At 41.7% G+C, this 144,179-nt stretch overlaps 1 protein-coding gene and 3 long non-coding RNA genes across 4 annotated transcripts; 1 reads left to right on the top strand and 3 right to left on the bottom strand.

The window, feature by feature from the left end:
- Positions 1-56,337: 56,337 nt before the first annotated feature.
- On the bottom strand, positions 56,338-61,895 carry LOC138915368 (uncharacterized). The gene is made up of 2 exons (XR_011421213.1): positions 61,725-61,895; positions 56,338-56,435 (listed from the first exon to the last, which is right to left on the bottom strand). It is a non-coding gene; the product is annotated as an uncharacterized lncRNA (long non-coding RNA).
- Positions 61,896-80,000: 18,105 nt separating this feature from the next.
- LOC111774907 (uncharacterized) lies at positions 80,001-81,529 on the bottom strand. The gene is made up of 2 exons (XR_002810216.2): positions 81,007-81,529; positions 80,001-80,040 (listed from the first exon to the last, which is right to left on the bottom strand). It is a non-coding gene; the product is annotated as an uncharacterized lncRNA (long non-coding RNA).
- A 698-nt stretch (positions 81,530-82,227) lies between these two features.
- Positions 82,228-119,021, top strand: ZBTB10 (zinc finger and BTB domain containing 10). The gene is made up of 6 exons (XM_023648397.2): positions 82,228-83,296; positions 93,094-93,982; positions 108,506-108,604; positions 113,267-113,443; positions 113,637-113,809; positions 114,071-119,021. The coding sequence occupies exons 1-6, from the start codon at positions 82,322-82,324 to the stop codon at positions 114,374-114,376; spliced, it is 2,619 nt and encodes an 872-aa protein (XP_023504165.1). The 5' UTR covers positions 82,228-82,321; the 3' UTR covers positions 114,377-119,021.
- Positions 119,022-132,545: 13,524 nt separating this feature from the next.
- Positions 132,546-137,529, bottom strand: LOC138915367 (uncharacterized). Its single transcript, XR_011421211.1, has 3 exons — positions 137,231-137,529; positions 135,440-135,625; positions 132,546-134,117 (listed from the first exon to the last, which is right to left on the bottom strand). It is a non-coding gene; the product is annotated as an uncharacterized lncRNA (long non-coding RNA).
- Positions 137,530-144,179: the final 6,650 nt, after the last annotated feature.

Raw genomic sequence — 144,179 nt, 5'->3', positions numbered from 1 at the left:
GGCTTATTGGAAATTTGATCTTCTTAATAGAACAGTTAACAATATTTGTAATCACCTTTATTTTTCTATGATTCCAATCCATCCCTCCTTAGCACTCTAGATCATTCTTCCTTTATTTATAAAGCCAAACAGAGGAGAACAGGAGGAAGCACATACACACACCCCTCCAGACAGACCAGTGCCTTCTCTTACAATACAATTTATCTATCATTGTCAGTGTCATAAGTTAACCTTGATTTTGCCTTTCTTGAGTCAGAATTTGGCAATTCTCATTGTCTGGAACTTGGGCGTGTGTGGTGGCAGCTGTGGTGGCGAGACGCGCTGTGGAAGTCAGAGGCATGCCCCTGGGCATAAGAGATTCCATTTAGCTGTCTTCCCCTATTTTTTCATCCCATCCACCCAGTCCTTTATTTCTTTCTTCCATAAATATTTATTAGATCTATGCTGGTTGCTGGGTACACAAAGATAGTTGGAAGTAAGACATGACTCCAGTTATTCAAGAGTTAAGAACCCCAGTTGTGGCTTCCTGTGGTACTGGGAGGCAGAAATGCAAAAAAGGAAATGCAAAGGAAGGTAGTGAAGGTTTTTTGTTTTTTTTAATCTTTTTAAAATTTTTATTCTTCTTCTGCTCCCCAAAGCCCCCTAGTACATAGTTGTATATTTGAGTCGTGGGTCCTTCCAGCTGTGGCATGTAGGACGCCGCCTCAGCATGGCCTGATGAACGGTGCTAGGTCCATGCCCAGGATCCGAACCAGCAAAACTCTGGGCAGGTGAAGCTGAGTGTGGGAACTTAAACACTCGGCCACGGGGCCGGACCGATGAAGGTTTTGAACGTAGTTTGCCCAGCCACGTCTATGACAATGGTGGAGGCGCAGAGAGGCCCAAATCGGTCATGTCTGGCAGGACAATGGGCGAGGCTTTAGAAGAGAATTGTCACTTGACCTAATTTCACCTTATTACTTGAGCTAGAACTCAGTCTAGTCCCCTTTCTTGAGGATGTGAGGGTTTTTTTAAACTTTTTTTTTTTTTTTTACCGGAGGAATCCTGCTTCCTCCCATGGATTCTCTGGGCTCCTTTCTGGTCTCTTTGGCATAACAGTAATCCTGGTCCTCTGAATTTCCTGCTTCTTCATTCTATAGCATGAGGGACAGAAGACCGGTTGACAGTCAAGAACCAGCTTCTTCCAGCACGACGAAAGCTTTCACAATGGCTCTGCTGGTACCTGTATCCTACAATCTGCCACAAGCCTGTGACAAAACTGGCTTATAACATAAACAGGCTCTTCTTCAAGGAAATGTCTCTCTTTTCTTTCCAATACTTTTTTTTTTTTGAGGAAGATTAGCCCTGAGCTAACTAATGCCAATCTTCCTTTTTTTGCCGAGGAAGACTGGCCCTGAGCTAACATCCATGCCCATCTTCCTCTACTTTATATGTGGGATACCTACTAAAGCATGGCTTTTGCCAAGCAGTGGCTTGTCCGCACCCGGGATCCGAACCGGCCAACCCTGGGCCGCGGAGAAGTGGAACGTGTGCACTTAACTGCTGTGCCACAGGGCTGGCCCCTCTTTCTAAATATTTTAAAGCATTCCAATAAAGCTAAATCATTTTTAAAATTAGGCATTATTCACAGAAATACAAATGGGACCACAAGGGAACCTAGCTAGTAGATAATAAGGCTGATACTGGCATAAGAAACTCGATGTGGCTTTAGTCCACAGCAGCTGAATTTTGCGAGTGGTAGCACACATATCCTTTGACTAGTTTGCTCTTAAAATCAAACATCTTCAAAGGAGGAAAAAGAGAAGAACTCAGTTTTATTACCAGCCTTCTCTATGCTTAGAATGTTCATTCTGTATCTTATTTAATCTTCACAACAAGCTTTCAGCGTAAATGATATTTTTCTGTACCTTCTCTCTGATCCTGCAAACCTTACACTTCCTCTCAGGATAATTTCTAGTTAGTCATTTAAAAACAAAACAAAATGAAACAACAGGTTGTTTTATTTATTTAATTTTTTTGAGGAAGATTAGCCCTGAGCTAACATCTGCTGCCAACCTTCCTCTTTTTTTCTGCTGAGGAAGACTGGCCCTGAGCTGACATCCGTGCCCATCTTCCTCCACTTTATATGTGGGACGCCTGCCACAGCATGGTTTGCCAAGTGGTGCCTTGTCCACACCCAGGATCTGAACCGGCGAACCCCAGGCCACTGAAGCGGAACGTGCAAACTTAACCGCTGCGCCACCGGGCCGGCCCCCCAGATGATTGTTTAAAGCAAAAATTACAATGCCATTCTGTGGGATTTATAATGCATATAGCTTCAAATTAGTGCAATGAGCATAAAAGGAGCTTACATTTCACAAGAGGTGATGCTGTATTAACTCAGGGTAGATTCTAAGAAGGTAAGGAAGCATCTTGTAATCCAACAACTAAAAAAATGCACAGATGTAGCTACACTAATAGAGAAATGAAAATGAAACACCACAAATGATCTGATCAACACAAACGAAGACAGGAAAGGAGGAAGAGAGAAGCGAAAAAACAGATGGGACAAATGGAAAACAAATAGCAACACTGTCAACCTAAAGTCAACCTTATCAATATACACTTTTGTAAGTGGACTAAATGCTCCCATGAACAGGACGATATTTACAGACTGGAGTGAAGAGCAAGACTCAACCATCTACTGTTTATAAAGGATGCACTTTAAATCTAAAAACACAGGTTGAAAGTAAAATGCTACAAAAGGATATTCCATCAAATTGTGAACATAAGAAAATTGGTTTGGTTATAGGAATACTAGACAGACTCTAAGACGAGAAGTGACATTAGAAATTAGGAAGGACGTTCCAAAATGGTAAAAGGATCAATTCATCAGGGAGGCGTAGTCACAAATATGTGTCATCTATTAACAAACGTTCAGTATATGTAAACTAAAAGAAGAAATAGACAAACAACAATAGTTGGAGATTTTACCACCATTTCTCAGTAATTGATAGAACAATAAACAAAAATATTAGTAAGGATATGGAAAATCTTAACAACATTATCAATCACCATAACCAAATTGACATTTATAGACCATCACATCCAACAATACAGCATCCATATTCCTTTCACGTGTACACGGAGCATGCACCAAAATAGACCATATGCTGGGCCATAAAACAAGTCTCACTTAATTTCTAAAGACTGAAATCTTACATCGTACTTTTCTGACCAGTAAAAACACTTAATTAGAAATCAATAATGATAAGAAATCCAAGAGAGTCCCAAATATGTGGAAGTTGAACAGCACATTTCTAAATAACACCTGGGTCAAAAAAGGAATCACATAGAACATTAAAAGCTATTCTGGGGCCCGGCCCAGTGGCATAGCGGTCAATTTCATGTGCTCTGCTTCAGCAGCCCGGGGTTTGCAGGTTTGGATCCTGGGTGTGGACCTAGTACTACTCATCAAACCATGCTGTGGCAGCGTCCCACATAAAGTAGAGGAAGATTGGCACAGATGTTAGCTCAGGGCCAGTCTTCCTCACAAAAAACAAAAAGCAAAAAAACCCCAAACTATTCTGAACTCAATGATGAAAACACAAACTAACAAAATTTCTGTTATATAGTTAAAGCAGCTTTTAGAATAAAATGTGCAGCTTGAAATGCTTATATTAGAAAACAATGAAAGTTTTAAATCAGCAATTTAAGTGTCCACATTAAAAAACAAGGAAAACAAAAGGAAATTAAATTTAAGATAGATAGGGGGAAAAAGGATATAATAAATATAAAAGCAGAAATCAAAGAAATGGTAAACAAAAATAGAGAAAATTAATAAAGCCAAAAGTTGGTTCTTTAAAAATATTCACAAAATGGATAAATACCTAGAAAGATTGATCAAGAAATGAAAGGAAACACAAATTGCCAGTATCGGACATAAAAGGGAGAATATCACTGTAGTTCCAATAAATTAACAATTTAGATCAAACGGACAAATTCATTTGAAAACACAATTTATGAAAACTGACACAAGGAGAAATTTTAAAAATCAGCGTAGTTCAATATCTATCACAGATGTTTAAATATTATTAAAGACCTCCCCACATAAAGTTTAACTTAATAAAAATTTCTATAGGGGTCGGCCCGGTGGCGCAGCGGTTAAGCGCGCACGTTCCGCTTCAGCAGTCTGGGGTTCGCTGGTTCGGATCCCGGGTGCGGACATGGCACCGCTTGGGAAGCCATGCTGTGGTAGGCGTCCCACATATAAAGTGGAGGAAGACGGGCACGGATGTTAGCTCAGGGCCAGCCTTCCTTAGCAATAAGAGGAGGATTGGCAGTAGTTAGCTCAGGGCTAATCTTCTTCAAAAACAAACAAATTTTTATAAAGTGGGGAAAAAAATCCAAAAAGCAAACCAAAATCCACAAAAACCCACACCAGGTCCCAACGGTTTCTGGTTAATATTATCAAACATTTAGGAAAAAATAACCCCAGTCCACACAAACTCAGAACCTAGCGAATGAGGGAACAGTTTCCAACTCGTTTTCTGAGCCAACATTAACCTGCAAAGCCAGACAAAGAATTTACAAGAAAAGAAAATGATGAACCAATATTCCCCATGCATCTAGATGTAAAAATTCTCAACTAAACATTCGTAAATCATATCTAGAAATATATCAAAAAGATAAGACATCATGACCAAGTTGGGTTTGCCACAGGAATTTACCTTTGAAAAATCAATGTAATCTACTGTATTAGCAAAATGAAGGAGAAAAATTATATGCACATCTTAAAAGATGCAGAATAAGTGTTGTACAAAATCCAGCATCCATTCATGATAAAAATTCTTAGCAAACTAATAGAAAGGAATTTCCTGAATCTGATGGAGGGCATCCTTAGCAACTATCATGCTTAACAGTGAAAAATGGAATTCTCTCTCCCTAAGATGGAGAACAAGGCACAGAAGGACACTTAGTCTCACTACTTCTATTCAACATTGTCTGAGGGGCCGGCCCAGTGGTGCAGTGGTTAAGTGTGCACGTTCCGCTTCCACAGCCGGGGGTTCGCTGGCCCGGATCCCAGGTGCGGACACAGCACTGCTTGGCAAGCCCTGCTGTGGTAGGCGTCCCACATATAAAGCGGAGGAAGATGGGCACGGATATTAGCTCAGGGCCAGTCTTCCTCAGCAAAAAGAGGAGGATTGGCAGCAGATGTTAGCTCAGGGCTAATCTTCCTCAAAAAAAAAAAAAGAAAAGAAATTAACAATAACAATAATAAAGCAATTATAACTGTAATATGCTATGATAAAAGTTATTACAAAATAACTCTCTCTCCTTTTCAAAATATCTTAATGTACTGTACTCACCCTTCCTTTTGTGATGATGTCAGATGATACAATGTCTTTGTGATGAGATGATGTGAGGTGAATGACATAGGCATTGTGACATGGCATTATTTTTAAGACTGCAACTGAGCATGGGGAGCTAAAAACGCAGAAAGTGGAACTACCGTGGATCAATGAAACAGAATAGAGTCCAGGAATAGGCCCACACTTAGATAGTCCATTAATTTTTCATAAGTGTACTTTTTCAATGAGAAAAGAAAATCTTTTCAACAAATGGTGCTGGAATAATTGAATAACTATATGAAAAAAATTGGACCGTGGTCCCTATGTCGCACTATATCCTGAACTTAATTCACAATGAACCTTAGACCTAATGGTAAAAGCTAAAACTACAGTTTCCAGAAGAAAACAGAATATTTCTGCAAACTTGAGTAGGCAGATTTCTCAGAAAAAGTACCCAAAAAAAGCACTAAACATGAAAAAAATTAACTTTATCAAAAATTTAAAGTTTGAAATTTGGCTTATCAAAAAATGCCATTAGTGAGGCTGGCCTTGTGGAATAGTGGTTAAGTTCATGTGCTCTGCTTCGGCAGCCTGGGGTTCGTGGGTTCAGATCCTGGGCATGGACCTATGCACCACTCATCAAGCCATGCTGTGGTGGCATCCCACAAACAAAATAGAGGAAGATTGCCACAGATAGCAGCTCAGCAAGAATCTTCCTCAAGTAAAAAGAGAAAGACTGGCAACAGATGTTAGCTCATGGCCAGTCTTCGTCACCAAAAAAAAAGCCATTAGTAAATGAAAAGGCAACCAATTAAAGACTAACGAAAGTCTTGCATCCAGAACATATAAAGAACTACAAATCAATAATGAAAAGACAACCCAATAAATAAATGGGCAAGACTTGAACAGCACTTCACAAAAGAAGGTTACAAATGGTCAGTAAGCACACGAAAAGATGTTCAACATTATTAGTCACCAGAGAAATGCAAAGTAAAACTACAATGAGATTCCATTCCACACCCATAGAGTAATAAAATTTAAAAAACTGACAACACCAAGTGCTGACAAGGATGTGGCGTAACTGGAACTCTCATACATGGCTGATGGGCGTGCAAAACGGTACAAACACTTTGAAAAACTATTTGGCAATTCCTTACAAAAGAAACCCAGAAATTCCTCTCCTAGCTGTTTATTTATCCAAGGAAAATAAAAACAAATGTTCACTAAAAGACTTGCACATGAGTATTCCTAGTAGTTTTATCCGTAATAGCCAAAACATGGAAACAACTCAAATGTCCACTGAAAGAAGAATGGATAAACAAATGGTGGTGTATTTATACAATATGACACTTACCAGCAATTTTAAAAAATGGACTATTGGTGCACAGGAGGACACGGACGCCAGGCATAAAGCAGTACACGGCGTATGAGTCCACCGATAGGAAGTTCAGGAACAGGGAAAACTAGCCCAAGGGGTGGAAACTAGAGCATGTGGGGTGGGCATCAAGCAGAAGGGGACACGAGGGAAACTTGTGGGGTGATGGAATGTTCTGGATCTTGGCAGGGAGCTTGATTACACAGGTATATACATTTTTCAAAACTCGAATTGTACACAAGTTTTGTGCATTTTGTTATTTGTAAGCATCAGCTCAGCAGATAAAGTATAGATAAACTCAAAACTACAGATAAGTTCAAAGAAATAAGAGTGGCAGAGATGAGATTGGAGAGACGGGCAGGGTCAGCAGTGCTTATACATGAAAGGCCTTGCACACCATGCCAAGGAGGTTGAAACTGGCTCTGTAAGCAATGGGGAGCTATTGACGGGCGCAAGTAGGATAGTGCCATAAAGTGCACATTCTAGAAAGGTTACTGAGATGCTTCATATGAAGAAAGAACTGATCTTTCCTAAGATTCTTTTATTTATTTATTTATTTATTTATTTTGAGGAACATTAGCCCTGAGCAAACATCTGCTGCCAATCCTCCTCTTTTTGCTGAGGAAGACTGGCCCTGAGCTAACATCCATGCCCATCTTCCTCTACTTTATACGTGGGACTCCTACCACAGCATGGCTTGCCAAGCGGTGCCACGTCCATACCCGGGATCCGAACTGGCGAACCCTGGGCCACCGAAGCAGAACGTGCAAACTTAACCCCGACACCACCAGGCTGGCCCCCCTAAGATTCATTTTTTATGTCAATATCATCAATGGAAATGTTAGAGTCCCTTTGTTGTCAAGCTTAGCATAGCACACAAGTGAAGACTTGTGCTTTTCCTCTCTCTACCACTCTATCTCAAGAAATCCCTTATATTTCTTGTAACTTTGTTTTATAGGAAATTAAAAATTATAATCCCTATATCAGAATTATTTTCATCAATGTATACTTTAGGCTGATATGGAAATCTCGCAAGAGACTCAGAATTTCATTTATTCACAGGATGGAGTAGACTCTAGACTCTAGAACGCAAAGGCGTTGGCTTCAGAGATGTAGTTTTAGTTATAATCCAGGATCCTTAGGGAAAACAATGAATCAACATTAAAAATGTAAAGATTTCACATAAAAATGCAGATCTGGTGTAAGTTCTGGCCTTGCTTTCCATTTGTGACATCTTCCTCTACCCTGCTCTCATTGTCCCTTGCTTGATTCTCATTGGCACTGAGTTTGTGGCATTTCATGGACATGATGTTGCCTGTAGCAGTCTTCACAAAATCTCTGGCAGGGTATTTTATTTTTGTGAGTGTTGGCTCTTTCGTTTATAGTTGTAGGGAACCTAAATTAGGATTAAAGATATGAGGGAAGCCACGGGCCCCATATGGCTCACAGGGCACATTTTGGTTAGGCCTGCTTGGTTTTATAAATATGGAATCAAACTGGATTTCTGGAGTCGTTGGTGTCCTGCTTCCAGAATTTTCTGGAACCACCCATTCCCCATCCGTCTTCTCTGACAATCCTGCAGAAGCCGAGCCCAGCAGGCCACCAGTCCTCAATAAAGTAGCTGTTTCTCTGAAGTGAAGCAGAATTTCTGGTTCAAATGAAACTCTTAACGTCGGCTCACTCAGTGTCACTTCAAAGAGAAAAACAAATAAAACCCGGCTTCCTGTCCCCTCTCAGCACTAAAGGATGACAAATTACAGTTGCTTTCCATTTTGACCAGAAGCAAAACTGCGGATAAAGGACATAACAGATCAAGAAGCCAAACAAACTGAAGCAACCTCTTCATCAGCAAAAGTCAACTAGACAGTGAGAGTGGAAACTTCCCACGTCGACACTCTCTCCACCTCCGATGAGAAGAAAGAAAGAAACGGGAGAGAAACTCTCATCAGAACAATCCATTTATACCCTCCTACTATACCTAACCTACTGAAATCTGAAAGTACTTTTCAGCTGTTTACAAGGAATAACAAAGAAACTGCTAAAATAATAGAATTGTACTCACTGACCATGGAAGCTTTTCCTTTCCTAAAGATGGATTCCTCCTCTTGCTACCGGGTGAAAGCCTTGACTGTCAGAGATCGGGATGGGGACTTTCCAGGTTCCCTGAGGCAGTCATCATACTCTCTCAATCTTTGCCCTCCTGTGTCTCCGCAGGACTCACTGGCTTACTCGTTCATTTATTCAGTGTCTACTCTCTGTCCACAAACACCATTAGAGGACCACATGAAAACATTACACATACTTTTACAGTTATTGCTTTTTGATGATGCCAACTTTTGATTAATTTACTTTGTGGAGTAAGGGTGTGTGCATTCTTTTGCTAATTTCCAACCCCCACCCACTTAGGGCAGGGGTAGCAGCTTTTCATGAGAAGGCAACCACGTTCCGACCCCTGTTCTTTTAGAACGTGAGTAGAGAGATGTCAAGAATAGCTGTGGAAACACTTTGATGACAATTACATTAATTAGATCACCAAAGATCATGGGCAAGTCACACCTTCTCCCCTCAGCATCCTTACCCATAGAGGAAGAGTTTAGAGTAATTAAGGGTTTTTCATTTGTGGTCTGTGGGCTCAGAATTAACTGGGGGCGCTTTTTTAAAAATGTACATTCCTAGGCCCTACCCCAGAGCTACTGAATCAGAATCTCTGGGACGGAAGTCTCTAAATCTGCTTTTAAAACAAGCACCCAAAGAGGGTCTTATACCCTGTAAAGTTGACAACCATTGAACTCACGATCTCCAAGGTCCCTTCCAGTTCTAAAGGTCATGACCAGCGGTCTGCCCTGTAGCGGAGAGAGTGTCCCTCAGTGGATGAAATTTTTGACTGAGGTTGGGGGTTGTTGGGGTAGGGAGACAATTTTGGAAAACAGAGAACTTTAGAAATTATACAATTGAGTCTACATAGAAAAATTATATAGAAGCAAGTGTGATATTTACCCCTCGAAAGAGTAAAAACAATATTATTTTGAAAGGAATACTTCTAATATGTTTTGTAATGGAGACACCTACTAGGAATAACCATCTTAAAAATGTGCAGTTGATAAATTAAGCTATAATTAGAAAGAGAATAGGGGAATAAGTTCCAGATGCCTCTATTTCATGTCGCAGCACAGTGACACTTAAGCAAGGACTGTTCAACTTCAGTTAGAGATGACAAGTGTCTGCCACGGAATGGAGTAAATATTTTTGGTAGAATGCCTTTAATCATCATTCTGGTGGTGGACCATATTTCATCGGTGATAGAAGGAAAACAAACGGAAGAATCTTAGCATAACTGAGGAAACATAACATTTTCATTTCCAGTTCACGGTGATTGTTTGGAAGCTGTCATTTATTCAGCTGTTTTCAAAGAGTTGCTGAAATAAAAAGCATATTTCTGGGTCACAAAAATCACAAAAAGGAAGACATTTTTGAAGCCAATCAACCCGCTCACCAAGCGAACCAACCTCTCTTGGCGGGAAGTAGCCACATACACTGATTGGATTTTCAGTCTCTCCCAGGAATACAATTAATTATTGAAGGAGCCACTAAATGGGTTAGATGACATCCTCAAAACAGATACAGTGAATTCTTGCCATAGCAACCCTTTAGGCCATGCCTATCACCTCTCCCTTTGACCTAAAAATTATTTTTCCAAATAATAAATGTGCCCATATAAGCTTCTGCATCATGGCCCTCTGGAGGGGTCCAACCTTATTAAATCTGCAAACTTGTGAGTCTTTTAGAACTCCAAAGGCATCTGGACAAATGTAGAATTTACGTAATATTGTCTACTTACAGCTCAGTTAGCACTGCATCCACTCTGGCGGAACAGCATCCATTGACTCGTGGAACGCATTGCATGCTACTTTCGTACATAATGCTGTGCGTCCCAGTTCATGCTGTCATCCAGAAAAATCACATGCAGCCCAGATTTCAATTCCTTTATCCTATTGTCTGCTGAAGAACACTGTCTGTTTGTAGCACCATTAAAAAAAAAGAATATGGGTCTCATTTCAATCTTTTTAAATTTATCTTTACACAGCTCCCCCTTCATCGCCTATTTGTGTGGTCATTCCTGCCGCTCTGCTCACTCCCTGCCCTCTAATGGGTCAGCAGCTGTCCTCCACCATTTCACCGAAGGGAAAAAGAAAAAAAAGGAGATCATTAACTATGAACATTTCTTTTTTAACTTCTTCTCTACCTTTCCTCTTCTTGCCTACAAATGCACCTAGAGCACCAGTAATCTTTCCTTTGTTCTCACAACAATAGGTATTCCTTCAACTATTTAAGGGCATTGGAAACAATGTCTTTAAATTTTTACACAGTAATATTACACACTCGTTGTAGAAAAATAAGAAAACCAGACAGTATAGGTATGAAAGAAAGAACTTTCATCTTCTCACTCTGCTCTGACTCTGATCAATCCCACCCTTTCACTTATTATTGGACGCTTACTGTTGTTGACTCCCAGATCTACACCTCCAGCCCAGCCTTCTCTTCTGAGTTGCAGACCAACGTGTCCCCTGACTGCAGACTCCACGCGTGAATGTCCCACAGACACCTTAAATCACCATCCCCTTACCTGCAGTCTATATCTTTTCTCCAAAATCTACTCTTCCTTCCATAATTCTCTCTTCATTGAGATCATGATCAGAGACGTCCCTGATCCCTCTTGCTCGTCATCTCTTCATCTAATCAATGATCAAGATCTGCCAATTTTACATAAATAATCTTGAATAGTACCCCCATTTCCCCATCTCCCTACACCACCATTACATCCTACCTGGATAATGGCACCAATCTCCCAGTTGGTCTGCTTGCATCCAGTCTGGCCCATCCTGCAACCCATCCTCCTTATTACACTCCCAGATACGCAATTAAGTTCACATCTTGCTCTTAAAATCCTCCTCTGGATCCCTAGCCTAGTTTACAATCGTGTCCAAATTTCTGAAAACAAAGTCCCTATTTGACCCCGTTTGTCTTTTCCTATCACTGTCCTTACCATCCATCCCTTCATTCAAACCATAACTGTGACCTCAGTTCCAGAATGTGCTGGCCTCACTCTCATCTTTGGGCATTTACACTTTCCCTCCCTCTGTCAGACATACCCTCACCTCGCCTTGTTCTGCTGGTGACTGCACACTTATCCTTCAGTTCTAACTTTCTCCCTTCTGGGCATCCTTCTCTGACATCCATGGGCACGGTTAATTGCATCTTCTTCTGTGCTCCCATAACACCTGCATCTAACTCACTTTTCCTATTTTCTGTTCAGCCACATCAGACTTTTGCTGGTTCCTCAGGTATGCCAAACTCTATAAGGCTCCTGGTCCTTTCCACACACTATTGCCTCTAGATGGAAATTTCTTTCCCCCATCCCTCTTTATCTGGCTCATTGCTACCTATCCTTCAGTTCTCAGCCTAAACATCACTTCCTTTAGGACGACTTCTCAATCATACCCTAGCTTAAGTCCTCTTTCTTTAAGATCCTCATAGATCTCCATACTTCCTCTATCGCAACCCTTTACTGTTACTCCTTGAATAATCGTCTGTATTACCCCAATAGACTATAAACTCAATGAGTCAAGGACTGGGTCTCTCTTCTTTCTTGCTCTTCTTTCCAAGGCACTAGCAGGGTGCCTGTCATCCAACAGGAACCCAGTCTTCAATAGGATTATAGTATTTACCACGTTGCTGCAATAATTTGCCTAACATGTCTCTCTTGGCAAGAACTGTTGCATTCATAGTTGCATGACTAGCACCTAGTACAATGCCTGTAATAGCAGGCTGTCATTAAATGTAAGTTGGATCAATGAGCTGCGATTGGCAAATCCGAACAGCTAGATCTTTTCACTGAGCTTGTGTGGGCTGCTTTGACTCACTCTAGAGTCCTCAATTTATCTGCCTAGGAGCTTAGACCCCCTGGTAATAGAGATATGTTATTGTCAATATAAATGTATTTCTCCCATCAGAAATGTAAGCAAGAACCTAAATTGCTTCAGGTTTTGTTTCCTCGCTCTTATTCTCAAACATCATGAGAGTGATATTAAATTATAGGTCAGTCTCTGCCCCAAAAGAAGCGGGCAGAGAATATCCTATAAAAAGGAGTATTAACGGAGAAGCCAGAAAAGGGATCTACTATCTATATATTCGTACTATGAGCCTAACTGCGCCTCTGTAACTCCACGAGGCGGTATGATTACGCTCACTTTCACAGACCAGAAAAATAACGCTTGGGGCCGGCCCCGTAGCTGAGTGGTGAAGTTTGCGTGCTCCCCTTCGGCGGCCCAGGGTTTCGCCAGTTCAGATCCTGGGCGCAGACATGGCACCGCTCGTCAGGCCATGCTGAGGCGGCGTCCCACATGCCACAACCAGAATGACCTACAGCTAGAATGTACAACTATGTACTGGGGGGCTTTGGGAGAAGAAGGAGAAGAAGAAGAAAGATTGGCAACAGATGTTAGCTCAGGTGCCAATCTTAAAGGAAAAAAGAAATGAAAAGAAAAATAACACTCAATCAATTGAGAAATCTGACTAAGACACGTAGGCCGCTAAATCCCATACTTTTCCCATTGTATCATCCTCCTCAGGCACAAAAGAAGCCTTCTTTATTACTTCTAAATTCTCTTTTGTGTTGTACTTCTTACATTTATAATTATTATTTAAACAAATTAGCTAACATTTATTTGGAGCCTACTATGGGCCAGGTACTAAAGCTGGGTGCTGTAGATATATTTATCTTCCAAAAATAGTCTGAGCTTAGTATTGTGCCCATATTACAGGTGTCAAAACTGAGTCTTAGAGCGACTTGGAATATAGTTCATAAGTAGTAAGCAACAGAACCGGAATTCAAACCCTGGTTTGTGTGATTACAAACCCCACCCCCCTTTCCACTTTACTATAGTGAGCATTTGTAATTTTGTTGGGCTAAATAAGGATGAAACCTCAGATAATCTACCCAAAATGTCTCCGGATCTTGCCCCTGCCTTAGAAAGGAAGGGAAGGTTCTGGTAGGGGAAAAACATTCCAGTCCATCAGCTGATACCTTTGACCTCTTCAATGGACAAACTACGTCATAGGATAAGCGCTCAGCCCTCAGGGCAGGGAAAGGACGCATGGAATGGAGAAATTTTGCGCAAGTCAGTTTACACAGAATAAGTAGGAAAGTGAATTAAGTTGTCAGGTGCTGGACAAAGGATGCAAAGTACTTAATGACAAGTAAATATGAGTGTTGGACAGAAATCAAAAAACACAATGAAAGATCCACAAAATTATATTGATAAACATTACTCACAAAACATATAAAAATAGATTGCCTTTCTATGCAAAATGCACCTAACAAGCTTTGAATTCTTTAACAAATCTATTATAAATAAGGAAGTAGCGTTTCTTATGTTAAACTGTCTCTTCAAAATTAGTTGAAAAGCATTTTGGAATTTTTCAAATTTTTCCATGACTTCCATTTCTAGAAAGGCTGTCTGAAGTTTCCCTTTTAATCCAAATCAATTCTCAGCAATGTAAGAACTTCACATTAAAATTGTCATAAAAATTTTGATCCTTTTTGGTTTAAAGATAATTTTTTCCAGGTCATCTCGTGGCCATTAGAATCAAGTATAGTCTAAATATCATATTGTTCCTAATTAGCAACTTTGTATCATGCACATTCTAGAACTTCTTTAACAGTTTCTTCCAGATTCTAGAAAATAGCAACAAGAACTGAGTTAAATGAAAATGCTACTTCTTAGATGTCCTTCAAAAATATTTCAGTGTGTCTGCATGTGTGCTCATGGAATTGGCAATCATAAAACCCCAATGTATTAATGCCACTGCCATAACATGAAAATTGCCAAAGTAATCATTGATCTATGCCCGGAGCTGGGCTGTGCAGGCTGCTTTCCTATAATTTGTAAGAGAGGAATTTACTTTTCCTGAGATAATTTTTTAAATTCCTCTAATATATTTTTTCCTTCTTCTTCTCCCCAAAGTCCCCCAGTATTCTAGTTGTTGGTCCTTCTGGCTGTGCTATGTGGGCCGCTGCCTCAGCGTGGCCTGATGAGCGGTGCCATGTCCCCACCCAGGATCCGAACCGGCAAAACCCCGGGCTGCTGTAGCGGAGTGCGCAAACTTAACCACTCGGCCACCGGGCAGGCCCCTAAATTCCTGTAATATTTTGAAGATTTTTTTTGATTCTGGAAAATGTTAATTAACATGTACCTAAGAACAACAGTGGACCTTTGAAGAACATATTTTGCAAAACCTCAATGCGTGGTCTCATAAGAAGGAGTGTAATTAGAGGAAGAACAAGATGATAGGATCTTTGAAATTGAGAGTGTCCCAGAAAATTTTGGACATATGGTGACCATGACAATCATATAGCATTTTTCAGTTTTTGTTATCCTTTAAACAAATAGTCTGCAGTTCCTAAGTGCTGGCAAGGCAGCGTTACGAATTTAAACTGATCAGAGTAAATCATCAGGACCCGTTCACTGTGTCTGAAGAATTAAGCGATGCAGAAAAGGCCTTATGGTGTCCTTTGAGCGCTCATGCATCGGTGCACTCTATCGCCCTGAAAACTTCTCGGAGGAGAGGAAGTGACAGATTCGTGTTCGCTTCTTTGGAGAGTCATAACGTACATCCTCTACTTTCAAGTTCATTTCCATTTGCTCAATCAATGATTCTGCTTCATTCATGAGAGTCTGAGAGTTTGAAAACCAGAAACGATGAATTTGTAAGCTGTTTGCTGCCACTTACTGGATAACCGCTCTTCTTGACTAAACAAATGGGGAAGAATTTTTAACTATTTCCTGGCAGTCACATACATGAATCCTCAAATTTCTACAAATGTCAGGGAAATGTTAGGGACAGAATTGATAAGGAAAATTACTTCCCAAATCTGTTACATGTCTTCTTAATAAAATACACACTCCCTCTTGCTATTTATTTTTTTGCCCAGGAAGAGGAAAGTATAGTTTATATCTAACATACAATTTCTGAAGGAAAAAGAGAAGAAAGGTAGACTATTAGGTAGAGTGAGTAAGGGACTCAGACAACGTTAGAAGCTCATTATAATGCACAGAGTGTTCCAATAGCATAAAGCTACAAAATGGGATGCTTTTCTCGGAAGGAGTGGCATCTGTTGCCTCCACAAATGTTTGCACAGTTTATTCGCTTTAGTGCAGAATATTCCAGTTGAGTAAGCTATAGGAACCACTATTGCATGCCATCTCCCCCATTCGTGCAGTACCACAAACCCATTAGAAAGAAGTCTTTGAACACTGTCATAGTCAAACAGGTGTCTAATCTTTCTAATAGGACATTTTTTGCCCTTGACTGTGTCTCAGCTGTTACTGAAGTTTGCATACTTAAAGCTATGGGTATCAGCTCGTCCTAACAGCCTCTTCGTTTGGGGGGTGATTTTGGCTTGTGAAACGACTGTAGCCTTTTAGGGTCATCTGTGTAAATTCAGAAAGAATGCCTGTACTTCTAAACCCAAATACAGTTTTGTCACAAAATATTACCAGGAAAAAATATATTGAATTAAATTAGTCCTATCTGACATAATCTTATATATCTGAGCTGGAATCAGCTTTAAAGGTAGTTAATAATCCTTAGATAATGGGGTGGCCGCCCTGGTGGGCTAGTGGTTAAGATCCAGTACTCTCACCGCTGCAGCCCTGGTTCGTTTCCCCATCAGGGAACCACACCACCATCTGTCGGTGTCACACTGTGGCGGCTGCGTGTTGCTGTGATGCTGAAAGCTATGCTACCGGTATTTCAAACACCAGCAGGGTCACCCATGGTGGACAGATTTCAGCAGAGCTTCCAGACTAGACAGGCTAGGAAGAAGGACCAGGACCCACTTCCAAAAGGATTGGCTATGAAAACTCTATGAATAGCAGCAGAGCGTTATCTAACACAGCGCCGGAAGGTGAGAGGAGAGGATGGCTGCAAAAGACCTGGCAGGGTTCGGCTCTGCTGTCCACAGGGTCACTAGGAGTCGGCATCGACTCCACAGCACTAACAACAGAGATCACGGGGTAAACTAGCAGTTTCTTTCTCTCATACAACGTACTGGAAGATGTTTTGAAGGTGAAGGGAGATGGGGACGTGATGATAATTAAGATTATGGAGCATTTAGCACGTCCTGAGTAGCTTGCACATATCATTGCATTTACTCTGCACAACAGCATGAATAGATATGTGTCCCATTTGACAGACAAACTCATACTCCAGAAGGCAGAGCAACTTGTCACAGGGTACTCTGCTAAGTAGTGCAGAGCTGGGGCTCTTAGTGACTTTGACAATAAAGCACATCTCTTAACCACTGTGCCCTCCTGCATCCCCAATTAATCTAGATAAGTATTAATATTCTTTGCATATGTAATGACACTTTTGGCTACCATTTGTTGATCCTAAATAAAAAATATTATGAGTTTATCTATTTTCAAAGATACGTATAGAATAAGCATCTATATCTCCGAGCCAGATGTATTTTGGGTGATTCTGACTCTCAGCAGGCTGCCTCCACTCTCACGATCCTCAAACTCAGTATGTCCCAAGCAGACTTTGCACTGACCCTCAAGAGTGCTCCTCATCCTGTGTCCCATGGCAGCAAAGGCAACATCATCCATCTACTCAGTCGCCCACACCAGAAAACTGAGCATTACCTAGGTTTCTCCTTCTCCCTTTCTTCCTGCATAAAATCCCAAAGTCTGTGGACACAACCTCCTAAATCTCTCTTAAATCCACCTACCTCTTTCCACCCCCAGTGCTCAACCCCTAGTTCTCATCACCACCGTTCCTAGCTATGCCACCTCAACAGTCTTCCGATGGGCCTCCCCCTCTCCACTCTCCAAACTGGACCTCGCTCTTCAAAGCGTTCTGCCCGGGAGCTACTGCAAATGGAATTACATTCCTCTCTCTCCTTTGTTTTAAACTTTTCACTGGCTCCGCATTTCTCTTGGGGTCATGTCCCTTCTCAATATGACCTTCACACGATCTGGGTCCTGCTCACCTCTTCGGTAGGGGAGACAAATGACAAACAAGCCAAAAACAAACACAGGTGTTTACAAGTTGCTCTAAATGGTGTGAAGGAAGTAAACAGGGAACCAAGACGGAGAGCAGCAGTGGTTGGGGGCTGTGGCCACCGGGGCTCCTTTGGGTAAAGAGAAAGTGCTTGAAGAACAATTTAAAGGCCCTAAGTGGGAGAGAGTAAGGCACAATCAAGGACTTGAAAAAAGTCTGTGTGGCTGGGGTGAGGGGGACAGAAGAAAAGTGGCAAGAGCTGAGGTTCACAGCCCTAAATGCTGGGATGGAGTTTGGATTCTATCCTAAGAGAAATGACACTCCCTCGTCATTTAAACAGATCTCTCTGTCTGCTTCGTGGAGGGTGGGGCATCGAGAAGGGAAGCAAGGAAGCCAGTCAGGAAGGGATTGCAGAGATCTAACAAGATGAGACGGGCCCCGACTGGAGTGGTGGCGGACCAAGGGGAGATGGCTGAACGGATCTGGGGTGCATTTTCCCACGGGCAGCTGGCATGACCTGTTAATGATTTGGATGCAGATGTTCTGCTAAGGGAGAAGTAAAAAGGCTGACTCCAGGTTCCTGGCCCAAAGTCCTCGGTGGGCCATTTTCTGAAAGCGAAGCTTGAAAGAAGAGCAGGTTTAGAATCAAAAGGCTCTTTTTGGACATGGTATGTTTGAGATGCTCATGAGACATCCAAATGTCAAGGAGGCGACAGGTTTGGGGCTTGGAACTAGAGGATGGTCCGGGTCAGGAATCAAGCGCGGGAAGTGTGCACACGTAGACAGCACATGTAAACAGCCCCAGGATGCTTCTCCTGACTCCCAATCGAGCTCAGGACCCCCTGGTGTCTAGCATTGCTCCCTGTACTTCCTCCTCCACGCAATGATGGTTCCTCCTTCTCTGTGCTGATGCCATCCCATGACTGGCATGTGTCCTCCACCAAACCGTGAGCTGGCTTCCTGAGGCCAGTGGCTGGTCTCTGTTCACTCCTGGGCCCCCACTCCTGCCCTGTGAATGCTGTCCGCCCAAAAAGAGAGAAAGTGGACACCCACAGGCGAGCTTCGCCTGCTTCACAATTGGGATCCATGCATCTGTCCTGGGGCACATAAGCCCAAGAAGCACGTTGATGTGATACTCTCCAGCCTGTGCCTGGAGCGGTCCTTTATACGCTGCCTCTATGCAGTCAAGGCTACATGCCACCTCCTCCTTTCCTTCCAGCCGAGCCATGTGTGAGCGAGAGGTTGTGAGGGACTTATGTTGGCACAGCTCAAAAGGAAGGGCAGGCAGAAGTCCCAACTCCTAGGAGCCTGGCCTAAGGCGTCAACAGGCACACGCATATTTTGTCTAAGAAAATTAAACTTTATTCCACTTTACCAAATGAGAATCGTGGAATGATTTTTTTAAACTCTTGTGTACTTCAAAACTTTCCTGATGTCCTCCATCCATGGAGAAAAGAGAGGACTTCTCTCTATTTTGGGACATTTCCTAGCCGTCAGCCCTTCCCCATCTGTCATTCTCATCCAATTTGGCCAGCTTGGTGGATTTCTATGATATTTTTATTAAAAAGTAATGGCAGCATCAGCCTGGGAATCCAGAGAGTAAAGTTCTCGTGTTGGCTCCGTCCACGACAAGCTGTGTGGCCTCAGGCGGCTCAAGCAAGCTCTTGGCTTCTCCTCTTGTAAAATGAAAGGGCATGAACTCAGGTTCCTTCTCGTTCTAAAATTCTATCATTCTAGAAATTGAATCATCACAAGGCTTCCAGTAACTACCACAACAATATGGAGTTGTCAATGTCAGCAGGTTTTTAAATAATTTCTTCCTCCTGCTCTCCCTGTCTCTCACCCTCATCATGTAGGATTTTTTTCGTTTCAGTTCAGAGGAAACTTTCTTCCTTACCTGGTGTATTGATCATTTCTTGCTGTGTAACAAATTGCCCTAGAACTTGGCAGTTTAAAACAACAAACGTGAATTACCTCACACAGTTTCTGAGAGTCAGGAATCCTGGAAGGGCTTAACTAGATGTCTCTGGCTGGGGACATCTCAAGCTTTCACGTGGCTCTTGGCAGGAAGCTTGAGTTCCTTGCCATGTGGGCCTCTCAAGAGGGCTGCTGATGACATGGTTTCCCCCTAAGTGGTGATCTAAGAGAGAGAGTCACCAAGAGAGTGGACAAAGAGTCAGGCCACGGTCTTTTATGACCTAATTGCAGAAGTGTCAGCCCAGCACATTGGTCAAATTCTGTTCTCTACAAGCATCTCATTGAGTACAGCCCACAGTCAAGGGGAGAGAGATAAACTCCACCTCTTGAGGGGAGGAGCTCAAAGGATCTGTGGACAAGTTTTAAAACCACCAGACTTGGCTAAACATTCTTAGGTTTTTGTTTGTTTGTTTTGAGGTTGTAAAAACAATCTCTGTGTGAGTTGAACTATGAAATTTTAATCTTATTAGAACATTTTTGAGACGATTGGTCATGAACCAACCTCTCACTCTTTTCAAATTTGACTTCAGGGTTATTCTTGCTTTCAGACCAAACTTGGAATTACCAAAAACTTTACGGCTAACGGAATCGCTCATGCTTCTAAAAGAATATACATGAAAGAGCACTCAAGACTGATCAATTTTGTTATCGGTTTACACTGATAGAATACGACTACCTTTCTGCCACCAGACTTCTAGGACAAGAAAAAAAAAAAACACTACCAAAAACAGAATGCTTGCCAAGCTAACAATGAATAGTTCTGAGTTTTAATCGCTAATTTACTTTCGTTAATTTACAATGGGCAGTAAAACGGTTAATTGCTGTTCTTATCAATATCTGTTCTTGAAAGAAAGTTTGCTGAGAAGTGGAAATGCTACTGCTCATCATGAGGCTTTTGTTTGCTTTGGATTAGTAAGGTAAAGAGAGCCAAAGGCCAGGCGTAGAATCCGTGTGACATTATATGTTATCCAAGTATATTATTAGAGGAAGGCTCTGCTAAATCTTTTTAAAAGAAGCTGATAGGAGGCCCCTGTTTAACTTTGCTTCTAAGAAACTACTTTACAACCTCATAAAATAAATTTATTGTATTTTTTATCAAGGCAACAATGGAGATACAAGAACTTCACTTAGATGCTGTAAATCTAAGATGGTGTTAACTTCCTGGTTTCTTCAGAAAAGAAATTATTATGATTTTTTTTTTTTGCTCTCCGTTTTCTCTGCCATCACTGCGTTTTCTTATACTCAACTGCTATTAGTGCTTCCTGCTATTTAAGATCTGACCTGAGCTTTTCTCTTCACTAGATAAGGTGCCAGATTACAGAGTATTGTCATGTAGACACTTTCTCACTGTTTAAAAAATGATGCTCTGGGCGGGCACAAAAAAGCGTAATTCCAGATCCTCATCTGCTTATGCACGCAGGGTCCAGGGGCCTCTTCCCGTTAGATGATCATCTATTTCCTGCTGGAATCTCTGCAGAGGTGGGCGCTCTGTGCCTCGGAAGGCAGCCAGTTCTATTTTTGGACACCTCTAATTGCTTTATGTAGAACATCCATCTTTAAATAGACCCCTGCCTGCCTCCCATTTTAACTGGAAGGTTCCGTTTTGCCCTCTGCATGTTCTCATTCCTCTTTGTGATTTCAAGGGTCCCTCTCTTCTCCTTGTTGAACAGCTCTTGTTCTTCTAGTGGTTCCTCGCAGGAGAAGTTTCCCGGACCCTGCCGACCTAGCTCCTTGTGTTCTTCAGGCCCCCCACTTTTCAACAGGGAACTTGCAGGAACCCCATTCCCAGCTGAGTTTGCTCAGACTGACCCGGGTCTGCCCCCGGCCTCACCACACACTGGCCCCACCTCATTGAGCGATAGTGTCCTTGTCTACAAAGGGGAGGCACAACCGGGACCCAAGCTCTGTTGTGTGGATGAGTGGGGTCATGGGAAGCATTTACCTCATCACCTGATACATATTAAGCATTTAGGAAATGTCAGTCAGGTAGGTATGTAATTTAAACAGAGAATCCCACTTATATCGACACGGGGTGGGAAAGAACGCTCACCTCCCTAATTGTGAACCCCAGAATACTGTTAATATGGCTCTGATCCGTAGTAACGTGTCAGCACCCTCATACATGGCTGATTCACACTGCGATCACCGAAACTCCTCAGTCTTTTTATATACGCTCCTAGCTGACCACCTCCTTCTCATCTGCGCTCGTGTAGTTTTTGTTTGTTTTGCTGTTGCTATTCTTCATGTGTTTTTCCATTATTTATCCTTAATCAGTTCTAACATACAAAGCGCAACTCATCTTCCCAGCCCACAGAGAACATTTCAGATTCCGTGTGCTCATTATCCTTCCCAGCCGCGTGGAACTTTTGGAAAGTCCAGTTGCTGCTTGCATCTCTGCCTCTGAGGCTTTGCAAGACACAGTGTATTCTTTGCCAAAAAAGAACAGCCTCCTCATTCCCCACACCTCCAGGCCCGGCTGGCCTGGGAGCAGCTGCAAGTTCCTAGTGAGCGGCAGGCTTGCCATGGGGCTCGAGGCTTCCGTGAATCCGCGGCCATTCCTCCTCCTCGTGAACGCCAAACAGCAGCTGACACGGGCTGTGTGGTGGGCCACTTTTCCCATCGAGTTTGCCCAGTAAAACCGTGGGTTAGGTCAGTGCCAGTGAACTCCCACGCTCCAGGTTGCAATATCGGTTACCATGGCCTGTGCATTAGGCTCAAGGAAGGTGATGGAATTGCTTGAGAGGACACGCACCAGGGTCTGCCCTTCTTGCCTCCCCCGACCCCGCCGGGAGCCCAGCATTAAACTTAGACTTTTGGAACACATGCTCACTTTCTCCCTTTTGGGAAGACAAAAGGCTTATAGGCTTAAATTTCTGTCTTGGAAAATTAATGAAATTTTCTGGTCCCAGTGAAATAAGCGAATTGGATTGAGATTAGTCTTAGTTGCCCAAGAAGAATTCTGTGGTTCATTTCAGTTGTCTCCATGAAATACTAGTCTCGTGTTAGGGCCTCTCTAGATCTTATGGGACGCTAGTATCAGTATTGTCCAGCTTTATTATTCACCTGCAGCATTGGACCCAGGATGCAAAGTGATCCATGATGATCATGATTTCCAACACAAGCCAACAGCAAAATTATCCTGGGTGCCTCAATCGTTTTAATTTTCTGGGGTGAAATAACCACTTGTAAAATTTATTCGCATATGGAAAATTATCTTCTAAATGATATGCAATCTGAGTTCCAGTGTCTTTCAATATCTCGGAATATAGCAATATCTTCTTGTTGGAATTTCCCACAGGCTGCCCCATAAGGGGCCTCACACCTAACGTCTTTCCACAGAAAATGACGCCTCCTCCTGAATTTTTTTTTATCTCCGTGAGCACCCCACCAGACAGTTAAGGGAGTCAAACTAGATGTCTTCTCCCCTGCCTTTCCTGTGCTCCAGCTCTCCTGCCCGTCCCTCTACCATTTGGCCAACAAGCGGTGTTGATGCAAGTTACCCTAAATGCATGAAAGCTGCCTTCTCTCCTCTCTCCCCTGCCATTGCCTCAGTTCAGGCCTTTCTCTGTAACAGCCTCTGCTTACTCTAGGCTTGTGGTCCTCCTGTCCACCCTCCAGAGTGCTGCCGAAGCAGTCAAAAATATGAGTCTGGTCGTGAGGCTCCGTGACCTTTCAGAGTCCCCTCTGAGGTTCGACACACAAGACCTACAACCTGCCAACGTGCAGCCTCGAGTCCTGCTCTTCGGCTGGCTGCCCAGGGCTCCCCTCCTCCCCTTTCCTTCATGTCTCCAACTAGCTAACTTCCCCGGATCTTTTGAGACTCAGCCCAAGTGTGGCCTCATTTAAAGAACCTTTGGCAGCACCCCAGCCCCTCCCCTCTCATCCTCATTCTGAGTGAGGTGCAATTCCTCATGCTCCCAGAGCATCTTGGGTCTTTATCACCAAGTTTTATGATTGTGGATTCAGTCGTCTGTCCACACACATCCCCCCTCACTGGGCCGGAAGGTTCTGGAGTGCAGGAATGGTATCTTTGATGCCAGTGCCGTAGGAATTCATGTGAGCAAGATACATAAACACAATTTTGCTGCCTAGGGTTTTTTTTCCTATAGCACAATTTTATTGAAATCTCCTTTCTTCTTCAAATTCTTGAGACAAAATACACAAACCAAAGATAGTCTGGACAGTAAGAGTACATCTAAAATGAATTCTGCCCAAAGTAGTTATGATCCCAGAGAAGACTTTCATCTTCTTGAAATTCCTCAGAAAATGCTATACACCGAGGGCAAGTTTTCTTAAAATGGCCTCGTTAATCAGTTTCCTTAGCAAATATTTACTGAAGGCACACTGTTTGCTGAGCCCTGAAGCAAGCTCTGGGTGCCAGGGTGAGGGGTGAAACTAAGTCCTGTCCTCATGGGGTTCACAGTCTGGTGAGGAACCAGGCGCCAAACAAGCGAAACACAAGCAATGACAAAATGCTAAATTATGCAGTGCCAGTCAATTGATAAAGGCTGGGTGGTGTTACAGAAAACACTGGTGGAACCCGTGTAGATGATGTGCCCAGAGATGGCCTCACAGACATCGTAGCATACACGCTGAGTCCTAAGGTGAGAGAAGAAACCAGCCCCACCAAGAGCATGCTCTGCAGAGCAAAGGGCATGTGTGAGGCCCCAGGTAGAAAAACCTGGAGCAATGGAAAGAACGCCCTTGCGGCTGTCGCTGAGAAAGTGCGGCTGGAGCTGTAGGAGGGGAGGCTGGACAGGGTGCTGAGCTGACCTCCCAGTAGATGAAGTCAGGATTCGATTCGAAATAAAATGAGAAGCCAGTTAAAAGTTTTCTTCAGGGGCTAACATGATGCAATTTATATTTTTAAAGATGCGTGAAGAGCAGGAGAAAATCTTTGGGATCTAGGGCCAGGTAAAGAGTCCTTATATGTGATACCAAAAGCAAAGCCTACAAAAGGAAAAACTGATAAACTAGGCTTCATCAAAATCAAAACCTTTCATTCTGCAAAGTCCCAGTGAAGAGGATGAAAGGACAAGCTACAGACTGGGAGAAAACATTTGCGAATCACATATCGGACAAAGGACTCGTATCTAGAATCTATAAAGAACTCTCAAAACTCCGTAAAAGACCCAAGCAATCCAGTTCAAAAATGAGCAAACAGACGTTTTGCTGAAGAGGCATTCAGACGACAAATAAGCACATGAAAAGGTGCTCAAAATCGTGAACTATCAGGGAAATGCAAATGAAAACCACAGTGTGGCTTCACTACAAATCTATTAGAATGGCTGAAACAAACAATCCACAGACCCAGCGCTGTGCTCAGGACGCCCCGCCTCCACCTGTACCTTGAACGGCAAGGGGATGAGGAAGCGGGCAGGGTCAGGCTTGTTTCCCATTTCCCCAGGCACCCCAGAATTGCACCATCTCAAACACACCATACCCTCTTCTCATTCCACATATCTTCTTTCCACCCCGTTCCTGAGATTAAATCCAATTCCTTCAAAATTACATACTTTCTGCACAACCTCTGAGGCACATTTACAAGAAATGCTCAATTTCTAAATACCGAAAGCCTTCTCGGCCGCTGTTTCCACGTGGAGGGGACAGCGTTTTCCTCTGGAGAGAGAAAATGACTTTTCTCCAGAAAGGTCTTCAGAGCCATGAATAATAATTTAAGATCTAAACAAGGTCCTCGCCCCAAAAGATAGGAGACAATTCAAAGAAAGTGAAGTACAATTCTAGAGCAAATGTAAAAAAAAAAAAAAAAAAAAGATAAACGATAATAACATAAGGAAGACACAACATTTATTACATTAAAACTCTAAAAATGAGGAGTATCATGCTGTGTAACTGTGAAACATTGTGACTGTTTTCACGTCATTGGCTCACAGTGACTTGAATTTTTAGGGAAGCACCTTACATGTGGCCCTTGGTAACTTCCACTATGGCTTTCAAATATCAGGCCAGAAACGAGGGAGGTGATAAGGTCCAGAATGTTCCTGGTAACACTGAAAAGAACAGTTCAGCTACTGGAGGGTCCAAGTGGCTGCTGTATTCACAGGCGATCAGGCACGGAAGACACCAGCTATAGGATAGCTAAGACCTTAGGAGATCACTGGCAAGGTTTCACAGGTGTCGAAAAATTAATTTCCACAGGCTGACAGCTGACTTATAGTTTTGGGAGATCTGAAACTGAAAAGAAACTTCAGAAATGAGTCAAGTACGCAGATTCTTCAGAGTGGGCGGGAACATCGCATCTGAAATGGAGTGGGAGGTGACGGAGCTACCAGGAACGAGAATCCTGGGGCAGAACGATTCGAGCTAAAAAAATAAAAATAAATACAAAATCGTGTTGGCACCTGAAAGCACAAGACAAAGATCAAAAAAAAAAGAAGAGCTCTTTGTTTCATGACAACTCACATTTTATTTACTTCTTTACCTCTTGAAAAAGGTACTTTTAAAAAGATCTATTTTGTCGCGTCTATGTAGGTGAAGATATGTACGCAATTTTTTCACTGTTTAGGTATTTTACCTAAGGCTACTATTTCTTCCTCCTCTGCCTCCTCCTCCTCCTCTTCTCCTTCCGTCTTTTTGTCCATACAAAAAAAAGCCATTTAAATGTCACTTAAATTTCTAAACATTTGGTAAAATTTTAAGTAACCTTATCCTTTAACTCCCAGCTCACTTTCCCCTTCTTAGTGAGTTCTTCCCAAAAGACAGTATCTTCCCTTCTGTGCCCCATGTTTTCATTAAACAGTAAATACTGGCTTCCTCATCTGAACCCTTCTTTTGTTCACAGTGGGAACTGTGAGGGTCTGTTTCTCACGTTTATATTTCCAAGATTAGTACAGGACCTGTGACAGCCTAGGGCTCCATAAAAGTCTGTTGAATAAAAGAGAAACCAAACAAAAAAGTACCCAGTAAGATTGATACTAAATCATTAAAAGTATTAGCTCATCTGGTCACATGATTTGCAAGACCTGTGACAAAATCCCAGAAGAAGAAGGTCTCATTGGTCTCACTCATCATTTCATCATCATTTGCATGCCTATTTCTAGAAAATACTCTAGAGTCACCTTTGGCTTGGGTGGCGGTACTGAGCCTCTGCATGACTCGGGGATGATGACCTGCCAAAGAGATCCAACCCATCAAGCTTCTTGAGGAGTTTACATACTGTCATTAAGAAGAAAACCAGCTCTTCTCATTGCAGCATGGCTAAAGGAACCACCTGTTCAAGGTCACTGCTGACAGGTCCCACTAAAATCTGCTTTGGGGGAAGTTGGCTGGACACGGATATTCATAATATGAAACACAAGCGATGAAATACGTAAATAAATATACGTATAAACAATCTCAAACTTGGAGAAAATTTGCAAGTACAGTACCAGAAACAGCTTTTTCTTACCCACTTGAGAGTAAATGGCCAACATTATGCCTCATTACTGTCCAGTACTTCAGTGTGTATTTCCTACAAATAGAGACATTCTCCCACATAACTACAACATAACCATCAAAATCAGGAAATTAATGTCACTACTTTACTATAATAAAGTTCTCGGGCTCATTCAAGTTCCTCCGATTGTCCCAGTCGCGTACTTTGTGAGGAAAAGGTACCATCCTAAACGGGGATCTTGCAGAGCAGATGCTGCATTCAGTTATCCTGTCTCCTCGGTTCCCTCCCATCCGGAACATCCATGACTGTCATGCCCATGACACTTTTGATGTTTACGGCCCATTTACTTTGTAGAATGTTCTTCAGTTTGGGTGTGTCTCATGCTTCCTCCTGATTAGGTACCTGTTATACATCTTGGGCAGAATATCGCAGAAGCGATGATGTGCTCTCATTTTATCCTAGTCAAGTGACACATGATTTGCATTTGCACCATTACTGGTCGCATGAACTTTGATCACTTGTTCAAGTTCCTGTCTGCTAGGCTTCTCCATTGTGAAATTACTTTTTCCCCTTTTGTAATTAATAAATATTTTGTAAAGAGGTTTTTGAGATTATATAAGTATCATTTCTCATCAAACTATTAATTAATTTACTAATTTTTTATATCTGTATGAACTCATGGTTTCCTGTTTTATTCAAAGCATTATAGTCTGCTACTATCATTATTTATTTTGATGCTCAAATTGCTCCAGATTTTTCCAGTGGTAGCCCCTGCAAGGTGACCTCTGTGTCCCCATCGTTCTTCGAGCATTTCCTTATTTCAGGCTCAACAAAAGGTTCCGGGCTCATCTTGTGCCTTCCTTGCCCCAGTACTGAAGTCAACCCAGTCTCCAAGAACCTCTGAAGACGGGTACCTAGAACCTGAGATCTGGGTACTAGATGTACGCAATGCTATTGGGGTGCCACTGCTCCCAGACTCTCTCAGGGGACAAAACTAGGAATATGTGTATTTGAATATCTACCTGTGTGTCTATCTATCTATCTATCTATCTATCTATCTGTCTGTCTGTCTATCTATTGTAGACCATGAGTTCACACCCCTATCTCCAATTCCAGCCCAACACCATTATCTTTAGTATTTTCTTCCTTGATCAATCCCTCTGTGTGTAACCTTATAGAGATCCCCCCTATAGCTGACTCAATGACCTCCATCCCACCGGATGCCCTCTTCACCACCCCTCTATGCGAGGCAGCCCCTTCACATGGACACCCTCCTCACCTTGCCTGGGCTCTGACACCCCAAATCTACTCTTGGACTACTGCAGATCCGTGCTTCCACCCACGTCATGTACAACCTTGCTCAATTCTACCTAATAGCTTTTGGACTAAATTGAGCATGGCTCAGATCCTAGCTTCTGGGCTGCATCTGTGACCTCTTGCTTTCTAGGTATATATCTTAATAGAAGCTGAACTCCAGGCTACAGATTTTGTCAGCCTCCTCTCAGGAACAATAGAGCCCCATTTCCAGCCTGGGGCTTTAAGCTGTGGATCTCAGCCTCTTCCACTGCCTCAAATGGAGCATCTTTATTCCCTGCTAGCCCCCAAGAATTACATTCCTGGCCTAGCCTGCTTCCTGGCAGACCAGACTGCGTCAGGCCACAGCTTCACCATGCACACAGCTCTGAGTTTTCTCCTCTTTCTGGCCCATAAACATTTAAATCTTGTTTGGAGTATAATCATATCTTTAGAGTTTTCTCTTTCGGTGCTTTACCTAACATTGCTATGTATTTGGAATACAGCAAATTAGACAGAATGTGGGAAAAATTAAGAAACAGGAGAATTTCTGTATCTTTGAACAGAATGATAACATAGATAGAAAGGGTCATAAAAAGTTACAGTGCCAAAAGGTAATTTTCTAGAGAGCATTCCAGTTACCAGTGGATGGAGGTGCTAGGAGGCTGAATTACTCTTCAAAAGGCTGCTGAGGTTGCTTAGAGCCAAGGGACATGGGTGGTCTTGGGGGTTGGCATATGCTGATCACGTATATCTCAGAGCCGTTCTCACCCACCTGCAGAGGGTGTCTTTAATTCCTGTGTGGCCGGTTCAGTACATATGATTGTCCCTTTCCAAGAGAATATTTGATTAACTCTGCCCCATATCTTTCTTACTGGCTTTTTCTTTATGGTTCCAATATACTGTCTCCTGCCAGTTCTTTATTAACATATTCTTTCTTCCTTAGGGTGTAATATACTCGATTAGGCAGCAGCTTTTAAGCCTCCTCCACCCAGGTTGGCCCTTGATAAACCCTGACTACTCCCTAATCCCCTCAATTTCCATTCACAGACCTTCTCTCAGGGTGGGCTAATGCTATCAATCACCCACTCTACGGATTAGCAGCTCCCAGTTTAGTTCTCTGAAGGTCATCTTGCGCCCAGGTTACAGGGTCATCTCTCCATTGTCCCCATGCATCGGCTGGCAGAGTCAGTGGCAGCATGTTGTTCAGTCTTGAAACTATAAGCACAGTTTAAAATTAATAATGGTGATATAATTTAAAAATTGGGGAAAAATCTTATAGAAAGTAGACACATAAAAGGCTTCTTCCTTTATTATCTTTACTGGGGGAAACTTCTAGTAAGTCTCAAATCTAGAAGATGCGTTTAAGTTATATATTATACAGATAGCAAAAGAAGAATATCCACAGGTAAGCAGAAGAAACGTTTTGCAGTTTCTTTAAGTGCGACATCAAGCAATGCGGATTCAATTTATTGCAGACAACCACTGCTTTAGACGTAAGGCGCATATAGCAGTGTACATGAAGCAGTAAGAGTAGAAGACTAAGATTCGCCTTCAAAGAGCTTAAATCTAATTCAAGAAGTAAAACACACAAATGCAACACGATTTAAAATTTTCAATATTTTGAATTATCATGTTATTTTACATTATCAATAATTATAAACAATTATTGGAGATAAGCCAAAGAGGTGACACCTGAAAGAAATCAATAAAAAAACCAAGAAGGATGACAATGGCTGCCATTCTGAAGGCCTACTGAGATACCCCACCCCGGGGTGGCAGTCTTAGTGTCCACATCTTACAGATGAAGAAACTGAGGTTCAGAGGGGTCTATCCAAGAGCACACAGCCAACGAAAAGGAGAGTTAGGATTCAAAGCATTATTCTATGGGGGCTGGGCAAGGGTTTGGGGGAAAAAGCAATGTAGAGGGAATGAAGTGAACAAGGGCACCCTAGGACGCCCAGGCTGATTTAGCTGGAGGGCAGAACTGAAGTGGAAAGTACAGAGGTAGTGGAAAGGAAATGGATGGGCCAGCTGGCAGCTGAGGGGAGGAGGCTGAGGGCTTCCCGGAAGCTTAGCCCCTTGGAGCTGATGTGATAAGCATGCAAGAATCAACCAGGGAGTGGGTCCCTTCACACACAGCGTTATGCAGACTCGGAATCGAAAGACCTGGGGGGAAATGGAACAGTCTTTGCAACCAGCAGTGTCATCAAAGAAGAATCTACATTGATGAATATTTACCCATCATCTAGGAGGTGCCTAGATAAACGGTAAAAAAAGATATGAGCAAGATAGTAACAGTTGGTGTAAGTGCTATGAATGTGACAAACAGGGTGACAATAGAGAAACTGAGGTGAGGAACCAACTTTGGATAGGGACATGCTGGCCAACAAGGCACCTTCCAGCCACCCCACCCCGTCCTCCACACAAATAGCAAATACTGGTGAATCTCAGTGAGCTTTTCTGATAAAGTACATGGAGTGAAATATATAAATATATACTTCAAAATTACATGAAACTATAAAAGTGTCTCATACTTTTATAAGAGGTGTTTCCGCTTGTAAAACCAGCTATAAGGAAAGTGCCCTTGAAGAGTATCAAAAACCATATAAACTGAATTCAAAGTCTACGATTTCACAGGGAAGCCTCCAACTAGAAGAGAATGTTTGGAACACACCGTGAGAAGTCGTAGAGAATGGCGGGGCTATAAGGCCATGTTTTCATTTCAAAACACAAACATAGAGTTTGAAAACTTCAGCAGATTTGTTAGTGAAGGTTGTGCTGTCAAATGATCCCAGGGGAATCTGAAATTCATGCACCCAAGGAAACTCAGGTGCCCCCGCAGCACGGAGCCTGAAGGAAGTTGTGTCCCTGAAAGCAGAACCCGCCCCCCCGTATGTATGATACTGAGTGCCCCATGCTCAGAGAGTACAACAGGAAAGGTCACAGTTATGAAAATCATGAGTGAATCAACAGGATTCAATCACTCTTTCTTTCATTAAAATAATAATACTAACCACCACCACAAAAGAGAAAAAAAATTATTGAAAGCAGAGGTGGCTATACCATGTGGCTAAAGCCCCTTAAGCTTCAGGACCCACCTCCCACCCCCACGTTCATGTGGCCCCCACCCAAGGTCCTATGAGGGTCCTCAGCAATGTATTCTCAAGGTCCTATGTTTTTGAAAACTTAGAGAGTTTTGAACCCTATTTTTTAAAGAGGGGCTCCTACATTGTATAAACTTCAGGCACCAAACCCTGGATGCTCCTGGTTGAATGCCTGCCTTGTACCACACACCACACTCAACGCTAGAGACACAAAGAGGAACATGGCACACTCCCTCCTGGGGAGACGCATGGCACAGAAGAGAAGCAAGAAAAATAATTATGATGGGATCCCTGGTTGGTCGTGGATATGCAATGGGAACAGAGGCCGAAAGGATGCTCTTTTGATCCTGTTATTAACCCATTCATTAAAATTTTTAGCTTCCTGGATTTCTTTTACTACATGATGAATGCCCATTAAACAAGGCCAGCAAGGGGCCAGCCCCGTGCCAGAGTGGTTAAGTTCGAACCCTCTGCTTTGGCTGCCCAGGGTTTCGCGGGTTTGGATCCCAAGCATAGACATGACACTGCTCATCAGGCCATGCTGAGGCAGCGTCCCACACAGCACAACCAGAGGACCTACGACTAGATATACAACTATGTACTGGGGGGCTCTGGGGAGAAGAAGAAGGAAAAAAAAAAGATTGGCAACAGATGTTAGCTCAAGTGCCAATCTTTAAAAACAAATAAACAAACAAACAAGACCAACGATACAGAAACGTCAAAAGGAACAGTTGTTAATCTCTGTAGAAATCCTTATTACCCTCCAGGCCCAATGAAACGCCACTGTGTCATGATGCTGTTCACCACAGGCTCTTCTGGATGCTTCTGACTCTTTGGGGCACTCATATGACACTTCTTCAACATCGGATCTTGGGATCAGTCAGAGAAACTGAAAGGGCCAAAGATATTGGGTCATGGCAAGTAATCCACCTGGCTCACGCATGAGAACATTAGGAGAACAGAGGCAAGAGCGTGGGCCTGGAGTTCCCGGTCAGGGACCCCAGACTGTATCCCAGATGGTTTTTCAGCAGCGTATTCACATAAATAAGCTCTGCTTTAGAATGGCAATTGTGCGTGCAGCTGGAATTGGTAGAGCGGAGACCGGAAGAGCTGGAAGAGCAGTTAGGGATGAGAGCTCCCAGAGGCCTGGGTCCAGGAAGCAGCAGTGGAGGGACAAGGAAGGGATGGGTATGAGAGACACAGGGGAGAATCAGAACTTCAAAACCAACTGGGATGTGACAGCGGGAGTGATGAGAAACAGCCTCACGTTACCCTGCGGTTAAGTGGAGAGTTAACAGTGGCAAAACCAATGAGAACTCAAGAGGAAGACCGCCTGGTGGAAGACGCTAAGTTTGATCTTGGTTTCGCTGCCTCTGAGATGCTAGTAAGTCAAGAAAGTGAAAAAGCCTAGTTCTTTGCTACCCCAAGTGTGCTCCGCGGAGCCGCTCGGATCACCTGGGAGCTTATTAAAAATGCAGTGCTCCAGGCCGCAGACCCGCTGGATCCAATCCGTGCTGTAAATCTCCACCTGTGAAGCCCTGGTCTCTGACCCGGCTCTAGACTGCCAAGGAAACCACCAAACTTCCTCTGCCCTGGAGGCTAAAACTTCTAGGATTCAGCGCCTGTTCTGCAGATGTGGTTAGTGCAAAGGAGCTGCAGAAAAAATAGATTTGTAAAGTTGTGTGGGACCCTCTAAAAACTTCTGCCCATAAAGTACACCGAAGCCAAAGGAACACCTGTGGGCAGCGGGCACGGCCAGCTGACTCATCTACCCATCCATCAGTTGCATCCCACGTTTTCCTCTGTATTTAAGAGAAGCAATAATAACGTCAAACAGAAAATAACCTACAGGGTTTTTCTGGTTTTTCTTTTTGAGGAATATTAGCCCTAAGCTAACTACTGCCAATCTTCCTCTTTTTGCTGAGGAAGACTGGCCCTGAGCTAACATCCGTGCCCATCTTCCTCTACTTTGTATGTGGGACGCCTACCACAGCATGGCGTGCCAAGTGGTGCCATGTCTGCACCCGGGATCTGAACTGGCGATCCCCGGGCCACCGAAGCAGAACGTGCGAACTTAACTGCGGTGCCACTCGGCTGGCCCCAACTTACAGGGGTTTTAATAAACTTGACAAATTGTAAGAATTTGGGTATAGACAATAAGTGAGAACTTGAATTTAACACCAGACTTATAAAATCTGTATCTCATTCTTTAAAACTCTCTCTGTTTCTAAATACTCATGTTTCTTTGTTAATCACATAAGTCATTTCCTCGAGTCCAACCCAAGACAGACGTCTGTGTGTAAGAAATCATTTCCCAATCTCACTAGAAAAAATAATTGTAAGCATCACATTGTCTAGTATCCCGTTTCTACAAATGCCTAGAAAATCCTTTCCTTTTCTTTGTTTTCAACTTCTCTGTTAACTGTCAGAAGAGTATTTATATAATAATGCAATACAACCTTTTAAAAACTTGCAGTACGGTTTGACTTGTCAGTTGAATGTGTTAAGAATGGGTTTTTAGTTAATTTGACTCTAGAGTAAGTGAAATAACATGTTTAAAAGAACATGTAACCAGTAAAGACCAGATCACAATATGCTGCTATTATGATCAGATACACTCGTATTGGTGACTTTTGTGGTGAGACCTAATTACTCAATTCTTCTGAGCACCTACCATGTGCCAGGAATTTGGCTAGGCACTTTACACATGGGAATTCTTTATAAACAACTTAAAATCTCAATTTCACAGATTTCTTGGATGTTCGTCCCTGCAATCCTCAAGAAGAGGGGAAAAAAATAAGAAGTGACCTTCATTTGTTGAATGTGCGAAAGCACTATGTTTACCAACGGTGTGAGCTGAGTTTTAAAAGAGGGTGTAAATGAAACGCAGCCACTCCACAAGGCTTCAGTCAGTATCAGAACTATGAGGGTGAACATATGAAACTGCTGTCCAATGGCAAACTGGCATTTGATCATCATTATTGGTCAAATATTGGCAATTTCATATGGCTCAGCCTATGCTGTAATTAGACAATTTCTTACGGGCCAACCTACGCTGTAACTAGACAACAAACAAAGGGGGTACATGTGAGATTTTTCTCTTTCATGTGGTTGATTTTCAAAGTAGAGCCATCTCTTCAATGCCATTGCTACACAGATTCCTAATGACAACTCTGAAACTTGACAGCCAAGAAAGAACCTACACTTGCGATGAGCCGTTGGTCAGAGTGCCCTTGTCGGATAATCGCTCCCATCATCAGAGAAGAGTTGACCGATAGTGTGGTAGGGTGAAAATCAACCCCACAGGAAAAACATTTCTTGTTTGTTTCCTTAGCCGACTGGAAATGTACATGTGATGTTTCAGCTCAGTGATTATACCTTCTTTGAACTGAGACTCTAAAAACCAAAAATGCAGGGGCCGGCCCCGGGGCCGAGTGGTTAAGTTCACCCACTCTACTTCGGTGGTCCAGGGTTTCTCCAGTTCGGATCCTGGGCGTGGACATGGCGCCGCTCATCAGGCCATGCTGGGGTGGCATCCCACATAGCACAATCAGAGAGGCACTCACAACTAGAATATACAACTATGTACCGGGGGGCTTTGGGGAGAAGAAGAAGAAGAAAAAAAAAAAGAAGAAGATTGGCAACAGATGTTAGCTCAGGTGCCAATCTTAAAAAAATAATAATAATAATAATTAGTAAAACCCAAAATGTAGAGACCTAAGGGTAAAGGGCTATCCCATTGTTTAAAATCTGTTACCAAAAAAGCTGACTTGACACAAATAAGAAGCTAACTATGTTTATTTTCAAGATGTCTTATTTCATGTAATCAAATTTTGAATGCATGGCCAATTGATGCCTCTGACCTCAGGGCTAATTTTGTATCATGGCAGGATAACGGGATGAATAAGTTCTCCAACAGTTACAAGAGAAAAATATTGTTATCTGGGAGTTTTTTTAGGGGATAATATATACATCGCATTTCAAATGGTTTTGTAAAGCCTTAAATGGTCAGACAAGGGTCAACAGAATCAGGTAAAATTTATCTAACTCACCAATTACAAAATCCTCCAAGTTGATTATTTCCAAGTTAAGAAAAAAGAAACCTGAGGGGCCAGCCCCGTGGCCAAGTGGTTAAGTCCGTGCGCTCCTCTTTGGCAGCCCAGGGTTCGGATCCTGGGCACGGACATGGCACTGCTCATTAGGCCATGTTGAGGTGGCATCCCACATGCCACAACTAGAAGGACCCACAGCTAAAATATACAGCTATGTACTGGGGGGATTTGGGGAGAAAAAGCAGGAAAAACAAAGAAGATTGGCAACAGTTGTTAGCTCAGGTGCCAATCTTTAAAAAAAGAAAAAAAACCCTGAATGAACAGGAAATTAAAACTAGATGACATAGATTAGTGGTTATATTAGTACAATTCTAGAAAAATAGCACAGTGCTGGACATATAATAAATATTCAAAAATTTTAACGACTATTACTATTACTAACATCACCATTACTATTGCTATTATTATTGAAGATGTAGAATTGTCTTTGAAATACATTTCTTATTATATTTTTATATGTGCTCATAAGGTGTTGATTTGGTTACAGATTTCTTTAGTCAGGTCCAGAGAATAAAGATGCTCTCTTTCTGCAATAAATTATAAAACTAATTATGCATGCAACACATTACCTTATACTCACATGGTGCTATAGTCAACTCCGATAGCAGAATGTGTACCAAATTGTAATCTAAAAACCTGGATTTGAGTGTGGGCACTGTTACTAACATAGAGCATAAAGCTTTCTACGTGCCAGGGACTTTTCTAAGACATTTACACGCATCAACTCAGCTACAAACACTGCATGTAACGTCCAGCATTAATTTGGTCAAAGGGGGAGTGAGCTGGTCAGTCTCCATTCACCTTCCACCACCTGTCTTGCTCAGCCAGGAAGCTGACCCCTGCAGACCAGTCCCTGGGGCTCCCTCGACACCTGGCTTTCAGCTCAGCCCGGGGGAGGCATCAGCGAGAGAGTAGAAGCTAGAAGGAGAGAGAAGCTGGGGTATTTCTTCCCCACTTCCTCTTTGATTTAGCAACCCTATTCTAATTTGTATATGTTGAGAGGGAGGGTCCCAAAGACCCAACAGCGTCCTTTCCAGAGTTCCTCTTTTTACTGGGCTTGGTAAACACTAGAGCCTTCTTCAGCCTCTTGAGGCCCCAGGTCATGACTTCCTGCTTCTTGCTATCTCTTGTGTTCCCTTCACTTGTTCTTTCATTAAAGCATCTTGATTTGAACCCTATGAGAGGAATGCTCTTTCTTGCTGGGACCCGGACTCTCAGAGGAATTTACTATTTTAGCATTGCCGTCAACAATTTGTTACTTAGTATAAGGGTATCTCAAGCGGAGTTTCATTTTATTTTGTTTTTAATGAATTGGCATCTTAGGAAATATGATTTTGCATTTCAATCATTTTATTTTATTTTTTTAAAGATTTTAGTTTTCCTTTTTTCTCCCCAAAGCCCCCCGGTACATAGTTGTGTATTTTTAGTTGTGGGTCCTTCTAGTTGTGGCATGTGGGGACCGCCTCAGCGTGGCTTGATGAGCGGTGCTATGTCCGAGCCCAGGATTCCAAGTGGCGAAACCCTGGGCCGCCACAGCGGAGTGTGTGAACTTAACCACTCGGCCAAGGGGCCGGCCTCAATCATTTTAAAAACCAAAAGGTTTGCTTTTAATTTGGACTAGTTCATTATCTTTTTTTTTTTAGCAACCAGAAAAATCTCTTTCATTTGGCTCACACTTCAGGGAAAGGGTCTTTGGGATTTGATTTAGTTTTGGAGTTCAACAAATTAGCCTGGTATATCCCAGTTAAATGGTTCATGGTTTGGTTTGGTTTGGTTCAGGTTCAAGCACAAAACTCTGAAATACTGGAAAAGGTGAGTTGGAGTAAGTTGGTTTCTCTGAGTGGGACTACTGACACTCTAATTATGGGGCTACATTCCTAGAATGGTAGAAACTCAAGGCCAGCCTAGTAACAAAGCAAAATTAGTGACTGTCACTTAAAGGAATGGCTCATCAGCCACTGGATTTCCCAGTGTCTGTAGTTTAGCTTCTTAAACAAAATCATGACCAACTGTGTACACATGTCTTCTAAGGACTGTTATGTCTCTCTTTTTTCTAAAAATTCTCTTTCCGGTGAGCTCAGTATTTCTCAAAGTGTGGGCCCCAGTGCATCACCTGGAAGTTGTTCGACATGCAAATTTGAGATCTCCACCCCAGCTCCCCTGCATTAGAAGTTCTGGGGGTGGGCCCAGCAATCTGTGGCTTAACGAGCTCTCCAGGTGATTCTAATGCTCTGAATTAGATTTTCTGTTTCTTGAAGTCAAATCCTATCCAGTATTTCTGTGTTGGCACTGGTCTCTCCTCAAAAATCATGCTGACCTTATCAGTTTCACGTGTGTGTCAGTGACAAGCTAACAGGAGCGACCGATGCAGTCCTCAAAGATGTAAGTGGCAGAGGCAGTGTTTCAACTCCGACAACCTAATTCCAGAGCTTAGCTTCCCGACCACGAAACTAGAATGCCTCCCTAACGGCCACACAGGGGCAAGACGTGAAAGCAACAGGAAACCCTGAGCAAAATTTGGGAAATAATATTCGCGTAAACTTTTTAACCCTTGAACATCCTTAATATGAGAATGCGGTATCTATTTAGAATAACGCAGATTTGCCTCATGATTTTTATCCAGTAGAAAAAGTCAAGATGTAATTTTGCTAATACACTTCTAAATTTTCAAGCCTGAGTCTCTGGTTATCCCGGAACTAAATAAGTTTGCAGCTCTTTGCTATTGAAAGCCAGTTTCTTTGCTGAATGAAAACCAGGCAGGCTGCACACAGGCACAGCCACGGGCTGTGATAAAGCCATGGACACCTAGTTCTAAGAATTCCAAATGTGTTTAATTGTATCTTCTGGCTTTCCTATTTCTTTCCCTGGGACAATAGGCCTGTTTTAGTTATATATATATTTTTGCCTGGAGCTTCCTGAGAAAAGCACAAAATGGACAGGAAAAGCAGCGATGGGGGTGGCTGTGGGTTGGTTTCTAATCTAGGGATTCCCTTAGTCGGAAACTAATGATGTTTCACGACGCGGGCACATCTTTAATCTCACAATGAATAATGTATCATGGTCTAGAGAAAGATGTAGGAAAAGATCCGTGTGTCCCAAAGCTGGTAATTCGGGTGTCGTGCTAGTTCCTCCTTCTCTCGCCCCCAAAACACAATCTGCCACCAAGCCCGGCTGTTTTCTAGCTGCCAAACTGTTCTCAAACCTGTCTGTTCCTTTCCAGTCTCATTACAACTGTCTTAATTTAGGACCGAGGCTCCGAGTTGGTCTTCCTTTCTTCCGCTCACTTTTGCCTCATTGTCATGACAACTCTGCTTTTCTTAATATCATAGTTTCCCTATTTTAAATGTCATCGGCAACACCCCCCCTCCAGCACCCACCCCATTAAGTCCTGAGCAGGCATACCTCCTATCTCTTCCCATCGCTCAAATGATGTTCCAGCCATTTGCTGTACCAGCCGATCTGTTTCCTACCCTCCAGGTTTGCTTCCCAGCCATCCCCTCTGCCCGGAATTCCCTTTCTCCTCCTAGGCCAAGAGGGCAGCACATTCTACTTCTTTCAAAGCTTAGTTCAAAGAGAGCCTTCCCGGCCCAGCGAGCTGGGATTTCTCTGTCCCTTGCCATCACGGTGCCTTATCCATGATCTCACAATGCATCACTGATGCTATCAGGTATTTATTCACACACCTCGTTGAGTGTGGACTTCCAGACGTTGCACACGAGGCCTGACAGAAAGCAGGCACGTGTACTTTAAGGAATGATTACATTCATCAATACTCTCTAAGAGTCTTTATGTTCAACAGTATTAGGCATGGATGCAACTTGAAAATGCTTCCTCTCTCCCACAAATGTTTTCAAAAGCCAAATGTTTGGAGTTGACACCACGTCACCGCCCTGTCACCTGCAGCATTGGCTCGCTCTTTGTCTCCAGTCACGGAGGAAGCACAAAAATTGCTTTATCTCCCACAAAAATCCTCTTTCTGTTGAAGTCGTATTGGTATGGCATAAAGGTTCATAAAGAAAAGCTAGCGGACTAACTTATTCACCTTATTCTAATCATGCGTTTCAGGTTGTCTAGCCCTGACATGTCTAGGTGTGTCCAAGAAATTTGATTTTGAAAGTGAACTCAAGCTGAGTAGGTTATTAGGCATAACTATTAACCCCAACAGTCATATTACAAAAGCTTGAGATATAAAAACAAATACAAATGTATTAATGATAAAAGGTATAGATGTGTTCAAAGACGTTGCTACTCCTATCCACTCCTGCCTTGAACAGGAGGTAAAGTAAGGAATCAGAGGGCTACTTGTTGAGTGTGGACTCAGAGCAAAGGGAAACTGCCGATCTTATGAGACATTTCTGCCAGATCAGAAAAAAGCCAGATGAGCTATCCCTGCCTTCACGATAACAGAGCACACTTATTCTCCAGGACCTGGCCATACTGTGTCTGGCAGCGTAGATGACTTTTTCCCGGACAATGCAGGAGAAACACCACCAACTTTCTGTTTTGGGGGATGACTTTGGTCACTCCCATTGCCTAGATTCTTGCCCTCTGCCAACAATTTCGTTTCGTTTCGTTTTGTTTTATTTAGACAGGGAATAACAAACAATGACCTCAGAACTCACCCTCTCCCGCTCTTGACTTTCCCAACCACTTTCGCTACTCGGCCTTTTGTCCTGGTCTGGCTTTGTTCTCCCAGCCAGGATTTTCACTTCCTCTCCATCACCTCACAGGTAGGCCAGGGACTAAGGCAGCCCCTCTGAGAAGACTGGAACGGTCCCAGATTTCTCAGGCATCCAGTTACAATCTGTCTCATCTATAGAAGACAGATCTCACCCTCCATATTTTTATACTTTCCGATTTTATTCCTAGAGAATAACATTCTGGAAGTAACTACCAGCAGTTCCTTAGATACTAGCTATACTTGACACATGATGGTCTTGACAACTCCTGCCCCAAGATAACTTTTTGAAAAGGAAGAGGTAAAATTAAATGTGAAGAGCTGAATCTTTCTTCTACTGACCCTTCAAAACACTTCCCTTTCTGCCTCCACTCAAAAACAGAAGACGCGGGAGGTGACCTTCATGAAGTTATGTTGGATGCAAGAATTACTCACTGCCAGAGGCTGGAAAGAGAGGCTCTCTGTTCACACCATCTCCCCTCAGTGTTTTTCCATGGCTGCAGAGGCTTAGAAGAGAGTGTGTACAGGTATTCTGTGCGGCTCAGGAGTTGACTGCATTTTTTTTTAATAATTTTTTTTCTTTTTTTTTTAGGAAGATTAGCCCTGAGCTAACATCTGCTGCCAATCCTCCTCTTTTTTGCTGAGGAAGACTGGCCCTGAGCTAACATCCATGCCCATCTTCCTCTTCTTTATACGTGGGACACCTACCACAGCATGGCTTTTGCCAAGTGGTGCCATGTCCACACCCGGGATCCGAACTGACGAACCTCAGGCCACCGAGAAGTGGAACGTGCAAACTTAACCGCTGCGCCACCAGGCCGGCCCCTGAATCTTTTTTTAATTCCACTCTCTGGATGCCTGACTTCTTGCCCAAGGTTGGCCACAATTATTCACGGCCTTAAAGGGCATAACTTGTGCATTATCTGCATTGTCTTTCACACCTGTACAATAGGGCTAAAAATACTTGGTCTCGATCTAGTATACAGATACAAACCAATGGCAGCTCCTAAGATGAAAGAAATTATTCAACGTATTTTTTTAAGGTTTTAATCCTGCTCGCTGCATTTTAGGCACTTTTCTGAAATGTGATTCTAATTATTTATGTAAGACACACACACCCCAAAAAGCTAAGCCTCTTTCAGTATGTGACTCACAATTCTTTTCTACCCACATGCAACTTTTAAAAGTATCTTTACACAATATTAGCATATTCTGGTGCTTAACTAGACTATAGCCAACCACTTAGAGATACTAAGTAAACTTTGGTTGTCCCTGTGCGTGATTATTTGTGTTGTGGACCCTTTTCAATAGATTTACTTTCTTCTCCCCCGCCTAGCCTAGATTCCTCATTCTTTCTCCTCCTCATCATCATAAAATAGAAAGATTGCTTATACATCTGTGCCAGGGACCATAGAGAGAACACTAAAGGAAATGGGCCTTACCTTTAAGAAGTTTACAGTTTTTAGAATACACTGATATGTAACATATGAACAGCAAAATAAGTAAAGTCACTATAAAATTAGTAAGTTAGCTTTAGAATGTCAGTATTAGGGATAAGTGGATTTAGGGTTCATAAAAACAGACAACGCGGCATATAACACTGACTTCCATGTATAGAATGAGTGGCGGTATAATGCAGTGGTGAAGAGATGGGCATTGGAGTGACAGGCCTGGGCTCACAGCCCAGCTCCACCACTTATTGTCACGTGACTAGTTACGTGATACCCTTTGGACTGCATTTAACCAAATCTAAGCCTTGGTTTTCTCATCTGTAAAATGGGGTTAATAATACCTTCTTGTATGGTGATTTTTTATTTTACTTTATTTTATTTTTTGGTGAGGAAGATTGTCGCTGAGCTAACATCTGTGCCAGTCTTCTTCTATTTCATCTATGGGACACCACCACAGCACGGCTTGATAAGCAGTGTGTGGGTCTGCACCCAGGATCCAAACCGGCGAACCTTGGGCTGCTGAAGCAGAGTGTGCAAACTTAACCACTACGCCACTGGGCTGGCCCCTTGTTTGTTGATTAATTGATATAAATCATATAAAGCACTGAGCACAGGGCCTGGATATAGTGAGAGCTCAACCTGCAGCTGTGTTTTAGACTTACAGTGCATTGCACTTATTCAAAGAGTTTTCAGCACAGCATCTTATTTGGTCTGGACACCAGCTCTGTAGAGAAAATGAGACAGGTATTATACGCCCCTCACAACCCGCCACACAAGCACCTCCTCCTTCCAGTTAGATGAGGAAACAGAGACACAGAAAACAGAAATGACTTGCTCAAGTTAGTGACAGAGTCAGTACAAAAACTGGTCCAGAACTCTTCCTCTCTATCTCACCAAAGAGGAGCCCCAGCCATGTGTTCTCAGGTCGGGTGGAGTGACATCATGTAGCCATCACTGTTCTCTGATCAGCCTAGGAAAGCTTTATGGAGAACATGGAAGATCTCAAGGGCTATGTGAGTGGTGAAGAAAAGGTGACTCTCAGATGAGGTGAAGAATTGCTGCTTAGTCCTGCTCAGGGAAAAAGCTCATCAGAGATATGTTCTAAGGGGATGGACCCTAAGCCTAGCCTGGGTTCAGTTCCTGGGTGCAGAACCACACCAGCCATCTGTCAGTAGCCAAACTGTGGTGGCAGCTCGCATAGAAGAACTAGGAGCACTTACAACTGAAATGTACAACTACGTACTGGAGTTTTGGGGAGGGAAAAAAGAAAGAGAGAGGAAGATTGGCAACACATATTAGCTCAGGGTGAATCTTTCCCAGCAAAAAAAAGAAAAAGAAAGAAAAAAGATTAACTTGAGTTAAATGCATAAAGAAATTTGCAGTACGTGGACCTGTTACAGAACCTGAGGCTCTGGAAGTAAATAAGATAGAAAAAATTATGCACCTCCACTTTTCCCTTCTTCAGTATATCCCACCCCAAATCATGTCAAATATTTTTACTTTGTTAGATTGTCCCAATTTATAATAATTAGGGATTCACTTGGGTTAATAGGCTGCCTTTTTTTTTTTTTTGCAAGATTTTATTTTTCCTTTTTCTCCCCAAAGCCCCCCGGTACATAGATGTATATTTTAGTTGTGGGTCCTTCTAATTGTGCTGTGGGGCACTGCCTCAGCACGGCTTGATGAGCGGTGCCATGTCTGCACCCAGGATCCGAACCAGCGAAACCGCGGGCCGCCAAAGCAGAGCGTGCGAACTTAACCACTCGGCCACGGGGCCAGCCCCCAGGCTGCATTTTTAAGGTGCACATAGTTCTGAAGTTTACCTACCAGCCGTTTATGTGTTGTTTAATCAGACTGCTTTCCTAACTTTTAAATGACACGAAAGAAAACAGAATAATTTTGGCAAGGAAAGGAGGCAGGTAATTTGAGGGTAAAGAGCAATTTGGGGGGTGTGCAATATTGGGTTCAATCAGCTAGTAGATGCCCAAGAAATCTGAGAGCACAGGACTTTGGGGGCAGAGAGTTGCAGAGAAGGAGATGATGGAGTCCCAAAATTATTGTATGGCAAATTAAGTTTCCAGAGTTAGGCCTATATCCATAGGGTATGGATGGAAATATTTCTCTTCTTCACATTCCTCTTGCATAAAGCAGCCTTTTACGCTTCGTGTAGCCTTAACTTACGGTACCACTCACTATTATTTGACTCTGGAATGGTTAAACAGATATTTGTGGGCTGGCCTGGGAGGTTATATTTGCTTCTCCAGGAAAATGATTCCCAAGTTTTAAACAGCCTACAAATGCCATTTTTTTTTAACTTGGGCCGTGCCTATGTTTATATTATGCATATTGATACAGTATGCTAATATCCTTAAATGAGAAACAGGCACTTATAATATTTTTATTCCTTGGCTCTCTCCAAATAGAGTAAATGTCTTGATTTTCTACTGTCATTGGCCAGTGTATTTTTCTGTACTGCTTTAAAAATGTAATGAAAAAGCAGTGGAAACTGATATGTTCCGTATTTTTTAAGGTAGTTCCAGTTGTTTAATGACATCGAATTGGTGTAGAGGAATTGTTCAAAGTAAGGAGACCATCCTCTGAAAATATCTACTCTCATGCTTCACCAAATAGACTGTTGAATAAATTCACATATTTTTCTTAATAGAACCAGACAGCAATCTCTCCTGGGGATTCTTGCTAGCCATCAAGCTATCCTAAAGATACTTGATTTCTTTTTCTAAATACACTACTATTTCCCCCTAATTTATTTCCAATCCTGAGTGAAAATCCCCAAATACCCATGGTGCCAAATTCAGTACAGAAATTTTCAGAGCAAATGACAGTTATTTGGCATTTCCCTTCTCCTCGCTGACCTCCTTCATTTTTCGTTGAATTTAAACCAAGCTTACCAAATTTATGAGCTAATCTGAGTCAGCTTCTAAATTATCACGTTAACACTGAAGATGTCTAAATACAAGGATTTGGACCCATACATCCCACTCATACGTGTTAGGCCCCTCCCTCTCCATTTTGGTCCAAGTTACCATTCTCTCTTATCTGGCATTTTACGACAGCCTCTGAAGTTGGTTTCTTTACTTTCACTCTGCCGTCTGCAATCAAGTCTCAACACAATGGCCAAAGCGATATTTTTAAATAAATTAGATGGTGTCACTTTCCAGCTTGAATTCCTCCAAGTGCTGACCATTGCACTTAGGGGAAAATTCAAACTACTTACCGCGGCCTATGAGGATCTACACGGCCTGGTTTACTGCTTTGCTTGCCCTTCTTCTACTCATTTCTATACTCTAACCCTACCGGCTGCTCTGTGCTTCTCAAAAAAGTCTAGCCTTTTCCCTACCCAGGTCTTTGGCACTGTAACTTCCATCAGGAATGCCTGACCTGGATTTCACACTCCTGGATTCTTCTCTTTCTTCACGTCTCTGCCCTTCCCTGCTCATCTCTGTGATGTTGCCCCCAGACCACCCAGTGCCCCTCTAGAATACAATCCTGTCTTTTCCTTCACAGCACTTGCTACTAACTACAATTATTTTATTTATAGCTGTCTCTCTGTTTGTCTTCCCTCCCTACCGGCATTTAAGCTCTTTGAGAACAGGGACCCTGCCTTCTTAGACAGCATCACTGAGAACCACTCCGGGTGTATACAGTAGTTACTCAACAGCAGTTGAACTCATATTCTAAACTCTTACAATCCATATCTTAGGCTAGCAGGAGACCTTAAATACCATAAAGCATAACCTTTTCATGTTATGGATAGTTAAAATTCGGTACAGAGAGATTAAAAGACATATTCAGCAAGTTACAGGACCAGTACTAGAATCCACTTTTCCTAACTCCACAGCTTCCCATGGCGTCTCCATTACAGCCGGTCGCTCTGACTTTCCCCTAATTCTTCAGCTAGCTCGATCCTATTTCTCCTCTTCCTGCTTTTTACAATTTTTTCTAAGCTAGTGTTTTGTCCATTCATCACTGCTAACATAATTTATTTATTTCCGAGGCTTGCTAGCTTTACTATTAACTCTACGAAATGCTTTGTGAGGCTGGTTATGAAGAATATCTTATGAAAATAAACCATAACACGCGAGAAAAGCCACAGCCTGCAGCGGCACAGCACACAGTGTGTGAAACAAAGACTCTGTTGTGCTGTGGCAAAGAGTCAATAATTAGTAACACATTTCTAAAGGTCTCTCTTGCATAATTTTTGTGTCCAGATGTCTATGACATTTGGGTTCTAAAATAGAGTTCCAAATACCACACATTCATGCGCATTTTCCAAGAATAATTGGATGATTTTTGACTCTCTCTATTTAATAAACATCAGGACGGAAGATGGACTGCTTCGCAATATCAGATCTATTCCTTTTAAAACATCCATTTTGATGTGGAAAGTGTTTGGAATAAACACAATTAAAAGAGTGCCAGATTGTAAATTCTTTGAAGTTTTTGTTTATGATATGTTTCTTCCAACTGCTAGTGGTGTAAAAATGGAAAGTAATTTACATGAAGTTTTTCAATTCACATGTTCTTGGAGATTAACTGTTAACCATTCCCACAAAACGCGGCGGTGGCTCCCCGCGGCCTGGGGGATAAAGTCCAAGCGCCCTAAAAAGGCAGGAGCTCGTCTTCCTGCCTCGGGCCCCGCCCACCCCTGGAGCTCCAGCCGTTGCCACGCCCTCTCCGAGGTCTACGCTCCAGGAACGCTGAACTGCTTGTCATTCCTGGGACACAGTGGAATGCTCCTTGTTTCAATGTCCTGGTGCATGCTGTGCCCTTTCTCTCCACTTCTCCCAGCTTAGTTCTATGCAAGCTTTCGGTTCCAGTTCATGTGCCACTTCCTGTAGGAAAGCATCTGCGATGCCCTCGAGTTGGGCGAGGGAGCTCTGGGGAGGGAGCACGACTCCCTCCCTGGACTACACTGAATTGTAACTGTATGCGCGTTTCCTGTTGGGCCAGGACGACTAGAGGAAGCTTATCTTTGTCTCCACAGCATCTCGTAGGAGTTAAATAAAAGTTAAACGAAGAAGTAAGGTATTTACATAAGAAAATTAAATTACAGAAGAGCAAAGGTTAGACTTTAGTGATTGCTACGTGCACGAAAAGCTTCAATTAATTAGAACCAACGAACTGCGTGCATTTACTGGAATTTTTGAAGAGAGAAGATTTACACTTCTTATGCTTAAAAAAATCTCAGGAAGAAAATGTTGTTTGTTTCTTTTTGCTGAGGAAGACTGGCCCTGAGCTAACATCCGTGCCTATCTTCCTCTACTTTATATGTGGGATGCCTGCCACAGCATGGCTTGACAAGCAGTGTGTAGGTCCACACCCGGGATCCGAACCGACGAACCCCAGGCTGCCAAAGCAGAATGTGTAAGCTTAACACTGCGCCAACGGGTTGGCCCCCAAGAAAATGTTTTTACCAAGGATCTCCTAAAAATGAATGAAAGAATGAAAAGACAAATTTCAAGGGTATGTCACAGCATAAGCGAGATTGAGCACAACCTTCTAAGTCTATTCCAGTGGCCACCAGTCCTTGGAGAAGTGGAGTTCCTCAAAACTATTTAAAATGATCTTTAATCCACTACTGTAACCTCAATATCTATGTATGTATAATTCGATAATGATGGTACATGAATATTTTTAAATGTATGTTGATATTTGAGATTAAGAAAATATTAGTCAATTTAAGGCAATACTTAATTCACAGAACTGATGTCATTGTTTAGTTTCTCAACCCATATATTCGTACATTCGTTCGACAAATAGAGCCTAGGAGGCACCAGGCCCTGTGCAGGTACTGGAGACTGAACAGTAAACAAGCTACAGGTGGCTTCTGCCCTCGAGTTTTTACACTCTAGTAAGAAAGAGACAACAAACAAATAATAACAAACGGGGTGAGCCCTGTGAAAGAAAAAACTGGAAACGATGTTAGAAAACAATAGGAGAAAAGATATCCCAAGAAGGCTTTTCTAGGAAAGTGACTTTCAGACTAAGATCTAAGTCTAAGCAGCAGCCAGCATGGAAAGAGGAGAGGGAATAGCATACCAGAGAGAGGGATCAGCATGTGCAAAGGCCCAGCCAAGGAACAACCTCAAGAGTTGGACGAACTGAAATAAGGCCAGTGTGGATGCAGCATCCAGGGCAAGGAGTGAGGTGGAGTTGGAGAAGTAGACAGACTAGATCATTCACGGTGGGACATTATAAGTATGGGATGTCCAGGGCTGGCCTGGTGGCGCAGCGGTTAAGTGTGCAGGTTCTGCTTCGGCGGGCTGGGGTTTGCCAGTTCGGATCCTGGGTGTGGACCTAGGCGCAGCTCATCCAGCCATGCTGTGGCAGGCATCCCACATATAAAGTAGAGGAAGATGGGCACGGATGTTAACTCAGGCCAGTGTTCCTCAGCAAAAAGAGGAGGACTGGCAGCAGACGTTAGCTCAGGGCTAATCTTCCTCAAAAAAAAAAAAAAAAAAACAAACCCTCAATAAAGTTGTTAAGTAAATAAATAAATAAATAAATTACTAATCCAGTGCTAACTTGTGCTGCTTGGAAATAAGCACTTAACTGTGTTTCCCAGATACTCAACTAACACTTAAAAAAATACTTATCTTTCAGAATACAGAAAAAACACTGGCACACTGAACATCTCCCGAAAATATGGACAATTTATTCTAACAGCTCTAATCAATTATGTATTGATAAAAGATTGAACCTTCACGGCCCCACCTCAACCAACCTCCAACGGATATCCACACGGAAAAAAAGGGCTACTAAAATTACAATCCAAAGGGCAATTCTTTCCTCTTGAACTCTGGGCATACTGGTGCCCAATGGCAACATTTTGTCCACTTGGCTGTTGTCCTGGCCGTGAAATTTCAAAAGGGGTTTCACTGAGACAGAGCTCACGCACGGGGCGGACGCATCCAGCCAGGGATGCGCATTGCTGCCTTCATCCTGGAATTCCAGATCTCTCTAGTGTTTGCTCTAAGATTATTCTCATTGTTTATTCTCACATAGGCTGAATTTTTGCGCCTCCAAGGGATTCTCCCAAATGAGGGGGAGGCCGTGCTTCTATATCCTTTTGTGTTTGAAGGGCAACCTCAAACTTGAAGCAAGAATATAATGACCGTAAACATACCTTAATGAATATATACGATATTTTATATTTGTATAGTATTTTACAATTTTTAAGCACCTTCACCAATTTGCTAGTGCACGGATGCTGTAACTGGAGGCGTTCGCCCTCTGTGGTCCTCTGAGGAGTGATTGAAAAGTCAGCTGTCAGTGATTTCCCTGGGGTGGCTGAAGCTTTGGTGATGTAAGCACTTTTCTTTATCAAGTTAAATTTAGGAGGAAAGAAAAATCTGCTGAGTTGGTGTTTTCTGTGGCAACAAGCCAATTTTCCTTTCCATATGTTGTTTGCCCTGGGGCACTCATAATGTACATGAGATTCATTTCCACTGAAGGAGAAGCTTTAGAGCATGAGGGGGGCGGGGAATGGATGGGACAGGGTGGTATGGGTAGTTATTTACTATGATCTGCAAGAGACTATGAAAATTGCAACTAGAGGCTGGGGGTTAGGGATGTGCACCAAACAAGCAGGCCAGCATTCACGAAAGCAAGTAGATTTTCTTGATTTGTTGTGGAAAACACGTTGCTGGAAGGTCAAGGTCAAGGAAGTTTGAAGTTTAGGCCCTCACAGAGGTCACGCTCCAGGGGGATTTCAGACAAAGAAGTGAGCCATAGTTTGATCCAGTGCTCTGATGAGGGAAGTAGAGATCACTGTGATGGTAGCACACAGGAAGACTGCGGGGCTGCTGGGGAGGTGGGCTTCCGGCAGGAAGTCCTTTCTAAGCTGAGATCTAGATAATGAACATGGAACTTCAGGAACAGAAGTGGGATGGGATGGGCTAGTGTGGGGGGCATGGAGGACGAAGTGTTAATGCAAAATACAGTCCAATGGGAGGTGCGTTCCAGGAACTGAACATAATTCAAGATGCTGAAGCACAGCGTGCAGTTGGAGTGGGCAAGGGCTTTTTAAGAGAGGAGGCTAGGGATGTGTATCCAATTATGAAGGGCCTTATAGGACAAGCTAAAGATTGATCTGAGGACAAAGGGGACCCAATAAGGATTTTAAGAAGGAGAATGATGAATTGAGAAAGATCAATTAGGCATCAGTGTGAAGAATGGATTGGAAGGGTCAGGAGGTAAAACGGGGAGCCAATAGGAAGCTGTCAAAATAATGCAGTTGAGAGATAATGATGACCTGAACTAGGGTATGAGAGTGGAGTGGGGAGAAGTGGACGGAATTAGGAAGTGAAAATAATGAGACTTGACAATTGGTTGAAAGAAGGAGGTGAAGAAAAAGAAAGAGGCCTATGTTCCCCTACTTTCCTCGTTGAAAGAGCTTGTGGATGATGTCTTTCCTCTCTGGGAGGGAACCCCAGTCAGTTGGGTTGGAGCTCTTGGCACGAAGCCATGCTATCTCCCTTCTATCGCAGATTATGCCGTGTTGAGACAGAAGTTGGGCAGCCAAAATGCAGCTATGAATCAGGTGCGACAGTCATGATTTCCCAAGACAGTCCTGTTGTCTGCCTGTTGTCCTCATCTCTCATCTGGGTTAGCATTTTTCCCAAGAAGAAAAATTATAGTCCCCCTACTTATGGGTAAGCACCCTCACAAGGAAAAAGAAGTTAGTTCTTTTCTGGAACACAAAGTTCACTGGCGTTGCTGGCTTTTATAGTATGGAAAAGGGATGAGTTGGCTGGAATCATTTAGCAATGAATAATTCATTATTCATATAATTTATTTGAGTAAAATTACTGTAGAAGAAATTCTAGGTTCTATCTATCCTAATTGCAAAAAGTTCAAGTACTCATTGAACTTGGGAAATTATTTCACCCCCAACTTCCATTTTATTTTTTAAATTGTGAGTATAAGTGATTCTAAATACTCCGATAGGGCTCTAACAAGCCATAGACTTGACTACAGCATTATAAATATTTTGCGGAGCTTTTTTTCACATAGATATGATTTACTGTAGATGAGATTATTCTTAGGATATATTTAAGGAAAAGCCCCACTCTATCCTAAAGTGAATAACTGATTTCTGTGCTATGGAAAAAGAAGATTTCCAGGATGTCTGAACATGGTGAAACTATTCTCTAGCTCTGTCTTAAAAATCTTAAAACCTACCTAAATGTTTTTATCTGCTCATTTACATATTTATAGCCCATCTCCTTCCAAAAAGTATACAAGACGGTTCCAAAAGATTCAGCCCCCTGAGAGACCAGTTTTTCATAGAAGTCGATATGTTTCTCACTGCAAATTCTTTTCGAAAGATAACTTATATGGGCTGCCTGGTTATTTCACTTTCAAACAGATTGCATTTGAAAAACGCATTTGAGGGTTGGCTCTTTGAAAGCTGGAACACATTTTTCTTTCGGAAACACTCTGATGGTTGAGTTCCCAGGCAAGCGCGCAAAAACCTGGTCAACCTTGGATGTATATTACTTGCTTGAATTTTGGGTCCTAGAAGTGTTACTGAGGAGCGAGGAATGAAGAGAGCTTCCCTCCACCCCCGTTTTCTATATAAAGAGGAAAAGTCTAGAAAATGTGAAGTCTGTCTTATCTCCACCTTTCCCTCCCTATTTCTCTTTCCTGCCGGTGCTTCTCCAGGGCCCTCGTGCTATCTTGAGTCCTCACTGCTTCCCTCCATTTGGGCCTGATTCCAACTCCTTACAAATGTCATATTTCCTAATGATGACTTCTTTCTCCCCTAATAAAACGTCCACGCCCTCAGTGTAGTTAGCTTAACTTTCCATTAAAACATTCTTATTCAACACCTGTATGTGAATGACTAATGGATTCTGAATATTTGCAGAGCTCTTAAAAAAAAAAGACAGGGAATATATATTGTTTCAAACACATGTTTTTTGGAGGAAGAGCATAACACAATTTAACAATAGAAAGTGGGGAAATTGGGGGTCCACCCAGTGGCAAAGAGGTTAAGTGTGCACGTTATGCTTCGGTGGCCTGGGGTTCGCTGGTTTGGATCCTGGGTGCGGACATGGCACCGCTCCTTAGGCCACGCTGAGGCGGCGTCCCACATGCCACAACTAGAAGGACCTGCAACTAAGATATACAACTAGGCACCAGGGGGGATTTGGGGAGATAAAGCAGAAAAAAAAAAAAAAAAGATTGGCAACAGTTGGGAAAAAAAAGAAAACATAGGTCAATATCTACCATAATTGTTTTTCAATTTTCCACTATTGATGAGACAAGGAAATTACATCATCTGTAAACATCAGTGTTTAGGAAACATTCAGAGATAGAGAACATATACCTGACCAAATAATGAAGAAATGAAAAAAAAAAAAAGGAGGTACAATTCAAGAAGCCGTCCCATTCACCGTAGTGATCAGAATCGAAATGAAGCCTGTCGATATAAAAAAAAGACTGTCTTTGGAAGAAAGAAAGTGCCTTGATGGCAAGCTCTGATCATGGCATGGAAACTGGATTGGCCCCAAAGGAGAAGGTAAACTAAATCTTCGTAACAGGTCCCTGATGTCATTTAGGGATAAGAGGAGAGTTTCCTCACATTCAAAAAATGGAGTCACGTGATCTTGGGTGAAAGAAAGGGGTTTGGGGAGTATGGGGGAGGAGGGAGGAGAAAGCGCTGAGGAGCGCTGAGGTGGTGGGTTTTTTTAAATTGCTGATAATCTATCAATCCTAGATTGCAGAAAATCCCCACAATGCAAACGGTAATCCACTTACTTTAAACAAAGGCTGGGACTTGAAGAAGGCAGATCGGCTAAATCTATCACTATTCGGGAGTGACGGCATCTGTTTGAAATTCGGAACCTCCTCAGATAAAGTGAAGGTTAAGGCGGAGTGAAAGAAGCACTTTTTATTTGGTTTTCAGTCTTATTTTGGCAGAAGGGGACTTCTTGTCTGTGCGGAAGCATATTCGGGTTTATTAAGGTATAGGGAAATTCGCCAAGGTTAATTTACTGTACTACGTTTTATTAGTAAAAGAAAGGTTCTAAAATCACTCCTATTTCTACACAATACTTATTCTTAATATTCCTTACTCAGTGAATTTGTCATTATTTATGTAGACATAAAAATACTGAGTCTCTGTAATCTTTTTTTGGGGGGGGGGGGCGATTAGCCCTGTGCTAACATCTGCTGCCAATCCTCCTCTTTTTGCTGAGGAAGACTGGCCCTGAGCTAACATCCGTGCCCATCTTCCTCTACTTTATATGTGGGACGCCTACCACAGCATGGCTTGATAAGCAGTGCCATGTCCACACCCGGGATCTGAACTGGCGAACCTTGGGCCACTGAAGCGGAACGTGCGCACTTAACCGCTGCATCACCAGGCCAGCCCCCTGTAATCTTAAATTCCAGTGCAAATTATGATTCTGTTCTGCTATCTCCCATCATGCCAGAACGTAATTCTCACAGTTTGATAAAGGAGCTTCTTTCGTATTTCAAGAGCTGTTTACAGAGCAAGTATATCTTTGAATAATATATAATTTATGTTTTGGATCAATTTATATTCAAATCTAGTACCTCTATAGATTTATGCTAAGAACACAATACTTTTTGTTTAATGAATTATTTCTTGAATAAATGAATTTTCTATGGAGAATTTAAGAACAAGGTAAATTTTTTAAAAGCGCGTTTAGCTGGGTAAGACAGGAGATGCAGTACAGATGCAAAGAGCGGATACAGTGAAGTCCCATTGGCAGCATAGCAACTCAACGCAGTCCTCTTAGTAAACAAGGCTCGGGGCCGGGGGGGGGGGGGGGACAGTAAACCACGGCATTCTGTAGTTTACTAACTTTGTTCAATTCATTATTTCATAAGGTCTTCATAATTTCTACCTCCAAAGTATGTCTTACGTATGACTACTTCTCTCTTTCTAGCGACACTGCCACTCCTTAGTCCAAGCATTCATCATTGCTGCCTTGGGTTATAATTGATGGCTTTTACTTTATTCCATTCCCCACGCAACTGGCAGAACAATTTAAACCAGATTATGTCACTCCCTGGTTTAAAACCCTCCTACTAGCCCTCAACTCAGAACACCATTCATACGGCCTCTACATCTGGACCCTGCCCACCTCCAACAATCCATTCTCCTCTCTCACTCACTTCACTCCTGGCACGAGTTTTCTTCTAATTCCTCCAATACTTTAAACCTTTCCCATCTCAGGGTTTCTGTGTATGCTGTTCTACTTAAAAAACTCATTCCCTACTATAAGCTAAGTTAGTTCCTTCTCATTTTGGGGCCAGAATATTATCGTACTTATCCTTTTCTAAAGTTTCTCTTTCTTGCTCTCTTGTTTCTTCATGACATTTGCCACAATTTGTAGTTGCCTTGTTCATCTTCAGTTTACTTAGTGTTTTTGTCTTGTCTCTCCTAGATCCATGACCACGGAGACTCTGCCCATCTTGTTCCGATGAGCGCCCAGCACCTAAGGCAGAGCCTCGTGAGTAGTAAATATGCAATAAAAACTCATTACGCGAGAGTTCATAAGTGAAAAAAATGAACAGTAACCCTGTGGAGTGGACACGGGCTTTTCAAAGTGGCTAAAACTGTTTACTGATGATGACACACCCGTTAAGCGGTGAACCAAAGAGAAGTTAAGCCTTTGTGATTGATAGTCTAGGGTTCACTCCTGTTCACTGACTGGCCATCGGCTGTCTCCCCCTCCTGCCACACAGCTCTGTTGAGAAAATTACTTAATAACAAGGGAGAAGCTGAGGATAGTCATGGAGCATGAAGGGCACAAATTATAGACAAATTTGTTATCTTCTATACATTAGTAATGAGCAGACCAAATACAATAAGTGAGAAGCATGTAAAAACCAGACTGGAGAAGGCCTTGAACGTCAGGGTAGAAAGTCCACACTCTATTTGGGAGGTAATGAGCGCCCTTCGAAGGTTTCAGAATAGAGGAATGGTATTTACAAAATGGAACTTTTGCATGAAGAATGTGAGGATAGCGTATCAAAGGGAAGTGGAAGGGATGTCCGCTAGGGAACACATTGCTGTTGGATTGTGTGGTTCATCAGATCACATCCTTCGTGTAGATGGTGTTAAAATGATCAAGTGAGGGGAGTCCAGAACCAGAGGAGGGTGATTCCATTCTGCTTTCTGTCTCCAACTACCTAAGTGTCTTATAACCTCTCTGGCTTGTATTAGATAACCTCTAATCTTCTAATTCTAGCACTGACAAAAGTGCTAAGCACACAAACACATACTTATTTGTTAAACAAATGAGTGAATAAGTAAATGAAATCCAGGACAATATGATACATTTTTCATATTTTAATATTTCTAGTTCCTTGTAGAAACCTTCAAATTTTAGAAAAGTGTAGGAAGGAAACAAAAATCACACATAACCCCAGCATCTGAGACAGCTATGATTAACATTTCATGCCCCTCCCTTCCATCTCTTTTTTTTCCTGTTTTTATCTCTTGCACTTTATCACTTCCATGCTACCTCTGTAAAAATGTTTATTATGAATTGGGGGGTGATTAGTATATTCTCTATGTGAAACATTTGGAAACGCCAAAAAGAAGAAAATAAAGCTTTAGAATCCAACTGTGTGTATACTTTTGTATACTATTTTTTTTTTCCTAAGGAAGACCAGCCCTGAGCTAGCATCAGCCACCAATCCTCCTGTTTTTGCTGAGGAAGACTGGCCCTGAGCTAACATCTGTGCTCATCTTCCTCTATTTTATATATGGGACGCCTACCACAGCATGGCTTGATAAGCAGTGTGTGGGTCCACACCTGGGATCTGAACTGGCAAACACTCAGACTCCCAAGCAGAGCGCAAGGACTTAACTGCTGCACCACTGGGCAGGCCCCTGTAGCCTACTTCTTAAAAACTGGTGTAGCACATTTTCTCATATTGCTAAAAATTTTTCAGAAGCATGGTTTGTAATATCAACAAGCTAGACAAAGATATGGATACTGTCACGTACTCATCTTTTCACCCTGCGAAGACATCCTAGACTTCCATAACTTCAGCAGAATTATTTATTCCCTCCTCTGCGCTCCAATACAACGTGTTCACCATTCTATTACCCTAACTTTGACTTCGTACCCTAATTAGCTGTCTGTGTCCTCCGGTTAATTACGGGCCCCCAAAGGGCAGACACTTGCGCATCCCTGTGTCCTTGGGGCCTAGGACAGGGCCTGGAGTTAAAGTGGGTTTTTTGGTTTTGTTTTGTTTAAATCTCAATTTCAAAAGGCATCCTAGAGTATCAACAGCCATCCATCAGAAATTTTCCCCTTTAGGCATTTACTGTCATTTCAATTCAATATATCTAAAACTGTTATGACTCACATTCCTCCTACAAGAAAACAAACAAAATAAAACAAAACCCTCCCTACTCCCTCTGTAAGAATATTTCTCCTTATCGGAGGTACCTGATTATCTTGGTCAAGCTTTCAATCTTGAAATTATTTTGACCTATCTGGCTGCTTCTCGTTTCCGGTAACAATTTATTCATCCCACAAACTATACTGAGTGTTGCTTTATTCCATGCGTTCTTCCGGGCGCTAGGTGTATCATGGGAAACAGGACAGACAAGGTTCCTTATCTTCTGGCGCTTACATTCTAGAGGAGAGAGAAAGTCAATATGCAAAGAAGTAAATAAATATGAAAAATAGCAGGTAATGGCAGGTGCTCTATGGAGAATTAGAACAAAATGACAGGCAGACGGTGGATACTTTCACTTGATGGGCAGAAAAAGCCTCCCTTTGGGACGTCCGTCCTCTTCTCCTGTCCCTCTACTTCTCTCGCCAAGAGGCCATCGTTGCCCCACGCACACATTAGTATAACAGCTTAACGGATGGGCTCCCTGACTCCATAATAAACTCCGTATCCTGCCGCTATGCTGATCTATTCGATTGTTGTGGGAGGGAGGGGATAAGATCCGTGGAAAATCGTAATTTTCTCCTTTGTTAAGCACACTGATAACAGTCTAAATTACAGAACTCAGATCCAATTTTTACTTACCGAAAAGAAAACTTAATTACTCATTAGTTAATAAGGGATTAAAATTGGAGAGATCTCTTTGAATTTCAGCTCAGAGACCTTTCCGATTAGTGTTTAGGGACAAGGGGTTCAGAATTACCCCCGGAGGGAGCAAGGACCAGGCCCTCAGTCTTTGACCGCTGAGGAGCTGCAAGTAAGTGCTATGAATGGCACCGTTTTATTGACCTTCTACTACTTACACCTCATCGTAACCCTCGAAGATAGACATAATTAATTAACTTGCCTCAAATCCCCCCAATTAGTCAGTGGTAGTGCAGTGACTAGAACTCAAGTGTGTCGTTTGTCCAGGGAGATGCCTTAAACCTTACAAGTTGTTTGATTACAAATGATATCCTTCAAAACATCAACAAGAACTACAAATCAGTGGAAAGACAGTGGCGCCTAGAACAATTATTTGTAGAATAAATGAATAAACACATAAGAACAGATAGGAAAATTTATACCTGAAGTGGTCATTTAGAGAAATGCGCAGAGTGAGGGATTAACCACCGTTAAAGACATTTGTCCATTCATCAATGCAGCAGATATTCATCAGTACTTGGGGCAGACGCTGTGCTTGGCAGTGGGGATATTTCCTGCGCTCAGGGACCTTACAAGCTAGGGGGGCAGGTATATATTAACATATATACAGGCTTTGAAAGAAAAGCACAGGCTACTTCGAGAGTTGCGGACCTGAGCTAAGGTCCCTGGAGGGTCCTTAGGCACTGACACTTCAGTTGGAACTTGAGAAGTAAATAGGAGTTTGTCAGGCAAGGCAGTAGGTATAGGCATTCAAGGCAGAGTGAGCATTGCATCCAAAGGTCCCAAGGCAGAAGGCAGCATGGTATTTGAGATGCTGTAAGGCAACCACTCTGGGTGGAGCATGGTGAAGGGAGTGGGCAGCAGGGATGAGGGAGATCATACAGGGACTAAAGAGCAATGAAGAGACACCGAAGGGTTTAACCCAGAAGGACAAGACCAGACCTGTATTTAGGAGGCGTCGTTACAATGGTGCGGGTGAGACTTCATGACAGCGCATTGGAGAGAGAGAACTGCGTGGATTCAACACATGTTTAGGAAGTGGAACAGACAGGATTTGTGATCGACTGCATTAGGGTGTGAGGGACAGGAAGATTTCTGGACTGACTGGCCATGCTTCCAAAGTACGAAGGTGGTGTTAATTAACAGGATTGGGACCCCAGCTGGAATGAGAAGAGTGTGGGGAGTGAATATCATAAACTCCATTTGAAGACCTAAGCAGTTGGGAGAATGAGGCTGGCCTGGGCTGCATCAGATGGTTGTCACAAAGGAAGGGTTGAATCTCACTGGCTGAGAACAGTGATCTCTAACTTTTTTTTTTTTAATTATTTTATTTTATTCTTTTTTTTTTTTTGAGGAAGATTAGCCCTGAGCTAACATCAGCTGCCAATCCTCCTCTTTTTGCTGAGAAAGACTGGCCCTGAGCTAACACCCGTGCCCATCTTCCTCTACTTTAGATGTGGGATGCCTGCCACGGCATGGCTTGACAAGCGGTGCCGTGTCTGCACCTGGGATCTGAACCAGCGAACCCCGGGCCGTTGAAGTGGAACGTCCGAACTTAACCGCTGTGCAACTGGGCCGGCCCCAACGATGGAATATTTTAAAGATACACAGAAACAGAGAGATGAGTACAAGTAACCCCTTGCATGAACCAATCATCTAGCTGTGCCAACCATCAACTTACATTCACTCTGATTTCATCTATACCCCCACCAGCTCCTTCCCATCAGCACCCGATTATTTTGAGGCAAATCCCATATATAATTTCATCTCATCCATAAATATTTCAGTGCATATTTCTAAAAGATAACTTTCTGTTTTTCAAAGATTGGCAGCTGAGCTAACATCTGTTGCCAATCTTCTTTTTCTTTTTCTTCTTTTCCCCAAAGCCTCCTAGCACATAGTTGTTATATATAAGTGGTGTGTAGGTCCGCACCTGGGATCCAAACTGGAGAAGCCTGGGCCACCAAAGCGGAGCACGCAAACTTAACCACTGTACCACCAGGCCAGCCCCTCTTAAGTCTCTTTTTCTTTTTTAGGAGCCTACACTTTAATAGGATAGATAAGACCTAATTAGTTATATTTGAAGTAGAAGTGGATAGGTGGCATAAGACACAGAGAGGTAAAGTACAATGAGAATTCAGAAATAACTTTTGGTGACAGTCTCCAAGAACAATATTATTGTTCTAAAAAAAAAAATACAGGGGCCGGCCCAGTGGCGCAGCAGTTAAGTTCTCATGTTCCACTTCAGTGGCCCGGGGTTCGCCGGTTGGGAAGCTGGGTGCAGACCCATACACCACTTGTCAAGCCATGCTGTGGCAGGCGCCCCACATATAAAGTAGAGGAAGATGGGCACGGGTGTTAGCTCTTCCTCAGCAAAAATAGGAGGATTTGTGGCAGATGTTAGCTCAGGGCTAATCTTCCTCAAAAATAAATAAATAAATAAATAAATAAAAATACAGCGGAATAGTACACAATACCTATTATACCCCTTGTAAATGAGAAAGGATTCTTATACTTCTAAGCACTCAAATACTTTCTTGTATCTAGGAAATCTAATGCCCAACTATATACAACAGAGGAAAATACATTTATTCCTAGCCAGTTTACAGATTCCTAAAAACTTTATTATGGTAAATTTTAAACATATACAAAAGTAGACATATTACCCTCAATAAGCTTCAACAATAATCATAACTAATCTTCTTTCATATATAGCCCTACTCACTTATCTTTTCCCATATTATTTTGAAGAAAATCCCAGATGTCATATATTTTATCTGTAAATGTTTCAGTATTTATCTCTAAAAAATACGGATTTTAAAAAACACAAGAAAAATGCCACTATCGCACCTCAACTATTACCAATGATCCTTTCGTATCATCAAATATCCAGTCAGTGTTCAAATTTCCAGTTGTCTCAGAAATTTCATAAAGGGGCCTCCTTCATACATTATGTCTATTTGAATGAAGATCCAAACAAGGCCCACAAATGATAAATGGTTGGTAGTTTCTTAAGCCTCTTTTGCTGTCTGGCTTCTCCCTCCATTTCTCTTTTTCCTCCCTTGCAATGCATTTGTTGAAGAAACTGGGTCCTGTGGCATATCCCACATCCTGGATTTTGCTGACTGTAGACCTGTGGGGTCGTTTAACCTATTACTCTGTCTCCCGTATTCCCCGTTAACCTGTAATTTATCCTAGAGGATTGATCTTGTACAGGTTTCGTTCTTTGAAAAGACTGCATCACAGCTGTATTATATATTTTCCTCAGGAGTCACATAATATCTCCTTGTCTATCCACCTGCTTTGAAGGCAGTTAATGATGGTCACTGTTTAGAGCATGACCGCCCAAGAGAAATACAACATGAGCCACGTTTGTAATTTTAAATGTTCTAGTACCCCTAGTTTTTTAAAAGTGAAATTAATTTTAATAATATATTTAACTCAATATATTCAAAATATTATCATTTCAACATTGATTAAAAATGACTAATGAGATATTTTATACTCTGATTTTCATATCAAATCTTTAAATTCCTGTGTATTTTTTTCCCTCGCAGCTAGCGGGTGCTGGAGCTGGCTCACACTGGCTCACGAGAGCAATTGTATCTCACGCCAGCTCTACATTCATGACATCCTATTAGTAGCTCGAAATTGGCTACGGTGGTAGTATTTACACCTCGGCAAATACCACAAAGCAGGGCTCTGAGAGCCACTTATTAAACATTTACCAGCACACCACTGCTAATAACACATCTCAGTTTGGACCAGCCACGTTTCAAGTACTCAATAACCATGAGCGGCTAGTGCATATTGTATTGCCTAGTCCATTACGGGTTTGCAAACGAGTGTAATCTATTCCATCATTCCTTCTTTGTTTATGAGCTGGAATACTTCTACAGAGAAAACTTTTCTTCAGTTAACTGTTTAGTTACCAGAATGCTCAGTAAATGAAGGAAGGCAAGATAAGTCCTTGATTCTTTTCCTTTATCAACTAGTGTTCAAAATAAAGAGTTGGTTCCCTAGCAAAAGTAACCAATTAATACTTTTAGTGTCATTATGAACTCATAAATTCTAACATATTTGATTGTTTAAATCCATTGCGTTTATTATTTTTATTGATGTTCAAATTGTCCCATCTCTGGCCAGTGGAATCCTTTTCAAACTCACAGCCTACACTTCCAACGGCTATACTAACACCATCCAGAGTTTACACTTTATGATCTCAATCATTAGAAGGCTTATTTTCTAGATCAAAAGTTCAGAAAGTCTGGGATTCATTGGCTCAGCTCATTTCAAGTTCTCACCACGGCGACCAGCAGTGTCACGTGGAAACTTGGCAGCTCTGTTAGGAATCAAGGGAGGGGGCAGTCCCAGAAGATGTCCACCATAACATATTGAAAATATTACACAGAAAACTTTAAAACACATCATCCTTCTTACGTCATCAATTGGTTGCTTCGTTTATTCATTCAATACATATCCATCAAGAACATACAGTATTTATGGAACTATTATTCTGACTATACAAATTTGTTAAAAGAAGCATAAACCTATGTGAAATTGTTGAATCTCTAAAGATTTTTGGCTTTATCAAACTGAAAGAGAATAAGTGTTAAAAACAGGGATTTTTTTTAGAAAGTAACACAGAAGGCATAATTGTACGTATTTCAGAAGACAAAGAGCATCTTTTCGTTTCATGTGAGTTCAAGAAACAGGCACCTTTTACTCAGATTGTCCCTTAGCTATGAAAAGTCTATTTCACATTAAACTATTTGATTTTAAATTTACCTATGGTAAAACTTAAATGGGACAATAAAGAGCTCTAACCAAGTAACTGTGGTCCCTCCGCCTTTTTAGCATCCTCCGCTGAAACCTCTGCAGGGACTAACATTGACCCAACATCCCTGCTACTCGACTGCAGGCTGCACAGATAGGCACTTCAGTCACGGTCACATGCTCGCATAATTTCCAGGGAGCAAAATATGAAGAACCTGCTTTCTAGTAAAAATAGAATGCACAATAAGCAAAATATTCAAAGAATAAATTGTTAAAATTCATCGGGTACTCCTAAATAAGCAAAGAAGTAGTTCCATGATTTCCTTTTTAAAAACAAAAATATCAATGAAAGTTTCAAACCTGATGATTAAAACTGTAGTTGTCTTGTAATATTTAAGGTTTTTCAATAATATCCTTGCACAAGTACATTTGTAGACAATTTAACAAACAAACACAACCATAAAACACGTTAGCAGGGAAAACCAGTAATAAACCTGGGGGATAAACAGGGAAAGATACTAGCAAAGGCAGGCCTAGATTCTGAGACCCACAAACGAGGAATTGTCATCCTGTTTATTTTACTCGAATCTTGGTTATCAACTTTTTTGGGGGGAGGGGAGGCCTAGGAGCTAATTTACTTAACACTCCTGATTTGCTTAGCAATCTTTAAATAGAGTCATCGTTGCTTACCGATGGGGATGCGTTCTGACAAACATGACATTAGACGCCTTCATCATAGTGTGAACATCATACAGTGCACTTACACAAACCTAGACGGTACAGCCTACTACACACCTAGGCTCTATGGTACTAATCTAATGGGACCACCATTGTGTATGTGGTCTGTCGTTGACTGAAACATCGTTATGTGCACGTGACTACATTACTTAGTCATTTCCAGGAGTCTGGCACTAAAGATAAATAATTATACTTACTCATGTTTGCTATATTCATTTGAATTACAGGGTTCAGTGATTTCTAGGGGACGTAAAAGTACCAATGAGAGTTATTGTCCTTGCTTAGTCACTCTATTTTATATTATTCATTTCAGAATAATCTATTGCAAGTTCAAGTTGATAATTTTATTTCTTCTAATTGTGTTCTATTACATGCACTAATAATGACACACACTGTCATTTTTTCAGTCAACATCCCTAGAAAGGTTACCAGCGTAAGGCACTATGCTAGTGTGTTAGGGATACAAAGGTAAATGTGACATGATGTCCCCTGGGAGAGTCCATAGCATGGCGGCACAGAGAAATCCAACCATAGGTTTGTTAATATAATGTGGTAGGGGCAGTGATAGGCCTGGGTCCTGGGTATAATAAAAACACAAAAGTTTGTGTGTGTGCGTGCATGTGTAGGCAGATAAGAGTTTCTAGGAAGACATAGTAACTGAGGTAGATTTTACTAAAGAACAATTAGGAGTTAACCAAATGATGAGGAAGAAGGTAGGAAGAGGGAGGGTGTTCTAGATAGAGACAGAGGAGAAAAAACACCACTGCTAGAGAGGAACGTGAAACACAAGCAGCAGAGGGAGGTGATGAGAGACTAAAACAGAAAGTTAGGGGCACAGGGCCAGCCCGGTGGCACAGGGGTTAAGTGCACATGTTCTGCTTCAGTGGCCCGGGGTTCACTGATTCGGATCCCGGGTGTGGACATGGCACCGCTTGGCAAGCCGTGCTGTGGTAGGCGTCCCACGTGTAAGTAGAGGAAGATGGGCACGAATGATAGCTCAGGGCCAGTCTTCCTCAGCAAAAAGAGGAGGATTGGCAGCAGTTAGCTCAGGGCTAATCTTCCTCAAAAAAAAAAAAAAGAAAGAAAGTAAGTTAGGGGGAAGCCACACCATAGAATTCTTGAATTCCCTGTTAAGGAGCTTGATCTTTAAGGAGGAGTCACTGAACTTTCGAAATAGGGAGACACACTGGTAAGAATGAACATGGCCAGACCAGACACTGGAAGACTAGTTAAGTGGACGTCGCGGTGTTCACGGCGAGCGAGGATGGAAGCCTGAACTCGGTCAGTGACAGCAGGGGTGCAGAGCAGGGAGAGGATGCAGGAACTAATTAGGAGGTATAATTGGTAAGACTCGGTGATTGGTTGAATGTGGAAAATCTAGAAAACGAAGAGTTAAAGACACTTGAGAAGCATAGCGTCAACACCAAGTCTAACAGAGAATACGGGAGACGGAGCAGGGTTGATGCGAAGGGAGGCCTGCCATGATGTTGGACTCACCGAGCCCGAGGTCCACCTGGAGCATACATGTGGCAGACAATCCGCAGCTCAGGAGAAAGGTTTGGGGTCTGGCTGCAGACTTGGGGCCATTACCAAGGGATGGTTAAAATAACGGCAAGGCGTCAAGTAACTCAGAAAGAAAGTAGGAGAATTTTTCTCTCTCAACTCACTGTGGAATGATACTTTCAGGTACTTCTCCCCGCCATTCACTGTGGACTGTAGGTGCAGTAACTGTTGTCAGTGGATCAACCTACAAGAATTATCATTCATTTCTTTTGTTGATGTTTTTGAGGAGGATTAGCCCTGAGCTAACCTCTGCTGCCAATTCTCCTCTTTTTGCTGAGGAAGACTGGCCCTGAGCTAACATCCACGCCCATCTTCCTCTATACGTGGGACGCCTGCCACAGCATGGCTTTTGCCAAGCGGTGCCATGTCCACACCTGGGATCCGAACCAACGAACCCCGGGCCGCCGAGAAGTGGAACGTGCGCACTTAACCACTGCGCCACCGGGCCGGCCCTGTTCTATCTCTTATTTCAACTCTTATACCAAATTCTATCTTTCTAGCAAAGACGTCCCTAAATTTTAGTGATTCAGTTCTTCGTCTATTAATACATCATTTGACAATATGACAATATCAAGGCAGCAGCAATCGCACCATAAGATTTCTTGCGGAACTTTTAAAGCGGCAGCTGAATTCTCTGATTAATTTTTTTAAAAACCTCTTACTTTCATTGACTTTTAAGTTAATTCAGAACTGTCTTCTGAGCACCTTCAAGGAAAGAACCATGAGCAGAACTCTGGTAGTGACATTCTAGAACCATGTGGGGCAACCATGCTGACTAGCATTCACACAGTTTCCAAGAGCTTCTGAAAACAGGCTTTGCGCAGTTGGGCAAAATGAGTGGCTGGATAGATTTTCTTTTCAGGTAGGGCCATGACCTCTGAGATCTTCCGCTGTCTTTGCTCTGATCTATAAAGTGAGCAAAGCGCTGTCTGCTTTCTGCTAGAAGTAGTCCATCGCTAGTCTGAGACCAAGGCGTTGGATACGAATGAAGGCACAAATCCTGTTGCTGATCTTAACAGCCAACGGGGGCCACCTGTCCCTCCGTGCCTATGTCCCATGTCCATGGTAAACAATCTGACACAGCAGGTCACAGCTCTAATTCCCAACCACTCCAATTTGTCACAGTACTTTTTGATGATCCACGACTGTACTTCAGAATCCTAATCACATTGCCCAGCAAGAACTAAATTACTACTAATGAGTTGGAGCTGACAAGCAGGATGGAGCTCGAGTGCCAAGGCGGGTCAACACCTTCCTTTTCTACTTGACTTAAGGCAGGCATCAAATGTGATTTTTCTGGAGATAAAAAACTGAACTGAGAGTATAAAGATAAGCAGAATTGTGCTCCTCCTTCAAGGAACTCACAGAGGAGTAAGGGAGACAGACCTGTGAGATAAGTGCAATAAGGGAGGTTCCTTCACATTTATAGTTTAATTTGATTTTACAGTTAAAACAAGAAAGTGGAGGGGCCGGCCAGGTGGCGCAGTGGTTAAGTTTGCACATTCTGTTTCAGCGGCCTGGGGTTCACTGGTTCAGATCCTGGGTGCGGACCTATGCACTGCTCATCAAGCCATGCTGTGGCAGGCGGCCCCCATACAAACCAGAGGAAGATGGGCACGGATGTTAGCTCAGGGCCAATATTCCTCAGTAAAAAAAAAAAAAAAAAAAAAGAAGAAAGAAAAAAAGAGGAGTATTGGCAGCGGATGTTAGCTCAGGGTTAAGCTCTCTAAAAAATAAATAAATAAAATAAAACAAGAAAGGGGAGACGAAATAAACATACTCGTAATCTACATCATCCTATGCAAGTACACAGAGTACAAAGCTTTCACCTCCTACCAAACTGATATCCACGAGACCACGGGAAGATCGGTTTATTTCATTCAATCATGTAAGGGTGCTGAGATTCATCTCTTTGAAATGTCACAATCCACATGGATTTCATGTTAACAATAAATACAAAAACTTAGCCAGCTAGACATAAATAGCCACAATAAACTGGTTCACTAGAAACCCTGTATTTAACAGGGAGCAAATCCAAGCATAGCGCTGGGATACAGAAAGTTACCATACAAAAAATCTCAGAAAACTCTTCCACAATCCTCCAAGCGAATCTCCAAAGTACAACGTCCAGCGACAGATTCCACGAGTCAGAGGGACGTGGAGAAGGTGGGAGGGATTCACCAGAGAGCCACAGAGATGATTGAAGGGTTGGACGAATAGGAGCTGGAAGTTATTTAGCCTAAGTTAGAGAAGACTACCAGGTTTCTTAATAACAGTATTCAAGCCTAGGGAGGGTTGTTATATACAAGATGATGAACAGCTGCTTTCTCTCTCAACTGGAGAGCGGACAGAAGAAATAGACTTTGATTACAGCACGAAAGATCTAAGTTAGATATAAAGATGAACTTTTGAGAATGAGGATTATTGGATGAGAAACTTTCTCAGGATCCTCTTCTTGCACCTGTTCTTTAGATTTGTGTGTGTGTGTGAGGAAGATTGGCCCTGAGCTAACATCCATTGCCAATCTCCCTCTTTTTGCTGAGGAAGATTAGCCCTGAGCTAACATCTGTGCCAATCTTCCTCTATTTTGTATATGGGATGCTGCCACAGCATGGCTTAATGAGTGGTGCTAGGTCGTGCCCAGGATCCGAACCCAGGAACCTTGGGCTGCCGAAGCAGAGCACGCAAACTGAACTGCTACACCACTGGGCTGGCCCCCATACACCTGTTCTTTAAATGATACTGTTTCACAGGGTTCTTTGCAAATTCTGTATCTCTTCTCACTTTACTTGTTCTCCTTAGTTGATTTCATTTACTCTAGTTGTAATTACCCATTATAAGCTGATAATTCCCAAATACCTATCTAAATATCTCCAATCCAGACTACTTTCCAAATGCCTGCTGGACGTCAGGCTTTTATCTTGTGCTGTTGCAATAGCATCATGATTGACAGCCTTGTCTCTCCAGTCTTCAAATCCATTCTCTGGTCTCTATGATGGTCTGCCCTTTCTATCTAAAAGCAAGTCTAATCATGTCATTTCCTTGCTTAAAATCTTCCAATGGCTCCCCATGACTTATTTGCTTTCCATTATTTGGCGCCTGACTTATCCAATATCATCTCCTGTCACTCCCCAAATTTTATTGATTCTAAGACAATTTCACTTCTTTCATCCCACTGTGTTTTTATGTCTCTGTGCTTTTTTAAGACTCTGTACCCTTCATTCCTCCTAGAACACACCTCTGCATTTCTTTCTATGGCCAATCTCTACTCCAGTTCCAGGAATTTTTCTCTGACCTTACCACGTTGGACTAATGACCCCCAATCAATGTTCATGAATTTCCATGAGAACTTCCCTTGAGTACTTTAATGTTGTAGTTAGTATTAGTAAGAGCCTTTTCAGGCTTCAGATTCAATAACTGCTCATTTAGACAACATCTAAGTGGCTTTCTAACAGAATCTAGTGATCAACCTTCGAAATGGTATATACCAGACTATTCTGTTTATCACGTTACATTCGGGCTGCTGCTCGTCTGACACTCCTTGCTGCATTTACTCAGGCATTTCCATATTACTCCTCCACTACTGGCCCCAGTACCTTTGCCTTGCTCTCTCCTACAGTAGCTCAGTTATCGTTATATGCTTAGGCACTTTATGTACATCATCTCCAACTCAATTCTTACAATGTTCCTATGAAGCAGGATTAGTCTGCCCATTTATTTATTTTTTTTTGAGGAAGATTAGCCCTGAGCTAACATCAGCTGCCAATCGTCCTCTTTTTGCTGAGGAAGACTGGTCCTGAGCTAACATCTGTGCCCATCTTCCTCTACTTTATATGTGGGACGCCTGCCACAGCATGGCTTGCCATGCTGTGCTAGGTCCACACCCGGGATCCAAAGTGGTGAACGTTGGGCTGCTGAAGTGGAACGTGTGAACTTAACCGCTGCACCACCAGGCCAGCCCCCAGGATGCCCATTTCACAGGTGAAAAAGTCACCACCGATATGCAGATGACATACGTTGTGTGTGTGTGTATACACACATATATTTGTTTATGACACATATATATCCTATAAGCCTAGCCTACTTAACATGTCCTCTTAAATATCTCAAAAGAACCTCAAAATCAAATTTCCAAAAAATGAACTCATAATTTCACCACCAAACTTTGTCCTTCTGATGTCACCTGTCTCAGTGAATGTTGTCAGAAACCTGAGGCATCCTCAGCACTCACCATACCCAATTCATCACCAACTTCTCTAAAGTTTCCCTCCCAAAGCTCTCTCCAATTGGTCCAGTTCTTTCCACCGTCACCATCATCAACCTAGCCCCAGCTTTCACTGTCTCTTATAATAGCCCCTATTCCCTCTGGTCCTCTTCTTAGGCATTTTCAACAGCCAACATGATCTCAGAAGGCAAATCTCATTATGTACTTCATGCTGTCCCTTCCTCGACCTCATTTAAAAGCCCTTCAGTAGCCTCTCATTGTTCTCACCAGAGACAAACTTAAAACTGCTACACAATGGATCCACCCACTTCATCTCAAACCCACCTTCTGTCTCATCCTGCTCCCCCGTCAACTGCTCCAACCACTCGGGCTTGCTTTCCATCCTTCAAACCTATGATGACCCATTCCTCTGCAGGCCTCTGCACAGGCTGGAAAGCCATCTTTCTTCTCCACTTCACCAAATTACTTTTCTTTCTTTCTCTCTCTCTTTTTTATTTTTGCTGAGAAAGATTAGGCCTGAGCTAACATCTGTGCCAACCTTCCTGTTTTATATGTGGTTCGCCACCACAGCTTGGCTGACAAGTGGTGTAGGTCCACGCCCAGGATCTGAACCTACAAATATGGGCCACCGAAGTGGAACGTGCAGAACTTAACCACTAGGCCATGGGGCCAGCCCCCAAATTAACTCTTAATCATCCTTCAGATACCAGCTCAAGAGACACTTACCCAAAGAAGTCCTCTCTGGTCACCCTAAAGAGTCAAATCTTTGAAGGTGCAAAAGCATCATGTTCTGCTCCTTCTTCCCTCCCTTTCTTCTTTTTACATTTGTGATTATTTGATTGTCAGTTTCCTCCATTAGACTGTAAGCTTCATGACAGCAAGAACTGTGTCTATACTTGCTCACCATTTATCTCCAGTACTTACTACAGCACCCGGCGTGTAGTAAGGATGTGACAACTTGACTAATTTATTGGTTTATATTTGCCAGACGCTGAGCTAAAAGCTTTACATATACCATCCCATTAAATTTTCACAGCAGACTTAGGGGGTGACTACCATTCTTCTATTGGCTCCATTTAACAAATGAGAATAACAGGGTCTAGAGATATTAGGTAATTTTCCCAAGTCTCAAATTATGAAAACTGAAGTCCTCCACAGCATGTGTGACTGGTGCCCACCATGGATGTGGATATCTTTGCAGACCTAAATGTATTAACTAAAGTCACACTGAGCATGCGAGAAGGTAGAAATCGCTGAATCAGGAATTGATGATTTATGTCTCTTGAGCAAACCTGAAAATCCTGAAATATTTAAGAGGCAACAACAGAATCCCATGGTTGTTAGGTCAGGTTACCTAAATGGAAGAAAACAGTAGGCTGTACCTGAATTGTACTTGTTCAATGAGCCAAGTGTTCCACTGATCATTGAGGCATAATCACTTTGCACAGGACAACACTGACTGCGACGGGCCTGGGGAAACCTATCTGAGAGCAGTCAAAAAACTTATCAAACCGAAATTAATGACTTGATTTTCATTTCACCAACAGGAAAATAGCTTCCCTCACGTACGCTGACTGTCCTTGTACATGCAGATGACACTAATGAGCCACTGTAAGTAGTGCAACTACGCTGAGCAGCTTATCCAAAGGTATTTATGACTCTTCCCTTCTCCACCCACACTGTCTGGTCCATTCCTTTTGGGGACAGAAGAATAATGGCACCACCATTCTTTCTGGCTCTTGTTGCAAGAGTAGCACAAAGTTTGAGGCAAAATTTTATGTTGGTAGATCATGAGTGTTTGGAAGAGCTCCATCTATGTTTCTGGAAGTAAAGGATTTTTTTTTTTTTTTTTTGAAGATTGGCCCTGAGCTAACATCTATTGCCAATTTTCCTTTTTCTTTTTTCCTCCCCAAAGCCCCAGTACATAGTTGTATATCTGAGTCATAAGTCATTCTAGTTTCTTTATGTGGGATGCCACCACAGCACGGCTTGATGAGCGGTGTATAGGTCTGCGCCCAGGATCCGAACCCCTGGGAACCCTGGGCCGCTGAAGCGGAGCATGAGAACTTAACCACCCGGCCCCAGAAGTTAAGGATTTTTAAAGTATCATTGCTATCTTTTTTGAAATTGTTGCCATGATAGCTGTGGAATTCTCATTATACCTGAGAGGTGGGAGGCCAATAGATGCTATGGAGAAAGCTGTTAGGAGTCCTACTAGCTTCTTGGGCAGGACTTCAAGAGGTGGGAAGAACTTGTCGATCTCAATGATATTGTCTCAGATTTGCAGCTCAGGGATGGGCATCCCCAAACTGGGCTTGATCACTCTGTTTAAAATATTTTAGATTTCGGACACTACTTCAAAACCAATCAAATTCAGAAGAGACTGCCAATTCACTATTTTTCAACAGAACATTTATCTGGCAGGATAATCTAACTTGTTTACTAAGAGAATTTCTTCCTAGTGGGTGAATTTACATAGGAGGCCAAATCAGAAATCAGACTGTTGGGCCAGCCCGGTGGTGCAGCGGTTAAGTCCGCACGTTTCGCTTCGGCGGCCTGAGGTTCACCAGTTTGGATCCCGGGTGCAGACATGGCACTGTTTGGCAGGCCATGCTGTGGTAGGTGACCCACAGATAAAGTAGAGGACGATGGGCACGGATGTTAGCTCAGGGCCAGCCTTCCTCAGCAAAAAGAGGACGATTGGCAGCAGATGTTAGCTCAGGGCTAATCTTCCTCAAAAAAAAAAAAAAAATCAGATTGTCGGACAAGCATATAATTAGGAACCAGATGTTACTAAGAAGTATGTGATTTAGTCATTCCTTGCTTAAAAATCTTTCAGTCTTCCCATTGCTTTCAGGATAAAATCCAAAGTCTTTATTGATCTCTCCTCCTCCTTTCTTTTCAAATCTCACCTCAAGCATTTCCAGATAGTCCAAACACACTGAACTACTTAAAATTGCCTTACTTTTAGGATAAATTTCCTCTTATTTTGGCAAAATGCATATCTGTACCTCCAAACCCTGCTCAAAGATCTATATTCCTCAGCAACTCAGTTTTTCAAGCCAGCAACAATCACTCCATCCTCCACGTTTCCACAGCAATCTGTACGTCTCTCTATCAACACTTAACCGTTATAATTACTAACTTACATGTTCCTGTCCCTCACTGAAACGTGAGTTTCTAGGGAGTTGGGACAATCTTATTTATCTATTAAATCTTAGTGTTTGGTACACAGTAGAAATGCAAAAAATGCCTTTAAACGGCTTGCTGGCTATGTCCATTAAACTAGGTGGTAAGTTGGCTGTGTCCATCTCTCAATAATTCCAGAATATTCTGTTTTATAAAATATTCCCCTTTACATTCCGTTAGACCAGTGGTTAGCTCAAGGTTTTGAATTTTGTAAGTAAAAAAAAATTTTTTTTTAACGTTTTGGGGAGCAATGAAGAACATTTAAAAGAAAAAGCTACCATCCATTGACATCACAATTTCAAAATATATGTCAAGTCTAAAACATCAGGAAAGATTTAATTTCAAAATAATAGGCAGTCTTTTATTTATTTTTTTTGAGGAAGATTAGCCCTGAGCTAACATCTGCCGCCAATCCCCCTCTTTCTGCTGAGGAAGATTGGCCCTGAGCTAACATCCGTGCCCATCTTCCTCTACTTTATATGTGCGATGCCTGCCACAGCATGGCGTGCCAAGCGGTGCCATGTCCGCACCCGGGATCCGAACCAGCAAACCCCAGGCCGCAGAAGCAGAACGCGCAAACTTAACCGCTGCGCCACCAGGCCGGCCCCCAGGCAGTCTTTTAAATTGAACAAATTTAACTTCATAGAAAGTTCTCTAGATTGTCTTTATTTTTCATTTCACCACCAACTGGTGAAAAATAGCATTTGGGAAACACTGAACTGGACCAGTGTCCTCCCAAAATAATTTTGAAATACTATGTACCATTTTATACATTCTTAAGGTAGCATCTGAGATATTTTCATTGTATGTCTAAATTGTAATGAATATCATTTCTGGCATGTTGTAAATATTGACACTACAAAATAAAATGATATCTTCATAGAAAATATTCAATGGAATCTATATACTACAATTATTTGATATCCACCATCATTTAAAAATACATGAAAAAATAGTTAGAAAATTTACATTATTCCTTTATTTTCATTCCACTTCCCCACAGTTTTATAATATGATATTTATACTCAAAACTCTATCAATTTAAATTTAATTTAAAAAGTTTCTATGACCCTAAATGTTATAAAATATCCTGAAATGAGTTACGATTACAATTATCAGTGCACTTTTTATCAAAGCAACATAAACATATTGATATTAGACATGACATAAAAATGTACTGAAAACGCCATTTCTTAATTAGCTGTTTTTCAGTTAATGTGCCAAGAATCTGTTCGCTAGAAGGAGAGTTTGTCACACATTTTATTCTTTTTTCTTCTTTTGAATACATGCTGAGAACATCTGTGCACAAAAAATTATGGATGATGGAAATAGAAGTTTAGTTTTAGCTATGTCACAAAATTCTTTAAACCACTTCCAAGTTATGTGTGAAAAACCCTGAGTGATCTCTCTCTGCAAATTATTCCTAAGGATCAACCAACACTTCAACAAAGTCCTTCTTCAGTTTTGTTGAAAGCAAAAGCTGGAGTCGAAACAGTGTAGCTATCATGCGATTAGGGACATTTACTTTCTCCCTTTGTCTCTGGTGTCCCTTTTCCAACCCGGGGCCATGTAACACAGTCAGATTAGGGATCGGTGAAAGGTTTGCCTTTCCTGGCGGAGCGGGGGAAGGGTGACTGTGAAAGGGGAAGTCGGAAAGGAAAACCAGCTTGGGAGGCGCATTCTCCAGAAGTTCAATTTTTTGGAAAAAGAGTGCATATGGAAGTTGAAAGCCTGGCAACTAATTCTCTTACAAACCAGCTATGTGCTCACGTGTCCCTTGGAAATTCTTTGTACACGTCCAGGGCTAAGCGCACCCCAGCCTGAAGAGCACTGAACTCGACCTGAAACTCTACGAGTTTTCTTGGAAGCAGTTGCATTCCAACCCCAGGATGTACTCTCGATCCTGAACATGTGGAACAGTCACCCTAATCACATCTGTGGGACGGCGGGTTTCCTTTGTAAAGACCATCTCATGATATATACCGATTCTGTCAGCTTTAGTTTCAAGGTGTGGCATTTTCTGACCTTGACATTACCTCCAAATTCTGGGGGGAGGCAGTCATCTTATTTGGCATTTAAGCCCTCTGTGAAAGTGCTGCATGAGGTTCCGTAGAAAGCCCTGTTTTAGGGTATTTCTTCATAGTGCTGTACCTTTATAGCTTTGGCATCTTCCTCCCTTCCATGTTTTCTCACCTGATCCTTCTGAAGCTAATTTGTTTGCCTTGGTAAATTTATGAAAGAGGTGGATTAGTGTGAAATCTGTGGCGCCTGAACAGATCCTAATTAATCGACCTATCAGGGAAATGAATATGTGAGCCAAACAGTATCTGTAACGAAGTATTTGGGATGGATCTCCTACTGAAATCAATAATGTAGATGTGGTTCTAATAATCCAGGTTTTGATAAAAATAACTATCAGCCTCCTACCCCGACTCCATTGTTCTCATTCCTTGCAGCCTATATAAAAATTCATGTTGTAAAAAGAATCTATTTTTGTGCAACTCATATATGCAAAGAAGGCGTTTGACTTTTTACTTCTCTCTGAGAATACAGTGAGCCAACCCCTATTTGTGACGAATTAGAAGATAGAGAAACTGCAATCACAAAATGGTTAGCAATCATTAAATTTGGAATTTTCAAAAATTTTTAATTAGAAGCATAACTTCAGAGATAAAGCAATGTTTTTATTTGAGAGTACCTAATAGTTTTAATTGGAATTATTTTCATTCACTAGCTTTAATTTTTAAAAATTCCAAAACCACCTTTCTCCAACTGTACACTTTACGGAAATGCCTTACATTGTACAACACGCAAATATTATCAACACTTAAAACCCACCATAACATATCTCTGTTCTACTAGTCTATTCGGTAAAATTCTGTTCTATGGTTTAGTCTTTGTTGAAAGTTCAAGGTTGTGTGTACCTAGTGCTTGCAAATTTGCACGTTCGTAAATTGAGTCATTCAACAAATCCTTACTGATTGTCTGTGTCATAGTCACTGCTTCTAAATGCTGGAACTACAACATTGGCAAAACCAGAAATGATCCCTGCCCTCACTGAGCTGTAAGTTTATTGGAGGAGTATGCAAAATTCGAATAATTACACGTTCAAAAACTGCAATTGTGACAAGTGCTGTGACAGAGAGTTAAAAAACACTAGGAGAATCTGCAATGGGATATTTGAATGTTGGGGGGTGTGGGAGGTCAGAGAAAGCTGCCTTGAGGAAGTGATGGAGGGATGAATGTGGGTTAATGAGGAGAAGGGACAGAAGAGAGTTACAGACAGGGAACAGCTTGTGCAAAGGCCAGACAGGGATCAAGCAAACATGAAGGAGAGGAGGAGGCCAGCTTCTGGGGGAGAGTGTTGGAGAAAGGGGGGAACCGGGCGCGAGATGAGGCTGGAGCGGTGGAAGGCAGCCAGACCTTACTGGGCTCTGCAGGCATTGAAAAAGTGTTTTGAGATGTAGACCAACAGAAAATAATTGAAACCTTTGTACGGTTAAGTGTGGGTGGGGTGATAGGATCAGACTGGCATTTTGAGAAGATTACTGGCTTCCCAGGAGGAATGGAATGGAATGGACCGCCAGAATGTGTGGTTTATTGAGATACCTGGAGATGCCTCCCTGGACGTATGCACGTCAACTTAAGATTTTGAAAAATAGTGTTCTAAAGGGATTGGAATTTTCTAAGAAAAGAAACACTGGTTTTTATCTTTTAAATCTTTTGTGTTTATTTTTGGGGGGCAGGGCAAAGTGGTTCACAATAAGTAGAGAAAAAGGAGAATGAATAGTACTTTTCCCCAGAAGTCTTGGAGGAAAATACATCACTGATTATCAAAGTTAACTTTTCTCCCCCAAATAAAAATAGCTTTATTGGTTGCTTGGATTATATACTCAAGGTAAACAAACATTCTCAATATAAGACAGTATAGAAGGTGTATTGTATAAGAAAGTTTTCTAGAAACTGAAATTCTACTACTGAGATAATTATTGTCCCCATTCTGGTGAATATCCTTTTAAACTACTTTCCAGGCTTATATTTACTAGGAACTTATGTATAGCTCTAGGGAACATGGCTGTTTTTTCCAGCAACATAATTATGCCCAGTGCTTAAAAGAGTAGGTGCTTGATAAATATTAATTGGATGAATTATTCCTATTATATATGTTGATATGTTATTTTTTTCACTCAACAATAAGCCTTGGACTTACATAATACATCAACTTTTTTTTTTTTTGAGGAAGATTAGCCCTGAGCTAACTGCTGCCAATCCTCCTCTTTTTGCTGAGGAAGACTGGCCTGAGCTAACATCGGTGCCCATCTTCCTCTACTTTATACATGGGACAACTACCACAGCATGGCATTTTGCCAAGCGGTGCCATGTCATCCACACCTGGGATCCGAACCAGCGAATCCTGGGCCACCAAAGGGGAAAGTGCGCACTTAACCACTGCGCCGTGGGGCCAGCCCCCACATCAACCTTTTTAACAGCTATCAATAATTTATTACAAGTACGCACCATAATGTATGAAAATAACCCCACACTGATGGAAGCTCAAGTTTTTCAGACTTTTAAAGTGCTACAATAAACACCCTTGCACAGACTGGTTTTTTTGCTGAGGAAGATTCACCCTGAGCTAACATCCACTGCCAATCTTCCTCTTTCTGTATGTGAGTGGCCACCACAGCATGGCCACTGACAGACGAGTGGTGTAGGTCGGCGCCCAGGAACTGAACCTGGGCCACAGAAACGGAGTGCGTGAACTTAACCACTAGGCCACAAGAGCTGGCCCCACAGACATCTTAACACACCCGTTTAGGATAAACTCCTAGAACTGGAATTCCTGGGTAAGAAGATATATATGCATTTTATATTTTGACACATACAGCCAACCAGCCTACCAGAAAAGTTATTCCTATCTACACTCCCAACTATATTCATTTTCATATTTCTCTGATGGGTTGAAAAATTACTTATCCACTGGTGTTTCTATGTACACTTCTCTGATTACTGGCCAAGTCTGCACATCTTTTCATATGTTTACTCGTCACTTTTATTTCTAATGTGATTTTCTAATACACGTCCTTTGTGCATTTTCTTCTTCTACTATACGTTTGCCTGATAGATTATAAGAGCCCTTTGTATATCAGGCATATTAAGCCTTTGTCTGTCACATATATCCCAGATTTCTTCTTCCTAACTTACTTTAAAAAACCTTTATTATGTTTTTGAAAAACAAAAGTTTCACAATTTATATTGTCCATTCTGTCCATCTTTTCCTTTAAGGTTTCTGGCTTTTGTGTTCTGCTTAGAAACAGGTCTTTCACTGCCCAATATTATAAAACTGCCTCCCTAATAGTATTTGCTTTTGGTACTTTTTACACTTGTGAGAGCATCTCTGGAGGGGAGTCATGTGGTACTAGTAAGACTTTATTAAAATGTTCATTCCCTTTGCCAGAAGTTCCTCTTTTAGAATTTATCTTAAACAACAGAAAAAAGTTTTAGTTTCAGGGATTCACTAAAGAACTGTTTATAATGGCAAAAAAAAAAAACCCCACAACAACAACCCATAAACAATGAAAAGTTCCACAATGGAAGACTGGTTAAATCAATTATGGTATATCCATAGCCATTAAAATGATACCAAAAACATTTAATCATATGAAAGCATATTAATAACTCAAAGTACAAATATGCTAAGATCTAATTCATAAACACTCAAAAACAACTTTAGCTAGGCACAGAAAACGAAGACTGCGTTTACAGTCGGGTATGGAAAATAATGGGTGATCTTTTTTCTTTTTCTTTTCTCCTATGAGCACATTTAAACAATAAAAAAGAAAGTTTAAAATTTAGTGTAGGGGCCGGCCTGGTGGCGCAGCGGTTGAGTGCGCACTTCCACTTCAGCGGCCCGGGGTTCACCGGTTCAGATCCCAGGTGTGGACATGGCACTGCTTGACAAGCCATGCTGTGGTAGGCATCCCACATATAAAGTAGAGGAAGATAGGCATGGATGTTAGCTCAGGGCCAGTCTTCCTCAGCCAAAAGAGGAGGATTGGCAGCAGTTAGCTCAGGGGTAATCTTCCTCACCAAAAAAAAAAAAAATTTAGTATAGACTATAACCATGCAGATATAATATTAAGTATATCGTGTGTTTTAGTAGCTACGAATGCCTTAGACTAGAGCGTATACTGTTGTCTGCAACCTTACAAGCCTTGAACAAGTCGGTTAACCTTTTTGTACTTGCTTTTCCTCATCTGTTAAATGAGGATAGCACTTCTTACCCTGGGTTAACTCACAAGGAGGTTGTGTGAAGTGTTTGTAATTCACTGTAAGCTACAAAGAAAATGGTGCTAATAATTTAATTTTATAACTATATGATTCCCATTGCTTTCTTTTTTTGCTTAAACGCTTTTATTGAGGTATGATTGACATACAAAAAGCTGTGCATATTTAATGTATATAACTTGATGAGTTTGGAAACAAATATGCACCCGTGAAACCGTCACCACCATCTTTGCCATAAACATATCCATCACCTTCAAAAGTTTCCTACTGCCCACTTTATTATTTTTTTATGATAAGGACACTTAGGATCTGCTCTCTTAGCAAAATTTCAAGTATACGATGCAGCATTGTTAACTATAGGCAGTACGCTGCACAGCAGGGCTCTAAGACTTCATCTCATATAACCGAAACTTCCTACCCTTTGACTGATACTTCTCCTTTCCCCTCCCCTCGGCCCCGGCAACCATGATTCTACTTTCTGCTTCTATGAGTTTGATTCGATTCCTCAAATAAGTGGTATCATGTAGCGGTTTTCCTTCTATGCCTGGCTTATTTCACATAGCATAATGGCCTCCACATTCATCCATGTTGTTGCAAATGGCAGGATTTCCTTCTTTTTAAGGCTGAATAATATTCCATTGTATGTATATAAGAGTACTGTTGCTTTTAATATAAATGCAATGGAAACATTAGCTCAATACCTTTAAAAATAATACTTTTTTTACTTAGCTGAGAAAAAACAGAAGAAAGAGAAGAAAATGTTGCCTCTCAAAATAGATTGCAAGGAAAGATAAATTAGTCAACAATTGGAATAATTTACTAATTGCCTACTATGTGCCAGGGTGGGGCTGGGGTAGGAAAGTCTAAGAGTGAATAACGCACAGTCTCTACTCTCAGGAGCTTCACTCTGGTGGATGACACGCATCAACCCCACACGCAGAATCACAGGCCATTGTCACTGGAAGCTACAGTGGCAAAGTGCAGACAGAGGCAGAGGGCCTCTGCGGGGGCAGTAAGGGACAGTCAAGTCTGACGGAAGATCAGCTGACCCCGATCCAGGAGCTCAGCCCCACTGCAGTGACAGTGGCCCGGGATCAGGGTAACCTACAGCAGTTTTACATAGCCCAAAGAGAAAGCAGGGGACAAACTGGTGGGGATGCCCCATTCTTGAGGGGTTCCCCTGGTAAGTATAAAGGGGAATCCCCCTGACTATGGTAGAACCCCAACAGTAAATATAGGGGCGAGAGGGGAGAACAGATCCCTGCTTGCTGGTAGGAGACTGGAAGGGGTGGGGGAATTCTTAAAAACTCCATTTACAGAACAGGAGATCCCCTTCTGTTACTCAAAGTTCCCTTGTACAGGCTGTTCTGAGACATTTGTGAATACTGGTCCCTTGAACTTTGCTGATCCGATCTTCCTTCAGGGTCTAGAGAAGAATATATATTTATACATACAAAATGACAAAAACATAAATACATACACACACATACATGTACCGCACACTCACTCTATTCGGCTGTGAGGAGTTCAGTGGTCCCAGAGTTTGTCATTTATTTGTACCACTTGAATCTCGTGTCGTTCATTCTTAATTAGCCCACGTTTAAACATAACTCCAGACAGAAGACAATGTGGATCTTACAAAATATAAGGTAAGATATATGTCTGAGAAAAATACACTCCTGACACAATTAACACCATTATGGATTCAAGCATTTTTGGTAATTGACACTCGCAGAAAGCAAAAATAATAATACCAGCAGAAACTTACATAGTGCCCATTATGTACCAGGCATGTAAGATGAAAAGAAACAAAGATATGAATTTAACAGTTTTGGAATGAAAACAACCTTTAAAGTTGAAATAAAAATTCTCAAGTCCATTTTCACTTCCCATCACTTTAAGCCTAGATAAGAAATTAACTTCAGTAACTCTCACCTTTTTTTTACGAGGGAAGCAGTGGTGGTTAAAATATTATAAATAATGTATTTATTTGCAAAGTGCCTGGAATTTTAAAAACGCATTGAGGACAAAGCACAGTATTATTATAACATTCTTCCATATATTACATGGAAGCACATATATACAGCTAAGCAGACAGAATCCTGTCACTTCTCAAAGGGAAAAATTCGGTCAATGGCAAAGACCCTACACTTTTAAACTTTCCAACAACTGAAACAAAGCAGGACAAAAGAAATTTAAAAAACCCACAAACTGTACCACTCTGAAGACCCATATGGGAATTTCAAGCTGGGGATCGCTGGTGGCCAGGTGACAACACGATCATGACCGGAAAAATAACTCAATGCCAAAATCTTCTTGTGGTAGGTCAGCAGCATCATTTTTTACATGAAAATGACATTTCATCTATAAGGCAGAACCAATGTGTTTTGTTTGAGACACAACATTTATACAGATATCAGAATTACAGTGAACTAAGTGAAAGTTGCTTTGAAGGAATCTACACAGTCAACAGTATAAATGAGGCTGGGAGTGCACACGTGTATTTAGTCCATTGAAAAATACTAAGACAAATGGTATTTTATAATATGGCTGGGAAAAGCTGTTTTTTAACCTTGAAAAACCTACCATATTCCACATTATATATTCACAGCATTAGCTCTTTTAAAAATAGAAACTCCTGAAGAGAACAGAATCAGAAAACCAGAGGGCCTAAAAACTGTAGTACATCCTCTTTACAAAACACATCATTTTCCATTAATACATAAAGTAGATCAAAGCCTCTAATAGTAATCTATAACCGTAAAGAGTTGATGTGTATTTCTTTTTCTATGCATATCTTTATATTAATGAAAAAATGTACCCTACCATATAAATATTTTTTCCACTCAATAATTATCTTGAACATATTAGTTTGTGATTAAACTTAATACATTTCTTAAAGGAATAAAAAAAAAAACCCCTCCATAGTTTAACATTTCTTTCTTATCTGAAACAGGTTTAAATAAAAATAATTTAAGCTTTCACACTGTAAAATAGTAAAATGAATCTAAACTTCAGAATACGCTAAATTTAGCATCTTAAAATTTAAAAAATAAGGAGTCTAAGGGCTCTAGGTTGGAAAACCTTTTTCTGAAAAACTCGACCAAGAGGATAAGAGGTTCATTTCCATCTTAATTTGTGCTTCTAATCACTCTGAATTCCACTTGCAATGTAGACAGTTAAGAAAAAAATCAGCTTTAAAAACCAATTCTCGTCTTTAAACGCACAATCTTCGGAGCCGCACAGAGCGTCCGTATCAGCAGGCTCCTCCCGCTCCTGGGGAAAACCCTGCCTAATATTTATAACGTTATGACATACTGTAATACTCACAAGGTGGTTGTAGAAGTATAAACACGACTGGCGTTATCTGATTGGCTGCTGGTGATGTAACACCCATGTCAATACTTCCCAGTGAACGCACGTGTTCGACCTTTTATTTAAATTTCCATTTCATCACAGCAATAAGACACTCGGGGCGGTGCATTTTCTGTGAAATGATGACCGCCTGGGGCCCGAGGTGCTGCTCGCGCACACAATGCATCCGACGACGAGGTGTCCGTGCTCGGCACCTCCTCGCGTGAAAGGCACCGCCTGGTCCAGTCTTTGTGCAGGAACAAAATAAGTTCACTTCCCCGGGCACCGCCGCCTGCCCCCAGCCAAACGCCGGGCTGGAGCGCAGCTGCCACCGGTGGCACAGTTATTTGCAAAGTCCCAGGTGAACTCGTGGCGCGGCCGGGACAACGCGCGTCCCGGGCGCGGGGAGGTGCGTGCGGCCGGGCGGCGGCCCTGACACTCGCCAGCTGTCCGGCCTCCGCGCAGCCCGGCCCGGCCCGGCCGCACGCGCCCGCCCCTCCCCGAGACCCCCGGCCGGCCGCCCGGCCTTTGTCCCCCCGCCCGCGGCCGACTTCCTTCCCCCCGGCCGCACCCCCGCCCCCAGGCCGGAGCGCCGCCCGGCCCCTTTCCCGGTCCCCTGGCGCCCCCACCCCAGCCGGCCCAGCCCAGGCCCAGCCCCCTCCCCCCGCCGCCCCCACCCTCTCCCCCTCCAGCGGTTACTGCTACCCCGGTGCATTGTGGGCGCACGGTCCGTTGTTCATTTGCCATTCGACCTCCGCCGGGGCCTGGTCGGACGGAAACGCTCCGCCGGCTTTATTGTCGGCTCGCGATGTGGCGGCGGCCGGCCGCGTAGCGCGCCTCGGAGCCGGCGGCGGCGGCGGCGGGAGTCGGCGGCGCGCCGGAGGCAGGCTCGCCGGGGGAGGCTCGGTGTGCGCGCGGCTGGCGAGCGGGGCAGCGGCGGGGCGCCCGCACTCCGCCGCCTCGCAACTTCGGAGGCCCCGCGCGCCCGGCTCTGCTCGTCGCCTCGCCGCCGCCGCCCCCTTCTCCGCGCGGGACGCCGCCGGGGCGCCGCGGGGCGGGGGCGGAGGACGCGGGGGCGCCCGAGGCGGCGGCCCGCGCGGAGGAGGCGGCGGCGGCGGCGGCGGGCGCGGGCGGCGGCCCCGGGCGCGAGCGCGGGCCGGGCGGCCGGGCGGGAGGGCGAGGGCGAGGGCGAGGCCGGGACGCGCGAGAGCGGGACGCCGGGGCGGGGGCGCGGCGGCGGCGGCGGCGGGGAGCGCGCGGGCCGGAGCACCGGGCGGCGGCGGCGCGCGCCATGTCGTTCAGTGAGATGAACCGCAGGACGCTGGCGTTCCGAGGAGGCGGGTTGGTCACCGCCGGCGGCGGCGGCGGCGGCGGCGGCTCCGCGAACAATAACGCCGGCGGGGAGGCCTCGGCTTGGCCCCCGCAGCCGCAGCCGAGACAGCTCCCGCCGCCCGCGCCCCCGCAGCCCGATGGGCGGGGGGCCGACGAGGAAGCGGAATTGGAGGGCCTGGAGCCCCAAGCCCTGGAGGCCGCCGCCGGGCCGGCCGCCGACGACGCCAAGGAGGCGCTGCTGCCCCCGGACGCGGGGGGCCCCGGCTCGCTGGGCGGCGGCGGCGGCGCGGGGGGCCCCCTGCTCGCCGAGAGGAACCGTCGGACTCTGGCCTTCCGCGGCGGCGGCGGCGGCGGGGGGCTCGGCAACAATGGCAGCAGCCGCGGGCGCCCCGAGCCCTCGGCGTGGCCCCCGAGGCATTTCAATGGGCGCGGGCCGGCGGCCGTGGAGCTGGAGCTGGACGCGCTGGAGGGGAAGGAGGCGATGCAGGACGGCGCGTCCCTGAGCGATAGCAGCGAGGACGAGGAGGAGGGGGCGAGCCTGGGCGACGGCAGCGGGGCGGAAGGCGGCAGCTGCGGCAGCAGCAGGCGCTCGGGCGGCGATGGCGGGGACGAAGCGGAGGGCAGCGGCGTGGGAGCTGGCGAAGGCGAGGCCGTCCAGCAGCTCCCGCTCGCGCGCCCCAAGTCCCTGCTGCAGAAGCTCCAGTGCTCCTTCCAGACCTCCTGGCTCAAAGATTTCCCCTGGCTGCGGTACTCCAAGGAGACTGGCCTGATGTCCTGCGGCTGGTGCCACAAGCCCCCCGAAGACGGGGGAAGCGGGGACCTTCCCCAGGTGGGGCACGATGAGCTGTCGCGAGGCACCCGCAACTACAAGAAGACTCTCCTGCTGAGGCATCACGTCTCCACCGAGCACAAACTCCAGGAAGCCAACGCCCAGGTACAGTAGGTCCTGCTCGCGCTTTTCAGGTCTTTCAGGGAAAGCGGTTATCACCTAAAACCACTTTCCCGGGCGGAGGCATCGTTCCAGGTGGGAGAGGCGCGGGATCTTCTGCGCGGGGCTTTAGAAAGGCTGGGAGCAAGTTTCCCAAAGTTATCTGTGCCGCGGGTGGGGAGGGGCATGCAATGGCAGTTTTCTAATCGTAGCGCTGAATTTCTCTTACATTTTTTTTTATAACGTAGTTTTTCTTTGCCCATCAGATTAAATCAAAGGGAAAGTTTAATAAAGCGAGGTTGAAGGTTTTCACCCTAAAAGATTGATTTTTGCGGTCAAAAGTTTTATTAGCTGTGATTTTAGAGAACTGCCCTGTGTTCATAGTTTTTTAGCGTGCCGGTGGAAGTAAAAGCTGGTAACTCTTTGAAGAATGAGTGAGACAATTTCGTTAACCTTTGACTCCAGCCCTTTCAGGAAAACATCCATCCGAGAAAATTTCTATCAGGTCAGGAAAATGTGAAATGTGAGAGTAGTATGTAAATGTAGAGGAAGCTGCTTGGATTGACAGTCCTTTCTCTTGTGAATAATTTTACTAAATTCATCTCCCTTGAACTTCTTGTTGAACTTTCTTGCATACCACAGGCATGTTTTTGGTAAATTACTGCATTTTCTTGTTTCCTTCTACCCAGATTTCTGTGCTGAGTTTCTGTAATCTTCCCATTTTCAAAACGTTTCTTACAAATGCAGTTGACTTTAAATTTAGCCTATTAGAAATGTTTAACGTGAAGTTGTCTCGAGTGGATGACTTAGACTGGTAGGGAGTATATTTACCGAACTGCTTGAGATCGTAAGTCCTTAGTTACAAAACAAGTGAGCCATGCTTTAGCTCTTAGTTCTTATAATATTTCCAGCATGAAGGTGGTAGTCTTACCATTTTCGTAATCCCTTTTCAAACCAACCAGATATTGATCAGTCCTCCTTTTAAGACTTTTAAACAACCTGTGGTGGTGGGTGGAATTCATCCTTTTGTATTGGTAGCCAGTCATTGGCTTTAGAAAGTCAGCTTTCAGATATTAGTCCCTCTGTGTTTTTATTGGAGTGATCTTTCTGCTCAGAACACTTATACTGGAGTTACATTGTCCGATAACTCCGTACCACAGAAGTTCCTCCAGAAGTTAAGGCTTTAAAGCAGAAGGTTATTTTTCCCAGTGGACAATGGCGATAGTTTTTGTACAAATTTTAGTTGCCTAAGCCTTAGAAGGAAGGTCGCTTAAAGATAGAAGGCCCAGAAAGGTTAAGTAAATTGTGCTAAGTCTAGAGTCCTTGGTGACAACTGAGACTAGAGCCTATAAGGAATGTTGTAATGGAAAAAGAAAGGATTTTGGAGTAAATCTGGGTTCAGATCTCAGCTTTCTGCAATTAGTAGGTTTGTGAGCTTGGGCGGTGGAGTGAAACAGAACTAATGTTTCCTTGTCTTCCGTATGCCAAACACACATTTGCCTTACTCTGCAAGGTAATTTGTTCCCGTTTTACAGAAGAGGAGGCTGAGGCTTTAAAGGGTTAAGTAATATCTTCTTGAAGTTGTTTAGTGAGATGATGGAGGTGGGGGATTTGTGAAAATGGAAGTCTGCTTTTCTAAATAATGGTAGGTTGGTATTTAGAAAATTTTAAGAAGACAGTTGGAATGAATTTTCTTAGTATTACAGTGGACCAGTTACTCTTATCAGCATGTTCTCTCCCTGTAGGCAAATCTGAATGGGAATGCAAATTATAATTAGCTGCTTAGTGAACCTGAAATCAGAGGAAAGGGAATTAGTTGGACAACCTCATAATGGACTTGGTGTGGTGTCTCCTTCTCCCCTGGGCGCATATCTGGAGCAGGAAATTCATTCCTAGGCAGAGCCCTTCCTAACCTTGATCTCTGAATTATCCCTGCCTTCCCCTTGGTCCCCCTGAAACGCCCTTTTTATAGGTACAATCTGCAGACCGTCTAGCTCTTACCACATGCCTCCATTAGACTGGAGACAGTGCAGTATAGGAAGTCCTGGTTGTCTGAGGCAGTCTCTTGGTTCCCTTGATTGGATTTTGGATGTTTCCACTCTGAATTGATCCTAATCATGTCTCTGTTTTCATTCTAACTAACCTTAGTTTGGGGTGTGACTGTGCTGTTGACCCCAGGTACCACCTACGTAATCTCTTTGTCTTATTAGAGTGAGTGACAGTTTCAAGAACTGACTGACTTCTTCCTTTGGGGAGGGTTCAGTCCCTTTTTTCCCTCGCCGCTCTGGAGCCTTTGATCACCTGTAGGAGGCAGTATAACACAGTCTGTAAGAGTCTCTGAAGGCTTAAGATTAGGGGGACCTGAGTCCTAATCCTCTCTACTTGGCAGGCAGATGAGTTAACTTCTGGTTTCCTCCTGTATGCAAAGTATGTATGCCAGCACGGAATCACTTGGTAAATGATGACCACTATCATCATCGTTAGCTAGTTTTCTCGTAGATAAGTCTCCTGTAACAAGATTTTGTTTGTGTGGCCTGGTACGTCACGTCTCAGTGTTACGGTTTTGTCAGTTTGGAAGTCGCTTTATCTCAGGGACTCTTGATTCTAGAGCGCAGTCTGGTGCTCTTTTTCATACGCGCAGAGTCTTTAGCCATCCAGCTCTTTGAACATCCTGAGACTTCCTCATCATACTTGCAATTTTTCTCAGTGGCATAAAGAATATCTTGCATTAGTTTTCTCCTGCCTTAAAAGTCTTGAAATGAGAGTTCTGAAGTTCTGCAGCGAGAATTCAGTCTGAGGCCAGGGATAGTTCAGTCCCTTCATTTCCCGCACACCACCCCCCCTTTTTTTTTTTAATTTTAAGAACACCTGTTTTTTGAGAGGAGTTTGGCCGTATCTTAGTCTGTCACTAAGAGTTAGTTTTATTTCTTGTGCTTTCTGTAAGTAAGAAAAGTACTTTTTCATTGATTCCATGGGAGTGACCAAAACATTGTAGCACACACTTAAAAAGTTTGATGTTCTGTTAATCGGATGTTGGTTGCTAAGGAGTGCTCATGGGAGAGTGCATAAACATGCTTTCAGAATCTGTTCTGAGCCTTCTGTTTCAGAGAGATCCCCGTCTGCTTCATAAGGATGTAAGGGACAACATACATAGTTTTTATTTTGTGACAACTAACTGTCTGCGTAGAGTCAGGTTCAGTGATTAGCTCACACAGGATTTGACTGTTGGCCCGAGGGCTTTAAAATTGCCTTAATAACAGTGATTGCCACTGTCTTGGTTTAGATCACTTTCCACCCAGTTAGGAAATTTTCACAGTCTAAGTGACGCATTCTGTCAACTCTTTGCAGTTTACAAAACCTAAAACATGCACTCAAATGTATTGTTATAAATGTACTTAACCTTTCTAGACAGTAGATACTGAATTGAGATCTGTGATCTGATTGAAATTACTAATTGGAATATGTTGATGTCAACAACTAAAGCAAAGGTGAGACAGATCTAACACTTTTCTTTGCATTCGGCAAAAATAAAGCTCAAAGATTTGTTTTTAGCAATTTAGGAAGAAAGTCCAAAAAACTCTTCACGAAGGAGAAATAGGTGTTAAAGATGAGCCTGTGGCCCATTAAGAACCGTTTTGTGTAACTGTATAGGTTCTAACATTCACTCATTGTGACTCAGTAATAGCTGGTTCATTTCCCTTGTGTTTTTCAACTTTTTAGTAGTGTGTCTTTGACTGTACCTTATAGTGCGTCTAGGATTGGCTTCTTTTTCCCCCTTAAATTTCCTTATTAGGTACCTGCAAGGCACCGGAGAGAAACATATAAGTAAGACATTTTCTCTGCCCTCAAGGAAACTTGTAGTTTAGTGAGGAGAGACAGATATGACACCAAAATGATAGGTGCCATGTTAGAAGTAAGTTCAGGTCACAGTGAAGACACTAAAGGAAGGAAGTCATTGACTGACTTGTGAAGGCTGGGAGAAGCGTGTAGAATTGGCTCCCGAACTTAATTGTGTTGAATGAATAGGTGTTGAACAAGGAGGAAAGGGCATTCCAGGCATTGCAGTTGGAAGCAGCATGAGCAAAATAGATACTGATGTCTTGGTTTCTCTGAGAAGTGGATAATTTGGTTGCTGAGCAGGATGATAAATCAAGTTTGGGGGCCAGCCCCGTGGCCTAGTGGTAAAGTTCAGTGTGCTCTGCTTTTGCGGCCCACGTTTGGTTCCCAGGCATGGACCTACACCACTCATCTGTCAGTGGCCATGCTGTGGTGGCAACCCACATACAAAATAGAGGAACATTGGCATGGATGTTAGCTCAGGCCAAATCTTCCTCAGCAAAAAACGGCAACAAAAAACCCCACCAGAATCAGGTTTAAATAGATAGACAGACTCCAGGTAATGAAGATCTCTTATCGTGCTAAAATGAATGTATTTTATTTTGTTAACCAGTGAGCACACTAGCAGTTTTAAGGAAGGGAGAATTATGGTGACATACGATGTGTTTCTGTTTAGAAGCACCTGTGTAGTGTGTGTGTGGGTTTTGAGGAGAGAGTGGGTAGTAAAGCCTATCTTTGCCATCCAAAATTGGCTGGATTTTCTAATCACCTGAAGATTTCCGCCCTAGACCTATGGAATCAGAGTTTCTGGAGATGGTACTCAGACTGCAAGAGAAGATGCTGACACTGAGGGAGGTCATAGAGGTGATCGGAATCCTGCAAAGGAGACCTTCCGACCTTCCTGTCCTCTTCTGACTGTTAGAATTTGTCAGTACCACCAGCAGGCATCTATATGGCATCATGTTTGCTGTGGCCTTGTTTGTCCTCATTCTAGAAATTCAATTTGTTTTTTTCTAAAATTTGGATTTGAAAGTGGAAATTGATGTTTTTGTTTTTCCAATATACTGTTTGAGTGGGTTGTGGCAACAAAATAGTACAGACTTTTATGTTTTTCATGCTTTCAGTTTACACTTTGATGTTTGTGTTGGAAATATCTTTTTGTCTGCTAATCCACTTATCAGAAGAGGACTATAGTTCTGGATAGGGAAGTAAATACTAATTGTATTTTTGGTTAAATAGCGTTGTCTTATCCTTTATGGATTGACCACAGATGAGCTCCCTGTTTGCGGCCGAAGTTCTCTCCCCCTCAGAAGTGTGGGGAGACTGGGTGGTGGTCTTATCTAACTCCCCAAGCTAGAAGGCTGAAGGCCCTGTGATTCCACCCCCCCCCCCCCCCCCCGCTAGTTAATTACTCGGGTTCTGCTGATTTTACCTTCCAAATATTTTTCCAGGCTCTGCCTCGCCATCCCTCCCTCCGTTGACATTATCCGCCTTCCCTGGTTAAGGTCCTTGTTTCTTGCAAGTATGTTGCACTGTTACCAGTCGCTTCCCCTGGTCACAGTATCTCTAGTCTTAGTCCCCTGATGTTAATCCTCCGCTTCACTGCCACAGTCATTTTTGTGTCTGCTAATCCAGTCAGATCACTCTGTTCCTAAAGCTCTGTAAGGCACCTACCTCAGTGGTTCTTAATCTCGTGGGGAACTCCGTCTCTTGATAATCTGATGAAAGCTATAGACACTTACCTCCAAAAATATTCATAAGTGCATATTTGCATTTCTTGGGCTTTTTTTTAGATCACCTTGAAGTTCTTTCGTAAATCTGGAATTGTGAGGATGCTGTAGACTGTCTTGGTCTTTTTTCTCATGCTGTCTCGTGGGCTTAGAATGCTCATCCTCCCCTTCCACTCTCTCTCTTTTTTTTTTCAGGAAGATTAGCCCTGAGCTAACTACTGCCAATCCTCCTCTTATTGCTGAGGAAGACTGGCCCTGAGCTAACATCCGTGCCCATCTTCCTCTACTTTTTATATGTGGGATGCCTACCACAGCGTGGCTTTTTGCCAAGCGGTGCCATGTGCACCCCGGGATCCAAACTGGCGAACCCCAGGCCCCCAAGGAGCGGAACATGTGAACTTACCGCTGTGCCCCTGGGCCGGCCCCATCCCGTTCCACTCTTGCATCCTTTAAGGCTCTGTTCAGGTCTTTCTTGCAAAAAGCATTTCCCCCACCTCCAAAAAACTGGATTAGATACACCTCTCTCTGCTTTTGTAACACGCTTATGCACTCTTTGGTACCTTGAAAGTCTTGGCTGCTAGGATGACTTCAGTTTGGGAACTGTACTTACTTATTTTGGGTCCCCAGTGTTGAACCTGTCTAAAGTAGGCATTCGCTTAATGCTTATTAAATAAATGAGTAAAGTCAGTATTTTTTGAGCTTCAGCAGCTTTTTCCTCATGAGTAAAACGTTTACATTTTTTAGCCTTTCTGAAATAAATTTGAAGATAATGTGTTATGAGGTTTTTAACTAAATAGACACCTTTCTGTATTGTCTTAATTTGGGAAGGGTTAATTCTAAGACGTCTTCCAGATCTAAAATTATTATTTTATTTATAGGTAATCTTCACAAATAAAAGCATTGAGGACTTTTCATACTTACAGAATCTCCAGTGTAACAACATTGTCTGATTTTAGAAGTCTGAATGTCCATTTCCTTAAAATCTCCTTGTTTAGCCAGTTTACACTAATGTCTGGGCTAAATTGTGTTTTCATTTTTGGGAAAAGGAATAGAAAAAGTTTCCCAACATTTGAAAAGACCGGCTATGGAAATAGTTAAACCTTTTTGTCAGTATATTTTTTACTTATCAGTGATATCTCAGCTTTCCAGTAGACGTGGAAGTTAAAGAAGGAGCCAGAGACAGAAATGACTTGAGTTCTTTGGGACTTGCTGTAAGATTTGAGAACTAAGAATTTCTTAGTTTATTTGGTTCAGCAAATAATATTGGCAGTTTATTTTAGTGCTTTGTGCTTATTCAGCTCTGTTTCACCCAAATCCTCAAATAATACTCCCCTTGGAGAGTACATAAACTCTTGACTTGTAAACCTTTCATTGCGAAGGACATATTTAATAGTTGCTACAGAAACATGGCATAGTGCTCTAATCAGTAGTGAAAAAGAAGTTGCTGGTGTTGCTTGTAACAGCGGGAACATTACTGTTCGTACAACAGTAACGAGCAAAAACAGTGGTTGAACAGTTGGTTTGATTCGTATCGTTTGTGTTAAAATAGAATGGGCAAATATTTTGGTGGATACACTTTTGTCTGAGTTATTTTTAAAAATTAGGACGTTTGGTCTGATAATGGCAGAGAATTTCAGAAATTGGGACTGGCCCAGAAAATTCAGAACACAGTGACCGTAGCCTAAAGTGACTGACTACAGTTAGACGTGGCCACCTCCTTAAAAGTGTTTTGGACTGCTTGATGTCTACACGTAAGGCAGTTCTTGACTTGCAAATGCTAATTCACTGCTCCCACAAACATTTCATGATGTGCTGCCAAATTTTGATCAGTGCTTACAGTTTCTGCCCTTCGGAGCATTCGCACTGTTAAAGCTGTATCTGTCGGAGCTTTGAAGCAGGTGAGCTTTGCTGTGTAGGTACGGCACGCATTAGCAAAGCTTAGTTTCAGGCCTACCTTCAAGAAAGATTCCTAGTTCAAGTTTGGAAATTTCTGTAGTGAGTAGAAAGCATAAGGAAATTAGTAAAGTCTTATTGCTAAAGTCTCGTAAAAGGGAGATCAAGTAAACAGTATGATGCTTTTATAGAAAATTACACTGTAGCAGTAACGAGTATAGCGTTTTCAGTATTGGTTTAGTTCTTTATTCACACAAGTCCTAAACATTTTCATTCCCCCTTGCTAAATGGTTTGAAATTTCACAACATACTGGTTTATATACAAGATCTAAGGTTAAAACGTTTTTTACCTCACTTCCCTTCCTCCACCCCTCAAAATCAAAAATGTGGGACTTAACTCATGAATTATTTGTTTTGATGATTTTACTCCAACCTTGGCTGTCACTAGTTTTTGCTAAGGATTGGGTGTTGTGGTGGGAGGAGAAAATAGCTGATGTAGAGCGTGGGGCGTTTTGGTGTGAGAGTGTGAGAAGGTGGAGGAAGGGTGTTAGAGTATGAAGGCGCTATACAGTTGGGTCCCCGGGGGTGATAGGACTGCCACGCCTCAGTTGGAAATGACAAAGAAATTCTCTACTTTCTGTGCTTCGTTCAGTAGTGATCAGATACCCCAGATTTGCAGGCTTATCCCGACTGTTCCATTATCCCTGTGAAATACTCAAGCGTCCTGAGATTCTGATATTTGGGTTCTTTCAATTGACTTCTCATATCTGGAAGCAGAAAAAAATTCTTGGATGGACCGTGTGACCTGGTTTAGTTTCAGAGAATTGGGATTATTATATGTATGGCCTCCTGTATTGAGAACTCGGCGTTAAACCTAGTATTTTTGTAATTTAGCCATACTCATGATGGAGTTGAACAGTTTGGGGATTGTTTAGGAATCTCACCACCATTTAGAATATTGTTTCCATGAGAATTCTTTTGCAGTCCTAACAACTGTGTTCTCTACAGCCTTCTGTTTGTTTCCTAATTCCCCCTCCCTCTCTTCTCCTCTCCAAGCACATCAGCCCTCCAGCATTTTTACAACATGGTATGCATCTTTCCATGTTTTTCCCATGCTCATATACTTGTAGATCTGTGTGTGTGTGTTTCGTTATTTTATAGAAATGGCCTGTATTTAAGTTAATATTTTGTATCAAGGAAAATATGAATTTTTAACAGCCAAATAAGGTTGCCATTTTCAGTCATCTTTTCTACTAGGAAAATCTAAGCAATTTTTCTATTAGAAAAAAATGATTACTTGAGTTAACCTAGCTAAGTTATTAAACAGTGTGCCGAGCACTGTTCAGGGTGCTGAGGGGACATACATCTCTGCCTTTAGGAGCCTTAATTAGAACATTCTAGGACTGCTTTGCAGTAAGAAGACTCAGGGATGATGACTTGCCCAAGGGCGTGCAGTTAATAACTGGTACAGAAGTGTTCTGAAATCTAGATCATGCTCCTTCATTCTCACTGTTGGAGCACACAACCTTTATTGTTTTATAGGAAATTGCCCTAACTTTAGTGATGCTAAACAGAACTGTAAGGAATACTTGTAAGATTGATAGGAGGGAAAATTATAAGCATTAAGAATTTTGAGTTCAGGAATTTTTGCCTTACCGTTAGTATTTATGACCCTAAAGAGAGAAGGCATTTTGAAAGTTGATTGGGAAATTATATAACTGGATATTCTTGTAGTTGAAGCACATTTTCCTGTTAGGGTCTTAACTTTATCTCTAGTTAGACTTAATTAACTTCATTGACCTAAACTATTTGATTCAGTGTTTGCCAAGACTAAAATTTGCCTTTTTAATGGGGTTAAATGGGATGAGATGCTTGGCATATTGTAACTTGAATATTTTAAGTTCAGTCATAAAGACTGCTGCTTTCCTATCAGCTAAAGAGATGAGGCAGACTAATTTGATTCCTCTAAATGGAAGTTTCCTTTATGTAAGAAGATGCCCATTTTATTTTAATTTTAAATAATTCTCAATCCATGTTCTTAGCTGGTATTTGAAAAGAATGACATGATACATGTTGTTCTTTAAAGGAAATCCTGCTGATCTCATTCAGATGTGTGTGATTTTTCTTATACTAGCACTGGCTTGCACCGAGCTATTCACTCCTTTCCTCTGAATATTTGGGATCGTGAACATTTCAGTCTCAAAATAGAGAATGATTACTAACAAGTTAGGATATTTGATTCATGCTTTTTAAGAAGTTATATTGATGATATTTGTTTTCCTTGGTTTGGGGGCTTTAAAAAGTAAGTAAAATTTAATGTTGGTGTTTTCCATCCACTTGCAGGAGTCAGAAATGCCGTCAGAGGAGGGGTACTGTGACTTTAATAGTAGGCCAAACGAGAACTCTTATTGCTATCAGCTTCTTCGACAACTGAATGAACAGAGAAAGAAAGGTATTCTTTGTGATGTCAGCATTGTGGTGAGCGGAAAAATCTTTAAAGCTCATAAGAACATCCTGGTTGCAGGCAGCCGTTACTTTAAGACTTTATATTGCTTTTCAAACAAAGAAAGCCCTAACCAAAACAATACTACCCATTTAGATATTGCTGCAGTTCAAGGTTTTTCAGTCATCTTGGACTTCTTGTATTCTGGTAACCTGGTGCTCACAAGCCAAAATGCCATTGAAGTGATGACAGTGGCCAGCTATCTTCAAATGAGTGAAGTTGTTCAAACTTGCCGAAATTTCATTAAAGATGCCTTAAACATAAGCATTAAATCAGAAGCTCCAGAGTCTGTAGTCGTGGACTATAATAATAGAAAACCAGTTAATAGAGATGGTCTGCCTTCATCACGGGATCAAAAAATTGCCAGCTTTTGGGCAACACGGAATCTTACCAATTTGGCAAGTAATGTAAAAATTGAAAATGATGGTTGTAATGTCGATGAGGGCCAAATAGAAAGCTACCAAATGAATGACAGTAGTTGGGTCCAGGATGGTTCACCTGAATTGGCTGAAAATGAATCTCAAGGTCAGACAAAAGTTTTTATTTGGAATAATGTGGGATCCCAGGGAATTCAAGAGACTGGCAAAGCAAGGAGGAAAAACCAAACTACAAAGAGATTTATTTATAATATACCACCTAATAATGAAACGAATTTGGAAGATTGCTCAGTGCTGCCGCCACCTGTTGCCTATCCGGAAGAAGATTTGTCGTTCATCAAGGAGGAACCAGGTAAACATTGCGTATCTGAGGGTATCTCTTCACTTTTCATTCCGGGGCTAGTTGGATATAGTCTTGAAGTATAATTTTTAAGTATTTTTTTCATTATATAAGTAAGACTAAATTTGCATGCTATAATAGAGGGGGGGAAAAATCACTCAAACAAGCACATAATTTTGGTGTATCTTAGTTTTTTCTCTAGGCGTGTACATATACATATATATATATATGTGTGTGTGTGTGTGTGTGTGTGTTTCTCAAAGGTTGTGTTAATAATCAGGCGTTTGCCCATATTGTTATATGACATGTGGACTCCATATATAGTTCTTTGACTTTTCCGATCTTTAGCCTTGGTGCCCACTTTTTTTGTACCCAGTGCTGGAAAAAGTGAAATCTTTAGTTGTCGTACATAATCAATTTGTCATTTCAGAACCTTTTTGATCCCTAGTTAACATTCTTTTTTTGTGTGATTAAATCCCATTTTATTTATTTGTTTTTACAAATGCTGCTTCTTAGTCATTTTATTTGCTTTTTATTATATATCCTTTTTGGTGAGGAAGATTGGCCCTGAGCTAACATCTATTCCCAATCTTCCTCTTTTTGCTTGAGGAAGGTGATATCTGTGCCAGTCTGCCTCTATTTTTTATGTGGGGTGCCGCCACAGTGTTGCTTAATGAGTGCTGCTAGGTGTACACCTGGGATCTGAACCTGTGAACCCCCAGGCCGTGAAAGTGGAGTACATGAACTTAACCACTACGCCACTGGGCCAGCCCCCCTTAATTAACTTTCTTTACTCTTAATTTTTTTTGTAATTAAACATTTAAGTGTTTTGTTTAATTTTGCAAATGATAATAGGATTATTGTTGTTTGTTTAGAGCTACTTAGTGTTCTCTTCTCACCATAAATCTTACAGAAGCTGGAATATTTTGTTTGTCCTACTGTCACCTCATTTTCATTCTCATTTGCATTAGCTAAGAGAGACCTCTGAGACCTTACTTTTCAATATATCCCCGAAGGAATGTATACAAGAATCTCAGCGTATCACATTTATAGTGTGGATTTTTTAAAAAGGGGGTAGGGAGCCATTGTTGAAGAGTGTGAGCAGAAAGATTTGAAACTTGTCTTTACCTTTAATTGCCTGTACCTAAGTTAATTTTATTTGAAGAAGCAGCCCAGTGGGTTTGAGGTTTTCCTGTGCAGACCCCAGACATGTCCACCACTGTCATTCATGATTTAATGCTTGTTTTGCTTCAAAGCTCTGTAACTGTTCAGTGTCTGATTTACATGATGCTGATCATCTGGGGATGGAGGACTTTCTGTTAAAAAGAATCATTGTTTTTAGTTCCCAAAGAGCAGGATGCCCATAGGAATCCTGTGAAATGGTTTCTTTGGCTTTCTAGGTTTGAGTTTAGTTTCATTGGTTTCCTTTCATTTTATGTACGTTAAATCAGCATGCATGTATAATGAATAAATACTATTTGCTCATCTTTTCCCTCATACTCATGAAGTCTTTAGCAATAAAACCTCAGAGGCAGTTTCTTTAAAGTATTAAGGGTAGACAGACTTTCTTACAGCACTGTATTTTGGTTTAATTTTTAATATAGAAGACCTTGAAGCAGTTCTCAAAAATTTGAGTTCCCTTGTCTTTCTGCTCCATAGGTTAATCATTTAATAGTATGATGGGAACCCTGTAGTGCTTTTTTTAAGTACATATACATACACACACACAATTTAAGGAATAAGCAGATTTTTTAGGTAGTAGTTGATTGGCAAAACTAATCAGAACTACCCCATTCTTAAAATTAATGCCACATATAATTGGAGCGATTCAAAGAAAAGAAAAGCACTAATATTGAACGACAGTTTGCACTTTCAAACGTAACAACGTTACCAGCGATTACCCTGGCAAGCACCCTCGCCGAGGTTCTCTCAGTGGACTACGTCTACCATAAATTAATTTGTTGGTAATCCAGTGTTTTCAGTTTATCTCTTACATCTAATAAAAGATAACCTTCTTCTGTCATTGGTATCCACTTTGGGTTCTGTGAACCTTGCGTAGATCACAAATTTGGTTGTATCTGTGATTGTGTCAGGAGTGCTACATTCCAGCTCCTAAACTTTTTAGTGCTTCTAAATCCAACTTCATTCAGTGCAGAAAATAGCTGTTGATAGTGCTCTTAGAAGAGGGTTATGGTTAGGAGATAAGAGGACATAGAGCCAGGGTTGGCAAATTTTTACTGTAAGGGGCCAAACAGTAAACATCTTTGGCTTTGCGGGTCGTAAGGTCGGTTACCTATCTGCCCTTGTAGCATGAAAGCAGTTGTAGGCAGTGTGTAAACTCATGGACATGACTGTGTCCAATACTTTACTGCTAACGCTTGGAGTAGAGCAGTGGGTCTCACGGCTGCTCGTGGGCATCACCTGAGAACTTGACAGACCATGAGGATTCGCTCTCTCCACTAGAGATTCCAGTTTAATTGGTGTGGGATGTGGCCTGGTTATTGGAAGTTTTTAAGCTCTACAGGTGACTATACTGTGAGTCAAGGTTGAGGTCCGCTAATGAAAGGAAAGAGGCCACACTGATCCAGGATTTGATGATGAGCTCTGCCGCTTACCCACTATGTGACCTTGATCAAATTAAGTTAAACCTGTTTCCTCACCTTTAAAATACGGTGCTTATTTTACAGGATTATCATCTTAGTCTCCCATTAAAGTCAGTTTTTAAAGTCAGTTTTCCGGTGCAGTGTACTTCCTATCAAGTTCTGGGTAGATGGTTTCAGAACCTCAGCTTGGCCTTTTTGTTTAAATACTAGAAAGAATACTTTTTAAAGCAGCCTATCCAGTGTAGGATGACTATGAGTATTAGGAAGTTACTTTTATTTATATATTTATTTTTTAAAGATTGGCCCTGAGCTAACATCCGTTGGCAGTCTTCCTGTTTTTTTTTTTTTTCCTCCCCCAAGCCCCACTGCATGGCTGTATATCCTAGTTAGTTGCAAGTCATTCTAGTTTTGCTATGTGGGACACCACTACAGCCTGACTTGATGGGTGGCACTAGGTCCCTGCCCAGGATCCATACCAGTAAACTCTGGACGGCCGAGGCAGAGCGTACAAACCTAACCCCTTGGCCACCAGGCTGGCTCCAGGAAGTTCTTTTATATTGAGCCAAAATTTGCTTCTTTTCACCTTCTTAGTTCTGCATTTTGAGTAGTGGAGTATGAGCCTAACCTGTAATCTCTGTAGTCTACCTGGTAACTGCAGAATTAGACATGTGAAAACTTCCCTGGAAGTCCCCTTCTAGGCTCAGTGCTGTACTTGCCACCTTGTGAATTCCAGACCCTTTTACTGTCTTGCTTATAGTCTCCCATAGCTTGTTTCCCCCTGAGATTTTGGTGCACAGAATTGACTACAACTCTTCAGGCAAGCTCTGACCACTGTATAACAGTGGGTCTATGCTTACCAAGGTTAAGGCCTTTCTCAAGGTCATTCAGCTGTAAAAATAGAGGCAGGTTTCATGTTTAGGGCTGTCTCACATTAAAACCTTGCCATTAGTAAACTAGCAGACCTGGTCTTTTAAAAAATGAATCCCTTTTAAAACTTCAAACATTTTTATGAACCTCACATCATTGGTTATACTTTAATTTCCATTTATTGAGAAAATAGTGAAAAATTTCAGCAAAATAAATGCCTTTAAATGAATTTAAAGTTCTGTACCTAAACTTCTGGGAAATCGTAGTCAGTTATTCATTTGGTCCACAAGCAGTGCTTGGCCTAGTGTTTGGCTCTGTGGGTCCCTCGTAGGAGCTGTGACTTCCCCCAGATTCTTAAGCCCACAGTTTGTAAACCACAGCTCTAAACAGTGTTGTCTTCTTGCCACATAATGTTGAAGCTGGTGTTCAGATCCTTCTTAAAGAAAGACTTTAAGATAGTGAGCTAAGAAGGTATACCCATAAATATCAGGGACTTTATTCAGATGGCATTGTTTGTAATCTTAAAGACACCAGCATAGCTGTTTTTGACTCACTACTGGGTTCGCCTCAGATAATTTTTGATATGAGGATACTTGAAAGTAGAGCTCAGGAAAGGTTAGAAACTTCTGTCCTTTTTACTGTTTTATTGGGTTTATGGGATAATTAACTGTCAGGAGAAACTAAATTCTGGGTAATAGGCAAAAAGCTGTCATTGAATCCAAATCCTTGTCTTGCTGATTCACAACCAGAAAACAAATTTCAGCCAAATAAAGTAGATAAAAGTCTAAGATTAGAAATGAAACTATAGGCATAAATGCCTGAATTGTTTTACAAAGTGTGTTCACATATGTTGTTGCTTTTAATCAGAACAAGTCAGATGTTAATCCCATTTTTGATCTTTTGATGCTCTGGACTCATATGGAATATGGTTTTGAGTCTTGATTTTTGTATTATACCAGTAGCAATCCCTAGCAGTTTGTATCCATTGTAAATAACTGCACTCTACATATGTACATACGTTGTATTTATGCATGCGTACATAGCTCATTTTGAACAAAGATTTTGAAATGGCTGACAAGAAACAAATCAGTAAAAATACAAATATAATTTAGCAATAAAGAAGGGTGCTAATATGGTTGCCCTAATTAAGCCTTTAATTGGCTCTAAGATACTAAGCAGCCTCTCAAAAGAAGGAATCATACCTGTTCTACAGGACGATAGACTTTTCTGGTACTGAATTTTTAAAGGAATTTATCCAGTGGGGTTTTATATAGTTGACACCGAGTAGTATAATAGACAATTTCCTCAAAAGCGTTTTCTAGTAAATGCAGCAGTAGATTGTATCATTGATTTTTATCTTTAATAAAAGCTGATATAATTTTGTATAGATGATTGAAATTTTTCTTAATGCCTTACAAGTGTTCAGATGCAAGGTGGTTTTACTTGATCAAAGGATATAATTTAGAGTTCTTTTAAATAAAACTTCTTTCATCTATACTTCTGATGGGAAAACAGCTTTACAGCGTTTGTACATTTTTATTAATCCTTACAAGTAGCATTGAAATCAGGTTTAAGCTTTACATTTTCAATTTGTATAATTGCCATGTGGTTACAAAGCATGTAATTTGAGTATTTAAGAAAACAACTTTGAGAAAAGAATGCTCAAACTAAATATCTTTAAGCTGTCCTAGTGAGTCATATATTTGAAGTAATGGATTATTACTTCTAATTGCAGTAAACTCTTTAATCAGATTTATCTACTAACTAGCTTTTCTGCCTTCTATGTTTTGGGTGATAATTGATATTTGGCATTACTTTCAGATGTTTTGGAATCTTGAAATGATTTTTTTTTTAAGATTTTATTTTTCCTCTTCCTCCCCAAAGCCTCCCGGGACATAGTTGTGTATTTTTATTTGTGGGTCCTTCTAGTTGTGGCATGTGGGACGCCACCTCTGCGTGGCCTGATGAGCAGTGCCATGTCCATGCCTGGATTCGAACCGGCGAAACCCCCGGCTGCCAAAGCAGAGTACGTGAACTTAACCACTTGGCCACAGGACCAGCCCCTTGAAGCGATTTCTAAACGATCAAATTTTTAAACCTATTAAACATTTTTACAATTTTGAAAATTGGCCAGATTGATCTGAGACTTCGTAATATTTTGACCATGCCATATAAATTTACTTATGAATGATTGATTAATTGATTGATTTTGGTGAGGAAGATTGCTGCTGAGCTAACATCTGTACCAATCTTTCTATATTTTGTACGTGAGATGCCACTACAGCATGGCTTGATGAGCAGTGCATAGGTCCATGCCCAGATCCCAACCTGCAACCCTGGGCTGCCAAAGTGCAGTACACACACTTAACTGTTGTGCCACTTTGCAGCCCCTGAACTATTTAAAATATGTTTAAAAACCACAAAACTTGAGCTGTGAACCAGTTCTGACAGTTAAGATACACTAGCCTTGAGTGTCATATGGGATAGAATAGCCTTGAGTGTATCCCATATGATGTCTCTAATAGGAAAGAAGGAAGGAAGGAAAATTTCAGTATTCAAGGAATATTCTGCAATATTGAAAGCTGTAAAAACTTCCCAGAGCTTTAATCATTTTGGCAACAAACTTGATACCTAGTTGGCAACAAAACCAGCCATTTATATTTTTTACTTATTTCCTTATCTATGAATATCCATATGTTTTGTTTTAGAAATTCTGCTTTAGTTGCAGGATGCCCTAGACCCCCACTGGGGGTGTTGTAGTTATTACTTTTCTAAAATCTGAAGATGTTCGCACTGTACGTCTTGCCCCAAGCATTTCAGATAACAGATTTATGGACCTAGATTGATATGCTTTCTCTCAGGGGATTCCAGCGTCTGTTCTGCCTTTCAGGTAGAACTGTAAGTGATAATGTTGTCATTTTTCTTAGAAACTTACAATTGGGTACAAATGGTAGTTTGAAGACCTGATGCTCATTTGAAAAAATAAATGTCCACCAGCAGTTAATAGGCTGTAGGATATACTAATACTTAAGACTCTTCGATATTTACTCTTAAAAGGATGATAGTAGGCAACTACCGTCGTGCATTGCTTAATGACGGGGAGCCATTCTGAGCAGTGTGTCATTAGACGATTTAGTCTTCGAACATGGTACAGTACACCTACACAAACCTAGATGGTGTAACCTACTACCCACCTGGGCTGTATGGTACTCCTCTTATGGGACTGCTGTCATATGCGCATCTGTTATTGACCAAAATGTCGTGATGTAGCACGTGACTGTGTGTAGTGGTAGGAATATTCTGCCATCTTTTTTTCCACCTCTCCTGTACTTTTTTCTCTGCCTAGTGCTCCTTTCCTTCCCTGTCTGCCATGTTTGACCCAAGAGATGGCTAGACTGATGATTACAGAAAGGTTAGGAACCCCATGGAACTAGGATCTCTGTGGCCAGACTAAAGCTGGTGCTGAAGGAACCTTGTATGGACCCGTTAGAAAAGCATTTTGTGACTTCTGCCTGCTGAGGGGCTTAAGTTGCCTAACTCCTATTAGGTGTCAATCTCTGAGAGTTTTTATGAAACTGAATTTTTGATTTCTGATGTAGCCTCAATATTCTGGGGTGACCAGATAAGACTTAAATTTTCATTCAAAGCTTGACTCTCCAGAAAAGTATGTTATAACCAAATATTACTTTTTTGGGACTCAAATAGCTTTTGACATCGTAATATAAGGGGAGATTTGGTAATAAAATTTGTATTTAAGTCCCCAAGAAACTAAGCAACATACCAGAAGATGTTGATGTCAAGACTAAGGAAGTCCCTTACCTGGAACTTGTTCACGGGAGGACGGGACGGCTGTGGGGCAGAGGCAGAGCCAGTGCGCCAAGATGAGTCTGAGTAGGGAGTAGGGCACAGGTGCGCTGGGAGGTTCCTGACATTGAAAGAGTGGGAGAAAACGCCCCAGAGAAGGCAGTGAGGGCTGCATCTCATATCGTGCAGCGGTTGGCCCGGAGAGGGAGAGGGGCGTTCTCTGACTACAGGGTGGCAAGGAATTGGAATAAGTGGTAAAAGAATAGAAAGGGGAGAGTAGGGGGCGCTGAGCTTGGCTCAGGAGGTTAGGGCCAGATTGTGATTCTCTTTGTTTGACGTGGTCATAAATTGTGAATTTTATTTTACAGACTCTGAGGCAATGAGCAGTTTTTAGCTACAGATTCGATTTGTTTGTGTTTGCCTTTAACACACAAACGTTTGGAGGGTGTTGTTTGTGGATTGGAGTGTGGAGGGACCTGGGGAGACCTGTCGTGGCCTGGGAATGGCAGAAACAGCAGCCTTGTTTGAATAGTGCAAAGAGGAAACAGCGGAGCCTGGTCTAAGAGAGTGCAGTCGCTTGAGTCAACGCGTTTGGGGTGAAGGGGAACTGCTGTTTGCTGAGTCTCCAGGCTGCTACAGGAACGGTTAGGGTGCTTTATATAGTACATTTGCGACTGAATTTACTCTGACTGAACGGGACAAAAACCCCATAAAATGAATGAAGAGAAAAAACCTGTACCTGTTTATGAAAAAACCAAAAGACCCTAGTTCTGAAACCGTCTTCAGAGAAGAGAAACTTGATGCTGATGTGTATTTATATGAAAGCAGAAGTTCATAGATCTTAATGAGTCTCTGAAGAGTTTTTGTACAATGGCATTTTAGTTATTTCCTAAACCTTGATTTGTGGTGTCCTCTTGTATTTCATTCTTTTCAAGAATATTTGTGTTTTAAGAAAATCTGGGTTCGTCTGTACCTCCCTCATGTTTGGGAATTTTGAGAACCAAAGCACGTGGTCAGGGAGCCCTTCTTCCCAGCACGGCTGTGTGTGGCACTGTCAGGCGGCTGCTGTGCTGCTCACTCGCCGCGTGCTGGGAAGGCGTGCTGGCCCGCTGTGGGCCAGGAACCTAGAACCACGGGCACCAAGACTAACCTCCCTGATCCACGCCTTGTGTTTTATTGCACTTTATAATTTACTCAGGATTTTCCTTTTCTGATGTCACTATTAATGGCAACTTTGTGAAGCAGGCAAATATTGCAACTCTTTTTTTTGTTGTTGTTGTTTTTGTTGCTGTTTTTTTGTTTTTTGTTTTTTGGGAAGATTACCCCTGAGCTAACATCTGCTACCAATCCTCCTCTGTTTGCTGAGGAAGCCTGGCCCTGAGCTGACATCCATGTCCATCTTCCTCTCCTCTATATGTGGGATGCCTACCACAGCATGGCCCAACAAGTGGTGCCGTGTCCGCACCCGAGATCTGAACCGGCGAACTCTGGGCCACCGAAGCAGAGTGTGCGCACTTAAACACTGTGCCACTGGGCCGGCCCCATGCTACTCTTTTCTATGTGAAGAAAATAAAGTTATGATTGCTATTAAATTTTGAGGGTGGCGGCCGGCCCCATGGCTGAGTGGTTAAGTTCACATGCTCCGCTGCGGCGGCCCTGGGTTTCGTCGGTTTGGATCCTGGGCGCGGACATGGCACCGCTCATCAGGCCATGCTGAGGCAGCATCCCACATGCCACAACTAGAAGGACCCACAACTAAAATATACAGCTATGTACCAGGGGGCTTTGGAGAGAAAAAGGAAAAATAAAATCTTTAAATTTTGAGGGTGGGACTGAGATATTTACCATTCTTTTTAGTCTCATTCTCTTTCCATTGCTTATTGATCAATTTTTTTTTTAAGATTTTATTTTTCCTTTTTCTCCCAAAGCCCCCCTGTACATAGTTGTGCAGTTTTAGCTGTGGGTCCTTCTAGTTGTGGCATGTGGGATGCTGCCTCAGCGTGGCCTGGTGAGCGGTGCCATGTCCGCGCCCAGGATCCAAACCGGCAAAATCCTGGGCCGCTGAAGCGGAGCGCGTGGGCTTAACCACTTCGGCCATGGGGCCGGCCCTTGATCAGATTTTTTTAAACCCATGTGTCACATAGCATTTTTTAAAATGTATGGTTAATCAGAATTATAAAAAAATGAACTCTGAAGAGGAGGGTGCTTTAAAGATAGACAAATGTATGGCTTGTAAAGAGCAATGATAGCTAATACCTGGCACAGTTAACATTTTGGAGATGGTTTTCTTCAATAAAGAGAAGGTTGATAAGGTGAATGTTGGTTTCACACACAGTGTGGATAAGGTTTGGTTTTGTTTATTTAGAGCAAAAGTACATCAGGTGTCACTAGGAAAGTTAGCTTCAGATGCGTGCACTTTGCTCCTGTGCTGTCTTGTTCCGGGATTGCAGCTGTGCGTTTGTTTCGATTGCCTGCTGTGCCAGGCCTGTAGCTTTGTGCTCATAGGACGTTAGCAGGAGGCAGTGTAATACGGTGGATAAATAGTGCAGGCTCTGCCGCTAGCTCACCAGAGTCCCCCCATAAAGTCCAGGATAAGAGTTACCCTGCTATTATTACGTAAATATGTAGTGAATTTTAAATGAGATAGCGTGTACAAAAGGACTGATTTCTCCATGCATAAAATCTGGTTTTTGTTATTGTTCTTTTGGGGAGAGGTCTGCTGTTACCTGTTCACTGGAGAAAGACCTTTGTAAAAATAAGAGAAATTGTATGTGGCTGATCACTTGAATAGTATTACATATACCTGCTGCCAGTCAGGAAGATAGCTGCTATCTTGTGAAAGTAATGTTTTAAAAGCGCTTTAAAAGGATCTTTGGGGCCGGCCTGGTGGGGCAGCGGTCAAGTTCGCACGTTCGGCTTCGGCAGTCTGGGGTTCGCGGATTCAGATCCCATGTGGGACCTCTGCACCGCTTGTCAAGCCATGCTGTGGCAGATGTCCCACATATAAAGTGGAGGAAGATGGGCACAGATGTTAGCTCAGGGCCAGTCTTCCTCAGCAAAAAGAGGAGGATTGGCAGCAGAAGTTAGTTCAGGGCTAATCTTCCTCCAAAAAAAAAAAAAAAGATCTTTGTTTCTTTGCAGAGAGATCTTACCCCCCTTTGCTTAGTTTAAATGAAGTGAAAAGTTTCCCTAGGAAGGTCATGAGTGTCCCAAAAAGCAAGCACATTAGAGTTTACTTTTTAATCCTGCAGTTTTAGAGAAAAAGATGATGCCCGAGAGTTCATTCCCAGCTCAAGTGAAAGGTTGGTTGCCTGGCTCTCCCCACTCACATCAGCATAAGTGATGAAAAATGAGTTGCTGGCGGTTTGGCTGGTTTCAGATAAGGTGCAGCAGTGATAGAATGCGTTGATTCCCGAGTTAGCGTGCTGTTTATGGAGGCTGTTGTCAGCCTGGAAGTGCTGGCCTCTTTTGAGATTTCGTTTTTGGTGTCAAGGACCAAGTAGTTGGTTCCCTTCAGAGGAGCTCTCCTCGCTGTCGTATGGGTCTGGCATTGGCTCTGAGAGGAAATGTTGTTCAAAGGACCGGTGCACTTGCCACCTGTTAGGCTTTTAGGCTCAGATGCTCTGTGCTTAGTGTCCATGTAGGATTCAAGATCACAGGTGAGTTGTGATACTTTAGAGGGAAGGTAGGAGACAGGAAATGCCTGCTTTAAGAACTAGCTGAGAAAAGCCATCAGCAAGTCACTATAGAATGCCACCTAAATAGAAACATCCTGTATTTACAAACTTTCTTGGCAGAATTTTAAGAAGTGCCCTCTGAACGGACTGTACACTTTAGAGTAATGACTTTTTAAAAAAGATATTGGGGGGCTGGCCCCGTGGCCGAGTGGTTAAGTTCGCGCGCTCTGCTGCAGGCGGCCCAGTGTTTCGTTGGTTCGAATCCTGGGCGCGGACGTGGCACTGCTTATCAAACCACGCTGAGGCAGCGTCCCACATACCACAACTAGAAGGACCCACAACGAAGAATATACAACTGTGTACCGGGGGAGGCTTTGGGGAGAAAAGGGAAAAATAAAATCTTTAAAAAAAAAAAAAAAGATATTGGGAAACCTAGTAAAAATTTTGGAAAATGATTTTAATTTTATTTTTTGATTATTGAAATACATATAACTTTTCATAGGAAAACAAAGCCACTAAATTTCAGTTCATAGATATGTTTTAGTGTTACTGTATACCAGAAAATTGAGAAATTCTTCTTCCAATACAATTCAAACTAAACTAGTAGTACAGGGTTGCAAAGGGCGGAATATTCAAGCCAGCATTTAACAGCATTTGTCGAAAAGCCTTTTATTTGCTATGCGTTGTGATAAATACTGGGAAAATAAAAGCTAAACAGTCTCCCTGCTCTCAAGGAACAGGGGAGGAGTGCACCTCTGTTTACTGTTCCTGCTTTCCACGCTGCTTCATTCTCCAGACTTCACCCAGTGCCTCTAGGTGCTAACCTCACATTCTGCTGTTCTACTTTATGGAGAAAATAACAGCCAGCAGACTGTAATGTCCTTAAGTGCCTGTCTTCACACTTCTCTCTGTATATACTGATTGTCTTTGCTGTCCCTCTGAAGTACCCAAACGGATGCTTCTGGATACCAGATTCCCTGGGAGTCTTACAAAATTGATAATTCCTTTTCTTTGCAGTATTTCTTTAATACCCTTGACTTCTCCTTTTCTTAGTGACTTCTTCCTTTCAGTATTTACATGTTTATGACTTTCACCTTAAAAAAAACCTTCTATTTCTCACTCTTCCCTTTTACAGCCAAATTTCTCAAAAGGTCGGTATTGTATCTGATAATTCATCATCTTCCATTCACAACATAAGCCACTCTTACTCTTTCTACTTGCCCCACTGATCCACCAGTGTTGCTGTCACTAAGATCACCAGTGACCACTACGTGTTCAATAGTTACTGAATGAAATAAGAGTAACACACATTTCAGTCCTCATCTTGAATTTCTGGCAGCAATTGTCACAATGGACTACTTCTCAAAATACTCTTTTCCTTAAGTCTTTTTATATCTTTTTCTAGCTTGTTAAATGCTAAGATTCCTCTGTATATTTCTTGTAGTCTTCTCCTCATGGTCTCGTTTGTTCACTCCCATGGCTTTATTTACCATGTATTTTCTGACAACTCAAACATTTTTATCACCACCCCAAGCACCAGATCTATAGCCTTTGGTACTGAATTTCTCCACTTGGAAGCTTAAATGAAAAAAATAATTAAAATTTCGAGTGTTTGCTGTGTACCAGGCAAAGAGCTAATAAGCACTTTTGGTTTATTATCTCATTTGATCCTTAAACTTCAACTTAAGGATCCAGTGATGCTGCTGGTCTAGGACCATGCTTTGAGAACCTCTGCTTTAGAGAGGCACACTGACCTGCTTCACAGCTGTCACACAGCAGGGTCCCGGACAGTGTCTAGAACTGAACCTTCCAACACCATCCCCACCGCACACACATCCTGCCCCTTTATTAGTTATGTCAGACTCAATATGCTCATAAACTAAACTTCCTAAACTCCTCTTTCCCCAAAACTAGTCCTCCAGGTTCCCTAGCTGCCATTCGTACAGGTTAGAAACTTCCCTCATTGCCCTCAAACCCCACCCCCTTCGTACGCAGTCTGTCACCAGGCTCTGTCCGTACTTCTCCCACGAATCTTCTCAAGTTCGCCCATTTCTCCACTCGCCACTGCCGTCACCCGAATCAAGGCCACCATCTGCTCTCCCCTCAGTTGGCGAAGCAGCTTCCTGAGCGGTCTCCCTAGGTCTCCGCTTGCCCCCTTTAATTCAGTTACACAGCACAAAGAAAGTTTTTAAAAGCAGATGAGGTCAAGTCCCTGTTAAAGTCCTTTTGCTGCTTTTAGAATAAAGCCAAAATCCTTACCTTGGCCTACAGGCCTTCATGTGACCTGAGGATCGTTTCGTGCTATCTGCCTCTCAGTCGTTATGCGATTGTGTAATCCTACTGGCCTCTTAGTGTGAGTACCAGATCTGTGCAGTGATCTTGAGTTTTATAACTCGACACGAGAATCCTGGCTGGCTGGGATTCCATTTATGACTATAGCACAATTTATTTGCCCCACCATAAATTTTTTAAAATAAGTATCTGCTTATAAAGAGGAGTGGTTTTGTTTTTGTTTTTACCTGCAATATTAGCAAACCAGAGCAGTACAGGGTGATGATACCAAAGATGAGTCTTGAATGGGAGGCAGAGGAGACATTGTCCATAAAAAGTGGCATTTTCAAAATGTCTTCAGGGACTTAATTCATTTGAGAGAGTAGGTAGATCATACCAGAGGGTTGACGCTAGATTCATAAGCAGGAACCTGATGTTAGGACCTTGTATTCCAAACTAAGGTGTTTGAAGGCTGTCCGGAAAGCTGTGGTGAACCATTGAAGATTTTAAGTAGAGGAGCAACTGAAAATTTATGTTTTAGGAAGATCTCTCTGGCAGTGTTGTGGGAAGTGAATAGAAGTGCTAGGCACTGTATTTGGGAGGCAAAGAGACCGAGAAAGTGAGTGATTCATGGAACTAATCCCGGAGAAGAGTGACAGTTGCCTGAAGTAAGGCAGTGGTGGAGAAATGGAAGGGCTGGAACACATTCAAAGGGAATTAACAGATTAGAACCAAAGGTGTTGTCTGGTTACTGTGCCTTCTTCTTTCACGCTGCCTCTCTGCATCTTTTCTGTATTGCAAGATTAACTCAGGGATTTACCTCTTCTCTGAAGTCTTCCTTTACTATTCTGACTTTAATTGGTCTTTTCCACATCTGAGCCAATGCAGAGACAATAATGTTTTATACATCTAGTACTTAGTACTAGCAGTAGCAGCTGTCTTTTGGGTGCCAGACACCATAGTTGTAACACTTGGCTTGCATTACCTAATTTTCTATATCAAATTTCTGGTAGAGGTGGATCCAACTGAGGAAACTGAGGCACATGCTCGCATAAGCAGTAACAGATGGAGCTGGGGCACCCTGGTTCCTCCCTGCTACACTGTACTCACACTGAGTGTGCACATGTTCTTTTGGTTGCAAACCATGTTGTGTGCTTCTGTGCCTTGTAGCATTAAATACATAGTAGATCCTCAGTACTGGCAGATAGCCTATCTGCGTGGTCTGCATAAGAAACAATTCCGAGAAGGGAGTGGTGTTTGGGTGATGGCTGTGCTGTGGTTGTAAATAGCAGATTATTCTGTATCTCTTTCAGATCTGGATGGTGCTCTGCTCTCAGGGCCAGAATGTGATAGGAATGTGAATGCAAACTTACTGGCTGACGCCACCTCCGGGCAAGATGGAAGTGATGCTGGTAGGTACAGTAAGATTTTCGTGAGTACATTCGAGAGGATTTGAACATTGGGAAATATTTGTGTATGGGTTTATTAAGGACCTCCTGCAGTTTCTTTCCCTTGAAGAAGAGTATTGTGTGTGAATACTTTCCATCTGTGGCAGGCAGATTATGTTCAGGATAGACTTGGGAAGCCTGGTAAATACAGACAGATAGGTAGGGGGCCGGCCCCATGGCCAAGTTGTTAAGTTCGCACGCTCCGCTTCAGTGGCCCTGGGTTTGCTGGTGTGGATCCTGGGCATGGACCTACACACCGCTCATCACACCATGCTGTGGCAGCATCCCACATAGAAGAACTAGAATGACTTACAACTAGGATATACAACTATTTAGTGGGGCTTTGGGGAATTAAAAAAAAAGGAGAGAGAGAGGAAGATTGGCAACAGATATTAGCTCGAGGCCAATCTTCCTCACCCACAAAAAGCATACTTTAATAAAAAATGGATAGATGTTTCTTGTTTGTTTGGGGAGTCATTTGTTTACAACTATTGAAACTCTTAAATATCAAGTAATTAAGCTACTAGAGCTTGTGGCTTCCTGCTAGTGTATAGATGGAATGAGAATGGTAGTTATGAGAATGGTTGGCTAATGTATTTGAATTAGTGATGATGTAAAATAATAGTGTGGTTGTTGGTGGCTATGTAAAAGGTTAATTCCAAATAGTAATATTTATATCAACTGTACTTTGAAGTGTCCAGCACAGGAAGACAGAGTCCATGAATATTCTAAAGAATAACATGAGTATGTTATGAATGAATTAGAAAGGAGAAAGCTCTCTTCACAGAAGAATGCCAAGCTAATCAATATAAAATGATAGAATTGGAAAAATACCTATTTTGCAGCCCCCAGAGGAAATAGTTCAAGATCTTCAGTGAATGTTAAGCCACTGTTGATGAGCTTATCCCACGATAATTGGATGAAAGATTATTGTAATAGTATATTCACATGGTCTCAGTGTCATTCCACAGGTTACTCCCAATTACAAAGGGGAAGGAGTAGCTTTACAATAAAGAGATCTGATGAACATTACCATAACCAAGTGAATAACCTTAGTTCTAGTTGTAAAAGAAACTGAAATGTGGTGCACTCGCTGGCACACATCAGCTATGTAGTAGTTCAGCCAAAATGTTCACCCACATCTAATCATAACGGGGAAATAATGAGGCAAATCCACACAAATCCAGCTAGTCCGGATTCTAAAATCTTAATGCCATGAAAGGCAAGCACAGGAACCACTAGATGCAAGGAGACCAACTAAGTGCATCCTGTCAATCTTGATTACATCACGAGTCCAAATAATGACTAAGGGGGCCTGTGGGGAACAGTTGGAAATTTTCATATGCAGTATGGATTAAGTGATAGTTAAGCAATTTTAAATTTCTTTGTTATGTGTGTACATAGAGGGAAAGCACTTGTGGTAGTACTGATGTTTGTTGAAGATACGTGAAGGGATATGGATGTTCACTGAACTTACGTAGCTTTGAAATCCCTTTAAAAATTCATGGGGAGGGGCTACTCTTTACAGGAAGCTATCAGGCTTCTGAATATAGTAGGCACTGACCAAAATTAGGCCATAATTCTGAAGGGACTATTTTAAGGTGATTTCTCCTAACTGTTGAAAGGAATTTACAAAAAAAAAATTTTGAAATTAATAGTTTCCAGATCAGATTGGTTGATTTTTTTGCTTAAGGACGACTGGCCCTGAGCTGACGCCTGTGCCAGTCTTACTCTATTTTGTATGTGGGTCGCCACCACAGCATGGCCACCAACAAGCGGTCTAGGTCCAAGCCCAGGAACTGAACCTGGGCCATTGAAGCAAAGCCTGCCGAACTTAACCACTAGGCCACAGGGCTGGCCCCCAGATCAGTTGAATTTTGAAGATTTTTTGCTTGTACAGAAAATCACTAATAGTGCAAGAGTTTTTTTTATCACACTTGCTTTCTTGGTTTAGAAATCTGGTTCAGAATGGGGTTTGTTGGGCTGTGTGAATTCATCATTTTAAATTTTGTGTACATAAACACTTTCAGCGGAGAAGGGTCCATATAATTCATCCCATTCTCAAAAAAGTAAACCCTTGAGTTAGAGTCGCCCTCTTTAGGGAACATTTTGACCCATTAGTATTTTTGCAACTGAGATCAGCCCTTGTCTTAGGATTGTAACTTCAAAAACATTGCTTTCTTCGTAGCTTGCCATCGTGGAATACCCAGGAGGGTATTAGTGAACAATAAGCACGATTTTGAAGTAGACCTTTAGTGATCTTAATGCTTCTTCAGTGTATTGAATTACAAAGGCAATACCTTTGTTCAAGTTGCTCTTAGACTTTCTACGAGTAATCTCTGCTGGTTATAAGAACGTGGAGAGATGAAGGAAGTTGGGATGAGGCTTTCGTAATTTGAATTATCATTCGTATCCCAGATAATGGTGTTTCTTGCTTGTTAATATGGATGCTTTTTATTATATCTTTGCTATAGGTTATCTAGAGAAACATGGAATTTTAAGCATTAAAAATCTTTAATTCTGAATCTCAGATTATCAGTTCATACGTTGTTTTAGGGCTATTCTATCTCTTTATTGTTATATGTGGTGAATAATATTTAGTTGAGGATGTAAGTATATCTAACATGATTTCTAAGTTAGTTTTCCAGGTATTTTGAGTGAGTCAAAAATATGTACGTTAGCATTTACTGGACACGTTTATTCAACAGTAATTGAAGGGTGTGTGTTTTGAACATTAGAAGTACTGAGCTGAATAAGATAGGCACAGACAGTGCTTGCTCTCAGAGCTTACTTTGTTGGACACTGATTTGGGCAAGAACTGAGAGTCATAAAGCTCAAACTTATTTGGAAATGTGAAACTGAAAATTGATAGATTCACCTTCGTGAGCTACCACCCCCATCTCAGTCTCCATCCCACACTCATGAACATGGTGCCTCACTTTAGGATTCTGAGAACTTCCCCCAAACGGTAATGCGTTATAGTTAAATTATACAATTATAGATTCAGAGGATTTTCCTAACATTAAAAAAGCAGGTATTAAAAAAGCGGGTGAAAGTGTTCCAAATATAAAACAATTTGCATCAGTAGTAATGAAGTGCAATTTTTAGACATTGTGGAGACCTTTTTGCATTGTTGGGTATTGATATTTTCACCAAAGAAGAAATTTTAAGTCCTTTTAATTTTTAAGAGAGGCAATGTATCTAGCAAATAGACATAGGAAAATGAAGTCTTAGCCCATTTGGGCAGACATTCTTTTTTAACAGCCACGATGTCCATGCAAGGAAAATTAATGAGTTGCTGCGTAAGTAAACTATGCACATATTCTGGAAAGGCATGTTCCAGGCAGCGGAAAGAGTAAGTGCAGAGGCCTCGAGGTGGGAGCCATCATACTGTGGAGGAACAACACAGAAGCCAGCGTGGTTGGGACAGAGTCACCAAGAGTGTGGTTGGAAGCAGGGGCTCCATCAGATAAGGCTTTGTGTAAGGTGTGGGAAGTCTGGCTTTTACTGAGTGAGATGGGTAGTCCTTGCAGGCTTTTGAGCAGAGTAGAGCCAGGCTCTGATTTAAAGTTTTAAAAGAATCTCTGATTGCTTTGTTGAGAACAGACTCTAGAAAGGCAACAGTGTGAGCTGGGAGACAAACTGATGGCTACTGAAAATAATCCAGATGGAAGAGTGTGGATGGTCAGTTGGATCAGGGTGGCAGCAGCTATGGAGGATTCTGGATGTACTGACATTGCCAAAGGACTCCTAGATCCAAGGATTTACATACATATTCAAGACGAAATTAAATCCAGAGGAAGAGGGTTCCTCTCCCAGCTAGTCTGAAGATCCTCGGGCACAGATGCCCTAGGGGACGTGACTATTTTATTTTGTTTCTCCCCTCTGGATTTTCATTTATTTAAGGATGGAGTTAGAGAGGTTTTGATGAATCCCTAGGAGGACATTCAGTTACCTTGCCGCCGTGTGTCTGAAGCAACAAACAAGGGTCTAATAATGGAAGAATTTCGTTTCCCTGTATGTGTTCATATTCTTTAGCCTTAGTCCATTTTTCTATACTGATTGGTCTTAAAGCAAGATGATGTGGTTGTTCAGGGGACAGTAAGGAGACTGTCCTGTCCACACCTGGGCTTCAGGGTGACGGTCTCAAGTGACGGAATAGTTAGGAATAGCAACTACTCAAGAGAGAGTTCTGTTTTAACTATGTTTGAAATACAGTATTTAAAAGGTCAGTTTCAGTGGCCAGCCCTGTGGCATAGTGGTTAAGTTCGGCACACTCCACTTTGGTGGCCCAGGTTCATGCGTTCAGATCCCAGGTGCGGACCTACTCCACTTGTCAACCATGCTGTGGCAGCATCCCACATAGAAAGTGGAGGAAGATTGGCAAGAGATGTTAGCTTAGGGCTAATGCTTCCTCAGCAAAAAAGTAAAAGGGTGGTTTCATGTGGCCTCCATGAACCATTAAATAGAATTCAGATTTATTCCACTGAGTATGTAACTATTTTATATTAAGCTATTCTGTCATGATGCCCATAGGATATAAACAAATGTTTTCTGTCTTTTTATTCTAATGAGACAGATCCTTTTTACCATCATTCTATCAAAATCTCTTCTCCACTGTATTAGGTACTTCACATGATTTCAAGTATGGCCTGATGCCTGGCCCTTCAAGTGATTTCAAGTATGGATTGCTACCAGGTACTTCAAATGACTTCAAGTATGGATTGATACCCGGTGCTTCAAATGACTTCAAGTATGGATTATTGCCCGAATCTTGGCCAAAACAAGAAACTTGGGAAAATGGCAAGTATTAGTCAACTGAACATCCACAGAATTCATAAATAATTTTTAACAACTAAAAGCTTCATGTTCTGGGTTTAACAAAATCAGATAGTGGTAGCCGTATAACAACCCCTATTTTCAGAGACAGATAAGGCTTTGATAGCAAGTTTTCTGTTTAATGTATAATAAGTGTTTTTTTCCCCCCTCCTCAAAGGTGAATCATCTCTAATCATGAACAAGTTAAAATGTCCTCATTGTAGCTATGTAGCCAAATACAGACGAACACTAAAAAGGCATCTGCTCATTCATACGGGAGTCAGATCATTTAGCTGTGATATTTGTGGAAAACTGTTTACTCGCAGAGAACATGTAAAAAGACATTCCCTGGTAAGTAACTTTAAATGTAAGTGGGTCTATGAGATAAACTATGTCAGTGGAATGTAAGGTATTTTAACACTGTTACCTGCACATTTAAGGGACATTGATTATTAAATAAATTGCTTTAAACAAAGAATGTGATTTATGAACTGATACTGAGCTTCTTTATCCACTCGTTGTGAAATGGGTGGTTTAATTTAATTTGAGTGGTTCAAATGCATTGTATTGTCTATTCTATCCTTATATTGGATTTTTCCCCCTTTTAATTAGGTGCATAAAAAGGATAAAAAATACAAATGTATGGTGTGTAAGAAGATCTTCATGTTAGCAGCCAGTGTTGGAATAAGACATGGATCTCGACGCTATGGTGTTTGTGTAGACTGTGCAGATAAATCACAACCAGGAGGGCAAGAAGGTGTAGATCAGGGACAGGATACAGATTTCCCTCGGGATGAAGAATATGAGGAGAACGAAGTGGGAGAAGCTGATGAAGAGTTGGTTGATGATGGAGAAGATCAGAACGATCCATCTCGGTGGGATGAATCAGGAGATATTTGTATGTCTCTAGATGATTAACTGACCTACTATACTCCTCAAGGATGCTGCATTTGGACATAATACGAATCAACAATTTGAATTGTTGAACTTGAAGGCTTGCAAAATATGGTACATGCTGGATGGTAGTTATGTTGCTGTGAAAACTGTAGGGTCAAAGCCTTATAGCAAAAAAATTTTTTTTTTATATTTGCACAGGACTGTACAGCAAACAACCGTGTGGTTGGATTACATGGAGTCCCCACATCTTCAGTCAGTTATCAAAGTAAACGTATTTTTTATTTATAGGCTATACAGTAACTGTTTGGGTCCTATGAAAATACAGTACTTGTCCTTACAGACAGGTATTCATGTGCCACTTTGACGTGAATGAAGCAAATCCATTTATGAGAGCACAGTGACAGCTGGCCCAGTTACTCTGTCCATCGAACCGCTCAGGCTAGTGTGTACTAGTAGAGTTTTGTTGCTATTTTTATTTTTATTAATTTTATTTTTTTTAATACAGATTTTCAGTGAGGGGCCTTTTCAACCCCATTGGTTCTACTTTTCTGTATTTTCCATTTTAATTTGCTTTATAACTTAAACCAAGTCTCTTCTAGTCTTAGGTATTATTTCTCAATTTTGTGCTGATGGGCATGTTTATAAGAACTGGAGAGGTAATTTATTGGAATGAACTAACTGACTTCCTCCATTCCCCCCTTTCCTGTTTGACATGAATTTTACTACTTCCCAAATGAAGAATGATGTTGCAAAGTTACCGTGGCGAAGTTGACAAATACCACTAAAATGATTATGATTCAGAAGTAACTTCCTCCTGCTGCTCTAATCTGATAAATGGTTACTATATGGCGTTATCTGACATGGTGTTCGGTTTTGGGTATCTGTTTCTTTGGCACTATTCTTGTTTGCCTCTTTTTATTTTTGCCAGTGTACTATACCTCAATCCTATTTGAAAAGACAGAAATATAATCGAAAGAAAAGTCAAAGAAACAATAAGTGAAATGATTTGTTTTCTAATTTATCCTCCGTGTCCAGTTTGGTTAGCTTGTTATGCAGTATAAGTGAAATATCAGGTTTTTCCTCCTGTGCCCTTTTTATCATTAAAAGTAACACAAAAAGTGCATTCTCTTGTTTCATACTTACCGGGATATTGAGTGTTTTGAAATTATGATAGGTAATTAATTTATTTCTTTTGAATTCTTTAAAGTCACTACACCTTGATATATCGTCTTTCTAGTAGTCACCATGATTGAACCATCTACAAACATCTTACAAATAAAATATTGAGAGGCTTTACAGTTTTTCTTCTATTAACTAAATTCTTCAGGGTAAAAGGCGTGATGTATTAAGTTGAAATTGTCAGATTTCTTTAGCCTGACGACAGATGAATTAGCTGATTGTTAAAGTCACAGCAACATTTCCCATAATCAATGTTAACATGCATGACATTTATCAGGAACATATTGTATACTATATAAGATTGAGGGATATCATATTTTCAGCTTTCTTTTAAATAGAAATTGAGTATATTTTCCTATTTTATATCAGGTAACTAAATTATGCTAGTTGTGTGGAAAACAATGCAAAGTACACTTTGACAGACCTAATCCTTTTGGTGCTCCATCTGATCAAAGTTGAAGAGTTGATATGTTTTTTAAGAGACAGGCTTCTTCATTGTCTGATTCCAGTAGAATAATGGTTTAATGTTAGATATTGATGTTTCTGCTTGGATAAATCAAAGATAAAGTACAGTTACATGGTTAGCTGCAAATTTTGTCATCTAAACTTTATTGTAGTTTCTACATAACTGTAAAACTGACATGAATATAGTTTGGGTTTGATTTTTGTTTAAGACTGAAGAGTATATCTTATTCTCAATGTTCTAGACAAATGAGTAAAATGTAATTCTGGTGGGGTCCAAAGTAGACGTTAGTTGGGCAAAGATACTATGAATGAAAAAGTATTTTAAACGTAAAATGTTCTGCTTTGTGAATATGTAAGTATAGTATAAAGATTTCTTTCATCCCATTTATCCCCCTCCTTTAAAATAAACCATAGTTTACAATTGGTAGATCTGTCTATATATAAATATATATTAAAGAGAAAAGATATATATCTGAAAATCACCTAAATCTGCTTTGTTAGACTACACTTCACTTATTGCATAGAAACTGGACTTGGCTTTACATTCGTAATGTACTTTTACTTCAAGATATGAACTTACTCTCTTTAAACTGAATTTTCCTTTACTGCTTAAATCATTTATGTATATCTGGTAAATTATGACCAAATTTTTGTTAGCTTGCATACAGTGAATTGAAATACACACTTGGTACACTACGGGATTGCTGTGCTTCTGTTTGGTTTTAGTTGGAAACAAGGTTTGATGTAGATGGCTTGTTATTGTTAATTTAAAATATTTTATAATTGTCCATTACCTTCTATGTTGTGTTGTGACAGATTTGGCTATATTTTTTAGTCAACTGAAATATGATACTTTAAAAGTTTGTTTTTAGAAAGGTAATCCAAAGGAAAAATGTTTATACTCTTGAATATATTAGCCTCAGCCTATATAAAAATTTCTTCTTTAAAGTAAACATTTTGCCAGAAACAGAATTCACAGATTTTTCTACTTGCTGACTGCCTAACTTATTTTGTTTCATGATCTTGAGGGACTGCCTTTTTCCTTCCAGATCTTTTTAAAAAATAGTTTTAGTACTAAGGTATACTACTGGACGTTTCTATTTTTTTAAGTATATTCTTTTTCTGACTTACAGTACAATTTCAGGAAGTTGATAGATACTAAGAACTTAGGATTGGTCTCAGAGAAGCAACAATGGAATACTCATAATTTTGTCTGTGGAGCCCTGGCAGAATTATGTGTTATACATTTGCTGAACTTTTCTCTTGTAACTTATATTTTAAATGAAAAATATTTTAGAGCTTTTAATTTTAATAAAGGGGAAGAGTATAAACTGTTTCTTTCCTCTTCACTCTAGTAACAGAGTAGACCCTCTCATGTAAATCATGATCATGTATTATTTCTTAGGATTCTCAAAGACAGTTACTTCCTTATGGTCCCCGCTTTGTCATTGTTACTGGCCCTCGTTCTTCATATTCACTAGATGTTTTACTAAATATTAGCACCCTGGCAATTAAGAGCTAAAAAAGAAAAGAAGAAACGTTCTAGGAAGGGAAAGCTGAACAGAAATGGAGTAGCTTTGAAATTTGGGGGGACAACACTCACTGGTTTTGGTAGAGCCATCCTCATGGAGAAGAGTGAGGTGAATGAGTGAATTCATGTAAAGTGCTTAGAACACTGGTACAGAATAGAGGCGTAATACATCTTAGTTGTTTAATATAGATGTGAACCGAGAGGAAAAGAAGAAATGAGAAAAGAGGGAGAAAATGGGAAATGAAAGATGACGGCTTGGAAATTTCTGTTAATGCAGTGTAGTGTAAAAGGCTTGAAGGATGACTGGAGTAGTATAATATGGGGGGAAATGTGATGGAAAACAGGTTTTAAAAATCATAGATTTTAAAACTTCAATAAGCTTTATTTCTATTTCAGGATTTTGTCAACATAGAATAAAGTTTATTTTCTGAATAACGATTTCCAAAGCTATTGGGTTTTTTAGTGCCTACACGTACCATTGCGCTTTACCTTACTTTATCTCGTCCCCTAGGAGGTAGGTGCTATTGTCTCCATTTTATAGAATAGGAAAGGCTCCAAGAAATTTGCCTCACTTAACTTGCATGATGTAACACGGCTACCGAGTGGTAGAGCTGGGTGTTGACCAGGCCTGGTTCCGAAGCCCATGCTCTTTTTACGGCGCTCTGTTGCCGCCTCACTCAACAACGTGTGTGGACTGTCAGCTCTTTCAAGGAGTCTGTCTGTGGAGACATGCTTTCCCTATCAAAGAGCCACGGTAGGAATTTGGGTATCTAACCCTTCCTCCCCGAGTATCCTTACTCCTCATTCCTCCTGCTACAGCGATTGTTTTGTCGCCTGACTATAAATAAGATGCCCAACCTCCATGTAGCACGTGCTATTAATCGGCTGTGGCATTTGCATTTTTGAAAGGATGGTTTTAAACCGAAGAACTAGATGTGAACCCCAGTTTCTGTGCCGTTCAGTCACCCAGATCCTTAAACTCAACTATGGTACATAACATACGTGCTTAGAACTAACAGGTGTTTTTTTGTAGTCACTTTAGGATTTAAAATGAAGAGTTTTTTTCCTGCTGTATCTCTGCTTTCAAGTGAGGTTGAACAGTTCTAGATCATTTAGAATGTGTTAGGGGTAAGCACACTTTAAAAGATGTTTCCTAGCCCTGAATTTTATGACATTGGGTACTTCAATTCGGAGTACACTGGCTATTGAGAAAACTTTGGGTTGAGGAGAGGGGTGGTTGAGGCCATTATGAAATGGGAGAATCAGCATTTTAAACACTGTAAACATAAAAGAACACTTTCTTCTGCCTGCTGTTTGTAAAAGCTCTTTGGGAAGATCTTTTACGAAGACCAATTTTTTAATGTAATTTACCTACCTAGTATAAATGTCCTAAGACATGTATGTAAACTTCCAAGACTGTTCTGTCTGTGTATTTAGGAAATACACGAGAGTCTTTATCAAACCTGAAAATATAAACTTGTGAGCACTCAACTGCTTCTGGCTTCGTGAATTTTGTTGACTGACATTTAATTCCGATTCCTTTGCCTTTAAGGTGTGCTAACTCAGACTAGTTGGGGCGGGAGGACACCTTTGTAAACTTTGACTTACGTATGATGCAGGTACCTTCGTACTTGAGATTTCCCAGTTTGACTTATGGAATGTTAGAAGGCTTTTTGGTTTGTATGTTTTTATACGAAGTACATGAATGCCTCCGACTGCCTCCTAGTAATGCTTGGAGAGCCGCTATAATTAATAGTGATTTGTCGTCAGCGTATCATCTGTCTTTCATCTTGACTACTTGGGAGATTCTCTCCAGCTTTTAGAAAACATTAAAGTATTTCCCCCGTAATTTACACATGTGCATAATTTTGGAAATGGGTTGAAAAGCAAAGGTCAGCTACTTCATCCCACATATACTGCGTATTGGTGGACTAATGGGTTAGAAGTAAATATGTGTTTCAAGTCTTTGAAACTTTATATTTAATAATATAGAGAAAACATACTTAACTGGTTTTTTAAGGGTTTCATGGTGGTGGTTGTAGTAATAGAACAAAGGAAATCATAGAATGACCCGACGTTTAGACTTAAAGAAATGTGAGTTTTGATTTGGTCGAATTAGAGGAGGGGAGTGGGGAGTCCCTGGCATATATGCTTCCTGTCTAAACTGAGAGAACTGTCACGTGGCAGAAGAATTCGATATATTCTCTCTGGTTCCAAGAGGCTAAGATTGAAAGATCGAAAGCTGTTTTGGGGATTGCTGCGGAAAAATACCAAATGTCCCCCTGGAGATGATGTTCTAGATAAGGGGAAAGCATTTCGGCTAAGGCAAGATTGACCAAATATTTCCATTTAAAGGTGCTTTTTTGTTTTAAATTTTTCAGACCATTGTACTTACCGACTTTTTGTTTTGCTTAGTTGAGAGCATTGATAAAATTATATGTGCATAAATATCTCATCAAGGATATTTTGATGCCAAAAAGGACACAGTTGAAATTTAGAAATCCTGTTTAGCTTTATGGAAAAAAAATAGCTACCTGAGCTTTTTTGTTTTTCACCAGGAATCATCACTGACTAGTGTTTGGAAATTCAATTATTGGACCTATGGTTAGAAAAGAAAATGAAAGGTGCTTCAGATCTTAATGTCTGTCAGAATTCTCTTTCTGACTTCTGAACTAAAGAAGGAAATAAATAGGCTACAGGAAATCTATTCCGTTAATGAAAATGAAGAAAAACGAGGCTCCATAGGTGCATGGTGCCTTACATGCTCTTCATACTACCTTCTGACCATCGGCTAGATATTTTTTTTCCAACACAACCAAAGTTTAGCAATAAGAAGATACTCATCTTCCAAGCATAATTAGATATGTTTTAGAATCTTAGTGAAAGATAAGCAAAAGACAGTCTTAGTTCTTGGCACATGTCCCAAAAGCTGGTGACATGACAATACATAAAATGGTTTCAAGATAATTGTAGAATTTTTTAGGTCTAATAAGGGATTCCCAGCGAGGTTGCTACAATGACTTTGCAGTCAATTTTAGCATCCAGGGCTCCTGAACTTGGATTTCAGCATCGTTTCCCTGTATCAAACTCATCCAATAGATATTTAAGAATTTGGGAAAGCTTTGAAATTAGGGACTAGAAAGTATATTCAAGTACAGTTCCTGGCACATAGTCTGAGCTCGAAACTATTTTCTAAGTGAGTGAACATTTAAAGACTTGAGCAACTTTAGGATTTTGCCTGCTAGTATGTAATGGCATGTAGCTATCAAACTAATTGTACTTAAAAGTAGTTTGTGTTGCCAAGCAGAGGATACATGGGATCACGCTGAGCCCTTGGGACCCTTTCCCCCAATACACCCAGAGGTGACCGTGCTGGAAGACATGCCCAAACCCAGCCTATAGCAAATGTTTCTATAGAGATCTCAATGCAAGTAGTCTTTTGTGATTTTTTTTTTAACCTATACCATCTCCATAACTCGGAATAGTTAGTGACTAGACTAAGGGTTAGCCATTTGCTGCAAAATATTTGTTTTAAAATAATGACCGGCATAGTCACCGCTAACATCTAAATGTCTAATATTCAGTGTATATGTGGAAGATGTGAAAAACTAGAAAGAAAACCCTATAGGAGTTTATTCCTTGATGTACAGTGCAACAAGGCATCAGTAAAGGTATTTGGGTCTGATGCTTTAGTTACCAATATGACTTTTGTATTTCCGAAGAGGCATGTTGGGTGTTGGCATTTATGTTTTACCACATGGAAGACAGATATTAGTTCACATGGAAGGCGCTTGGGGCTTGGTACTCCTATCCCTCTGTCCCCTGTTATTGAGTCCTCCACTTGGATTCTGGTAGCACGTGGACTCCTAAACCGAGATGGTGGCATTTACATAGAGACATAGGTAATTCTCCAAAGCAGGATTTACACTAATTTTTCAAGTAATTGTCACCTAAACCATTAAATAAAACAATCAGCTCATTCCAAAGAATGGCCACGAGAGGACTCGGGTCAGCCTCCAAGAGCGCTAGTCCAGGCTGCGTCCTTCTCACCTGTGGCAAAGGGAATTTGAAGAAATTATTTTAACGCTTTAGGTAAACAATTAGAGTCTTATATGTGTCTTAGACTTTTTTCTTTCACTGGTAGTCTTAAATTTGGCTCCTTTTAAAATTCTATTATTTCACAGACTTAAGATGTTTATCAGAATCCTACGTTAGACTTCAGACAGTTTTTTGGAACCATTCATCATTTTACACTTTTGCCCTGTCGTGCCTCCTGAAGGTAGCTGACTCTGGCACCCTCATCCGTTTGTGAGCTCCCATCTCATCTACACTCTTTCCTCTCTGGTCATCCACGTGTTTAACGGATGATATACTGCATACCCATTTCTGAGAAAATGGTTACGTGTGTTGGATAAGAGATCACACTGTATATTCTGTTCCCAGTTATTATTCTACGACAAGCCATTTGGGATGGGAAAAGATGCAAAATTAGACCAGTAGGGAACTTTATCAAAAAAGTCAGGGCCGGCCCAGTGGCATGGCTGTTAAGTGCGAACATTCGGCTTTGGTGGCCCGGAGTTCGCCAGTTCAGATCCCAGGTGTGGACATGGTACTGCTCATCAAGCCACACTGAGGCGGCGTCCCACATTCCACAACTAGAAGGACCCACAAATAAAAATACACAACTATGTACCAGGAGGCTTTGGGGAGAAAAAGGAAAAGTAAAATCTTTAAAAAAAAAGTTTTTAAGTCTTCATGGGGCCAGCCCAGTGGCTCAGCGGTTAAGTGTGCACATCTGATTTGGCAGCCCAGGGGTTCGCCTGTTTGGATCCCAGGTGTGGACATGGCACCACTTGTCAAGCCATGCTATGGTAGGCGTCCCACGTATAAAGTAGAGGAAGATGGGCACGGATGTTAGCTCAGGGCCAGTGTTCCTCAGCAAAAAGAGGAGGATTGGCAGCAGATGTTGGCTCAGGGCTAATCTTACTCAAAAAAAAAAAAAAAGTCTTCATTTCAGCAATTTTACAAAGCAGGAGTGATTGGAAGGAGTGGACAAGTATGATGATTAAAAATATAAAATGGTGCAGATTAAGATAATACATACATAGATATGCATAAACATAATAAAAGGAGAAAGAATACTTTCACCTTGAAAATATATCCTAATAAAGTCTTCAGTAAAAAAGATTTGTTACCCCTATAATTTTTGCATAGACCTTAATATTTTTGTCTTAACTAGAAAAAAATGTTCCTCTTAGCCCTTTGCACCTTTTTCTGGGATAGAACCATGTTACTTTCTGGATGCCTCCTAGTTCTGTCACCTCTATTGGACAAGTCTCTGGGATTAGACAAGCTCTTTTCTCAGAAGACCCAGTGATGTACTCAGGGAAACTGACCCCTTAATAGAGTCTACCTGCTGTTTGGGGGCCTAGATGATGAAGGCGCTTTGACGTAGAGTTTTCCTATTCAATAAAGCAGTTCAGTAAAATCGTGGGCACTTGGGATTATGTTCCTTCCACGTATCTTTTGGGTAGGGAAAGAGCATCACTTTTCGCAAAGGATGAAATCACAAGCTTCTGTAGTCTCTCCCCCAAGTTTTTCTCAAAGTGACAGCCTGAGCATCTTTACTCAGTTCCCATGTGCTTTTTTTTTTTTAGCATAGCATATTTACACCATCAAAATTAATCTCAATATCAAATACCTCATCAGTTTTCAAATTTCCAATTGTCTCATTCATGTCGCATGTGTGTGCGTATTTTACAGATTGCTTTTCGCTCAGGAGTCCAATCTGTAGTGGGAGTCGGCATGCTTTTTCTGTAGAGGGCCAGAGAGTAAATATTTTTGGCTTGTGGGCCCTAAGTTCTCCGTCACAACTAGTCAACTTTGCTATTGTTGCACAAAAGCAGCCAGAAACGATATGTAAATGAGCAGTGTGCCTGTGTCCTGATGAAACTTCACTCCTAAATGAGGCCGGCTGCAATCTGCTGACCCCTCGTGTATAAGTCCTCGCTCATCCATCTCTCTCTGTCTCTCTCTGTCTCTCTCTTTCCTTGTTCTTGCAATACATACATTGAAGAATGATGTGCCTTCTTACCATCAATGAATTATTTTCTTTCCGGAATTACAAATCTGGAGTAGCAACTAGAGTTAACACTTTTAGTGGCACCATTTGAGTCGAAAAGGATACCTTACCATCTCGGCTCTGATTGGACAATAAGACCATAATAGGAGTTCAGTTAAATAACTGCATCCCAGTATGCAAGGTGTCCCCCTCCTCATTCCCTGGGTCCTAAATACAAAATGAAGATTTCATGCAATTCAGAAAAGCATTCCTAGCTTAATAAGGGGAGATTTTCATTTGTCGATAAAAATACGTACCTTTCTAATCCAGACCCTTTTATGGCCACTTTATCTTCCGTTAGAAGATTCCTCTACCCTAGCTTCAGCCTTGAGTACTATGAAACTGACTCCATAGCCTTTAGAATGTAAGCTATTTGGGAGTCTTTCGTTAATATCTACATTCATACAAGGTGTTAGTAAATTAGACGTGTCAGTCATCTTGGACATAGCTTGAAAATGCTAAACTTGTGAGTAATTGAGCCAAAGTACGTGACCCGGTAAACGTTTCCGCCAAGCCCCTGAAGAAATAAATTCCCAGTACTGAAGACTGTCGAAGGGCATCGGAAGTCTGTGCCACTGCTGCCACACGCTAATTCCCCACGGCAGGCCCCCTGGAGGTCTTTGTGCTGCTCAGTCTCTTGCAGTAGCAGGCTCAAATGAAACAAGTGCTGAACACAGTTCTTCACAGTCAAAATTTCTATTTAAAACACAGTTTCAACGTTGATCTAAAATAGTTCCAAGAGTTTCTCCTTATTATTAAGGTTAAAAGTAATCAGAACAGATTCTAAGGGGTTTAGAAAAAGCTTTGTTTCTCTTTTGTCTAATGGGACACTGTCCCGTCAGGAGTGTCGAATATATTCAGAAAGGACCTACGATGGGACGCTGAGAAGAACACAGTCGCTTAAGAATACAGCAGGTTCCCACTGGGCAGCCCCTTCGCTTCTCAACCCGCTGCAGTCCACACGGCAAGTTCAGTTTTGAATGAAACTACCCTCACAAAAGCCACCAATGACTAGTTCCGACGTCCCTCCCCTCTGCGGCATCTGGCACCGTTATGACTCATTTCCTGCGTACACCTCTCCTCTTCCGGGACCCGGGAAGCATTGGCGTCCCCTTGATTCTTTGCTGGGCACTCTTTCCCAGTGTTCTTTCCCTTGTGTTCTTACTCAGTCCCAAGGGGATCACAATGACTCAAACCTTGGTGACTTGCATTGCTGAGCTCTCTTCAGAGTTTACAAATATTGGTTTAAGTGACACCATGCATCGTTGTTTGAGGCACAAAAGATTTTGGATCACCGTCCTAATTTGGATCACACCTCTTCAATTTCTCTTGGACCACCTCAAGGGTTTTTGGGTTTACGTTTTACTGTACGCAGTCTCACCATGAGCTGATATTGCATAGCAAAGTCACCTTTAGAAAAATTACTACCTTGATTTGTCTTTCTTTTCTTTTTTTTCTTTTTTATAAAGGCAGTTAGTTTTTTTTTTTTTTTTTTTTTGGTGAGGGAGATTGGCCCTGAGCTAACATCTGTTGCCAATCTTCCTCTGATTTTTCTTTTTCCCCTCCCAAAGGCCCCAGTACATAGCTGCATATCCTAGGTGTAAATCATCCTATTTCTTTTATTTGGGATGCCTCCACAGCATGGCCTAATGAGCATGTGTAGGTCCACGCCCAGGATCCAAATCAGGGAACCCCAGGCCACCAACGTGGAACATGCAAACTTAACCACTTGGGAACAGGGCCGGCCCCTGATTTTTCTGAAGATATTTAACACGTGCCAGCCATGTTAACACTTTATTTGATGAGGTGGTGTCTAGCTGGCTTTATCACGTCGTGTCAACATGTATATATCTCTGTTAACTATACAGACTAATCGGATCTTCGAACTGAAGGAAGCTTAGAAACAACTGCTCTACACATGTTTATCCAGCTCTGCTTGAACTCATTCCACAAATGTTCATCTGCAGCTCATTACCGCATAAGCAGATCTCATATAGATCTCATGTTAGCTTGAGATCTCTCTATTCTTCTCTAAATTGAGTCGAGTTGAAATCAACTTATTCCATCTCTGAACACTAGACACAGCCTCATCCTTCTGCATGATGGTCTCTGTAACTGGACATTGGAAGTGGGGAGGAGACTATATTTGAGGAGGATTTAGGGCCTTAAAGTTTTTCCATTCCTAGAAAAAGTATTCTGTTTTCATTCCTGAGAGTATAATATTAGAAACCCATACTGCTCACCCTTTTCAGTTTAATGTTTCATTCTTCATTTTAAGGCTAAGAATCAAATATTTAATATGAAAACTGATGCCCAAAAAGAGATTTTAAAGAAAAGCATCCAGAAATATTTCTTATAAAATAGGATATTAATTTGCTAGCACTGGTAGGTAACACTTATAAGATTAAACTTGCTTCTCCAAGATAAGATTAAGTTTGCAGATTGATGTAAAAATTTAAATGTTGCTTAATCCTAGGCTTTCAAGAATTTCATAATTAATTGATTCCTTAATGCAGTATAATTTTAACATGTATAAATTTAATGATTCAACTCCCTTTAGAAAATGTATTACAAGGAAGATGAGAGTTAGTTTTCCTTTAATTGCATTTCAGATCATATTCTAAAAGAAGTGAGAAATATTTCATTTTTATTAAATTCTCATAAAACTGCAGCTCCCCCAGGCCCAAACCCTAACTCTCCTTAAGCAGAAGGATAGATTTGTAATTATGGCTGCTTTGTCCTTATTATACTTATTTTGAAAAAGATCCCGAGTACAGGCTTAGTGCCTCTCTGTCTCTAGGTAGAAGAATGGAAATAGTGTCCTCTTTAGAGAGTCCATTTAAGTCCTGAAGTTATTGAATGCTCGTTAGCTGATATTTTTTCTCAGTGTTTGAACTTTAAATAAATACAGTTTCGGAAAGCACACTTTGTAAGAAACTCAAACACAGTTGCCTGCTGTTTGAAAGTTACCCCACACCCTTCATCCTCGTCTCAGCACAGACTCCAAGAATACACGAGAGGTAAGACCTCGGAGATTCTGCCTGTGCAGGTGATGAATTTCATTGCCATTTTCAGCTATTTATGGAAATGAGAGAAAAGAGGGGATGTTTTTACTCTTTAAGCATTTATCTCTCACCGACATCATGCCAATTTGTTATAACTTTAATGTAAGCAATTTCTTTATAATATCATTGTGATTCTAACCTAGACCTCAAAATGGCCATTTGGGGGAAACTAAGCATAAATGATGCAGACATAGTATTTTTTGCAAAAAAAAAAAAAAAAAGGAATATATTTGCTTTTGCCACTGTAAAAGTTTGTTTTCTGCATATATAAAGGAAGTGACTTGAAAATTCAGATGGGAGAATTTCCAATATATCATACTGTCATTAAGGTCTTGCTTTTTAATAGAATCTTTTTTCTTACATTCCTGCCTTTATAACTCCAATATAATTCATTGTTGGAGATGATTAATGAGGCAACTGCAAAAGCAGAATCTGGCATTTTGTATGTCCTATAAAAAAGAGTGTCGGGGCTGGCCCAGTGGCATAGTGGTTAAGTTCGAATGCTCCACTTCAGTGGCCTGGGGTTCACAGGTTCAGATCCTGGGCACAGACCTAGCGCTGCTTGTGAAGCCATGCTGTGGTGGCATCCCACATAAAATAGTGGCAGATTGGCAAAGATGTTAGCTCATTGACACTCTTCCTCAGCAAAAAAAAAAAAAAAAAAGGACTGTCAGTTTCATTTTTTAGCCACATGTACAGACAGAAAGCAAAGCTTAATCATTCCATTAAAGAAAAATCTTAAGCAAATGAAACTAATGATTAATGTACTCTGTAATTGAGTCCCACTGTAATAATTTAAGTAAGTATGTTTAAAGTATTTTCATTGTGGGATGAATAATTAGAATATGGATATACCATATCCATATTTAAGACCTTTAATATTTTAGTTTAAGAGTTGAGAGCTTTCTAAGGCTTCTAAAAGGTAAACTTATACTCATTTATGTGACTCTCATTCATAGACATGGGAGAAGAAACATGTAAGTCTCATGAGACACAATATATTGAAAAGATTCCTCAAAGTGTTCATGATTTGAAGATGTGATTTAGAAAGATTTCAGAATAAATTACGGAATTTCATTTGAACTTTACTTATTTTAGCAGGTAAATCTGGTGAATAATTAAAGAACGTTTCTCTTTAATGCGTCCAGACCATTTGGTGTCTGAGATCATTATTATCATTCAGATCATGCATATTTCTTTAGCTCTAGCAGAGGCCTTTGTTTTTTCTTTAGTAAACGGTGATCTAAATTACCATACATGCTGTTGTATTCTACGCTGACTAATTAGCATAAGCTATTCAACAACACCCAGGCATTTCTATTTTAAAATCCATCCTTAAAGAGAAAATACACTTTATAGGATAACTGCTGGTAACAAGAGTCATTTTTTATAAACAACCTAGTTAAATTATTTATAATGTGAATTTTAAAGGTGAGTGCTTATTTGAACATTTCCTTTTCCCTTTTCGCCTTTGCCCTTGACGGGACCCCTCACACTCTTCCCCTTGGTCTCTGAGTACCTGCTTTTGCCCCTCGCCCACCTTCCCCTGGTGGGCAGCTCACTCTTGGGAGTTACGTTTTCCGGCTAAATTCTTTTAACTAAATCTAGCCATGTTTCCAGATACAAATACAAAGCTAAGGATCCACTTTCTCCTCAAGCTAAACTGAAGTAAATTCTAATCCTATTCTATCTGCCAAAAATAATCTCAACTTTAAAATTTTTATTCTAATGGTAACTGTGTAAATTTCCTGCCTGATTCTGAACCCCTTACTTCCGGAAACAGTTTCTTTCCCAGTGTATTCCTCTCTGCCTTAAATTTGGCCATTTTGCCCTAACTATGACCTTTCTTACTTAAGCCTAACTGGCTAAGAAATGCAGAGCAAACCTCAAAAGGCAAGCATTGTTTTCGTTCCTAATCCCCTTCTGCAGGGATTTTCAAACTGTTCTCTGGGGTCCCAGGGGTTCTTTGAAGCTGCCTCTCTGGGTGTGGGGTCAGCTGGTGAGGAGGAGGTCGGCCCGGGCCTTCAGCCCAACCTCTGCACCAGCTTCGCTTTCATCTTATTTGTTATGTTTTCAGGGCCCTGTGCTTTAAAAAAAGGTTTTAACCACCAACTTAATTTAAAAACATCCACAGATGATAATATTAATAACAGTAATAGTAGCTTTTGTTTATAGAGTGCTTATCATGTGCCAGACCCTGCTTTAAATATTTTCTACCATCAATCCATTAACCCATAAAAAAACAGCCCTGTCAGATGAAGCATTTTTATCATCTCGATTTTACAAATGAGAAAACTGAGATGAGGAGATTAAGGAACTCATCCAAGGGATCACACCTGCTAAGTGACACAGTTTGGACTCAGATCTGAGTGTGACAATTAATGTCTTAGTTTAAGTCAGGAACGGCGAATGCAAGTTTAGGTCCGCACGGTGCCAGCCCGCTACTCCCACACCTGAGGCCGACAGAGCTCATGGCTAGAAGCAGTGTCCTCACTGCCCACCATGGGGCCTTGGAGTCCCTCCCCACAGGTGCCGCGGGCAGCCACTCCTCAGCCGTGGGTGGTGGCTTTCAAGACGAGACCCATTTACTTCCCCTGCTTTGAGGTGAGATGTCTGTGACCCCACACTTCTTAGCCTGTCTCCCCCAAGTCTAAAAGAGTTGCCAATTGCTTGTTTGGACACTGGTGGTAGAAAAATGCCAAATTATTTTTGATCCTAGATGTAATTTCTCATGATGAAGCTGCTCTAACGAGCGCAAATCCCTGACTATATCATCCTCATTCTCACTGGCTTCGAACAGAGGATCTTTGTTTCTTTATTTACATGTTTGTAATTTGTATAAATTTGTAAGCTGATAATTATAAACACCATACAATCCTCGTTATCAGGACAGTTAGGATTTTTAAGCTTTTCTTTGAGTGCCTACTGGAATAAAGAGCTAAAGGGATTTACATTCTGAAACACATATTTTAGACACGGGGTGGGGGTGGAGAGGGAGAGCGTGGAGGGCTTACGCTTGGGGGGAGCCTGCCAGTTTCCACATTGCAGAGTAGAGAATTTAGTGGTCTGAATGACGTTCGCTATTTCCACTACCGGTGTGCCCTGCCCTGGAATGTCACAGCCGCAAGACTGGGTGAATGCCCAAACATTTAAAAAAGGAACACACACACCCAACCCCCAGCTGATTTTTCAATTGCTCTCGCCAGGAGGTAAACAGCAGTTCCTGTGCTTGCCCTTTCTTACCAGGGAAAGCTGGGTGCAATTAAAGTTTTCCTGTTAGGTGCAAGACTCTTTCAATGACTCACAGTAGTTCCTGCTCAGGACACGTCAGAGAGGCCCAAGCTATATTTAGGAACTTGCTATGAAATCACCTGTCCGTCCCAACCAATTTTTCCAATACAGTATATGAAGAGTTAGTAGCAAGTAATGCTAATTTTCAATACACGAGAAAGTCTTCAGTCATTTTTTTGCTGTTGTAAACTAGTATTGAACCCTAAGTTTCCTTAAATAGATGGACATCCTTCTGTGAAATTATTTAACACTCACTCAGTATACACCTTAGCATGTTGGCATGACCTTCATACAACCATTACCATGGAACCCATTAAATCCTTGTTTATAAAGACGTTTGAACGTGTCTTAAAATGTTCTCTCTCTAATATGAATAAAAAGTTTCTTCCTAAAAGCTATTTCTGATGCATGCTTTTTCCAGTTATTTGTAAAATTAGAAATTGCTGGGCGGCGCTAAGGGAGATGAATCAGTCACTGGGTCCAATGACACTGGATAGTGCTACTCACTGGGAAGTTCTCTGAAGAGAGTCTAAAGGACCTTCGGCTGGGGAGGATGCTGGAAAGTTCCATGGTTGCAGTGCATGGTGAGCTTCCCATGCCTCTTTTCTCCTGGCTTTTGTTTCGTCAAATGAGAACAGAGAAGAGCGGATGGTAAGTTGTCCTATCCCTAGCTGATTAGGGCTTGCTAAAAAAGACAACCAAAGCCATTGATTCAACTGCAGGAAACAGTTTTAATTAGGATTAGCAGCCCGTATGAAGTGGAGATAGAAAAGCCAACGTAAGAACTATGTGATTCTAAGATAAGATCCCAGATATGTAGAAAGGAGCATTATCAATAGGATTGGAGATGAGACCAGGGTTATATTAAAAGGTGATTGTTAGCAGTCAAGGTTTGGTAAGAAAGGCTTAGTTATGTTTGTTTCTTTCAGAAGCTCATTCTCCTTGAGAGTCCTATGCCCCTGCAGTTACCTGTTGCACCACATACTAACTGCTTAACATGAATACCTAAAATTCTATGCCAGGGGCCGGCCCGGTGGTGCAGCGGTTAAGTTTGCACATTCTGCTTCAGTGGCCTGGGATTTGCCAGTTTGGATCCTGGGTGCCCACATGGCACCGCTTGGCATGCCATGCTGTGGTAGGCATCCCACATATAAAGTAGAAGAAGATGGGCACAGATGTCAGCTCAAGGCCAGTCTTCCTCAGCGAAAAGAGGAAGATTGGCAGCAGTTAGCTCAGGGCTAATTTTCCTCAAAAAAAAAAAAAAAAAAAAAAGCTCTATGCCACTTTGACAACTCAAACTAAAATCCTGTAAGATCACAATACACCATCTTGTGAATTAATAGAAGGCCAGCCCTTTTCTGGAAAAACAATCTACAGAAATAAGAGCCATAGATAAATTCTGTTCTTCCTTAAACCGCTCCCTTTTTTTTAAAGATTGGCACCTGAGCCAACAACTGTTGCCAATCTTCTCTTTTTTTTTCTGCTTTTTCTCCCCAAAGCCCCCCAGCACATAGATGTATATTCTAGTTGTGGGTCCTTCTAGTTGTGGCATGTGGGACGCCACCTCAGTGTGGTCCAATGAGCAGTGCCATGTGCACGCCTGGGATCCGAACCGGGGAAACCCTGGGCCACCAAAGTGGAGAGCGTGAACTTAACCACTTGGCCACGGGGCTGGCCCCAAAAACCTATTGTTGAAAAGAATTCATTTTAACCTTTCAGTAAAATTTCTGGCCCATAATTTCCTTATTGGGCAACTGTCTTTAGTATAGCACTATGATAAGAGCACTTGCCATCAAAATGCCATTTACATAGCAAAGAGACATACAAAAATAATTCCATGTAACTAGGTTTCAAGTATAAATTAAAATGTTCTAGGAAATGGATGGTATTTTAAAAAACTGTCATACTCTAAATTGGCGAATATGAGGTGTGTTGAGACTCTTGGTCCTGTTGGCACAGGCTCCCTGGAAAGCAATTTCGTAAGATGTTTCAAGAGTTATTAAAAAATGTTTCTGCCCCCAAAATACTCTCCTGGAAAACTGTCCCACAGCAAAGATGATTTTGATACAAGGATGTTTTTCAAAATATTATTTATAAGCGAGAAAAATAAAAATCTGTATTTCCAATAATGTGGGAATAAATAAATTATGGCAGATTCTCATTACATTGGATACCCATTAATAATATTTTCAGAGAACACTTGATAATATACTATATTATCTTGTCTAAATATTAAGAAAAAAAGGGGCCGGCCCGGTGGTACAGCAGTTAAGTGCACATGTTCTGCTTTGGCGGCCCGGGGTTCGCTGGTTCGGATCCCAGGTGTGGACATGGCACTGCTTGGCAAGCCATGTTGTGGTAGGCATCTCACATATAAAGTAGAGGAAGATGGGCACGGATGTGAGCTCAGGGCCAGTCTTCCTCAGCAAAAAGAGGAGGATTGGCAGCAGTTAGCTCAGGGCTAATCTTCCTCAAAACAAAAAACAAAAAACTGTACTTCTAATATTTTATAAAAAATAAAGACACTAAAATGTTAACTTTTAGGATGATTTCTTATTTTTTAATCCCTTACTGTATTTTCCAAATTTTTTTCATTTAACAATACAGTAACTTTGTCATGTTAATAAACACGTGGGTCTGCTTCATCATTTTAACACCTGCGCTGGATGTGATTGTGTGGTTAGAAATACTCTGTCCATGTCAAAATTATTAAAATAGCATCTCCGTTGCTTTCCAGTTAAGCTGATCTCGAGCTCAGTGGTCGGCATTTTCTGTCAAGGGTCAGACCGTACATATTCTCGGCTTTGTCCGACACAGGGTCCCGATCCCACCTGCTCAGCTCAGCCGCTGGAGCGGGAAAGCTGCCACAGACGGTACTTCAGCTGCAAAGCTTTCATCTCTTGCTCTGGAGGCTATCACGGTCACACCCACGTTTCCTTCCGTTAGATGCAAACCTTCTTGGGAAATGCCCCTTTGCTGGAATGGAGAATCCCGCAGGAATAAAGCAAAACATCATACCTCTGACTGAGCTTGCTGTTTTTGTCACACGTTTCCAATCCAAATCCTAAAACCGAAAATTTCAGAAGTAGGGTGAACACTTCATTTCTATTTTAGAATCACAACTATTTCACTTTTCCAGAAACTGAACGTGTTCACTGAATGTGCTGTTATTGAGTATTAATAGTGACCATGTATTTAGAAATGTTTCGTTTGGCTAGTACTCTGCTAAGGGCCTCATTACATTAGCTCATGGAAGCATCCTCTAAACCTCGCATGGTAGATATTTAGGTCCATTTCACAGATTAAAAAACTCTGGGCTGGAAAGGTACATAGCCTGCTAGCTAGCAAGCACGGGATCAGACTTTAAATCTGCATTTGTGAGTCTTCGAAGGCCACGGATGTTCTTGAGCAGTGCCAGCCTGCATCCTTGTCATTTATTTTTCACCCCGACAAAGTGTGACTTTTCATATTCAGTAAAAACCTTGTTAGACGTTCTTCTGATGACTATCACATTCTCTTCTCCATGACAAGTCCACATAGCTGAATTTCTCATGTTCAAATTTAACTTCACTTTTTAACAGATTCAGTTACCTTTGAAACTGGGCTTCCTGTTTGTTCATTGCAGAGAGACTCCTGGACTGTGGAAGAGAGCTCCCTCCTGGAGATTAATCTTGGATTACTGTCTAAATCGCTCACATCTTCAATGATTTCTTAAACCATCTTGTTCATTTCCCATGAGAGGGAAACTTTAATTCCGAAACTGCCTGTATATAGATCATCTGTGCACTGGTGATAACAAACAAGTGATCCATACGTGACTTTGTGGAGGAACTGGCTAGAATTTCAGTCTCTCTGAAAGATCCATTAAATTCTTTCTCTATTCTTTAACTGAGATTTACAGCCCACCAAATGAGCTCTACTGGTCTGCAGCTAGGAGCTGGCCACGAGAACATCAGAGTACCCTTTTTTTTAACATCTTCTGATTCCACAGAGATACTTGAGGTCCAGGCTTTTCTCTTCTGCCCAAGGTGACATGCTGCTGAGCCGAGTGTGAACATAATGTCCCCTACATTCCTCGTCTCGGGTTTTTCTGATTAGAAACTCAAAGCCCTAAAATGGTAAAAGTAAGTGAGAAAAAAGCAGTATATATAATCGACAGAGGTTATGAATTTTGTGCAAAAGAAGAAAAGTATATATTCACAGAAAAAAAAAAAAACAAAACCCTGGAAAAATCAAAATGTTTGCAGTGGTTATTCCTGAGTGGCGGGACTATGGATGATTTTTATTTTCTTTATATTTTCTTTTGTTATTTTCAAAATTTTGACATGAACATATGTTACTTTTACATTGGAAAATAATTATTTGGAAAAAAAGTGGACATTTCCTTTTACCAAAACATATTGGAATAGACATTATTTGATGTAATAACTTTATTTCTGAGTAAAAACATAAAAATAAAAATACTGTAAATATAAAAATCATTCTCAATTGGCTTATTCTCTAGCACTGTAGAGACTAAGGAGATGAAGAAAACCCCAGAACACGAGAACAGAAAGCAGACAGGGGACTGACAAATTGTGTCAGATCCTTTTCCTTCCTTCCTTTCTTGTTTTAATGTAATATTTCTTAGAATGAGAGAAAATTCTCGAAACCCAAAAGATTTCTGTATTTACTTAGGAGATTAACCCTTTGATTACAAGCACTGGTGATTATAATTTTAGCATTTTGAGGAAACGTTTATTGAGTTAGCATATATAGAAAATTGCCCCGAAAGGGTCTCAAATGAAGCCAGTCAAGACCTAAGGAAACTTTTTAAATATTCAAACGTTCTCTTTGCTTTCTTGATCTTGGTGATAGTTACATGGATTTTTCACCTTGTAAACATTCATCAAACTCTAGACTTAAAATTTGTATACTTTTCTGTGTCTCTTACACTTCAATTTTTTTAACTTTACTAGGAAAAGCAATCTCACCACAGCTCGGCCTGCGTCTTTCTTCCACCCATCTTGGTTTGGTTCCCCAGAACATCTTCCCGCAGCCCCCAACTCCCCTCTGGCCAATCCTAGCAGCCCATCTCCCAGGCTCAGTGATTGGTGGGTGCGCTTCTTGAGCAGGGCCAATCAGTGTCCTTCCTTGGGCGCCCCCTCCTCACCCCCGCCGCGTGTTGGGGGAGGCAATCTACGTGGTTGATGGTGTTAGTGTGTTAATCCCTGTATATAATTTAGAAATACAGTCTTCTGGGTATTATCAGGACATCTGGTCTGTCTGCCTCCGTAGGCTTCTGCCTGCCTCTAACTTGGAGCAAAGCTAGACTGTTTTTAAAGTATGGCAATAGTGTATTTTACTGTTTTTCCAGATTTTTTCTTCTTTCCTTTTTTCCTTTGGTATTCGGCTATTTACAAATTTAACAATCCGGAGAGTCAGGAGCTTACTCTCTGTGTCTCAGTCCTTCCTCTTCTCGGCCCTCTGTGGGCTGGAAAGGAAACCGGACAGCCTTTCACATCCTCAAGTTATCTGCTTCTTTTCGTGGTTAAACTGGCAGGCTCTTTAACCTGGGGATGATGAAAACGTCCCCTCTTTCTTTATGGGGTCCTTGTGAGACAATAAGCCTTAGACCTCTACAAATAAAAAAGAGCAAGATTAAAAATGAAATTAGTTTCTACTGCTCCATTATCAAGCACTCAAATAACAAAATACTATTAGCTAGATGTCATCTGTGTTGGCAGAATCACTTGCCGTGGGCAGAATGCAATAAAGTAAGTTTGAGCCAATTCTTAAGCCTGAGGTCCCCCAACCCAGCCTTTAACCTTTCCTGAAGCTTTCTTTCCTTTCTCACCTTTTCGTCCTGTCCTCATATTGATGGTCAACCTGGGAGGGACTTATGAAAGGGGCCCACTGATCGGAGCTGTTTGGCTGTATGGCACACTACCTGTAGGCCTGGAAATGGACTAATTCATGTGGATCCTATTCAAAGGACTCAGGTCATGTTAAAAAAACATATCAACACATTATTTACTCAGTTCTGGTTGCTTTAGCCAGAGGGAAGAAGAAAGAGAGTAAGGAGAAGAAGATAATGACACAGTGCCATCACAATTGTATTTAATATTTTTTCCTACACGTAGGCATCCTACCTGATCTTGGAAAAAGTATTCATAAATCTCTTAGCCTTCATTCATATTTACCTTGCAGCTTGAATAAATTCAAGTGTGGAATATTTTGTTGAGGTATGGTGCATCTGCTAGTTCTTGGGGAAAGTACATTTCTATCTATTAATAAATGTTTTATTTAAATATTTAAACACCAAAATACTTGATACAAGTATGTAAAAGCTTGTTCAGAATTTGAAATTACTCATAAAATTAAGAATTGTATTGATTCACATATATGTCTCTAACTAAACATTAAACATTTAGTTCTATAACCAAATGTATTGAGTGACTTCCTTCATTTCTGGCTTTTCTATACTTTGTATATCTTTCTAATACTTGCACATCTAACCCTCCATGGATGGGGTCCAAAGTAATTTTGTGTACATATAAATGCATTTCCCCCCAAAATCTTTAGGAATGCATGCCACAAATAATTTCAAAGACCAATAGAAATTATTCAGTCCACATAAACCTTAAAGCTTCTAACCTTGAAAAGCCATCATAAAAGAATAAAAAGGCAAACAAAAATGGCAAATTTGTAGCAGATAAAAATTTACTATTCTTTGAATATAAAGAGCTCTTAGAAACCAGTAAGGAGAATACAAATACACTAATAGAAAAATGAGTACGACCCATCAACCGGCAATTCACAGAAGAAGAAAAGCAAATGGCCAATAAATGTGTGAAAAGTATCCAACTTCATTAGTAATTACAGCATTGCCACATAACACAACAAGGGGATGCATGTTTTCATATAAAATCAACAAATCAAGACTTTTAAATTAACTATTCCGTGATATCCAGGATGCTGGGAAATGAGCGCGCCTGTTTGCCTCAACGTCTGTAAACATCCAGGAAGGCAATTTACCATCTGCATCAAATTCACACCTTTGACCAAAAGATGTGGCTTCCAGGAATCTCTTCTAAATAATCATAAATTAATTCAAAGATGTGTATACAGATATTGATCACAGTATTGCACACAATTGAGAAAAACGAAAGCAATCTCAATGGCCAGGAATCACGAGTACGGAAAACTGAGGAGAAGTATTCACATAGGTTTTTCAAACTCACAGCCAATAGACTGCAGGGCTGAATTCAAACACAGGTCTGGCTGCCTCCAGCACCTCTCCTTAAACCCCGGAAGCTGGTGGTTTTCCTGGTGTCTCTCCTGGATCTTTCTTGAGGTGCCTCTCAGATTCCAGAATTACGAGTTTGTTTCTGTTTTTTTCCTGAGCTCAGAATTAGATAGTGGTTTTCAACCTCTCGGGTGACCCAGCCTGAGCGCTCTGGGGTCCAAGCAAGATTTCCTGGGGTGGGGGCGGGGAGGCGCGGGCTGCAGTACTGCTGCTAAACGACAAAACAGGACCTTTGACACCCTCCATCCCATTGGATTTAGTCCCACTCGGCACCAGCGTGAGCTCAAGAGGCAGCCGGGCTGACCAACTGGCAGGAAAAACCTTAACCCAGTGCTGTGTCATCAAGATGGCTTATCTCACGAACTCTAACAGCTCTGGGATTCAGATGTCACCCTCTCCTCCAGGAACCAGCGCGCCACCCCCACCCCGCCCCGCCCCTCCTTTCTGTCTTATTAACCCGCAGTATTTTCTCCCTGAAGAAGTGTTACTTCCAAAAGCCTCTCCTGTAGTTCTTCTGCTAAATGTTCTGACGTGGCAGGACCATGGTTGCGGTGTTTCCCCCACAGCCGATAAAGCTCAGGCAGAACGGCCATCTCTAAGTTGGGTTTCTGGGTTCCGTGACATCTGAATCCTAAGCAAACCCAACATCTTCCCTCCCCCTTTCCTGGTTGGAATGCCAACTAAATTTAATTACCCCAAGCCAGCGATTTTCAAAGAATGCATCATCGCCTGAAACTTAGATATGCAAATTATTGGGCCCCGCCCGGAATCCACTGGGTCCCCTGGGGGGCGGGGGGTGTCGGAGGGTCACGTCCTTCCCCCACCCCTCCCAGCCTGCGTGGTAACAGGCCCTGCAGAGCATTCTGGTGCCCTGAAGTCAGAACCGCTGCCCTAAGCTCGCAGCGTGCATCCTTTCCTACGGCCACACCACACATCATATCTGTACCATGAACTAATCTGTCGGGAAAGTCTTGTTTTTTTTAAGTTATATTTTTACTGAGCCCCACCCAAGTGTCCTGCAGAATCCTGGGTGGAGGGAGGACGTACAAGCAGGCGAGCGAGATTCTTCTTCCTCTCAGGGGACGGCAAGAGTAACAATATGAGATTTAGTTTGTAGTTAAAGCGTGGCAAGACCACAATTAACCACGGTTCATGATTAATTACCAAGTGAATGATGTGGAGGAAGACGAAGAGAACCTTTGCACCTTTGTGGTTAAACACCGACTGTAGAATCCTTTGCCCCAGCCTCAGGCTTGCTGGGATCCATTCTAGAAAGTTGGAGAAGTTCATTCAGTGTTGACACACGTCTTCTTCCCCAGCTTGTGGTGCCGGCTAGTAAAGGATGTCTGCAGACTCTTTGATAACCTTTCTGTGCATATTTATCGTATTTCTACAGAATGTGTATATTCGTGGATGGAGTGCTTGCAATACGGGAGCCAAATGATGGCCGATGATGCCTTGATACTGTTTCTCACAAGATATTGAGAAAAGCAAGAATGGCTGCCCTTGTCTTCTACACTTTGTCGCCCGTTGCTGCTGTTCCTGGACTGAGCCTCTGTCTTTCAGACCTGAATCTCCCCAGATGGAATGAGTAGGGAGGGGAACTCAGGCTCTGAACAAGACCTAGGCTCTGGGGAAAGAAAGAGAAGGGGGCAGAGGGCATCTGGTCCTAGGGGAAGGGGGGCGGAGAGGCTCAGGCAGAGGGCTGGGCATTGGGCCTGGCAACTTGGCTCCCAGATTTCCTCCTCTCTCTTTTCTACCAGGCCCTCCTCCTGATTACCACGTGTTCAAAGATGTGTGCGTGTGCACACACATGTGCACACACACACGTCAATGAAATATTACATGATGTAATATGTAATGCATTTCAAGTGCCTGCTACAGTGCCTGGTGCATGCTAGGTCCTTATTATTATTAACATTATTGTGATTAATTTATTTTAAGAGTAATATTTTTTCTTTTCCCTTTCATCTGTCTTTTTTCCTGCTGTTTAGTTATCCGCCTGGCAAACTCTCACTCTGAAGCCCGTTTGAAATATCACTGCTTGTTCTGGGAAGCCCTTTCTGCCTGTTCCACCCCTCACACCAACCAGACAACATTAATCACACCCTTTCTTTGTGTGGCCACTGCTTATGTTATGCTGTGTTGTATTATGTCATGTATGTGGCACTTATTAAATGTGTGTTAAATGCATATTGAATAAATGGATTCACTAAGAGGACAGGGCAAGTCTGAAAGCTGCATATGCCAGTGTGAGAATACTATCCAGCAACACAGTGTATGACCAGCTCTTGTCACGTTTTCGGGTTTCCAGAAGCTGCCTCTTCTGTACTATCTTTCATAGGTTTCACTGTCTTTCTTTTTTTTTTTCTGCTTTATTTCCCAAACCCACACCTGTACACAGTTGTATATCTTAGTTGCAGGTCCTTCTAGTTGTGGGATGTGGGACGCTGCCTCAACGTGGCCTGATGAGCAGTGCCATGTCCGCGCCCAGGATCCGAACCCTGGGCCGCCGCAGCGGAGCGCGCGAACTTAACCACTCGGCCACGGAGCCGGCCCCTTCCCTGTCTTTCTTATTGCATCTGAATTTTTAGCGACAGTTGCCTTATGCACAATATTTTCAGCAGCAATTTGTTCCAATTTTGTCAGCTTTGTCACATCTTCCATGGAGAGCATTTTCCTTTCATGTTGGAAATCTAAATCATTGTTAGCTAATATTTACTGAGCCCTTAGTATTACTCATTTACTCAACAAATATGACTTGAGTATCTCCTACAGGCCAAGCACTGTTGTAGGTACGTTATGGAACAGAAGAAACAAGCACCTCTGCTCTGTGTCTGGCTCAGGGCTGGATGTTTTCTACATACGTCATCTCATTCAATCATATGTTGTGAAAATGAACTTTCCAAATGTCACGGTGCTCTTCAACCAAGACAAGTGGGGAAAGTTCATAATTTACATTAATCTCTTTTACTCTACTTTGAGTGGCAAAAGAGACCATCACATTATAGCTAACTATGCCGTATACCTTTCTATATTATAAAATGTCCGAGGTGCTTTTCTGGCTCACAGCTCTTCATTACTTAGCATTGGGTAGGCACCCGTGAAAATGGCTTTCCAGCCCATGGCTCCATCCAGCTCTGCGTGTTTATCCGTGAGGTGACAGAGTATTTTGCACCGAGGCAGCAGCTTAGATAAGAATGTCAAGGCTCCTGTGTGCCTGGGTTCCTATAACTATTGTTATTATTAGGATGACAAGCACGTGGCACAGAATTGCAAACACCTGATTGGATCTGTAATCCCTTGTTGAATCTAGGGACTGTTGAAGAGTAATGACGAGATAGTTGATTTAATTTTCCTACTTAAATAGTATTTTAAAAACATGCACACAAGGAAATATTGTTTTACGGTGGTAAGAAAGACAGCATAAAATTTAGCATTGTAACCATTTTTAGGTATTTACTTTAGTAGCGTTAAGTATATTCACGTTGTCGTGAAACAGATCTCTAAAACTGTCTCATCTTGCAAATTTGAAACTCTCCACCTACTAAACAACTCCCCCTTTCTCTCTCTCAGAAGTATTTTTATAGGGCTTTCGTGTACAAGCTAATAGAGTTCAATCCTTTTTCTTGTATAGGTCTCCAGAAGCACAAGAACAAAATATCAAAGGCAAAGAAATTGCTGTCTGTGTCTCCCTGTGAGTTGTTTTATCCATCTGTAAAAATCCGTGGCTGTAGAGAGCTCCCTGAGTGGCGTCAGGCCCTTAACAGGGAATTGGAATGCCTCTTGCTTGTTTGTGTGCTTTGGGAGAACTTCTAGAAACGGTTCTAGGAGATAAAAGGGCCTTGGGGCTGTGGGCTTATCCCCAGCTCCCCAGGGCTGGCATTCTCTCCTTCACATCTGGGATCATAATCACGCGGCTTACACTTCAGTAGTTCCAGTGACTGAAGGTCAACATTCCTTTTTTGTCTTCCCTTGACAATTACTATAGATTTTGAGAAAACGTCACAAAACTGTTCTCTTAGGTGTCTGAAAGTATTTGAAGTTAACTGTCTGGTCTGGTTCTGTGTTTTGACTGCTTCCGGCTTGCTTTCTTTCCTCCTAAACGCAATCTGGATTTAGGAAATATTAAAAGAAAATATTCTTAATAAACAGAATGTTAATATGTGGCAACTGAGCCTTCCACGTCAGTATAGTTCATTGATGCATTCAAGGGTCACCAGTATAGAGAACAGCTTGATGCAGGATGGAGCCTGGAAGCTGGGGGACCTTCTTGGGGGATATCTTTGCTTGTTTTGTTAGGTCTTTTGTCTTCTCAAAATCTCTGATGTCATCCTTCGTCCCAGTCTTAGTCCATGTGGTTCAGATAGAGCTAACCCACGCTTTCATTTGCGGACAAGTATACCATCTTGACTATGGCGAAGATGGAAGCTACTGAGTGAGCCCTCATCTCGGGTTGGGGCTCTGGGAATTGCCTCCTGCCAGACATGGGTGTCCAGAGCAAGATCCAATAAGAGGTGCTGTAACGTAACTTTCACCTGTAGGGTAACATGATCAAAGAGACTCAAAGTGAACAGGTCACTGTGAAGGTTACTGGCTCAATTTGTTTGGAAAGATGGCTAGGAAATTAGATATATCATATGAAAGTAAAGTGAGCTTTTATTAAGAAACTGCTAATGAATTAAGACAATGTAACAGCAGACACAACCCTGAGAACATTTTGAGAATTGAAATCAAGTGAAAATATTCCTAAACTCTAGTAAATGTCATATATGTATGTATCTCTGAAATATACTGAGACTTTACTTTTTGACAAAGAATAAAGTAATGCATGCTATTTCCACACTGAGCCCGGTATCGCGTGTTTTTGCAACATTGGTACATTAATATATTCTGTACAGGTAGTTGATTTCTCATCCCCTATTTCAAGAAGTGTTTCTGGACATTTCGAAGTGAACTGTGCCTTTGAGTTGAAGATTAACTTGTTTAGAAGACTTTGTGCTGCCAAAAATACCGAAAGATAACAAAAAATAATAAAGAAATAAGCAGCTCAAACGTTGCTGATCTTTAGGATAACCCAATTTCTCTCGTGGCTGTCTACCTTTTGAAGCTCCATTAACTCTATCCTGCACAGGATCCTAAAGCGGTAGCTTTCCAATTTTTTTGACCCTAACACGTGTAAGAAATATCTTAAATGGGAATCTAGAACAAGCATGTATATGTATCTGTATATATACATAGCTGAGAAAAAATTTTATGAATATTGCTTTCCCTTACCACCAGCAATTCACTGACATATTCTTTTCTGTTCCATTCCATTCCATCCTATTCATCTATTTGTTTTGTTCTATCCTATTCTATCTCACTTAAAAAATGTCAATCGTGACTCACAAAGTTGAGTTCACAACTTAAACTAATTGCTCTGACTGAGTAGTTTGAAAGGCATTGCTCTGGTCAAAGGTACAGCAAAGGATGAAAACTGGAAATGTCTTCTGTCTGTGCCACTCCCAAGAACTTTGCCAGTGTACTTCAGACCCCTTTCCACACTTCTTTCTCATTCATTCACATAGTCCTTCATTTTGTTTATTAAAGGAATATCCAGGAAGCCCCTGTCATGAGTCGAGCGCTTGGTCAGTCAGTGGGAATACAGCTGCTGGCCGGATAGATGCCAGAGCTTATAGGACTAACCACCTCTAAGGGAACTGGAGTCAGAAAGATCTAAGCCCCAAGGGAGGGGCAGTGGTGGAGTAAGAAAGGAGGGGGAATCTGCTTTTATAGCAAGGCGCTGGGGGAGCCATTTACTCAAGAGTTTCCTGATAGTAACAACGAATGCAGTTTTCAGACAGGAAGACATTTTACTCGGTTCCGCTAATATGATGATGAATAGACACGGCCTCTCCTCGGCTGCGGGCCTGAGAGCGCGGGGGCGGGTGGTAACATAAGTGATTAGAATACAGTAGAGTAATGCAAAAGACTAACAGAACTGTTTTTGAGTTGCATGGAATTAAGGGATAGTTAGAGGAAATGGAGACTGTAATTAAGGAGCAAGTGACAAGAGATGAGGGCAAAGACTGGGGGAGAAGGCTGGCGGGGGGATATATTGTCCAGAACAGCAGGAGACGTGAATATGTTTTACAGGGTGAGAGAAAGGAACCACTGGAGAGGCAGGGACCCAGCATGATCCAATGAGGCAGGAAGGTGCTGGTGGACTTTGGGGTGGGTGGGGTATCAAGTACAGAGGTGGGTGATTCCCCTGGGAGAGAGTCTAGCATGGTGACCACTTTATGGATAAGACACGGGAATAAAAGATCACAGCCTGCAATATTATTGAATGTGTTATGAAGAGTAAAACATACTATTTGATAGAGTGGGAATTTTGTCATTACATGTTCTCACTTTCTTGAATGATATGTAGATAGCGTTTTATCCAGAAACTACTCCTTAGGTTACAAGTCCTTGTACCTCATCCCTTTATTTCATCGATTTCTTTGGGCCTGTCCAAGGACATTATCTCTCACTCCATGGCCCTTCATTTTTCAACTTGCACTTGAGGAATAACACACATATAGAAAACTGCGGGAAACAAAAGTGTACAGCTTGACGAATTTTCACAAAGTGAGCCAATTTGTGATGTAATTTCCACCTCTTTTAAGAAACCTTATATTACCAGCACTCCAGAAATCTGTCACTTCCAGGAACCCCTTCCAGTTCCTCTCTCTCCATCCAGGAGTAACCGCCATCTTAACTTCTGGCAGGTGGTGCACTTCTAAAGGAGAAAATAATCTAAGCTCTCCGATGGATAAATCCACATGCCGGAAGGTATTTCTTTAAAAGTTGTCCAAATAAGGATGGTATTTCCAACCTGTTCTCAACTGTTTACCCAA

This window comes from Equus caballus, chromosome 9 (assembly GCF_041296265.1).
Source record: "Equus caballus isolate H_3958 breed thoroughbred chromosome 9, TB-T2T, whole genome shotgun sequence".
Lineage (NCBI taxonomy): Eukaryota > Metazoa > Chordata > Mammalia > Perissodactyla > Equidae > Equus > Equus caballus.
Note: the sequence above shows the minus strand (reverse complement) of the source record. Positions and strands in the feature narration are given on the sequence as shown.

What these genes read in the sequence shown, in the direction of transcription:
- ZBTB10 (XM_023648397.2), top strand. Translation starts at nt 82,322, where the DNA reads ATGTCGTTCAGTGAGATGAACCGCAGGACGCTGGCGTTCCGAGGAGGC. An exon ending in TCCAGGAAGCCAACGCCCAG is followed by an intron (nt 83,297 to 93,093) that starts GTACAGTAGGTC and finishes ATCCACTTGCAG; the next exon opens with GAGTCAGAAATGCCGTCAGA. An exon ending in GCAAGATGGAAGTGATGCTG is followed by an intron (nt 108,605 to 113,266) that starts GTAGGTACAGTA and finishes CCACTGTATTAG; the next exon opens with GTACTTCACATGATTTCAAG.